Source organism: Herpailurus yagouaroundi, unplaced genomic scaffold, assembly GCF_014898765.1.
Source record: "Herpailurus yagouaroundi ecotype Mexico unplaced genomic scaffold, PumYag 308, whole genome shotgun sequence".
NCBI lineage: Eukaryota > Metazoa > Chordata > Mammalia > Carnivora > Felidae > Herpailurus > Herpailurus yagouaroundi.
This window is the reverse complement of record NW_024412525.1, coordinates 1,538,294-1,676,766: the sequence shown is the minus strand read 5'-3', so window position 1 is coordinate 1,676,766 and position 138,473 is coordinate 1,538,294. Positions and strand designations below refer to the sequence as shown.

Below are 138,473 nucleotides of genomic sequence, written 5' to 3'. Positions count from 1 at the left end.
TATATATATATATATATATATATATATATATATATATTTAAACTTAAAACATTTTTTTTAATGTTTATTTACTTTTGAGAGGGAGAAACAGAGCATGAGTGAGGGAGGGGCAGAGAGAGAGGGAGACACAGAATCCAAAGCAGGCTCCAGGATCTGAGCTATCAGCACAGAGCCCAACGTGGGGCTCAAACTGGCGAACCAAGAAATCATGACCTGAGTGGAAGTTGGATGCCTAACTGACTGAGCCACCCTGGCAGACCAGTCTTTCTTAAATAGACTCTGGTTCTTATCCACAATGTAAAGCTACTGGAGATGATAATGATTGAATTACTTCTAAGAAAATAACTTAGGTTTCCTTTCTAACTGGATAATAGGCACTGTTTCTCTGATGAGTGAAAAAGGAACTATTGTAGATTAAAATTATTTAGTGATTCTGTAAGGAACAAAATAACCACACACAAACTTTTAAACTGTTTAACGGAGGCAATGAATAACAAACACTGTGCATTTCCTGGGTATCAGGCAGTGTTCTCACTACTTTTGATGATTAACTCATTTTAATCCTCACAAATGCTTATGAGGTAGGTACTATTTTTTTAATCAACATTTTACAGATGTTCAGAGGGGTTACCTAAGATGCCCAAGGTAAGTGGCAGAGCCAGGACTCAAAGCCAGACAGCCTGGATGTAGCATTTCTGTGCAGAACCACCTGTGAGTTTTTGTACAGATAAAATGACATACAAGTTCCCTCCTCTATGCCCTGGGCATTCCCATTTCTTCACAAAGCAAGACCATAGCCTCTATCTAGAAACAGAACATTTGGAGCCAGAGCGACCACCTGGTTGACTACTTCTTTTTCCCCTCTTAGTGCCCCTAGAGATGGAAAGTGTGAATATCAATGGCCTGTTGGAGGACTAGGGCAAGAGTCCAAGACTTTTGATTTCTTCCATGACATCATTTTGCAGACTTTTTTAGTCCCTAGAGCTCCTAGTACAGTACTGTACTATATTTTCAACGAATACTTAGACAAGGGTGTATATAGCCTATGACTTAAAATAAAACATTTAAAATCTATTCATATGTTAGTAAAACATAAAATAACACAATAAAAACACTATAAATAACATGATATGACTATGCCTTTTTAAAAAAACTGTGGATATATGATGGTTAAAAGGAAAGCTGAATTCAATGTATAATATTTGGCAATTTATAGAGAGCATCCATAAAAGTGAATCACTGTGTCACGAAATAAATCAGAATGAAAAATAATCCTTTCACATTCGTACTGGGCTTTATAGTTTCAAAACCCTTTCCGTATTTATTAATGCTGGTAAACAAATTGTATTATATTTTAATGTACATTCTCGGTTGTTGTTTTTTTCCTCCTAAAGTATTAGGAAAGGAATTGTAATGAAATCTTGATCTGGGTTCTCTAGTTCTCTTTACTTGTTGATATATAATTCAGAAATTTATGAAAATTGAACTCTCAGGTGTGGCAGATTAGATTGCTATTCAGCCATTTCTCTCCCCCTCCATCTCGTGGGGTGTGGGGTATAACTTTCTGCCCACTGGCTTGGGCTTGGCTCTGTGACTTCGTCCAGTGGACGGAGAGCAGACTTGGACAAGAGCAGAGGTTTTAAATAAGCTTGCATGGTTTGGCTTGTCCTCTTGTGATCCTGGGTGCCATGAGAGGCACGCCAGCTAGCCACTGCCCCTTCAACCTATTCCCAGAAAGAGAGGCGCAGCCTCTACCCGCAGCCTGAGGTAGAGTCGCCCCAATAACATACAGAGCTATGAGCCGTAGTTGTTTTAAGCCACTGAGATTTTGGAGGTGTTTGCTATCCACGTTATTGCAACAGAAACCTGGTATCTGTGGAAACCTTTACGGTGGTAGAAAAAGGAAGTCGCTTTTACTAATGACCTACTATGTGCCAACTGCTTCATATTCATTAACCATGCAATTCTTACAACAACTCCATGTGGTGGGAACGATTATTATCCCATTTTTTAGATAAGGAGACTGAACACAGAGAGGCTAAGTAACTTCTCCAACATCACACAGCTAGTCTACTAAGGCATGGATTAAAGCCCAGCTCTATATGATTATGAAAATTGTGCTCTACTGCCTCACATACTATTGCATGGTTTTTAAAATCCCCGTTCAGAACAAGAATTTTAAAAATGAAAAATATTAAAAATAATACACAAACAGTATTATTATTCCAACCATAAAACAATATTTAAAATTTTTTTTAATGTTTATTTATTTTTGAGAGAGAGAGAGAGAGAGAGAGAGAGGATGAATGAGTGGAGGAGGGGCAGAGAGAGGGAGACACAGAATCCAAGGCAGGCTCCAGGCTTTGAAATGTCAGCACAGAGCCTGATATGGGGCTCGAACCCATGAACTTTGAGATCATGACCTGAGCTGAAGTCAGATGCTTAACCGACTGAGCCACCCAGGTGCCCTGCAACCATAAAACAATATTTTAAAAGGAAAACCATCCAAGTGAAGATGGAATGTTTGATTCTATATGTCTAGTATAAATATTAAACATTAACTATAAGACAGAGGCTCATGACACACTGGAACAAGCTAGAATTCAGACACCAGCAGCTACATCTGAGGAGAGAAAATGTGTGTTGAGAGTTATTATTAAATACCAAACACCTGGTGCCTGGCTGGCCCAGTCAGTAGAGCGTCTGACCCTTGATCCTAGGGTTGTGAGTTCAAGTCCCGTGTTGGGTACGAAGCCTACTTAAAAAACAACAATAAATAACTAACATCTGGAAGGATTGTTTCCAAGTTTCTAGAAACAAGGAACTAAACGTTTATTCTATTCTGAAACTATTGTGACAAACTGTACTTACTTGTCCCGAAAGTTATTATTTTCATTCATCTGGAGAGATCGGGCCACAGCCTATTCCAGCAATGACCCCCCTGGACGTTATGGTTGACAAAGCCTTAAAAGATGTGCAGTTTTATTGGGAAGCCCCGAAGTGGGCTGAGATTATCGTGTTGTTCCTCCATCGGTTCGTTTCTTTTTGGTGGAAAGGAGGAACACAGGTGGAAGCCACAGCTATCAGAGACGCTGGCCACATGGGCCCTTTATTTTATTTTTCCCTTAGCTGCCACGGCTGCTCCTTCTCATTCTCTTTATGGCCAGGGAGAGAATAGGCCTGGTTATATTCCCCCCCCTGCCCAGGCCTCCTGAGAGAGTCAGAGAAGGAGAGGGGACCAGGCAGCCGGGACCCTGGCTTTCCAAGACCTGTGACCAATTCCCCACACACCTTCCTACCCCCCTGGCCGGTGCGGTGCGTGGGAAACAAAGGTAACCTTGCGTCTTCCCCTCCTCCCCCTGCACCCCTCTCCCCCTCTTGCAGTGCCATTTCTGTCCTCCCCTTGCTGTTGCCTGACTGTCTAGGCCCCAAGCCCCCTTCCTCATCAGCACCACTGCCCCACACCCCCCATTCCAGCTTCCTTCTGATTAAAATTTGCTCTAGCTCACATCAGAAGGACTCTAATGAGTTAATTCATACTGTGATTTGGGGAAAATGGCTTACTTTAATGTTTTTCCTGTTTGGGGCCCCCCCCCCCCGAAGGAACAATTAAGTCCTATTTGGATAAACTAAATAGTGGGACTTCAGGGACCAAGAAACACGAAATGACAATAACCAAGTGTATTGAATGCTGTGTGCCAGGCAAATGAGTTTACTCATTTGATCCTTATAACAACCCAATATGGTAGTCACTATTATTATCATTTCCATTTTACAGATGGGAAAACTGAAGCACATGGGAGTTGAATATGGTGCCCAGGTCTAAGTAAGTCTTGCTCCTGATATCTACTGTGAAAGAAGCAAGAGACACCTCTCGTGTGAGTGCTTTCATGGGACCATATCCCTCAGATGATGCTTATACCACTCTGAAGACTGGCCAGTTTCTTGAAAATACATCTTACGTTGATGGGCATTGCTTAATGCTTAATACTTGTTGAGAAGAGCACAGACGTCTATTAAAGCCAAGGAGCCCTCGCTGTAGAAAGTAATTGAGGGACAGTTTGTCCAACCACATCAGTTTACAAAGAGGATACAGAATCTAACAGGCTTAACGGATTTGATTGGGCCTCCTGGCACCTCCTGACAACTTGCTCCGTGGTCTTTCAGTATCCGCTGCTCACCCCCTCTTTCCCAACTCTCATATAATAGGTTCCCAAGTTGTATTACTCCTCACCTCAAGATGTCTGTTACATTGACTGCTTTGTGTTCTGCCCCTGGTGTTAACCAGGTTCCTCATTACCTCACGCTTGAACTGACACGGTGACCTTACGTGGCCCGCCTGCCTCAGCCACCCACCCTGCTTCTGTCTGCTTCCCACAATCACACACATTTGTCTGCTCATCTTCCTCGAAGCCTGGTTCTGATCTCGACACAAGCCTGGGGCACAAAGGCCTGGATTCAAACTCCAGTTTTACCATTTTGTCACCAAACAGACTCAGCCATTGTGGTTAAACACAAAACAGGGGAGGAGGTGGGAGATGGACACCAGGTTAAAGCTCAGCTCCCCCCTCTCCCCACCCTCCCTCACCCCCACCGGCACTGAGTGGGGCAAAGCATCAACCCAGAGCACCCAGGTGAACAGCAAAATTGGTACTGAGAGGCATTACTAGCCATCATTAAAGCTGGCATTTCTGTTGTTGCTCTGAGTACGTTCAGGGGTGGGGAGAAGAGGGAGGAACGTGGAAGGGGTGGGAGGGACAGTGAAGAGAAAGAGAATCCCCATACCCACTGCGTGGATTTAATTTCTCAGTGAAAACCTCTCCCCTCCCTAGAAATGGAAGCAGAAAGGAAAGTGTGGCCGGAGCTGAGGGTTAGAGCAGAGCAGGGAGATTGGAATGAAGAGAAACCTCTGGGAATGTGAAGAGGATTCCCCATCCCCCTTACAACTCCAAGGTGCAGAGTGGGGAGAAGTCAGGAGCACAGCTCAGATGGTCCAGGGCCAGGTACCCCACATTCAGACCACACCCCCAGCCTAGAAAAGCAGGGCCCCTGCCGGCAGTGTGCTATCCTTATTACCCTGTGCTAGGTACTTTTTAACACAAAGGGAGAATTGAGTGCGTTGTGCGCTCAGGTAAGAAGGTAAATTTACAGATGAACCCGTGATGAAGGAGTATCAGTTGCTACATTCCAGGAATGGGCCAGATTACTAAAGATTTAAACAGTTTAGGGAAATGGGCAGAAACGAGGCTAATGAAATTCAGTCTCGCAAAGCTGGAAGATCATGCATTAGAGTAGAATCCATAATACATTTAAGTGAAGTCTTAATTGTTAGAATTGCTGACAATAATGAGGAAAGAGTCCTAGGGCTGGATAATAAGATCATGGAGAGTCTAGTTGCAAACAGGGGATTTCCTCATAGAGCAGAGGAAGTAATGGTTCCTCTACGTAAATGAGTTTCTCACATCTCATTTAGAATCCTGGGTGTAATCCTGGGCTTGTAGATATGCTGAAATGGAACATTATGTTAAAAAAAAAAGGCAGTCGGGCAGTGGCAGAGGGGAGCAAGAGAAACAATGGGAAAGGTTGATTTGGAGCTCAGGAATGTGCCATAATACATATATTTTTAAATAATTTTTTAAAAATATTTACTTATTTTTGAAAGAGGAGGGGGGTACGGAGAGAGAGGATCCAGAGCAGGGTCCACACTGACAGCAGGGCTCGAACTCATGAACTGTGAGATTATGACCTGAGTTGAAGTCAGACGTTTAACTGACTGAGCCACCCAGGTGCCCCTGCCATAATATTTTTTAAAGGAATTTTTTATCCTTTTCCTGAGCTCAGTACAAGAAGAATCTTTAAATTTTGGCTCAGGGCCCATGGGCACCTGTCTACTCAGTCGGAGTGTGCAACTCTTGATCTTGGGTCGTGAGTTTGAGGCTCACGTTGGGCATGGAGTTTACTCAAAAAAATAAAAAATAAAAAACAAACTTTGGCTCAGGTGTCTGGAGTTTCAGACCGGGGTCCCCACAATCCTTTTCATGCTTTGTCCTCACTCTTTTGCTGACTTGGTACTTTGCTGGGTATTTCTGCGATAAGGATACTAAATTCATGCAGGGAGAGAGCAGGGATTCTGAGCTGGGGAAAAGGAAATGGAATAATTTTGAAGCTAGCATTAATTGAGCACAGTCTGGCATACATGAGCACGGAGTGGGCTCAATTTCGTGAAGTCAGAAACAGCCTCAAACCACAGACCTACCATTAGCAGGGGTATATGAAGTCCCAGGGAGGTATGAAGAGAGGCCATGAAGCACATGGTCAGAGAAATGGGGAGACATAGTGTTCTGTCCTTTTGTCATCTGGGTAGAGTGCAATCCTCTCATGATTGACTAAATAAAAAAAATTTTTTTAAGTTTATTTATTTTTGAGAGAGAAAGAGAGGGCACAAACGGGGGAGAGACAGAAAGAAGAAGAGAGAAAATCCCAAGCAGGCTGCATGGTCAGCTCAGAGCCTGACACAGGGCTTGATCTCATCTCTGTGAGATCATGACCTGAGCCAAAATGAAAAGTCAGATGTTTAACCACCTTGAGCCACCCAGGCACCCCTGACTAAATAATATTTGAACCCACATATTAGAGCCCTGCTCTCTCATTCCTGTATGCAATGAGAGAAAGAAAGAGAGACAGATCCTTTTGACCTACCCTATTCGATATTGTGGCTATCGAGCACTTAAATGTGGCTGGTTCTGTAAGTGTGAAATACATACCGTTGTGTCTGAGAAAAGGACATAATCTCACTAATGATTTTTAGGTGGATTGTGTATTAAAATGATATTTCTGATATGTTGGGTTAAATAAAATATATTATTAAAATGAATTACCCTTTTTATTTTCTTAATATGGCTACTAGAGAATTTAAAATTCACATGTAGCTTATATTGGACAGCCTGCTTTCGATTTTCAAATAGTGGAATGGATTTCTAGGGTAGCAGTTTGCATTCCTTTATTAGATTTCTGGAGAGGGGGCGCAAACCGATGAACTAGGAGTCTGTTTTCATTTTCTTTTCTCAGGAATATAATCTCAAACTGCTCAAGCTAAACTGTTGTCAATTAGAGCGGATATTTGGGGCCAATGAAAGGCTTGTGGTACAGAAATTTAATTAATAATATTTAAGAAACGCAGCTGGGGAGGAATAAAGGACAGAGTGAACAAGACAAATTATTTAGGCACAGTTTCACGTGAATTAAGCCCATACAGTCCATTTAAACCTCCACCATGGCTTGTGAAACACTGTTCCTCATAGAAGACAGCAAAATGCCATCATTTACTCATCTTTGTATGCTAGAGGAAACCGAGAAAATGTTAATCTAAGGAGAACACTAAACTCTGTTGTGCCCCAGATCATTGTGTTTGGAAAAAAAACATGTAAAACTCTTTCTCTTTGTGGATTTCTTTTTTTCCTGAGTGACTCAGAGAACAGACTGTGGCCTAAACTAAAAAAAAGAAAAAGCAAAAAAAAGCCTTATGCAAACGGGTAAAGGCATGCGGATGGGTGTGGAATTATTCATGAAGCTACAAAACTGGAGAGACACTCCCTTTTCTCCCTTCTGGAAAGACTGAGGATGTATGTAATTCTTGTAATCCAGGTGGCTTCCCACTTGGCAACTGCTCTCTTAAAACCACAAATATAAGTAGCAATCACTTGGCACAATCTTTTTCATGCTGTTTTTTAAATGAGAACACTGATTTATATGAACACACAAACCGAAGAGTGATTATAAACACAGCTGAATGTACATCATTCTAGACCATTCTAGGCATTCTAGACAGTACTGGGGTTGAAATTTAACCAATAAAAGAAATGAGATTATAAACTCTTTGCGGGTTAATATGGACAGCTGAGTGATTTACACATATTCAACATTCTTTCTGAGACCATCTCATCTTTTTTTATACTTGTCAAAAGGTAAGTTAGTCTTATTTTTCATTCCCTTTGGGAAAGCAGCTACAATTTTGGGGAGAGCAAGAATGTCCTGTCCCCTGTTTGGGGAGCAAGAATTCTTGTCCCCTTCATGGTCCATCTAGCTGGACTGGGAACCAAATTGACATGAGAAAATTGAATTTAATAGCATACGTACAGAGAATCTACATAGCATGGAAATTCCAAAGCCAATCAAGCAAAATGAAGTATATATGTCATCCTGAACCAAAGAAAAGGGGCTAAGGGTCTGTGATTTCAAAAAAAAAGGAATGCACTTCACAGGATAATAAGGAGAGTAGATGTTTGGTAATTAGGTGTTTGCCCTGCCATATGATGGGTTACTCAGATAAAATTTATCTCTGGTAATAACCCTTGTTCTGGAAAGACTCCCCCCCTTCCCCACCTCCCCCCATCCATTTAGATTCATCTATGTAGTTAAGGGAAAGGCAAAACTTTCTCTTGAGCTAGCAGAGTCTTGATTGCTTTCAACTCAAAATAATCCGTACACCAAAGTGGCACATTCTGGGGGGCCTGTCCTGAACCCCTTCAAATTCTACTTGGAAGCGTCAGCAAAATTTTTTCAACAGAATGTAAACAATGACCTTGGGCCATGTTGGCAAAGTACCATGGGAAGAAGACACCGACGAAAGTCAAAACTGGCCTTTTTAAAAAAATTGTTCTTCCTAAGCGAACCCTAGAGCTTCCTTTATATAAAAACTGGTTACCCAATAGGCTTCGGGGCTGCCAATGGTTTTTAAATCTTACTAATCTTCTCTGGAATGAAACCAGTATGATATAAAGAGAAAAGAGCTGCTAGAACATTTACTAATCCCTGAGTTCTTTTCTTTTTATATTAAAAAAGGATTACTAGCTTAATGTAATTGTTTGTTTTTAAATTACTGGTAGTATTGCTAAATGTATTTAGAATGTGTCTCTGAGTGATCACAGCTGAATTCATACAGATTTCATCATGAGACCATATCAAAAAGTACAAGCATATTATGGTACATACTTCCAAGGCTCTTGGTCTAACGTGTGTTAGAATTTAGAAAGAACATACAAACTATGACAGATTTTAAACTATCTTTATGTTTAAGTCTTTTTTTCCCCCTTAATGTTTATTTTATTTTTGAGAGAGAGAGAGACAGAGAACAAGTGAGAGAGGGGCAGAGAGGGAGGGAGACGCAGAACCTGAAGCAGGCTCCAGGCTCTGAGCCATCAGCACAGAGCCCAATACGTGGGGCTTGATTGTGACTTGAGCCAAAGTCGGACACTTAACCAACTGAGCCACCCAGGCGCCCCCGTTTGTTTCACTCTTATGCTTATCATAAAGTCACAGAAATTTGAGAACCAGAAAGAATCTTCGTAAAAAAAGAGCAGTGGTGTGGAGCACAGGCAATGGTGTCCAATTTCCTGATTCCTGAACCTGGCCCTGTGACTTAATAAGTGTACAGTATCAGGCAAGTTATTTAACTTCCTGGGAACTCAGTTTCCCCTTATCTGTAAAGCAGCAATAACTACAGTAATAGTACCTACCTTATAGGGTTATGGTTATGAGATAATGTATGTATCTCACCTAAAGAAGGGAGCCAATACTTGCTAGCTATAATTAGTTAATGCAGTAATTGTGTTTCACAGGTAAGAAAATGGCAGCAGAGAGTAGTCTGGTCCTATCATTAAGTTATGACAGAGACATCGCTGGAATTCAGCTGCTGTGCTCTTGCCACTTTTCCTCAACTTCCAGTTTGTCCTCTGGATTTATTTTTATTTATTTATTTATTTATTTATTTGTTTGTTTGTTTGTTTATTTATTTACTTATTTATTTATTTATATTTGAGAGAGAGAGAGAGAGAGAGAGAGAGAGAGAGAGAATAGGAGTAGGGGAGGGGGCGAGAAGGAGAGAGAATGAGAATCTTAAGCAGGCTCCATACTTATTGCAGATCCCAACTCGGATTTTGATCTCACCACCCTGGGGTAATGACCTGAGCTGAAATCAAGAGTCAGAAGCTCAGGGGCGCCTGGGTGACTCAGTCGGTTGAGTGGCCGACTTCGGCTCAGGTCATGATCTCGTGGTCCATGAGTTCGAGCCCCGCATTGGGCTCTGTGCTGACAGCTCAGAGCCTGGAGCCTGTTTCGGATTCTGTGTCTCCCTCTCTCTGACCCTCCCCTGTTCATGCTCTGTCTCTCCCTGTGTCAAAAATAAATAAAACGTTAAAAAGAAAAAAAAAAGAGTCAGAAGCTCAAACAACTGAACCACCCAGGTGCCTCTTTCCTTTGGACTTTAAAATGATTAATTTTTATAGTCTTATTGCACTTTTTTGTTACTGACCTCAAATGCAACTAAACACGAACACCTACAAAGCAGAAGAATATAGCCCATGTTTTAACAAGTAAAAAGTTATGAAATTGGCTAAATTGTAATAGATTTGTATCCTAAAAGACCATTAATTAGTACGAGTTAATCATTTCCTTTAAATCTTAATCTAGAAGGCTTCAAATGTGCTTGCTTTGCTTCTGAATTCTTTCTACCTGTTTTCTTTCAGTTTGTCTCCCTCTGGTGGATCTTAAAAAAATACTAGCTTTTCTTTTCAGAATAACTATGGATTATTTGGGACAGGTTTTGCACAAGTTAAGAGCTCATCTTGTCAGCCTGGATTATGTTGTGGAATTCCTAGAATACTGTGTTGCCTGGGTGGGAGTCTTTGCAGAGACTCCAATTCAAGGAGGGTAGAGAGAGGCTAACGGCATTTGCTCCATGACACCAACAGGAGCACTGATAAACACATGCAAAGACACAAAAGTGTATTCAGAGAACTACAAGTGGTTTGAAATGGCTGGGAACAAAGTACAAGTGAATAGGGGTGACATGCTATGGGAAGAGATGAAGTGGAAGGGTAAGCAGGGGCCAAGTCACTGGTTATGTTTGAATCTTATTTTGTAGGTAATTTGGATTAGGCTGCAAAAACCAAAATCCAGTAAGTGGCTTTTAAAAAACAGAAGCTCAGTTCTATCTATGTAAAAGAAGTCAGGAAGTAGTTTGAGATGGAGCTCCTTGTCATTGGGGATCCAGGCTCTTTCCAATTCCACTTCCTCCATCCATAGGGTGTGGCTTTTGTCTTCATGGTCCAAAATGGCTGCCAGAACTCCAGCCATTGTATACATTTATCTAATTGGAGATCTATATTTGCACTTCAGACTCCATTTTCCCAGAAAATAAACTGATTTAACAAATTTTTTTAAATGTTTATTTATTTTTGAGAGAGTGTGTGTGTAAGAGAGAGTGGGGGAGGGACAGAGGGAAAGAGAGACAGAGGATCTGAAGTGGGATCCATGCTGACAGCAGAGAGCCATGAACCTCGAGATCACAACCTGAACCAAAGTTTGACGCTTAACCAACTGAGTCACCCAGGTGCCCCTAAACTAACTGATTTCTACCCCCGGACTAGTTCTTCCCTTTTGTTCTCTAGCTCCCTATGTCACTAGGAGAAAGAGCAATAAAATGAGACTGAGAAGGAGGTATAGAAACTCTGGAGCTGAGGTGAGAGAGTTCAGAAAACAACAGAGGAGTGATCTAAAATGGAGTGGTGAGGAGCACCTGGCTGGCTCCATTGGTGGAGTGTGGGACTCTTGATCCTGGGGTCATAGGTTCGAGACCTACATCGGCTGTATAGATTACTTAAAAATAAAATCTTAATAAATAAATAAATAAAATGGAGCACGGCCAATCATGCTAATGCTGCAGACAGGTGAAGTCACACAGGGTCTGAGGTCAGCTTTTATTAGAGCTGACAGTAATGTGATTGGTGACCTTAGGGAGGGTGTGTCTGCACTTTTTTTGTAGAGCAGAGCCCTGCTCAAGCAGTGTTGAAGCTCATGGGTTAGAATTTGCACCTCTCTTGCCTCTTACTGTTATCATAAAGGTGAGATAGTGGGGGTGGAAGTTAGTTGGCAGTGAACTGAGAAGTGAAAGGAGGGATAAAGAAGTACAGAGAGGGAGTGTTGGCCTTCAAGAAACTCACATGAAGAGAGAAGTGTCCTGTGTTGATCCCTGTCATGATTGACCCAACCTCATACTGTGAGGTTAGCCTCCAAGCAGAAAGAACCATGGACATGTCAGCTGTGTCCGTGGAGAAGTCCCAGACTCCCTTATTCTATTTGCACCTTTGTTCTTAACCTTTAGCTCTATTCCTGTGTTTGCTGGAAATCTGATTATTTGGGGCCTCAACGGCCCCTGCTTCTTTCCTGGTGTTAACGACAGTCTTAAGTTTGCAGCATTTTCTTTAGGGTACCATCTTGTGTTTTCCTTCTGGCTTCTACCACTTCCAGCTGCCCAGGCCACCAGCCCTGCCTGATGCAGCCTCTTCCACATGAATCCAACGTGCCTCATACCCCTCTACATCTGCCATGCCCTCTCTAAGGGAGCACTGACGTGAAGAGGGATGGAAAGGTAGAGAAGGAGCCAGAGGGCAGAAAGAGCAACAGGAGTGGGCATCTTTTCTTTTTTTAAGTTTATTTATTTTGAGAGAGAGAGAGAGAGAGAGAATGAGCAGGGAAGGGACATTGAAAGAGGGGGACAGAGGATCTGAAGTGGGCTCTGTGCTGACAGCAGAGAGCCTGATGCGGGGCTTATTTATTTATTTATTTATTTCAGAAGAGAGAGATGCTGAAGATGGAAGGAAAGTGGGATACTTGATGTAGGGAGGCCCCTGGGAGATGGAGAAAATGAAAGCCAGGGTACAGGTGTGAGACTGGCCCCAAGTAGCAGGAAGAACACTGATTTCTCTGAAGCCTGAGCTAATCAAGGGCTCAAATGAAGGGAAGGAAGTTTGTAGCTAGCTGTGGATGAGATTGGAAACTAAGAAAAGTATTATCAGTAGAGTTATTTTAGATGACTGAAGACGCAGTTGGTACTGATTTAGTTCACATTTATGGAGAACTTCTGTTCCTTGCAGTGTGCTTGCGATTTTCATATACATTATCGATTTTTTGTTTGTTGTTGTTTCGGGGACAGAGAGAGAGAGAGAGAGAGAGAGAGAGAGAGAGAGAGTGTGTGTGTGTGTGTGTGTGTGTGTGCGCGCGAGGGTAGAGAGAGAGGGAGAGAGAGAGAATCCCAAGCAGGCTCTGTACTCATCTCGAGTCAGAGGTAGGGCTTAATCTCACAACCCTGAGATCATAACCTGAGCTGAAATCAAGAGTCAGACGCTTAACCCACTGAACCACCCAGACACCCTATGTTATCTATTGTAATTCTCATAAATATATTTAACAGTCAACTGTATATGGTCAGAACACGTATCAATATAAATTTATATACAGTAATGTATCACATTTTTCAAATTGTTTCACATGTTTTATCTAATTTGATTTTTCTAGCAATTATCTCATTTTATAGGTTAAAGAAGCCAAGATGAAGCAATTTGTGTGACAAGCAGGTTTTATGACTTTAGTCTCCCAAAGGAACTATTATTTTAGTGAGCCAAATTTGGAAACAGATTTGGAAATATAAGGCATTTTAAAGGGCTGCTGTTTTGGCATTAACAAAACACTCTGCCTGAACTGGACAGCAGGGTTCAGTTGGGTGTTGGAGAGTGCATTATGCCCCAAGTCAGGCAGATGCTAGCCACTGGCTCCGAAAACCCAGCCTTGAAACGAAATGAGGTTCATTCCGATTGCTCACCCTATGAGTCGTATGTTGGCCCAAAGTACATTTTCTAGATTCTCTTTTCTTTTTTTAAGATTTTATTTATTATTAAAATTTTTTTAAATATTTATTATTTTTGAGACAGAGAGACAGAGCGCAAGCAGGGAGGGGCAGAGAGAGGAAGACACGGAATATGAAGTAGGCTCAAGTTTCAGAGCTGTCAGCACAGAGCCAGCCCAACAGGGGGCTTGAACTCATGAAATGTGAGATCGTGACCTGAACCAAAGTCGGATGCTTAACCAATGGAGCCACCCAGGCACCGCTTAAAGATTTTATCTTTAAGTAATCTCCACATCCAACATGGGGCTCGAACTCACAACCCAGAGACAGAGTCACACACTCCACTGACTGGGCCAGCCAGGTGCCCCTAGATTCCCTTTTCTTATCTTCCTACAAAATCTGAGGTTCTAAAAAAAATTAATCAAATTGGAGCAAAACTGAGATTAGCACTGCTCCCTCTTAAAGATGGGTTTTCATTGCTCTTTTGATTTTTAAGAGTACAGTGAGTCCATTACAAAATGACTGTTCCATCTTGTGGTTGTTTCCAGGGATTAAGTCATAATCCTCATCCTTCATAAAATAAGATGTGTCATTATTACAACAGAGAGCTTCTAAAATGCATGATCCCAGTTTCTCATCACTAGCCTTGAATAGGGTTTTTCAGTGTTTGGGAGAGTTCTATTAAGCTATGCAATTTAGTAGCCTACATTTACAGAGCATTAATCCTCTGCCAGGCTCTATGCTAAGCACTTTGCATACATTATCTAACTTAATCCTCATTACAATGCTTTAGGGTAGGTAGCATTATCATCTTCAATTTCCATATGAGGAACCTGAGGTACCCAGAATTAAGTGACTTTCTCTTCTGGACAGGACTTGAAGAGAGAAGTACATCTCAGTGTAAGAAATAAAAGATCAAAATTCCCCTATACAACCTGGAGATGGCCATGCCTGATGCTTGATTTTGTGGAGTATTATTTCTGTGGCTGGAATTAAATTGGGGGAGCTTCTAAAAGTGAATAAGAAGAGAGAAGTGTGGTTAGTGTTCTGTGAACAGTTCAGGGCCAGGCACTTGGGGAGACAAGAGTGAGATAGACAAGGTCCTGCTCATTTTGGGCTTATAGTCTTGGGGGACAGATTACGATTTGGTTCTGAGGCCATGCATTGTCTGTGGTCCTATTTAACTCGTAGCGATAACCTTAATGGACACTTAATAGTTTTAATAGGATTTATTTCTCATTTTTAACCACTTACCGCATTCCCTCATGGTTGGGCATTGAGAATTTTTCCAGTTTGGGGCCAATATGGATTGACAATTTTCCTGCATACTTTTTGGTTTCTACGGAAATATTTTCTTAGAATACATTTTTGTAGTACAGTTACTAGGTCAAAGGATGTGAATATCTTTATGGTTCTTCTCATACATTATTATGGTCTCTGCCTTCAAGAAAGAGATCAATTTCTGTCACTAGAAATGTATACTTTTTTTTTTTTTTAAAGATTTTTTTTAAGTAATCTCTATAGCCAACATGGGGCTTGAACTCACGATCTTGAGGTCAGGAGTCACATGCTCTGCCAACTGAGCCATCCAGGTGCCTCTATACTTTTACTTTTGATGCTAAATCACCAGCACTGAAATTAAAAAAAAAAAAAAAAACAACTTTTTTTTTTTTTACTTGTAACTAATTTTTTTACACTTGCATTTAATGATTGGGTGTTTACGTTCTATTTTTTATATGAATTAATTTTGTGTATAGGTTGATTCTTTTGTGTGAAATACTATTGCCTATTTTCATATTGTTTTCTTTCTTATTCTACTTATAAACTTATTTTTCTTATAAAATTGCAAGAAATGTTTCCATCTTCTGTCATATTTAATATATTTTTCTTGTTAACTTGCATTTTATCATTTCATTGTTACTATTTTGAATTACACATAATTCTCAAATTTTTATATATTTGAGATTGTCAGTCTTTCCTTTGCTAGATCTTTTGCCCACAAACCTAATGACTATTTTCCCATAGATCTCATAAATATTATATTCTTTTTTCTGATGGTTGCTCTATAACTTAATCCTAAATTTTAGAATCTTTTTTTCTAGAGAGACAGAGTGAACCTGTGTGCGAGTGGGGGAGAGGAAGAGAGCATCTCAAGCAGGTTCCATGCCCAGCACAAAGCCCCTGGTGGGGCTCCCTCTCAGGACCATGAGATCATGACATGAGCTGAAAGCAAGAGTCAGATGCCCGACTGAGTGAGCCACCCACGCACCCCTAGATGATTTTTAAAGTTAGTTTTAGAATGAGTACTTTATCATCCATTCAGTTTTTCTATATAGTTGGAGCACACTTCTGATTTCCCTTTATATCCCATTGAATACATTTCTATTACCTGCACTTTTTGCCTTTTCTTTTTTTTTTAATTTTCTTTTTTATTTTTTAAATTTACATCCAAATTAGTTAGCATATGGTGCAACAATGATTTCAGGGGTAGATTCCTTAGTGCCCCTTCCCCATTTAGCCCATCCCCCTCCCACAACCCCTGCAGCAACCCTCAGTTTGTTCTCTATATTTATGAGTCTCTTCTGTTTTGTACCCCCGCCTCCCTGTTTTTATATTATTTTTGTTTTTCTTCCCTCATGTTCATCTGTTTTGTCTCTTAAAGTCCTCATATGAGTGAAGTCATATGATTTTTGTCTTTCTCTGACTAATTTCACTTAGCATAATGCCCTCCAGTTCCATCCATGTAGTTGCAAATGGTGCACTTTTTGCCTTTTAAAATATACTTATGCTTTAAAAAAATTTGAAAAGAAAATTTAAAAGAAAAACCTTTAACTGTAAACTTCATCTGGACACTGGGGATAATATTAATAGTTACCTCATAAAATATTCAGGAATAAATGAAAAAAATCCCTTGTAAGACATTTAGTATACTTTCCACCTACACGCTTTGCATAGGAAATACAGCACTAGAAACGCGTTATTGTGCTAGCTAGAGGACAAATAGCCATTTTTACAACTTCATTTTAAGGTGGACAGACGATGTTTTTTTTTATACTATGGATCGACAAAAGTCAACTCTTCTTATTTAAAAGCCATCTAAGGGGTACCTGGGTGGCTCACTCAGTTGGTTAAGCTCTGACTTCAGCTCAGGTCATGATCTCTGGTCTGTAGGTTCAAGCCCTGCAAAGGGCTGTCAGCTCAGAGCCTGGAGCCTGCTTCCGATTCTGCGTCTCCCTCTCTCTCTGCCCTCTCCCGCTCACCCCGCCTCCCCACACCTCCTCTCTTTCTGTCAAAAATAAAATAAACATTTAAAAAAAAATTTAAAAAAAAATCCACCTTAGTGAGCTGCCATAAGTCACTCAGAATCCAGCTCCTCCCTCCAGCCGCATTTAAAGGGGCCGAAGCTCCGCGCGGTAGCTGAGCCTGGGGAGGGGCGGGCCCCGTTGCCTAGGAGAAGTGGGCGGTCGGATCTAGTGTTTGGACTCGCTGAGACCTAACAACGGCGCTTCCTGGGGGTGGGAGGAAGCGAGGGCGCGGTGCCCGACGCCACGTCCAGCAGCCAATCAAAATGCAGGGCGCCCATTCAAACCGCTGCCGCAGAGGGAGCAGGTTGTGGGGGCTGTGAGAGGTGTGGGGACTTCCTCGGGGAGGTCTCGGAGAGTGGCGAACCCTGCGGAGGGGCGAAGTATCGGTGTCGTGGGGGCGAGAGGGCGTCTTCTTTACCGGCGACCGCTGAGGTGTGGGCGGAGGCCTTAGCTCGGGTCCCCCCACCACCCCGGAATCCGGGTCGGCGGCGAAGGGGCCCCCGGAGGACGCGCACGGGCGGCGCCTCTGCGGGGACAGCGCAGCCGGACTTCAGGGCCTCTCGGCCCACAGCCTCACCCACCGAAGTCTCGCCCAGTCGGTTGACATTAAGAGGTACACTCGCTGTCCCAGCCCTCGGAGTGACTAGCTTGAGAACCCATCCACGGGGATCTTTTGGTTTGGGTTGTGACAGTTTTTTCCCCCTTCTATTCATTCCACTCCTTTTAAAACTCTATGGCGAACCCCCTCCTGCCCCCCCCCCCCAAACATAAAGCCGTGTCTATCAGCGTAAGTAGCAAATAGTTTTTGGCTGCCCTAGAATTTCCGGAATCTTCTTGCCTTTACATTTCTTTCCATAATAGGAACATTCTATACTTTTTTAAGAGAAAAGGTTGAAGGGAGGAGCTTATGTCCTGACGATTTTTTGGGGTGGGGGTAATGACTGTTACTCATTTAGAACTTTAAAAGACTTACTTAAAGATTAACTTCTATTATTTTGTTCCTCAATAGCATTATCTACGGAATTGAGCAAGTGTCATTTTACAAGTTAGAACCCGGCATGCAAATTTAAAGACTCGTTTACATCAATTTAACCAGTTTGGGGCAGAGCTGAGTAGAAGCCAGGCCTTTTAGCTGTCACTGCTGTTTTTTTTTTCTTCTAAACATTAATGCCGGATAGATATTGTTGACATATTTACTTACACACCTGTCTACTTTGTTGTCTAATTGCTAGAGGGCAACCTGTCCACTTATCTAATCTTGCATAATTTTTCTCAACACAAGTAATTAATTTACAGTACTTATATTTATTGTCTGCACTACTTATTTGGGAATACTCTGTTTTGTGACACCACTCAAACTAATCTCCATGACTGTTCCTGTATTTAACATACATGCAACAGGTATTATCAAAATGCTTTACTCCAGCCTTTGATTTAGGTGCTAGGGTTTCTGTTAGTCCCTCTCCTAATCTGCAAACACAGAGTACTTAAATAAAAATCTCTGCTGACAGGCGCTCCCTCCCTCCCTTCCTTCTCCTCTTCTTCTCCTCTTACTCCTCCTCCTCCTGCTGCTGCTTGTGTTAAAATACACACTTATCATCTTATCTACTTTTATGTACACATTTTATTTATTATTTATTTTTTTTTAACATTTATTTATTTTTGAGACAGAGAGAGACAGAGCATGAACGGGGGAGGGTCAGAGAGAGGGAGACACAGAATCCGAAACAGGCTCCAGGCCCTGAGCTGTCAGCACAGAGCCCGATGCGGGGCTCAAACTCACGGACCGCGAGATCATGACCTGAGCCGAAGTCAGAAGCTTAACCGACTGAGCCACCCAGACGCCCCTATGTACACATTTTAACATGTATATCCTTAAATACATTCACATTGTTATGCAGCCATCACCACCATCCATTCCCATAATCCTCTGTTATCTTGAAAATCTGAAGCTCTATATCTATTAAACAATAACTCCCATTGTCCCCTGCCCCCAGCCCCTGGCAACCACCGTTATACTTTCTGTCTTTATGATGTTAACTTCTCTAAGTACCTCCTATGAGTGGAATTATACAATATTTGTCTTTTTTTTGTGACTGGCTTATCTCTCTTAGCATTATGTCTTCAAGGTTCATTCAAGTTGTAGTAGATTGCAGAATTTCTTTTTAAAGCTGAATGATGTTTCATTGTACACGTATACCCCATTTTGGTAAGGCCATTCGCCAACCCATGGACACTTGGGTTGCTTCCATGTTTTAGTCATGTGGAATAATGCTGCTATGAACATGGGTGTACAAATGTCTCTTCAAGACCCGGCTTTCAGTTCTTTAGGTTACATATCCAGAAGTAGAGTTTCTGGATCAAAAGGTAATTCTGTTTTTTAATTTTTTGAGGAACTTCCATACTATTTCCCACACTGGCTGTGCCATTTTATATTTCTACCAGTCGTATACCAGGGTACCAATTTCTCCAGTCCTTGCCAAGACTGTTTTTTTTGTTAGTAGCCATCCTAATGGGTGTGATGTAGTATCTCATTGTAGTTTTGATTTGCATTTCCCTAATGATTAGTGATGTTGAGCATCTTTTTTATGTGCTTGTTGACCATTCATATATCTTCTTTGACATGCACTTTTTATATCCTTTAAGTCGTTTGGGACGTTTGGCCTGATATAGTGGTTATCTGTGTATTCTTTCTAGACTGAGGAAATGGGAACAGGGTCTTGATTTTGAAATCCATAGTATCTGTCAGAGGGCCTGGCACATAATGGGGACTCAGTAAATATTTGTTGCACAATGATTGTAAGCTCTTTGAAGGCAGAGATTTGTCTGAAACTGCTTGGGAATAGTATCTGAGGAGGAGATCGTGGTTTATTCTAATGTGTACTTCTGGGAAGTTACTTTCACAATGGAAGTTTCTCATATTTAAAAAAAAATGTTTTTTTTAAAATGTTTATTCTTGAGAGAGAGACAGAGCATGAGCAAGGAAGGGGCAGAAAGAGAGAGGGAGACACAGGATATGAAGCAGGCTCCAGGCTCCAAGCTGTCAGGACAGAGTCCAACGTGGGGCTTGAACTCACAAACCACGAGATCACGATCTGAGCTGAAGTTGGACACTTAACTGACTGAGCCACCCAGGTGTCCCTAAGTTTCTCGTATTTTTTAAAGTCTGTGTAATCTCATTTTTTTTTTTTTACAGTTTAGCAGATAGTTTTGGAAACGGATACTTAAAATATGGCTGGAAGTGAAATGAATGTCTAAAGAAGAGCTTAGTTGCTTTGCTGACCTCCTTTTTTAAGACGACTTGCTGCCACAATGTCAGTGTTCACCACACATAATAGAAACAACAGCGATATCCTTGGTATACCTTCTTCCCCAGGGAGTTCCTCGCTGAATGTCCTCACCCATGGTAGCAGACCTGAGCTGCATTTGATGTCGGATATGACAGAATGTGAACACGATGATCCATTATTGAGATCAGCAAGGAAAATCAGAGACATAAACAGTACTTATGTGATTTCTGCCTGTAAAAAAACAGGAGATGTACCTCTGACCCCTAACCCTGTAGGTAGATTGGCACTTCAGAGAAGAGTCACAAGGAACAAAGAATCCTCTTTGCTTGGCAGTGAGTTGGGAGACTCCGCCGAAAACACTGCAGAAACACGTCTTACGTTGCGGCGGCGTGCTAAAACAGAATCAGTGGAGAAGCGGAAAACAGCTCAAACAGATTGTGGGGAAAAGTGGAAAACAACACAGAATGTGGGCAGTGCAGCCGAAAATGATGGTGCTTCACTGGAAGCTAGTACAAAAGTAAGGACTGTACATAAAGATAAAAACCCTTGTATTGCACCGGTTGTACCTTTAGTGGACCCAAAACTCATTGAAATGACGGCCACTGAAAACCACAAAGAGACATTTGTTGCCCTCCCTGGGGCAAATGAAAAGGTCACACTTAAGTACTTAAGTAACAGAGCACCCACTGATTCCCAGGGTCAGACTGAAGCTATTCCATCGGGACGCTTGGCAACCAAACCTCTTCTGAGCAAGGTGAACATCAAAGTGTCGGGGAACCTACCTCACAGAAGTATTGGGAAGGATACTGCAAAATCTGCAAATAAATTTGAAAGCTTAGAAAAAAGAAGAACACCTACAAAATATATCGCAGGACAACGATTGACACCGAAGTGTGACACGCCACAGCTGACGAGCCCAGCTGCGTCGTCACTGCTGAAAAAGAGGGTGCCTAGCCTGCAAGCTACACAAAAGCGAACAAGTTCTCTGCCTGCAAATGAAAGGGAAAGGTCACGAGAAAATACACTCCCTCTTGAAGAGGAAACCGCAGGTCGGAACCCCCCTGCAGAGACAGACCACTTAAAGGTGGAGAACAGTCAAGTGATAGTGGCAGTACGGGTGAGGCCTTTCAGCAAGAGGTATGTTACACCTTTTATGTTTTTTATTTATTATTATTATTTTAATGTTTATTTACTTTTTTTTTAAATTTTTTTTTCAACGTTTATTTATTTTTGGGACAGAGAGAGACAGAGCATGAACGGGGGAGGGGCAGAGAGAGAGGGAGTCACAGAATCGGAAGCAGGCTCCAGGCTCCGAGCCATCAGCCCAGAGCCTGACGCGGGGCTCGAACTCACGGACCGCGAGATCGTGACCTGGCTGAAGTCGGACGCTTAACCGACTGCGCCACCCAGGCGCCCCAATGTTTATTTACTTTTGAGAGATAGATGGAGTGTGAGCGGGGAGGAACAGAGAGACAGGGAGACACAGAATCCGAGGCAGGCTCCAGGCTCTGAGCTGTCAGCACAGAGCCCGACGTGGGGCTCAAACTCACGAACCCTGAGACCATGACCTGAGCTGAAGTCGGACACTTAACCGACTGAGCCACCCAGGCGCTCGTCACCTTCTAATGTCTAAGGCTGAGCTAGTGACACGTAATGTGTGTGATTCCTCTCTGCTTTTGGAAAGTGAGCATATTCGTGTATCTTCAGGCGTGGCGTGGCATTTCTATGTAGAGAGGACTTTTAGGTTTAGTTGTAGTACCCTGATTATTTTTGATGATTGGCTGTAAAATTAAAACATTGAAGTCACTGGAGTTTGCAAATATAAATTTCTTTTGATATACTGCTTTTAAAAAGTCGGAAATACTTAAGTCTCTAATGCAGTCTGCTTTCAAATCTGCAAGATATGGTGGGCTATTCTCTGTTTCTCTTAAAAAGAGCACTTGTTAGCTCACTTACTTCCCATAAAGATCCTTCCAAAACCCCTTCCAGTGTAGAATCATCCCCATCATCATCTCTGATCTATAGTAGTTATAAATGCAGTGATATATTAGATTTGATTTTGATGGGAAAAAAAAAAAAATCTCTCTCCAAAGTGATTGGGGATGAGATGGTCACAGATTACAGGTAAGGCTGAAAAAGATGGACGTGAATGTGGCATCTGATTATTTTTGAATGTTTTACGGAGTGACCGTGAGAAGCTTCAGAGTTAGTAGTTTTTGACTTGTATATCTAAGCAAGATATGAGAGGATATGGTGGCAATGGGAAGGAGCCTCTAGTTTGAACCTAAAGCGTCAGTAGTTTGAGGCAAGTTACACAGTGCTTTAAAGCCTGTTAGTAAAAATGTGGGGTTAGGGGCGCCTGGGTGGCTCAGTCGGTTGAGCATCCGACTTCAGCCCGGATCACGATCTCGCGGTCTGTGAGTTCGAGCCCTGCGTCAGGCTCTGGGCTGATGGCTCAGAGCCTGGAGCCTGCTTCCGATTCTGTGTCTCCCTCCTCTCTGCCCCTCCCCCGTTCATGCTCTGTCTCTCTCTGTCTCAAGAATAAATAAACGTTAAAAAAAAAAAATGTGGGGTTAGTGACAGGTGAGAGAACTGAGGGTGAGTTGACTGGAGAGAGAGGGTGGGGAAACCTAAAAGGCCTCCAGAATCATGACAGGATGAGAGGCAACAGAAAGAACAGAGCTGGTAGGAACAAACCCCATGATGGAGGACTACCCCGAAGAGAACTTAGCAAGGGCCCCAGTGCCTGATTCCAGACTCATCAGACAAGCCCTGTAAACTGTGTTTATAGATGGGGTGGAGGGGCATTTGTCAAATTGATGAGGCAGGTGCTTTCCAGGATGAATTCTGATCTAAAGCAGAGTTGGGACAAAAAGGGGTATCTGGGACCAAACAAGGACTGATAATGTTCTCCTGCAAAAGTAGCGTAAGTGGAAGATTTCTACGTAGGTCTGAGATGGAAGGAGGGTGGACATGAAGATCCATAATATTAAGGGAGATAACCTAACAGAGGGAGGGGCCTTTGGATTAACAGTAACAATAGCTAGTGGCCAAAAGAGATTTATGATTGAAATTACACTTAACTGAGTTTGTTGCACTTATATTTGCATTTCATGTCAGCTTTGTATAGATCTGCACCTACAAAATTTATTTATATTAAAAAGTTTCCAGATTTGAACTGAAGAGTATAGGTAGGTTATAGTAGGTGGGATGAGAGAAGGGAGAGCTCAAGAGAAAAAGGAAAAAGATGGAAAATCCTGTAAAAGTAGGGTAACTTTTCAGATAACATTTCTGGAACTCCATTTGCCCTTTAAGTGGTGGCAACTGGAGCCAAGGGAAGTATATTTTGGAAAACCACCATAATTATGTTAGCTGGTCTGCACTGTCCACGGAAAACTAAAGAATTCTCTTGCCCTACAGGAATTTTATATTTAACTGGTTTTGAGGTTCTTATTATATTTCATGGGAAAAATACTCAAAATAATTAAAATAATAGTTTTCTTTGTGCTTCGTTTTCTTTTTTCTTTCTTTCTTTCTTTCTTTCTTTCTTTCTTTCTTTTTTTTTTGTGCTTCTTTTAAAGAGAGAAGGTTGAAAAAGCATCCCAGGTGGTCTTCATGAATGGAGAGGAAATAGCTGTGGAACATCCCGACATGAAACAAGTTTATAATTTTATTTATGATGTTGCATTCTGGTCTTTTGATGAATCCCATCCAAACTATGCCAGCCAGACAACTGTTTATGAGACCCTAGCTATTCCGCTCCTGGAACGAGCCTTTGAAGGCTACAATGCCTGTCTCTTTGCTTATGGTCAGACCGGCTCTGGAAAATCATATACGTAAGTTTTATTCCAAGTACAATTATTGAGAAACCTTTAAGTCTTTGGTGAGAAGCAGCATGGTTTGATAGAAAGAATGTGGTTTTGAAACCATACAGATCTGGGCTCAGATCTCATCCATTTTATATACCGGTTCTGCAAACTTGGGCAAGTTACTTAACCTCTGGGCTTCAGCTTATGCAGAAGATACTGTTTAGCTCGTAAGTGTCAATGGCCCATTTGACTGTACATTATATTTCTTGTATAAACCAAAGCCCTGAGAGGTTATTTTGTAAGTATTCTTGTGAGAATTAAAAGTAAGTCATCTGATAAATGGTAATGGTATACCTGTCCTAGAAGGAGATACTCAGAATTTTAACAGTAGCTAATGTTTACTGAGTTCTTACTATATTCCAGGAACTGTATTAAAGACTCTGTTTATACTGTCTCACAACAACCCTCTGAATTAGGTAGCTCCTATTTATTCCCATTTTACAGAAGAGGAAATTGAGGTTTATTGGGGTCAAGTATCTTGTCCAAGGTCACAGGCCTAATAAGTGGTGAGATCAAGATTTGAACTCCGGAAGATTTGGCTTCAGAGCCTACGTTATTAGATTTTAATGAGGTTTAATTAGCTTGCTTCCCATTCACTCCCAAACCCTTTTCCCCAAAAAGAATTTTAAAAATGCTAATTTTATGTAACTTCTCCACCGCACCCCACTCCCCATTTATTATGTATTTTTCAGGATGATGGGACTTAGTGAGGAACCAGGAATAATTCCAAGGTTTTGTGAAGATCTTTTTGCTCAAGTAGCCAAAAAACAAACCCAAGAGGTATGTTCTCATCTGTAAACCTTCGTATCAGACTAGAAAACAATCAAATCAAATTAAAATCAGAGTCCTCGCCACTAAGGAAATAATGGAAGATGTGCTGTGAGAGAATATACAAGATAGGAGGGAGATAGGTTTTCTTAGATGAGGGAACAACTGAGCTTATTTTGGAAGGAAACAGCAGTTATTAGCTTGGTGAAGAGGGGGAGGACATTCTAGGCAGTGGGAGCGGTGTGTGCAAAGATTTGAAAACGAGAAGGTAGAGGGGCGCCTGGGTGTCTCAGTCAGTTGAGTGTCCAGTTTTGGCTCTGGTCATAATCTCGCGGTTGGTAAGTTTGAGCCCCACATCGGCCTAGCTGCTGTCAGCACAGAAGCTGTCAGCTCAGAGCCTGCTTCAGATCCTCTGTCCCCCTCTCTCTCTGCCCCACCCCCCACTTGTGCTCTCTCAAAAAACAAATAAGCATTAAAAAAAAAAAGTAGAGAGACTTTGGGAATCTGTAAATTGTTTACTTTAAGCATGGAATCTGAGGGTGGGGGTGACAAGAGATGAAACTAAAGAAGCAGGCAGAACTCAGCTTATGAAGGACTTTGTGAGCCATGGTTCCAGGAATCTAAGAGGCTATAGAAGGTCAACAGGGAAGTCAAAGGATCATCTTTGTTCTTAAAAAAAAAAAAAGATAGCTCTGGCTGCAGTGTGGCGAATGGATTGAAAGGAAGTAGAACTAACTGGATGCAAAGAGATCAGCTGTGGGACTTGTAAACTGTGTAAGGAAGGCATGACAAGGAGCTAGATTAAGTCAGTGACTGTAGGGTTAAACATTTGAGAGATCTTAGTAAGTAGAACTTATCTTCTTTGAAGAAATGTCTATTCAAGTCGTTTGCCTATTTTTTAACTGGGTTGTTTGTCTTTTTGTTGTTGAGCTGTAAGAGATCTTTATATATTCTGGATACTAGAACCTTATCAGATATATGATTTGCAAAAAAACCACAAGGGTTTTTAAAATAAGTTGCATGCTGTGTCTCTATTCTTCCTACTAGGTCAGCTACCACCTTGAAATGAGCTTTTTTGAAGTATATAATGAAAAAATTCATGACCTTCTGGTTTGTAAAGGTGAAAATGGGCAGAGAAAGCAACCAGTAAGATTGAAACAATTTATAATTTGCTTTTAATTTATTTTTGTAAATGCATGTAGTTATATTGGTTCTCAAGATGATCTAGAGAGCTTACATTTTGACTAAAATTGCTGTTAAATGATAGCAAATGCTTGGAATCTACAGTCTAAATAAGTAAATCAATAGTAAATAAGCTGAATGTTATTGTTAGTGGAAATTAACTTAGGTATCAAATTTAGCCTCTTGTAAAGCAAATATTGTATACAAATTAAAGATAAAATATTTGTTCCAGAGTTGAGTTGGACCACTTAAGTCAAATGCCAAATCCCTAAAAGTCTATAAAGCCAAAAACCAGAAGTTTAAAAACTGTGTTGTTATTATAGAATATGTATCTTACCAGATTATTTAGCAAATTGATAACATTTCTGGTTACAAAGTTTAAAATGTATAATGTAAAACTGAAAACAATTTTAACTGTCTGAAATTTATCGAACATATTTTAGAGACATATTTAGAAGCATAGAGATACTAGTTACTGCAGGTCTTAAGAATATAGAACTAGTAAGATATTTGATGCTACAGTCAACTGTAGCATATTGTGCGATTAGAAAACAGTTTGGATATTGAAATTGTCTTAATGCCTTACAGATTTGTGTTTGTGAGAACCTTTATATTTACCCCTGGGTCAAGTTAAGGCAAATCTCTTTGCCTTAAACTCAAAATATAGACAAAAAAAATCATTTAAAATTATATTTTATATGAAATAATTTGTCATGCCCTTAATAGTGCTAATGTTTGCTTCCACTAGCTGAGAGTAAGGGAGCATCCTGTTTCTGGACCATATGTTGAAGCTCTGTCAATGTAAGTGTTTGGCTCAGCAAGAGCAAGGAGAAAAGAAATGAGTAGAGTGAATATTGTTCTCATTTGCCTCCCCAGCTTTGAAACCCTGGAAAACTATTTAGCCTTCTACTCTTAATATTATTCAAATAACCATTCCTTCTCTTTCCAACTAGAGCGTGGGCTGCGTGTTTTTGTATTTGTTTATGTATTTCACAACATGTGTAAAGTGCCAAGCATAGAGTGTTATGCTGTGTGTGAAATACTTGATTTTTCTCCCTACCCCCTGCCTTTTCCCTATTAAGTTAAGCCTTCCCTCTTGAGCTGCTTTATATATCTATTACTTGAAGCTGAAGAGGGGAGAAGGTAATAAGATAAGGTCAGTGTTGAGAGTGTGAAACATACTGAGTCATTTACTTCATCTTTCAACACTCCAGATGCTTTCTTATTTTTTATTTTTATTATTTTTATTATTTATTTATTTTTTAATTTACATCCAAGTTAGTTTAGCATATAGTGCAACAATGATTTCAGGAGTAGATTCCTTAATGCCCCTTACCCATTTAGCCCATCCCCCCCTCCCACAACCCCTCTAGCAACCCTCTGTTTATTCTCTATATTTAAGAGTCTCTTATGTTTTGTCTCCCTCCCTGTTTTTGTATGATTTTTGCTTCCCTTCCCTTATGTTCATCTGTTTTGTATCTTAAATTCCTCATGAGTGAAGTTGTATGATATTTGTCTTTCTCTGACTAATTTCGCTTAGCATAATACCCTCCAGTTCTATCCACGTAGTTGCAAATGGCAAGATTTCATTCTTTTTGATTGCCGAGGAATACTCCATTGTATATATATACCACATCTTCTTTATCCATTCATCCGTCGATGGACATTTGGGCTCTTTCCATACTTTGGCTATTGTCGATAGCGCTGCTATAAACATTGGGGTGCATGTGCCCCTTCGAAACAGCACACCTGTATCCCTTGGATAAATGCCTAGTAGTGCAATTGCTGGGTTGTAGGGTGGTTCTATTTTTAGCTTTTTGAGGAACCTCTGTACTGTTTTCCAGAGTAGCTGCACCAGTTTGCATTCCCACTAAATGCTTTCTTAAGGGAAAGGGAAAGTGATTAGGAATGGATTCAGCTCCATTTAATAAAACTGGGATTATGTTAAGATCCATACATACCAGCATATCCACCCCCATGTATACATCAAGTGTATGTTTTGGTCTCATGAATTAGACTTGAAAATTATAATGTTAAGAGCTAAGCTGCTTCATTAATTAAAATCATGCTTTTTGGTAAAATTAAAGCATTTTATTTTCTACCCTTCAAGAATGGAGATAGTGAAAGATTCTGTGAGAATCAGTATAATAATACCTATGAATTATTCAATTGTGGTCATTAGAGAGTAATTATATAATTGAGAGGTTATTATATTATGAGAATAAGAGTGTAATAATCAGTTAAATTGATTTTGTCTTCTTACTTTTTAAAAATAGGAATGTTGTCAGTTCTTACTCTGATATCCAGGTAAGACTGATTGTGTTTTATTTTCTTTCCACTAGATAAAGATCATAATCTTAAGTATTCATAAGAATATTTCTCCTTAATTACTACTTACATAAGTAAAAAGTTAATCTTGTTAATTCATTATGAGCTGATTTTGTTTGTTAAACTTTAATCAAAAGAATTACTCTTCTTAACTAAAAATAAAAATTGACCATCATAGTAGCTGAGAGTTATTGAAATAGCATTTTAAAAATATGATTTGCCTGGCTGGCTCATTTGGTAGAGTATGTGACTCTTGATCTTGGGGTTATGAATTTGAGCCCCAAGTTGGGCATAGAGATTACTCAAACGTAATAAAATCTTAAAAAAAAAAAATAAAGGTGTGATTTCCTGTTTCAGATATCTGTGATGGAAACAAAATTGACAATGGGAATACAAATTATTAAATGATAAACATGTATTTATTTCATTTTATAAACAGATTTAAAGCATATATGTTGCCAAACATGCTTACGTAACTTTTTTGTTCCTTAATTTGTTCTGATAAATTTTAGTTTACAGTTCTGACCTCCCTCTCTTCTTTCCTCTAAGAGTTGGCTAGAATTGGGAAATAAACAAAGAGCGACGGCTGCTACTGGTATGAATGATAAAAGCTCCCGATCGCATTCAGTTTTTACCCTGGTGATGACCCAGACCAAGGTATTCTTTCTGTTGATTATTTTCTTAGGTAAGATAACGACTGTATTCAGGTTTTATGTTTTTCTTATTTTATTCTTTAAGTCAAAGGTAAGAGTATAGTAATCTATATATACAACATAATTGGAATTGAGTATACACAATAACTGAATGACTTTTAGTATATATGGCAGAGTTTTTTTTTTGCTGTTTAAAAAGTCAATAACATGATTATTAATTTATATTATTGGTGTTATATCAATATATGATAATAGGTTATCAATATATGGTAATTGTATAGTATTTGGAAAAACCTATCAGAAAGTCAGAGATTTTAAAAAATTCAGCCATAGGTTCTGCTACTCAAATAAAACATCTCTAAATATTTTGGCATATTTTAGTTATTTTACAGTCACACTTAAACACATTTACAAGATCTGCAACAATTTTATGCTATTAAAATTCTTTGCCAAATATAATTTTTCATAGCTGTGAAATATTCCATTGACTATTCCAGTTCCTCAAGTTTTTCTCTACTGTTGGACATTTATGTTGCTTTTAAATACCTTGCTCCTTTAATGCTGGGATAAACGACACCTTTGTGTTCGTTAAGCTTTTGCTCTATTTATGGCTGTTTTCTTAATAGAGAAGTTGTGAGTTTTTCTCTCTTTAAAGTCACTTCTTTGTGGCATAATGCAAGCATTGCTCCATATATTCTTGGATATGTATGCATTGTAAGTTGTCACAGATTCATGAAGGGATAGTTTCAAAAATAAATGAGTCGTTTGTAATCTTATATAACTTTCCATTTCAAGACTTACATTGATAGCAAGTCATACAAGAATTTATGACATTATTTTACTATCATTTTGCTACAGATAGAATCTGTGGAAGGTGAAGAACATGATCACAGAATAACAAGTCGGATAAACTTGATAGATCTGGCGGGCAGTGAACGCTGCTCCACAGCTCAGACTAGTGGAGAGCGCCTAAAGGTAAATATGAGGCTTTGGTAGGGCACCTGGCTGGCTCAGTCAGTGGAGCATGTGACTCGATCTCGGGGTTGTGAGTTCGATCCCCACGTTGGGTGTAGAGATTAATTAAAGAAGTAAAATCTTTACCAAAAAATATGAGGCTTTTCTGATTTTGATAAAACTTATTCCCCATGGCATTATTTTTAGCAGATTAATATTAAACATATTTAGCAGGAGCAACAGCAACAATAAAAAACAAAAACAAAAAACTTTACATGCAATTTATGGATTGCATTGCTGTGGTTTAAAAAGAGATCTTTACTTTATGTTTACTTTGTAAAGAAAATTAGTAAATTTTGAGTTGTAAAAAGGTGGTAGTTTATGGTAGAAAATATTTACTCAATAATTATATGAGGGAAGGAATATATTTTGTGAAATAAATTTATTGCTGAGCAGTTATTTTAAATTAGATGTTATTATCTTGTATGCAGGAAGGTGTGAGTATTAACAAGTCCCTGCTCACATTGGGAAAGGTTATATCTGCGCTTTCTGAACAAGCAAACCGGAAGAGAGGTTTTGTTCCTTACCGTGAATCTGTTCTTACATGGCAAGTATCTTTTGAAGTACAAAGAATTGTATACAATATAGTGAATACTGTGGGGAAAAGAGCAATTGACTGACTTCATGTAGCTTTGGGACAGAGCAGAAGTGCTTAGTGGTGTGAATTCTGGAGCCGGCCTACATGGATTTTAATCTCAGCTCTGCATCCTATAAACTATGTGACTTTGGTCAAATCCTTAATACTCTAGTCTGTTTCCTCCTCTGTAAAATGGGATAATAACAATGCCTACCTTTTAGGGTTATAGTGAAGATTAAATAATTAATGTAAAACTCTTAATACATAGTATGTTCTATATCCATGTAAGTACCTGTTAACTATACTTACTATTTTTAGTGCTTAATGTTTAATGTTTGAGCATACATGATATCACCGAACATGTTGGTATGTGTGTAAAGTGAAATTATCTTGTTTATTTGGCTAGCATTTTAAGTATTCAATATGTGTTTTCATTAATGAATATGTTTTCATAAATCAGATACGTTACATTCAAATTACATCTGTATAGATTTAATATCTACTTGTGACAAGCATTAATACATAATAATTCTGGTAAGGACTGTATCTCTACTTGACAGCAACATGTCTTTACAATTGGCTTATTAGAAGGTAGTTGTCGCCTCACAACACGTAAGGGAAAATCTGATTTTTGTGTGTGTGCCTTTTGAAAGTTAAAGAATAGTGAAATTCATTCTGCATTAATAAAGATAGGCATTTTAGTCTCATACTACCTTTTTTCTTCTAAAATAAGGCTTTTGCGTATAGAAAACAAAATTTTTGTTTATATGTCCATTCATCATATTCAATATGAGCACCTGTTCAGAAAGGTTGTGGTAGCACTGGGAATACAGGGATGAGCAACACACATCGTTTGTTTCCTGAAGTAGCTCAGAGTCTAGCCTGGGGAGAGGGAAGAGCTATCTTACTAAATACTTGATGGTTAGCCATATTTTAAAATCTTTGCACTGGTTATTGTTTCATGAAACAATATAAAAAGTATAAAAGGAAATAAAATGTTCATGAGATCTAAAAGTAGCTACAAATATCAAAAAAGCTCTGAATGGTGGGGTACCTGGCTGGTTCAGTCGGCAGAGCATGCGACTCCTGATCTCAGGGTCATGAGTTCAAGCCCTACATTGGCCATAGAGCTTATTAAAAAAAAAAAAAAAAAAAAAAAAAGTTCGGAATGGTATTTGAGTGAAGAGTATAATTCTGTGTTTATACCCTATTAGCTTGTTTGTGGTTTCTAGATAATCACTGCTATTAAGTTGTTGTAGAAGCAAAGTCTAATTATAACTTACTTCCCTTGAAGGCTGTTAAAAGAAAGTCTGGGTGGAAACTCAAAAACTGCAATGATTGCTACAGTCAGTCCTGCTGCCAGCAACATTGAGGAAACATTAAGCACGCTTAGATACGCCAGCCAAGCCCGCATGATAATCAATATCGCCAAAGTAAATGAAGATATGAATGCTAAGTTAATTAGAGGTGACTATGTTTCTAAAAATTTAAAAATTATTTTGTAACAGGGGCGCCTGGGTGGCGCAGTCGGTTAAGCGTCCGACTTCAGCCAGGTCACGATCTCGCGCTCCGTGAGTTCCAGCCCCGCGTCGGGCTCTGGGCTGATGGCTCAGAGCCTGGAGCCTGTTTCCGATTCTGTGTCTCCCTCTCTCTCTCTGCCCCTCGCCCGTTCATGCTCTGTCTCTCTCTGTCCCAAAAATAAATAAACGTTGAAAAAAAAAATTATTTTGTAACAGTTAAATCTCAAATATTAATTTTAGTCATGAAAATGTGCAACTTAAGAAAATTAAAGATTTTTCTTTCATACTTATTTATAATAGATTTTAGTCATCATTCTACAGTGATGGTGGAAGTGAACTGGAAGGACAATGGGAAAGAGAATAAAGAAACCATCAGGAAAACTGCGTAGAAAATAGAGAGTGGGTAAAGGGGAAATAGCAAGCATAGCAAAATCATCTTACAGACTGAGCCATAGATGCATACAGCAAAATAACAATAATATTATTTATTATTTTTTCTCTTATGACCTTTTCTCCACTGTCATTCTGTTTATCAGCTCTACTCTTGCTTAGTTCATTGATCTAAAGGATAGTGATCCTGGGTGCCTGGGTGGCTCATTTGGTTGAGCGTCTGACTCTTGATTTCAGCTCAAGTGATGATCCCAGGGTTGTGGGATTGAGCCCCGCATCAGGTTCTGTGCTGAGCGTGGAGCCTGCTTGGGATTCTCTCTCTGTCTCTCTCCCTCCCTCTGCCCCTCTTCCCTGCTCATGCACTCTCTCCATGTATAAAGTAAAATACAGGGACACCTGGGTGGCTCAGTTAGTTGGGCGTCCGACTTTGGCTCAGGTCATGATCTTGCAGTCTTTGAGTTCAAGCCCCACATCAGGCTCTGTGTTGACAGCATAGAGCCTGGAGCCTGTTTCAGATTCTATGTCTCCCTCTCTCTCTGCCCATCCCCTGCTCATGCTGTCTCTCTCTCTCTCAAAAATAAATAAAGATTAAAAAAAGAAATTAAAAATAAATAAATAAATAAATAAAAAAGATAGTGATCTAAAGGCTTGAGTTTCTAGCAAAGGCCTAACTTCATTTATGCTAAATACTACGTTCTGTTTATCTTTTGGGAATCACCTGCTGAGGATGGGCTTGAACACCTGCTAGGAACCCTTGATTTGTACAGTTTCTCTTGGCTTATGTGGAACTACCATCTTGTCATAGTCCTTTGTCCTCTGGTCCTTTTGAGCAGCAGAGGGTGAATAGCTACTTCAGAGGAGAAGGCCAGAGAAAAACAAGTTTATTGTATCACAGTCCATTTTCTCCCTTTTGGATTCCCCTCTCTTTCACAAATAGGGCTGTTTTCATTAAAAATAAGTATTCTGAATTCCAGCTTGAAAAATCTTTGATTTTTATCAGACATGTTTTTATGAGTAAGGTTTGCCAGGGCCGTCCTAGTTTATATCTGCTGTCTCAGTGTGATGAATAGTTCTGCCTTTCCTTCTCAAAAGTGTCCCACTTTGGACACTACATTATATGGCCATAGTGTTTATCAGGCGGGGGGGGGGGGGGGGGATTAATTAACATGGGAGCACTTTTTCAGGTTAAGTAGGGATTTATAGGTAATGTAAGTAAAGTAAAATTGATTTCTGCAAATATTGTTTTATTTAATAATATTTAAAATTTCAAGTAAGATTGGAGGATTAAGCCTCCTGTGGTAGTTATTACATATCAGATGTTGTTAATCATGCATCTTTTTACAAATATTTAGAATTGAAAGCGGAAATTGAAAAGCTAAAAGCTGCTCAAAGAAACAGCCGAAATATTGACCCCGAACGATATAGGCTGTGCCGGCAAGAAATTACATCCTTAAGAATGAAACTGCATCAACAGGAAAGAGACATGGCGGAGATGCACAGGTGGAATGTAGTTAGTACTTCAGATGTCAGGGTGTTGTCTGGAGTCATTGGACTGGTGGGGCTGGGGCTGGTGGAGAGGGAGGACCTTGGGAGGGGTCTGCAGCTCTGTTTCTCTACTTTCTGTGTGAACAGAGCAGTCCATCCCAGACTGTCATTTGTTAAATATTCCGAAGTGGCTTCCTAATCTTTATTGATGGTCTTTTGAGTCTCAGTATTACGTGTCTGGATATTTTTAACTCTATTATTTTTGTCTTTGGAAAGAGCCTGGAAAGAAAAATTTGAACAAGCCGAAAAAAGAAAACTTCAAGAAACAAAGGAGTTACAGGTATCATTTCAACTCTCTAAACTGATTTGAAAATTAAATAAAGATGACAGTAAATATGCAAATCTAATGTCTCAAATACTCATTGCATACTGACTCTGAACAAAGTAATACCATAAACAGAACTAGCGTAAAGAAGTGTCGAGATAAAGATTGTGATTAGTTAGAGCCCATGGCTGTGTTGGAAAGTTAAAATATAAACAAACCATCTAATTCTATTTACTTTGGTTCAACAAATATTAAATATTTGTGCTGTGCTGGGCATGGGGGTGGCCCAAGATGAATAAAATGTAGTTTTGGCCCTCAGCATGTGATCTGAAGGGAGGTTTACAAAATGTAAATAGATGACGGAAATGCAGTTTGACTTGACTCAGTTGAACCATATGACACTGCCATTTTTTAGGTAAAAAATGGTTGAACACTGGGAGGGTCATGGGGTCATGTGGTTCAATCTAATGCAATGAAAAGCATATAAAAGGTAGAGAGCAGGAGATGGGAGGGAGTAATTAACTTTGATGGGGATGGTTATTAAGGAGGACTTTAAAGAGAAAGACAAGATTTTGTTAGGCTACCAAAGTCAAGATTTCTAAGCAGGAAGTCCCATATTCAGAATCATGGAGGGACAACACAGCTTGGATATTCACGGAATTAACTTGTATATTAATGCTGGTGACAGAGATTAGACTGGAGGGAGATGCAAGATTCAGATCATGACATAGTTACGAATTTGAATTTAGGTGACTAGGAGCTACTGAAGGGCTCTAAATGGAAAGGGAGTGACATGAGTAGACTTGTGTTTTAATAGATGATTCTGGTAATGGTGGATTTGACGGAGGAAAGACTGATGATGTGTGGGGAGGTTATTCATGTAGGAGCCTGTTACCATGTTTAAGGCAAGAGATGGTAAGAGCTTGGAGGAAAGAAGTGGTGGGGGAATGTATAGTGGAGGAGCTGGATTCATGAGATAGAAAGGCGTTCAAATTGATAGGCGCAGAGGGTGTTTTTCGATGTGTGTGTTGAGAGAAATGGAAAAGTAAAGAATGATGCCCAGGTTTCTGAAGTGTGTGCATTGCATTGTGAAATTATGAAGTCATCAGTGTGGTCAAAGAAGTCCGACGACAGTGGGCTAAAGAATGACTAAGGAAATAGAGCCATACATGTAAACCTGAAAACCTCAAGTGGGAACTAAAGGAATCAGGAAGGGGCTATGAGATTGTGGGGAAATTTTATTTTGTTCCTTTTGGTTTTGTTTCTTTAAAGGATGGAAGAGACTTAAACTTTTTTTAATTAATTAATTTATTTACTTATTTTTGAGAGAGAGAGAGCTAGAGAGCCTGAACAGGGGAGGGGCAGAGAGAAAGAGGGAGAGAGAATCTCAAACAGGCTCCATGCTGTCAGGCTCCGAGCCTGATGCAGAGCTTGATCTCAGAAACCATGAAATCATGACCTGAGCTGAAAACAAGAGTCAGACGCTTAACCCACTGAGTCATGCACCCTGACTTAAACTTTTTTATAGGAATCAAAAGCCCTTAATGGAATGAGGTTCTAAAGGGAGATGGGAGAGCATGGGTCAAGGGCAAAGGTATTGGCAGTGAAGGAAACATTTCAAATGATTGGTAGGCAAAATATAAGATTTGAGCGGAAGGGTAGAATATTCCTTGATAGTGGTCAGTCCAGTTTCACAGAAGTGAGATTTGAGTTTTGAAGATTTGGCTTTGAAGCTTGGGCAAGATTTTGATAGGCAGAAAAAAGGAAGAGTGCATTCTAGGAAAGGAAAATTATGTGAGAGTAAAGGTATAAAAGTTTAAGGTGTGCTCAGAAGAGGATGTGTAGATCAGTTTTATGGGAGCAGGCAGTTTGTATAAGGTCATAGGGAGATAAAATTGGCAGCATATGTTATGGTTAGTTTATTGATTTTCAAGCTAAGAAATTTGTTTTATCCTGTGTGAACCGGAAAGTGATTGAAACTGACCAGGGAGTTGACATTTTGAGAATACTCTTTCAGGAGCATTAATTTGGTATAGGATGTAAGATGGACTGAAGACAGGAGGAATTGTTGACAGGGCGATCAGGAGGCTGCTGCAGTCGTTCAAGTATGAGGTGATAAGGGTGTGAACTAAGGTGATGGCAGCAGACACAGCAAAAGGAACTGACCCATTCTAAAGACAATCAGTCAATAAGAATAGGCACAGTTTGGGGATGATGGATTGTTGTATGAGAGGGCTGAGGATGGTGAAGATCAAAGAAAGGTTAGCATAGCTCTAAAAGTCTAAGAAGTATGATGGTAAGAGTCATAGAGAACTCATGAAGTAGAGAGTCTAAGAAACCTTTATTGAGACTTCACATACAGTGATTTTAATGTTTAACATAGACCATTTATTTTAGGTGGATTTAATAATTTGATGCTTGTCATTAAGGTTAATTTGTTTTCTCTGATCTCTGCTAGAAAGCAGGAATTACATTTCAAATGGACAACCATTTGCCAAACCTTGTCAATCTCAATGAAGATCCTCAGCTATCAGAGATGCTGTTATATATGATAAAAGAAGGAACAACGACAGTTGGAAAGTATGGACCAAACTCAAGCCATGATATTCAGTTATCTGGGGTGCTGATTGCTGATGATCACTGGTATGTCATTCTTCTAAAAATAAAAAGGCACCTGTTCATTTTTAAATAGGCTTCTGTATCTTGGTAGTGTATGGTTTCTTTCACACGAGGCTGATTCTTTGGTATAATTCTTCGAATGCATCTTTTAGCCAAGGCAAACTGACATTCTGAGTGTTTCGCAAGGAAGATAGGTTAATTACTCTCAGTGTGAGGTACAGTGTAATGCTATTTCTGTTTTGGTGTATGTGATCTCTTGGTTGAGGGATCATTTCTTTTCTTGGAATGATAATCATTGACATTAAACTAAACTTCCATCCATCTTTTTTTTATTTTTTAAGTTTATTTTAAGTAATCTCTACACCCAATGTGGGGCTTGAACTCACGACCCCAAGATCAAGAGTCACATGCTCTTCTGAGTGAGCAAGCCAGGCACCCCAAACTTCTATCCATCTTACATGGCAAGATTTTTGGTTGGATTGACAAATTAAAAGTTTTTTGTTCTATGTGAATTTTGTTCATATGAATTGAATGATTATATACACATTGTTGGGATGACAGTGTACGTAAACTGTTTTGGCTCCATGTTGTTTTCAAGATTCATTCATGTTGATGTTCTTTTATTTTTACTGCTGTGAAGTATCTTATTAGGTGTATTTATCTATCTTTTATATTATTACAGTATATCTCTTGTCAATAGACATTTGGATTGTTTCTAATTTTTTGTTACCATGTTACTGCTGTGTCTATTCTTATACATGCCTCTGGGTACAAATGTGGAGAGTTTCTCTAGAGTAAGTTTCTCAGATGATAAACTGAGATGCGAGCCCTCAAGTGGTAGCCAGTAGGAACTTGGGAGGCCTGACCTACCAGACCGGTCATGTTTAACTGTGAGCAGCCTTTCCGTTTACCCTGATCTGCTGTATAAATATTATGATGGTCTAATTATGCTAAAATAGTATTAATTTTTAAAATTTGGGAAACACTCTTAGATTATATCTAAGAATACTTGAGACTATAGGATATGTTCTTATTCAACTTTACTTCAAAGTAATTTCAAATTGTTTTCCAAAATAATTTTCAATTTGTTTTCCAAATTAGTTTTCCAAAATTTGTTTTCTAAATTTGTTTTCCAAGATGATTATGAGTTTTTACTTCCATTGGCATTGAGAGTACCTATTATTCTATATCCTTGTCAACACTTGGTATGCTCAGACTTTAATTTATGCCAGTATGGTAGACATGATATGGTATCTCATTGTGGATTCTTTTTGCATTTCTTTGACTAATGGACTTTCATGTATTGGCCATTTTAGTTTTCTTTTATTTTTTAAATGTTTATTTATTTTGAGAGAGAGAGAGAGCAAGTGGGTGAGGAGCAGAGAGAGGGGGAGAGAGAGAATCCCAAGCAGGCTCTGGGCTGTCAGCGCAGAGCCCAATATGGGGCTCCATCTCACGAACTGTGAGATCATGACCTGGGCCAAAATCAAGAGTCGGGCATTCAACCACTTGTGCCACCCAGGCGCCACTAGTTTGTCTTTCTGTGACTTGCCTATTTATGTCTTTTGTCTGTGTTTTAGTTGGATTGTTTTTTTACTTGGTAATTTGTAAGAGTTCTTTATATATTCTCATTGCCAAGCCTTTGTTTTGTGTGTTGCAAGTATCTTTTTTTTCCAGTGTGTAGTTTATCTTTTTACTCTCTTATTGTGCCTTAGGATGGATGAAAGTTCTTCATTTTATTGTAGTACATAGCATCAATCTTTTCCCTTTACAACAGTTGTGTCTTCTTTAAGAAATCCTTTCCATGCTGAGGTCATAGAGATGTTCTAAATTTTCTTCTAGATGTTTTGAAGTTTTGCTTTCACATTTAAGTCCTTAAGTAGTTCTGGGGTTTTTTGTTTGGTGTGAAGTAGGGATCTAAATTCATTTATTTCTCATGTGAATCACCAATTCTCCCAGTATCATGTATTAAATAGTATAATTGCTTCTTTTGTGATCTGTAGTGTTCATATAAAAAATCTCCAAAAATATGGGAATCTTTTTCTTCTCACTAATACTCTCCATAGTCTTAATTATTTGAGCTTTATAATGTCTGTGTATCTAGTATGGCAAATCCCCTTCTTCAGGTCCTTTTGTTCTTCTATTAGTTCACTGCTTTCTATAACAAATAAATCTCCTATTATTTACACCAGTGGCAAAGATACATGACATAATCCCAAAGTGTTAATAGTCCAGTAGGGGACTAGGAAGTCCCCTGCTTGCCTGGCAGTCTGTATTTCCCCTTTTAGTACACTCATCACTGTTGTCTTACTCACCACACAGTGAGCTTTATGACAGCTGGGTTTGTGTCTGTCTTCATTGCTGAGACATATCTAGTACATGGGGGCTTAATGAATGAAAGAACTTCAGTAGCTATCAATGTGTATTAATGTTACACGGGTCTTGCATTCTTAGTGCTTAGAAGTAAAGTCCACTTATAGTTTGAATCCTAAAGACAAGCTTCTAGCATTTAAAAAAAAATTGTTTTTAAGTTTATTTATTTTGAGAGAGATAGTGTGGGAGGGGCAGAGAGAGACGGAGAGAGAGAATGCCAAGCAGGCTCTGTACCATCAGTACAGAGCCTGATGTGGGGCTTGAACTCATGAACTGTGAGATCATGACCTGAGCCAAAACCAAGTCAGACACTTAACCAACTGAGCCACCCAGGCACCCCAAGCTTCTAGCATTTAAGTTGGTCCTTGAAGGGTGGAAGCGATGACATTCTTCCTATGTTGAAGAAATGACTCAAAAGAGAGAAGCTGATGTCAAGGCAAATTCAGGGTTCTGATATGGATGGTTGAGTATAAGATAGGATTCTTATGGGGAAACAGTGATGGATAAAGAATGTTGGTGGTTGAAGCCAGATTGTGGAGAGTTCAGAATGCCAGGCCAAGGAATTTTGATGTTAGAGTAGATAGACCTAGGAGAGAGAAGGAATCAGAACAAGTGGATATTGTTTAAATCTTTACCTAAGACCCTAGACTGGTAGGAAGGATGTATTGCTTAGGGGTGAGCTATTCCTTCCAGATTCTTTTCTCTAGATGCTCCATTTGAACTGTTATTCTTTAATTATAGATCTTGGAGCCGAATCAACAGCTAGAGGTTTTGGGTTAGGACTCAGCTTTTGCTGCTGTTTTTTCCTCTCTGTCAAGTTAATCCAAAGATGACTTTGGAGTGTCTTTCCTATTCTCTAAATAAAAAGACTCAAAGGAACATGTAGCATTTATAGCTGATTTTCCATAGTGTCAGGGTCCAGTTAATTAGATTTAAGGAGTCTAATCTAAGCATCTAAGTGCTTCCATGCTTTTCCTTCTGTATTACCCTACTTTTCATGAGAAGAGAATGTTTGTTTTCCTATGCATCTTTAAAACTCCTACATAAAACCAGAAATTAAAAAATAAAACACTTAAAACTGTTTCATTCATAGGTCACTATTGTCAATCTTCTAATGTTTTTTCCTTGAATTTATTTCATTTTATTTTTGGGGAGAGGATTGGTATTTTTTTAAAGTAGTCATCAAAATATATACAGTGAACATCCTTCCTACCACTGGTGGACAGAATTGCTAAATAAGCCAGGCTTTTTTTCACCAAAAGTTCAAAATATAGTTGGAGGAAAATAAAAGAATTTTAAGTTTTTTTGGTCAGAAATTGATGTGAACCTTAACACCAAAGGAATAGCCCAAGCAGGATGATTTCATATTGCCCGTTTCTTACTTTTTCATCTGTCTTGTAATTATAACAATGTGCTTCTTATCTTAACAGTATTATAAACAATTCTGATGGGATAGTGAGTATCATCCCAGTTGGAGAGGCAAAGACATATATAAATGGAAAACATATTTTGGAATCCACAGTATTACATCATGTAAGTTAGCTGGTGCTAAAAATATAACAAATTGTTTCACTTTGGGCAAGTTGTTTAATTCATGTGAATCCCAGTTTTCTCCTAAGATAAGGTAGTGAACTAGATTAAGGATTTTTTAGTTCTAAAATTATCTTTTCTATTAATTTACTAATTGCCTTTGTGTAAAGACACAGGTTGTATCACTGTAAACCAGTACCTGACCACTGATAACATCATTATATGTCCAGTAAAGAGCTGGGCTTTGGAATTAGGCCAGACAAGGTTGAAGCCCTGGTCATTTGCTAGGTGATCTTTGAAAAAAATTATTTAACTAGGGTGATTATATATCACCCAAAGCGGGACACTTTTGAGAGCATCTTCTTTTCTTTTCTTTTTTTTTTAATGTTTATTTATTTATTTTTGAGAGAGAGAAAGCATAGGCCGGGGAGGGGCAGAGAGAGAAGTAGACACAGAATCTGAAGCAGGCTTCAGGCCCTGAGCTGTTAGCACAGATCCCCATGCAGGGCTTGAACCCACAGACCATGAGATTATGACCTGACCTCAACCGACTGAGCCACCCCGAGAACATTTTCAATAATTACAGTGGGAGAACAGGCATAAACCAGTGTGTTGCAGACAAAGCAAGGCCTTTGGTCACTTCATATATATCCTACTTTTCGGGGTAGGGGAGGCTTAAATGAAATAATGTATAGTTCTTAACACAGTGTTTGCAAATTGTAAGCTCAGCGAGTGCTTATTGTTAATTAAGTTCTGTGCTCTTTAGCTTCCTCATTCTTAAAGTTGAAATAATAGTAGTGTCTCATTGGGTTGTTGTGAGACATAAATGAGATAATGTATATGTAAGTTGTTTAACACAGTGATTGGCATATAGAAAATATTTAATGTTAGTTGCTATGATTTTTATTTTTATTATTACCATATTAGATTATATTGAATTGTTGAGATTAATGATTTGTCCCATGTAAGCTTGTGGTTCAAACTCACCTCAAGTAGTAAATTTTTTGTGTGCTTTAGGGTGATCGAGTGATTCTTGGTGGAGATCATTATTTTAGATTTAATCATCCAGTAGAAGTCCAGAAAGGAAAAAGGCCATCTGGTAGAGATACTCTTATAAGTGAGGGTCCAAAAGACTTTGAATTTGCAAAAAATGAGTTGCTCATGGCACAGAGATCACAGTAAGTATTATTGTTAATAAGAAATAGTAAGAATATGAGAGCATATTCTTACAAGAGAGAGTTAATCCTATTGTGTGTCTACAGTAGTTAATTCTTTGGGTGTTAGTTTCTGGTGACATGATCTTTCTCTTGGCACATTCATTCATTTAACAGCATTTATTGAGCAGATGTTATGTATCTGTCACCATACTAGGAAAAACAAAACATAGCTGAAAGTTAACTACTCCTCTGGAGAAATTTATCATCTCATGGTCTGAGAGATAGTTGTGATAGAGTTCCATGACAGAGTCCTGCACTGTGTGCAGTTTATGGAGTGAGGGGTACTCCTAGCCCCAACCAGGAATCAGCAAAGTTTTCTAGGTGATAAGAAGACATCCAATGGAATGGAGTCCCAAGAGACTGTTAGAAGTTAGCCAGCAGAACAGGGAGAGTGTAACCTTTTTTTTCTTTGCCCCATTTTTAGTTCCTGCAATATTGTAGGATTTCTAATTTAAGCAGTATCCTAGTAAACTAATTGGTGAAGTATACATAAATAAAATACTATGGAGTTTGGACTTTATCTTAAAGAATATGGAGTCATTAAAGAATTTTAAGCAGACAAGAGACAGACATGATCAGAAATCACGTTTTTAGAGCTCACCATGAGCCAAGTCTGGAGAATGGATTAGAGTCAGAGTGAGTGTAGACTGCAAATGCAGTTCAGAGATTGTCGAAGCCAGAGAAGTACAGTGTGGTGGGATCTGAGAGAGAGTATCAAGGAGGAAGAATCAACCAGGCTTGATGAACAAAGAAGATGAAAAGAGGAGGAATCAGAATGACTGTTATGGACTGGGCTAATCCTACTTTATCTTTTTTTTTTTTTTAATTTTTTTGCATTTATTTATTATTGAGAGAGAGACACAGAGCATGAGCAGAGGAGAGGCAGAGAGAGGGGAAGACACAGAATCTGAAGTAGGCTCCTGGCTCTGAGCTGTCAGCACAGAGCCCGATGCAGGGCTCAAACTCATGAACTGTGAGATCATGACCTGAGCCAAAGTCAGTTGCCCAACCAACTGAGCCACCCAAGCATCCCCCTACTTCGTTTATCTTTTAAAAGTCTCAACTTGCTTTTGCTCTTTTTAAAAAACATTATGGTACAATATATGTAACATAAAATTTACTACTTTAACCATTTTAAAATGTACATTTCAATGGTATTAAGTATGTTTGCAATGTATACAGCCATCAAGCTATTCATCACCCCCAAATGAAACTCTGTACCCATTAAACTGACTCTCCATTCTCCCTCTGGCCCCCCTCCTACCCTGGGCCCTGGTCACTGCTAGCCTCCTTTCTTTTGCTATTCTTTTTTCCAGTAAAATTGGGAATGGAAATTTCTATACAGTACTTGCTAAAGCGTTGATTTTATTGGGAAGAAAGAAGCTTTTAGTTTTCTGTATTTCTTGATGCTTTTTCCCTTACATATTGAGAGATGACAATGCTAATTTAATGTTTTGACTTATCAAAATGTCAAATTATTATAGATGGTTGAAACATTATACTATCTATTTTATCAGCTCTCATATTATTTTTAGTTATTTCAATTTTTTCCTAATCTATGACTTAAACGTGAATTAAAAGTTACTGATATTTGAAATAAAAATTTTCTAGTAACCATTATTAAACATAAAATTTTATGTTTATTGTAATGTTAGCTATAAGATTTACTGCAGTGTTCACTATGACATCATATTTTTATATGACTTATTTTCTTTAAGATTAGAAAAATATATTTACTTAAATATCAGGTATCTGCTCTAGTAACCAAATTAGAAATAAGCAAATTTTTATCCTTTTATATTGTGTGGTGTAAACAATTCTAAGAGCAGTAAAAGTTTAAGAATATGTTGGTTGAGTATCGGAAAATTTTGAGTTTAAAATTTTTGTTTAGTGGAAACATTTTAAATTGATTAAGAACTATGGTATATAGAGGATTCTTAATATATTCTGTGAATATCTTGCTACTTTGTAGACTTGAAGCAGAAATAAAAGAGGCACAATTGAGAGCGAAGGAAGAAATGATACAAGGAATCCAAATTGCAAAAGAAATGGCTCAGCAAGAGCTTTCCTCTCAAAAAGCTGCATATGAAAACAAAATAAAAGCATTGGAAGCAGAACTGGTAAAAGGCGGAACTGGTTTTCTCTTTCTCTGCGGGTGCACCCCAAGTAACTGTATTGGCTGTAAAATTGATTGTATCCCTAGATATCAAAGATTAGAGATAAAACCACAGTGGGTCCTGGCTTTCTTTAATTTTACTTTAGAAAGCAAGTTAGCAGTAGACAAATGGCTGCTGGAAGACGAAGAAAAATCGAAAAGCTTCTGTTCTTTTTTACGAGAAGGCCCTTCTTGCCTGAAAGCTTACATCTTGGTGATGCTCACAGCTCTGCTCTCACATCATCACACAAATATTTCAAAAGGGACATCTTGCATTCCCACAACCCATTTTAGAGGAGAATGCTCTACAAGGTTTGACTTGTGATACTTATTCTAAGTTAGATTAGTCAGGCTGAATTAGGTAGAGGAACTACAGGGCACCTTTCTATTGGTGAGTGGATTTCTTACACACTGATTAAAGAAATGGACTCTCGTACACTTTTATATTATTTTTGGAAAAATGCTGTGTATTTTTGCCCTAGTTATTTTTTATTATTGTTCTTTAAAGAAAGAAGAGTCTCAAAGGAAGAAAATGCAGGAAATAAATAACCAAAAGGCTAATGACAAAATCGAGGAATTAGAAAAGGCAAAACAGCGTCTTGAACAAGAAATATATGTCAACAAAAAGCGATTAGAAATGGAGACTTTGGCTGCAAAACAGGTAATTTCATTTTGTAGGTACTTGGCTGTATTCTGAGCAACAGTTGGATTTTTTTTTTTTTTTAAGAACTTAAGGGACCTGAGAGGAGATGGCTGAATCTGGGTCTCCAGATGAGAAGGCTCTTCTTTTTGTTTTGATTAAGATCACTTTATACATATATATATATATATATATATGTATACATATATATATATATATATACATACACACACACATACGTATAAAATTTTATACATTTTGTACATATGTACATTTTATACATTATATATATACATTTTATATATAAATATATACATTTTATATATATGTGTGTATGTATGTGCATATATATATATATATATATATATATATATATATATATATATATATGAATGAAGGGCTTTTCTTGCCTGAAAGCTTACATACTGGTAATGCTCACAGCTCTGCTCTTACATCATCACACAAATATTTCAAAAGGGACAGAGCTCTTATTTCTAGCTGGTTCTATTACCGTTTTTTTTTTTTTTCCTTGTTATGCTTCCACAACTATCCTGTGATCAGTCATGCCAAATAATGTAAGTGAATGAAATAGTGCTAGGGCACAATATGTGGAAGGAAGAAAGGCACAGCTCTAATACTGGGTCACATTCTAATGTCAGAATGAAGCTTTCTCCATCTGTGAAAAGAGTGGCCAGCAGGCTCCTTGCCTGAGTGACTCTTAAGAGAACTCACAGTAGGGTGTTTGTTATCCCAGTTGTATGAACTCAATCACTGAAACTTTTGTCATCTCAGTGAGGACAGAGGCATCTTCCAGGCGCTGACTCACATTAATCAAGTTCACAAGACTGAAGCATAAAACCAGAATGTCAGTATTTTAATATCTTCAATTACCTTTTAATCAACCTTTGGCTATTCTTTCTTCTTACATTAGTGGTGCTTAAAATATGGTCTCTAGACCAGCTACATCAGCATTACTGTTCGAAATGCAGTCTGAGTCCCCACTCCAGAAACTACTAAATCAGAAACTCTGGAAGCGGGGCCCAGAATCCATTCTAACAAGTCTTGCATGGAATTCTGACAAATACTAAAGTTTGAGAAGTGCTGTTTTTATCTCTGCTTTGATTCCTTGTATCTCAACCTCAAAGTTTTATCCTCAAGTGGCAATTTTATTTTTCTTTTTTCCAAGTTTTGTGGCAAGAGTATGGGTAGAAGAAAATACCTCTAGTAACCCCAAAGTTCTGATACAATAATATAGTGATGGTACATTACCCTAGGACACAAAGTACCTAGTGAATTACTTGAGAGTTTTAAAAGAAAAAAAAAGCTGTTTAAATCTTGAAAACAGTAATTATTAATGGGCTATTTGTATCAAATGAGGTTTTCTTGGTGTCTTTTAAGTGTAAGTCTATTTAGTCAACAAATGAACTCTTTTGAGCAGTTTTTTTCTCTTTTTTTTCCTGAAGGTTTTTTTTTTTTACTTCCTATCAATGGGAAGAACAAGATTAATTTATGTCATCAGAAATTCCTAATGATTTTGTTATGGGGCAAATTTCATAAAGATATTTTATAAATCACTTTTTAAAAACATTTTTTGCTTAATAAAATATACAAAACGTATGAAAATGAGGTTTAATTATACTGTGTTACCATTATCAATTATAATTTCTCTTTTTGTATATTCTCATGTGTGGGTCTATGTGAATGAATACCAATTAGGCTTTAGAAGACCACAGCATCCGCCATGCAAGAATTCTGGAAGCTTTAGAAACTGAGAAGCAAAAAATTGCTAAAGAAGTACAAATCCTACAGCAAAATCAGAGTAATAGGGATAAAACTTTTTTAAGTGAGTATATGATGATTTTAGCAGGCATTTTCAAGTTTTATATGTTATTTCATATAATTACTAAAAAGTTACTTGCCTTTGTATATTACAAATGGTTTATTCTAGATGTTGCTGACCTTTTGGATCTAAATAAATAAGTTTGTTTTAGAATATTCATATTTTAGAATATTTAGTTACAAAGGCAAATAGTAAACAAAATTTCAAGTGTTATTTTAATGTGTAAGATGTTTTTATTTTTTTTAAGTGCTTATTTATTTATTTTGAGAGAGACAGTGAAAGCAGAAAAGGGGCAGAAAGAGAGGGAGAGAGTCCCAAGTAGGCTCTGTACTATCAGCACAGAGCCTGACGTGGGGCTAGATCCCACAAAACATGAATTCATGACGTGAGCCGAAATCAAGAGTCAGACGCTTAACTGACTGAGCCACCCAGGTGCCCCATGTAACGTGTTTTTAAATACAATCTCTTTTTCTGGGGCACCTGGGTGGCTTAGTTGGTTAAGTGTCTGACTTCAGCTCAAGTCATGATCTCATGGTTCATGAGTTCCAGCCCCACATCAGGCTCTGTGCTGACAGCCCAGAGCCTGTAACCTGCTTCACATTCTGTGTCTCCCTCTCTCTCTGCCCTGCCTCACTCGTGTTCTCTTTCTCTCTCAAAAATAAATAAACATTAGAAACATAATCTTTTTCTAATTTTTAGTTCTTATATTTAAATGGAACCTAATCATTGGGTAGTTCATCTTCTTTTTCACTCAGATGTTATTTTTCATGTATACCTCTACACTGCTGTATAGAACACGCATGTTTTTAATGTAAATGTTTTTCATTATGGAAAATTTTCAACAAACTATAAAAGTAGAGCAATTACTACAACAGATCTTATATCCCTATCATCCAACTTTAGCAATTACCAACATGTTCAGTCTTGTTTTGGTTATACTCAGTCCCGCGGCCTCCTTGGACTGCTTTGAAGCAAGTCTAAGACATTCTACCATTTGATCTATAAACACTTCACTGTGTATCTCTAAATTAGATGAGGACTCTCTTTTCTCTTTTTCTCTGTCACTCTTTAACCATAACCATGATATTATTATCAAACCTAAAAAATTAATAATAATTTCTTACCCTCATCAGATTTCTAGTCTACATTCAAATTTCCTGGATTATATCATAATTTTTTTTTATATCTTGTTTGTTTGAATCAGGATACAAGTGTGATCCACGTGTTGTGTTTGGTGGATATGCCTTTTAAGTCTCTTTTATTTATTTATTTTTATTTTATTTATTTATTTTTTAAGTAGGCTCTACGCCAACATGGGGCTTGAACTCACCGCCCTGAAATTAAGAGTCATATGTTCTACTGACTGAGCCAGCCAAGTGTCCCTTTTTAAGTCTCTTTTAATCTGTAAATTTGCTCTTCTTTTTTTTCTCTTTCCCCTTGTAATTTGTTTGTTGAAAAAATCAGGTTATTTATCCTGTAGTTTCCCACATTCTGGATTTTGCTGTTGTATCTCCATGGTGTTGCCTAACAGGTTCCTCTGCCCCTAGATTCCCCATAAAGTAGTTGTTATTTCTGCAGGCCTGTCAGACTCAGATTCAGTTTTTTTTTTTTTTTTTTTCAACGTTTTTATTTATTTATTTTTGGGACAGAGAGAGACAGAGCATGAACGGGGAAGGGGCAGAGAGAGAGGGAGACACAGAATCGGAAACAGGCTCCAGGCTCCGAGCCATCAGCCCAGAGCCCGACGCGGGGCTCAAACTCACGGACCACGAGATCGTGACCTGGCTGAAGTCGGACGCTTAACCGACTGTGCCACCCAGGCGCCCCTCAGATTCAGTTTTTTAGCAGAATATTTGGTAGTTGTATTGTATACTTTCTATAACTTCTATTTTTAAACACATTTAAAACTATTATATAATATAACTGTTGTTATATCTGTTGCAAGAGGTTAAAAAAAATACACTTACTAATAAATCTTTTTATTCCTCTTAGGACCTAAAAACAGTGCCTTGCAATGAATACTTGATTTTTTTTTACCATGTGAATAATGAGTTTTATCCTTTCAAAAAAAAGTGTTCTAATGGAATATTGGTTATAAGTTTGAGTAAAACAGAAAATATTTATGATAAAATCTGAAATTTAACTTAGGAAAGTGGAATTGTGGCCTAAATTATTTCCCTTTTTTGTTTTGATGTCCTGAAACATATGTTTGTTTGTTTTAATTTTCAGGCAAAATAAAAAAAGATTGTAGTTCTATATAAGTAAGGCTGTAGTATACTTTACCTAAAATTTTAAACAAATTAGAAGTTAGGAAAGAAATAAATGAGAAAAACAAATCTTTAAAGATAGAAGAAAAAGCATTGTCTTTGGCATTTCCTCTCTTACAAAATCTTTTCTGTATCAACTTTCTGTGTCACCTTCAGCACCTTTTTTCTGTATCTCCACAGGTGAAAGACCTCATTTTCTATGGAGAGTATTTTATTTCAGGCTAGAGGGAAAGTTACTCACATATTGCCCTTACTTTCTGCAATAAATAGTTAAAGCCATTTATTTGAAATCAATATATTTTTTTCAGGAGTTGGTCTGCCTAATGATAGAAGTTAGGGCTCATATGTGTATTTTGAATCTTCTCTTTGTGCTTTCTACTAGTTCAGCCAAATTGGAGCTCTATGAAACTCTCAATGATGATTCAGGAAGCGAATGCCATCAGCAACAAATTTAAAAAATATTATGTTTTTGGCAGGTGAGCAATTATCTTAATTATACAGTAATTCTTTGTTTTAAACTAACTGACCCTCATATGATTGCTTTCTAAATTTAGTTTCCATAAAGGTACAGTATCTGTAGTGCCTGCCTAGAACAGTATCAGAATCCCCAATAACACTCGCAGATACCCCTTTCCGGACTCACTCTGGAGTAAAAGACTTTCGACAATTACCATACTGTACTAAGTATATTTATAAAATAAATATTTATTTTAAGCATTTTTAAGTATATTTAAGTATACAATAAAATATACTTATTTTATAAACAATAATTTTAGATGTTTTAGGAATTTACTAATTTTCTTTTGAGTTACAAACTCATTACAAGTTTGGAAAGAAATATACGTGATTAGAATTTGATTTTTAAAATTTTTATAGAAGAAGTTATTCTTATATATACTAGACATGAGTTTTATTTTAATAAAAATGTTAACAGTGGAGAGAGATATTTAATCAGTGGACTGCATTTTCATGGAAGTTATTCTAATTCAGAAAACCCTTAGTATAAATGTGTATGTATGTTTTAGGGTAAGCAGTTTTCTTTGGTTTTTCTTTCAGACATGATGTATCAGATAAAGGAAGTAGTTCGGACACTTCTGTGCGGGTTCGTAACTTACAACTAGGGATCTCAACTTTCTGGAGTCTGGAAAAATTTGAATCTAAGCTGGCAGCAATGAAAGAACTTTATGAGGTTTGGAATATTATTAAAATCTCTATAAACTTTTTGAAATAAAAAATATGTAAGTGACATGTTCTTAGTAAAGAAAATTGGTAAATAAAGGAAAAGGCAATTTACATTACCCAAACCAACCGGTATTACCAATTATGTATGTTTATTTTACTTTTGCCTATAGATGGGCTTCTATTGATTTGTTTTAATATAGTTATGAATGTAGGGGCGCCTGGGTGGCTCAGTCTGTTAAGCGTCTGACTTCAGCTCAGGTCATATCTCGTGATATGGTTCGTGAGTTTGGTCCCCGCATCTGACTCTGCACTGACAATGTGGAGCCTGCTTAGAATTCTCTCTCCCTCTCTTTCTGTGCACCTCCCCAGCTCATTCTCTCTCTCTCTCTCTCTCTCTCTCACTCTCTCTTTCTCCCTCTCTCTCTCTCTCTTTCTCTCAAAAAAATAAAAATAAAAAATATTTAAAAACTAATATGCGCAGATATATTTTTAGTTCTATTAAAATAGCAAACAATTAGAAACACCAAAAAGCACAGCAATGGGGAAATATAAATTTAATTATGTAAAATGCATATTATAGGCGTTGAAGATCATTACAAATGATACAAAGTGTTTTATGTCTATGAAATTTCTTCTTCCCTTAAGTTTAAATGTAAAAGTTTGAAAACACACAATTATAACTGTGTGTGAATAGATTAATAAAATATACAAAATTAATACAATTAATAATTTCCAAATTTTCTGCAATGAATGTGGATTGCTTGTGTAATTAGAGCAACAAAAAAACTGTATTGAAGTCATTTGATCATTCTTGCTTTGACAGATGCATTAAAGTATGGTTTGTGAGTTACCTTCATTATCTTCCTACTTTCAGCTGTTGCAATATTCTTTGATTATTTTTTTCTATATAATTATACTATTTCTGAATCAAGCTCTATATGTATAGTATTTTTTTAGAACTTTAATTAATATTAGTTTAAATACTTAAAATTCAGATTACTATCAGGATTAATATATTTAACCAAGGAGTAATTGAATTTTAATGTTGTCATATTATTTTCCTTCTGAGGATTTATCTTTCCTGTTCTTACTATGTCTTCTAAATCCCAAGTTTATTTTTTTGAATCATTTAATGGTTTCTGTTTCTTTTATTAGTAGAGCTCTTTTAATACAATTTCTAGCATCATGTGCTTGATTTTTTGTTTTATCAGGAATGTGATATTTCTAGACTTCTATCGGGTAACCTATGCTTTTGCTAATTTTTAAAATTTGAAATGTAACAAACTTAAACTTTTTTTTTCTCTTAGTAGCTAAACATTTTTAGCCCAACTTAGTAGAAACCATATATATATATATACATACATATATATATATATATTTTTTTTTTTAGAGTAATAGTAATAACAGAAGTGAAGATATCTTTTGTGATCCTGAAGATGAATGGGAACCTGACATTACAAATGCACCAGTTTCTTCCCTTTCTAGAAGGAGGTAAAGACATTTTTATTTTTTTGTTCTGGGTACACATATATATCATTTCCTTATTATTTTTTTATTTATTTATTTATTTTTTTTTTAATTTTTTTTCAACGTTTATTTATTTTTGGGACAGAGAGAGACAGAGCATGAACGGGGGAGGGGCACAGAGAGAGGGAGACACAGAATCGGAAACAGGCTCCAGGCTCTGAGCCATCAGCCCAGAGCCCGACGCGGGGCTCGAACTCACGGACCGCGAGATCGTGACCTGGCTGAAGTCGGACGCTTAACCGACTGCGCCACCCAGGCGCCCCTCATTTCCTTATTTTAAAAGAACTACCTATTGTCATAATGAATATGTCTGTGTAGGAAACCCAGTAACAGAAGAGAAATAGTATGTTACTGATCAAATTACAGCACTTGGGGCATTAAGTTGTTTATAAGTCAGTTAGAATAGGAACAAAAATGGTTGGCATTTCACCAGTAAGTCTTAAGAGTGACATAAGACATAAATAACATAACTTTTTTTAAGTCATATTTATGACTTAAGACATAAGAAACTAAATCTAATTTCCTATAAAAATGAATAGTGTTTATTACTTTTAAATTACCCTTTTTCAAGAACTTGGCATATTCTATGATATGTTATTATAAGTTATAGAACTTTAAATGCTGTCAAGTTAGTATGAACACCACAGAAGAATAAATCATGGTGATAGAGAACTTCTGTATATGACAAAGGCTGCTTATTAACTAAAAATATAAAAGACTTCCACGGTGAATAGATGCTTTTTGAGAAAAAACTAGCTCTGTTTAAACCTCAGATACTTAGATTACAGAGGGCAAAATGGTATAATAGAAAGGCCTTGGTCTTGGAACCAATTTAGCTGCTTAGTTTGGTTTTTAAACAAAGACTTCTTTTTAAATAAATACTTCTTAGTTTGTTTTTAAACAAGACTACTGTCTGCTATGTCTTGAGGATATAAAGATGAATAAAAAATACTCTCTGTCCTCAAAGACCAGGCACTGAGGAAACTAGAGGAACAGTTGATAAAGACCCAAAATTAAACCAGGCAGAAGGACTGGAGAGGAAAGCCTGGTTTTATACGTATTCAGGAGGAAGAATCAGCAAGAACTTGGCTGGCTGTGGGGTTGAGGGTGATAAAAGGCTCCAGAATGAATCCTGGTCTAATTAGGGTGACTGGTGAGGGGAAGATGGTATTCCCTGAAATGGAGGTTCAGATCAGTTTATTTTTGACCCTGATGAGTTTGAGATTCCAGGGAGCATCCAAGTGTATATTCATGTCAAGAACTTTGAAGGAGGGATTTGGGAATTTTCAGGATATAAGGGTCAATGGCATTCATCCATCCAACAGAAGCATCATCATTATCAAGAACATTTATTGAATGCTTGCTAAGTATTATCTCATGTCGTTCTTACAACAAATCTATGAGGTTAGTGCTGTCCTTACCTGCCTTTTACAGATGAAAAGGCCAAAGATTTAAAGAGGGTAAGTAACTTGTCCAAACTCATAGAGCTAATAAGGGAAGAATGGGCACTCAAATCCAGGTTTGAGTGACTCCAGAGATCCTGACTTCCTTGACTGCCATTGCCGGATAGCCCCTCCTTTGCATATGAAAAGACAGAATCTTTCTGGTTAAATAATTTTTTTTTCCCACTTCATCACTGTCAGCTGCAGCTCAGAATCCGTTTGGGTTTCCAGACCTTTTCAGGCCTTTCTTGTTTTGGACTCATTTTAAACTCATAAAATTTCAGAGAGATGTAATTGCTTTATAGGGATTCTTCCCCCTGTACTTTTGTCCTGTTTGCTGTATGCCAGCTCCTAAGCTGCAGTAAGAAATAGCCAAGATCTAATAGTCGATACGTGTTACCTTATATGTTATATACACAACAGCTGTGTATTTCAAGCTGAAAGAAATACAGACCTTGTCCTTTAAACAGATTCTGAATTCCTTGAGCATAGGGAACACGTCTGTATCCCCTACAATGTAGTATAATAAGAAAGTCACAGGCTCGTGTCACAGTCCTGGGTTCTAATTTTTTGTATTAAGTTTTTAATTTTAATTCCAGTATAGTTTACAGTATTATGCTAGTTTCAGGTATAGTGATTTATGCAGAGTGTGGCCATGGTACATCTTTAGGCTTCAGTGTTCTCGTCTACCAAATGGAGACAGTAATACGTATCTATTCTACAGAGCTTATCACTGAGTTTAAGTGAGGTCATATATAAGAACAATTGCTTCTCCTGCTACTTCTATGACCACCATGGGGCTAATGATGATGATGTTGTGAAGTAGTTATAAGGATTAAGAGATAAAGTATGTAGGGGTGCCTGGGTGGCTCAGTCGGTTAAGCGTCTGACTTCAGCTCAGGTCATGGTCTCGGCAGTTTGTGCATTCGAGCCCCATGTTGGGCTCTGTGCTGACAGCTCAGAGACTGGAGCCTGCTTCGTGTTCTGTGTCTCCTTCTCTCTCTGCCCCTCCCATGCTCATGCTCTGTCTCTCAATAAGAAATAAATGTTAAAAAATAAAAATAAAAAAATAAAAAAGAGATAAAGTATGTAGAACTCCCACTGCAGTGGATGGCTGTTGAATAAATGGCAGCTCTTATTATTATTGGGTTCTTAATATGTATTAAGTAAAATTAAATCTTGGAATTCAGAGATGATCTGAGATCTGATTTCCGATCTAATACCAATAAACAGATAGTGATATCTTTAGGTGATTTATCTGGAGGACTTCAAAACAGAGTTGGGCTCTCCAAAATGAGCTAAAGATGGCCTGTGGGGGAAATTGAGTGGATGGGCTTGGGGTACTTATGCTAACCTGGAGTAACATAAGCCTCCCCAAAATTCAAACCAGAAGTACAAATGCCTGAGGGGGTGAATTATAAATCCTTTTAGATTTTATAATTACTGGTTTCTTATTATCTTTTATTATAAACAGATACAGACTTAGAATTGTGGATCACAATATGAGCATTAATAATTAATGGACATCGGTGGGTGACAGGACAGGTGAAATAGATGAAGGGGATGAACACTTAGCATGATGAGCACTGAGTAACGTACAGAAGTGTGGAATCACTGTATTGTGCACCTGAAACTGATAGAATGCTGGATGTTAACTAGACTGGAATTTTAAATTAATTAAAAATAAATAAATCATGAACATCAAAATTTTAGCTTATTGAAAGTTGGTGATTTACATCTTATTTTCTGCTAACTTCAGAAAAAATTAGGGAACCAGGAATCTACTCCTGAAATCATTGTTGCACTGTATGCTCACTTGGATGTAAATTAAAAAATAAATTATTAAAAATAAATAAATAAACATTAAAAAAATAAAAAAAGAATTAGGGAACCAGAAGGAGTTTAAGTTGTTGCTGAAAAGCCAAAGCTTCTTTTAATATTTTTTAAGATTTTGAAATCCAGGTGTTTTCATTTGGTAAAGAGGTTTTCTTGATAACTTCTATAATTTAAAAGTATCATATTTTTTTAAAAAAAATGAATTGCTCTTGGTCAGAGACCTTGTATATGAAGTTTCAGCCTTGTAAGAATGTTTATGACAGAATTGCAAACTCTGAGAATGCCTCCAGGTAATGGAAACACTGACAGATTCTTAATTATGGAACTGCTACCCGGCCACAATACGCACAGCTGTTCTGCAATAAAATAGACTGGTTTGGCTGCCTTTAAATTTTGATATGTATTGTGGACAGTTAAAAGTAAAATTTCCCCTGAGGTTAAGTGAAAATTCTGTAAAAGAACGTAACAAGCATTTTATTTGTGTTTAAACATTGTTTAACCACGATAGTGTTAAAAGAGTAAGTTTTCCTAGTTTAGACTTACTGTAATAATATACCCTTTCCTTTCGTCCCTAAGTACAAAAAACTGTTACTTTTGAGAATTGACGTTTCCTCTCCCTACTACCAGTCATACTGAGAGTTGATTTTTCCTCGCCCTGTTATCAGTTATATTTCTGTGTTTTTCTTGTAGGAATTCATGGGGAAAAATTAAATTTGAAACATTTAGAGGACTACAGATAGAACGCGTTTTTGTTTAACAGTCTTTTCAACAAACAGCATTTTTCTTTGAGGGGCCGATGGTAATAGAGAGTTCTGTCAGGAAAGAGACTTCAAAGGATCCGCTAGATTTAGATCCAGGTCACTGCTCGTGTCTTCAGGGATGTAATGAGGGCTGGAGTTGGAGTTTAGAAAACTGATGGATGAATGGCAATCTGGAAGTAGGCTGCCTTTTCCAGTAGCAGTTAGGAAGAATGAATAACAGCTAGACAGCCAGTCACACTCAAGGGAGAAATCGGAGTGGTTTTATGGGCTGTGGGAAAAGAGGCAGCCAAAAGAGCGATTAAGGATAGAGTCATTCTCTCCATTTGTGCTATTGCTACACTTCACAGGTATTACGCTTTTCACACTGTGTAGCAAATACTTACTTGAATGTTTATTCAAGTGTTTAGAATCCTTCCCAGGATGTTCTCAGGATAAAATCCAAGCTTCCTTAATTGGCCTCCGAGGTCAGCCTCACGCTGGCCCCCACACACCTCCCAGCCTCATCCCTTGCTACTCTTTCACATCTTAGACTGCGGTCCTTCCGAACCTCGCTTGGCTCTTTGCACGCGCAGTACTTTTCTCTCATCGCCGGGTCTTCCCGCATCCTGGCGCCCGTGTCTGAATACTCTTCCTTCTTTCTCAAGCCTGCCTCCTCATTTGGCTAACTCCTGTGCATCCTTCAGTGTCACTGTTCCCAGAGGCCCTCCTGACTCCTTGGGCCAGGTTGAGTTCTCCAGAATCTACCACGGCATGCTCTGCTCTCATGAAACATCACTTTATTGTAATTATTTGCCTAATTTCTCTTTTGTTACAGAAAAGGAGCCCAGAAACCATGTTTGCTTGTTTAACCACAGTATCTAGAGCCTGTAAATAGTAATACTCTTCAAATATCAAGGAAATATTGTTTAATTAATAACTAACTGTATGCTTAGAATAATACCTCTAAATAGTAAAGTTCGTGCTCAGTAAACCAAATGAACTATTTCTTGATGAAAAGGTTTCCATAGAAAAGACACACATGCATACCCAATTTCTTTAGAGAACTAAGAATATTCTTGGGGTGCCCAGGTGGCTCAGTCGGTTGAGTGTCTGACTCTTGATCTTGGCTCAGGTCATGATCTTGCGGTTTGTGGGATTGAGCCCCACATCAGGCTCTGCATTGACAGCACAGAACCTGCTTGGGATTCTCTTTCTCCCCCTCTCTCTGCCTCTCCCTCTCTCTCAAAATAAATAAACTTTAAAAAAAAATCTGTTCCTTCTTTTTTAAAAAAAGAATATTATTAATATTATTACTCCATGTAGTATATAACTACTAATTTTATGGTTTATCTTTTTTAGGAGCAAAAGTTTGATGAAGAACAGGAGAATTTCTGGTTGTTTACATGATATACAAGCCTACCCAATTCAGAATTTGCATTCTTCCCATTCATCAGGTATTTTTGCATCAAATTTTCTTGTATCCTGAGAAAGCATCAAGTCCTGGCTCAGTCACTACGTTGTGTCATGTTCTTATTGCAAATCATTTCATCTCCTACAAACTTTCACTTTTTTTGTAAAGTGAAGAGGGTGGGCTGGGTGGCCCTTTCCATGTCTAAAATTCTGTGCTCAGAGCCTTTTAATAGAGTGCCTAATTCAAATGTGGAAGGAAAGTTTAAAAGAAAAAATTACAGGAATTTTTCCAGCAAATAATTATTTTATGTGAATATGGATGACAGTATTAATTTTCCTATAGAAGGGGGACACCCTGTAAATTTGCATGTGTAACTACCTGTAAGAGTTGAAATTACTACCAGGTAGTAGGGGCTATACAGCAATAAAAGAGAAAAACGCCTACTTCACTCAACAACCTGGATGAATCCCAAAAACGTTCCATTGAGTGAAAGAAACCAGGAAACAAAAAGTACATACTGTATGATTATATTTCTGTGAAGCTCAGGAACAGGCACAACTGATGTATGGTGACAGAAGCCAGAGCAGTTTGGAAGAGAATAATGGCTCCAGAGGGAACCTGCTGGAATGTGCTTGTGGAAACCTTGCACACATTGATCTAAGAAGGGGGCGCGCACATATGTGAAAGCAATAAGCTGTATACTTAAGATGTGCACACTTTACAGAGGATCAGCTATACCTTAGGAAACAAAAAGTTTTAAAGTTGCTGTATAAGTTAGTAATCTGTGTGATAAGGGCACTAATGGGATACAAGTAGTCGTAAAAGAAATTATATTTCATCTTGACTTTAAAATAGAGAAATTTGGTTTCTTTCTTTTTAAACCTAAAATTACTTTTTAGGAAGATAATTATCTTAATACTTATTTAATCTAAGGGAAACAAAATAAGCTGTAGGCTTTTTGTTTACCAGCACAATGAAAGGTTATGTATCTGTGGTATCGTTATTTATTCAGTATTATTTGAGAGTAAGAGGTTTTACAAAAGTAGTTTTTCTAGATGAATTAAAGCTGCCTTTTTAAGAGCCATATTTAAAAATTAAGTAAAATACAAAAGGTCTTTGCTTGTTCGCAGTTTTCAAAGAGGGAAACAGAAACCCCCATCTGCATTTAGTATGGACTCGCCTGGGCTGTGGGTTCTGGAGGGTGCACTTTTCAGCTCTGGGAAGTTGAGCAAATGTCTTAACTTCTCACCTTAAGGGCCATATATTTATATTTTTTTAATGAAAAAAAATTTTTAAGTTTATTTATTTACTTTGAGAGAGGGAGCGTGCACGCCGGCAAGTGGAGTAGGAGCAGAGAGAATCTCAAGCAGGCTCTGCATTGTCAGCAGAGCTCAATGTGGGGCTTGAACTCACAAACTGTGAATCCATGACCTGAGCCCAAATCAAGAGTAGGGTGCTTAACCGACTGAGCCTCCCAGGCACCCAGGGCCATATTTTTAAACTAGAGTTTTGCAAGGCTTTGTAAAATGTTGATGCTGGATTTTATCTATTTATTATTTATTTTATTTTTAAAAATTATTTATATATTTTATTTTACTTTTATTTTATTTTTTTTTAATTTTTTAATGTTTTATTTATTTTTGAGACAGAGAAAGAGACAGCATGAGCAGGGGAGGGGCAGAGAAAGAGGGAGACACAGAACCAGAAGCAGGCTCCAGGCTCCGAGCTGTCAGCACAGAGCCCGACGCGGGGCTCCGACTCACGAACTGTGAGATCATGACCTGAGCCGAAGTCGGACGCTCAACCGACTGAGCCACCCAGGCGCCCCTATTTATTTATTTTAAAGACAGGAAACAAACCATAAGAGACTCTTTTTAGCCAGTTAAAAAAATTTTTTTTAAATGTTTATTTATTTTTGAGAGAGCTGGAGAGGCAGATTGTGAGTGGGAGGGGCAGACAGAAACACAGAATCTGAAGCAGGCTCTAGGCTCTGAGCTGTCAGCACAGAACCCCAAACGGGGCTCAAACTTGCAGACTGTGGGGTCATGACCTGAGCCAAAGTTGGATGCTTAACTGACTGTGCCCCCAGGCTCCCTGCTACTGTTCTGTTTTGTTTTGTTTTAATATTTATTTATTTATTTATTTATTTATTTCAAGAGAGAGCATGCAAGCATGAGGTGGGATGTGTGGGGGAGGAACAGAGGAAGAGGGAGAGAGAATCCCATGCAGGCTCTGTGTTGTCAGTGCGTGTAGCTTTCTATCAACCATGAGATCATGACCTGAGCCCAAATCAAGTGTCGGACACTTAACCAACTGAGCCACCCAGGTGCCCTGATGCTGGATTTTAGAATGCATTAACATCATTACCTTCTTAAACAGAGAATATATTGGTAACTATTTATGATGACTAGATTATAATCATTATTATCATGATATTATTACCCTGCAGTGTAGAGCTTTTTCTCTTCCCAAATCAAATTCATCTTTGGTCTAGATTCTTTTTTTTTTTAAATACTTTTATTTTGTTTTGTTTTGTTTTTTAAGTAAACTCTACCCCCAACATGGGGCTGATCAAGAGATCAGGATTCTTACGCTCTACTGACCGAGCCAGCTACGTGCCCTGTTCTAGACTCTTAATAGTCCCCATCCTTTGCCCTCATTTTACCTTCCTTTTAGTTTGCTGTTTGTCTTGCCTATGAACTGTATCAAAAAATTAATCTTATTTATTAAATGAGAATCATTATACTCATGAGTTAGCATTCTAGTATAAAGTTATTTCCAGAGGCTCCAAATGAGCTCTTTCAAGCTTTTCCATTTACTTCTGGTTTGGATAGTGCTTAGAAAATTATAGTGAAAGTCTGTCTCCCAGAGATGTGATATATTAACTGTAGATAATTGGCTTTAGCCTATTTTGATTATAGTATACTTAGAGATGGAACTATTAAAAGTAGAGCTATTGAGACATTCCTCTTAATATAGTTTGCTTTATTATTGCCTATGTTTCCAGCTTATGAATTAAATTAACTTTACATTATGATATTTATATTTATTATTTTTATATTATTTTATTTCATGTAACTGCCATTGTTTCCACCAATTCACTGTTTCAGGTGTTCCCAAAAAGTAAATAAAGAAGGAGATTGAACCAGTGGTTATTTAGTTTATTTGAATTGTCTGTTATTTATATTGTTGAACTACTAACCTATGGATTGATGCCATTGAAAGATTAATTGACTTCCTTTATGGACTTGTGTTTTCACTTTGGCATATAGAAGTAAGGGTGTATTGAAATAAGAACAGCCTGCTTTGAAATTACTGACGAATGAGTCCATAATATGCTTGCATTAATGTATTTGTTGGAAAGTGTTGTGCCTGAAAAGTAGGCTTAACATGGCTATTTTCTGCCGATACAGGCTTACTGGAGAAATCGAGCACCATTTCCCCAAGTTCAGCAGAATCTTTTCTTCCTGGAATTTGCAAAGAATTGATTGGGTCATCGTTAGATTTTCTTGGACAGAGTTATGATGAAGAAAAAAGCATGGCAGACAGCCTGATTAATAATTTTCTTAAAATTTATCATGGGCTATTTGCCATTTCCAAAGCTCATGAAGAACAAGATGAAGAAAGTCAAGATAACTGTAAGCAACCTTACTGCTTTTATTAACTTACATGAATGACTATTTTCTGCACATTACATTTGCTTTTGAATGACTGCCACATTTGGCATGCATTTTCTGACTATGGTAAAATGTTTCTTAAACATTTTAAATCCTAACCTTAACCCTAACCTGAATCCTAGACTAGAATAATCTTTTTTTTTTTTTAATAGATTTTTCTTTTAAATGTTTATTTATTTTTGAGAGAGATGGAGACAGAATGAGAGTGGGTTAGGGGCAGAGAGAGAGGGAGACACAGTATCCGAAGCAGGCTCCTGGCTCCGAGGTGTCAGCATAGAGCCCGACACGGGGCTCGAACTCACCGAGCTGTGAGATCATGACCTAAGTCAAAGCGTCCGAAGTCGGATGCTCAATTGACTGAGCCACCCAGGTGCCCCTAGACTAGAATAATCTTTTATTTGGAGATTATTTCTTCCAATAATTTTCCTTCTTCTTTCGAAGTGTTCTCTTCTGATCGAGCAACCCAGTCACTTACTATCCAGGTCACATGTGCTTTTGAGCAGCTTGTGGTTCTAATCAAACACTGGCTGGATGATATTCTACCTTGTACCAGCACAGCAAGACTTGAAGATGAACTGAGACAAGAGGTTAAAAAACTAGGAGGCTACTTACAGTTATTTTTGCAGGTAAGTTGATTTGCTGATTGTCATTTGAAGAAGTCATTTATTCAGCAAGTATTTATTGACCTTCTACTGTCTGCATCTTCCCTAAAATTAGATCTGTAGGATTTTCAGAAGTGATTTCTGTTTTGCAATTCTGAAAGTGTGGTTTTCTATGATTGTTTATTATTTATTGCCTCTGTGCCAGGCACTGAGAATTCTCAGTGATTGACAAATATTAACTCATTCAATTCTCTTAACAACTTTAGAAGTAGGTACTTTTCTTAATCACCATTTTATAAATGAAGAAATGGAGGCACAGGATATGTAGTCTTTCCTGTTTTATAACCAGTAACATATTATACTATGCTAGTCCTCAATAATGGCTATTGGGAAGAAAGGCGGAGTCTTGCTTTGGTTATATATTGGGTATCAACTTGTGCTGAATGAGTCGAGTCACAAGCCCACTGGTATATGGTCAAGAAAAGTAATTTTTTTTTCCTGTTTACCTTATATCAAGTGAGATTAGGCATGGCTGTGAAGAAGAAGTAAGATAAAAGCTTCTTGGCTGTCACATAAAATCTGGAAGGAGGCATGGTGGCTCTGTTCCACACCTTGAGAGCTAAGCTCCTTCTAATGTACCCTCTGCCAAGCCTAATGCATGCCCTTTATTTCATGGTCCACCCTAGTGGTGGAGCTCTGTCTGAATTCAGTGCAGCAGGAGGAAAGAAGTGACAAAGAAGGGAAAGGCCAAATGGGCCTTGTTTTAAGGGTAGGTTCTAGAAATTTCCATATGACATTTCTCTTTATAAATCTTTGGCCAGGACTTCATTACGTGACCACATCTAGCCACAAGTATTATTGGGAAGTTATTTTTTATTCTGGACAGCTGTGTACCTAGTGAAAAATCAAGAGTTCTATTACCATGGAAGAAGTAGAGAATCTGATACTGGTTAATACCTAGTCATCTGCCATATCAGTGAACTCTTCCTTAAGAATTCCTTGACTGTCTGAGGGAAGTAGTTATGAAAATACCAAAGGGGATAGGTTTCACTTTTTAAAATGGGTAACTTGGTTTCTTGACAAAATGTTCTAGAATATTTGAACAAATCTCATGTTATAGCGCCCACCAAGAGACTTTTACATTCTACTATTGTAGTAGAAGGTTAGTTGTATCAAATACTTCCTGAGTGGGCTATTTATTTATTGATAGGATTTGGAAATGTTTATTTGGTTGAGTAATCTAGTCAAATTGAAATCGAATGTTTATTTTTAATTATCCATTATTCTTCCCTAGGAGGTCTTTCTGGGTCTCCCCATGACTTGGTTAGACATTTCTCTTATTTGTTTTTCTGTTAGGCCTGTACTTCACCTGTTATGCCCTTTAATATATCGTATTTACAGGCCTGCATACCTCATTGGGCAGAGTAAGCTTTGGGTAGTTAGAGGGACAGTGGGTCTTTTTTCACAAGGACTCATCATATGATAGCTGCTTGTTTGGATACTTGTTATTGAGGTAATGAAAAATTCACACTGGATGAAGGATCACTTGGGATATAAGTGGTGAGGAAACAGAATGACCCTAAGACAGACAGGTGGACTGCAAACAGGTGTGGGTGAAGTATTAGGTGAAGAAGATGCTCTGAGCACAGGGCCATGAAGATGAAAGGGAACACTGGCCAGAGAGCAAAGCTGGGGAGCCAAAACCTGAGGATCTGACTTATGCTTGAGCCTGGAAAAGGAAGCTAACAGAGGGGTGGTCTGTGGTGGAAAAGAGAGTTTGAGATATACTTAGTTGGCTCTTAGGTTTGAGAGGCAGTTCAGGAACAGAAAAAAACAAAACAAAACAAAAAAACCACTATTGGCATTTGGAAAACCAGTGTTTGAACCCATGCTGAGTTAGTTCTGTGTCCTTGGGCAAGCTGCTTCACTTTTTGAGTCTCCCATTTTGTCACCGGGAAAATAAAAATAAGGCCTGTCTGGCAAGATTGCCATGAGGATCAGATGGATGGATGTGATAAGAAGGTACCTATTAGAGCAACTGGTGTGTAGTTTCTTTCCTTCTTTTCATTCTCTGGAAAGACCACTCTGAACTTAGGGGTTGCGGTCTACAGCTCTATGGGAAATGTTTTATAGGAATTGAAGATGGAGAGAACAGGTGACCTGGAGGGGAAGTTAGACGGAGCTCAGGAGACACTTGCGTTATGTTGGCACAACTGAATTTAGTGATTACACTTACTAGCTAAGTATGGTGTGAGAAGTCTTACCTTTTAGCAGTATTATAAGCATGTCCCAGAAAGCAGGCCAAGAGAAGTATTTTGAAGAGAATCACTGTAGTTGGCAGGTAACAGAAAGGAAAGCTCGGGGAACACCTCCTCGTTGGGCATGTGCACTCTGGTGCAGGAGAAGCCTTTTGTTTGGAGGGTGGTCTTCTCCCCCTTTTCCTTCCCTTTCTTCTTCCTTCTTCCCTGATAAAAGAAAATATCTTTGCCTACCATCTGTCAGATGGCTCCTGGGACAGGAAAAGTTCAAAGGCAAAAGTGCCATGATTTTGTTCCTTCTTGGGGGGTGGGGGACTTTCACTTATCACTTCTTTCTTATATTAGTTAACTGCATGCCTGTCTTATGTCTCCTATTAGTGTGTAAGGTCTTTGAGGGTAGAGACTATATCCTAGTCATTTTATCCTCGTTAGGAGCTATAGGGTTGCATGTTTTCTGGCTCTGACTGAGATTTTTATGAAGCATAGTCACCATATCGATGAATGCAGAATTTGTTTTCTTCAAATTGCTTTTCTTGTCTTGTCTTTACCACCCTGTGTAATCTCATGTATCTTATGTACTGGTCCATTTTTATTTTATAGGGATGCTGTTCGGATATCTCATCAATGGTAAAAGAAGCTCAAAACAAAATAATCCAAATTGTACAACAAGCTGTGAAGTATGTGGGACAGTTAGCAGTTCTTAAAGGGAGCGAGCTACATTTTCTGGAAAACAGTAGCAATAAGGCTACCAGTGTTCAGGTAATTTGGTAATATTAGTTTTGAAAGACTTCATCTGAGGGAACAGTAGACTCCTGATAATAGTATCACTAAACATGATAAGTTGTTTTTATTTGAAAATAGCTCATACTTTTAATAGTTTAGCAATATAATTTAAAACGGTTTCAATCTAAGTTGGCTAAATGTACTGGATAATTCTGAAATCCTCATTTTACTTTTTGGATCTTTGCTTTCATGATAGCCACCTACTTAGCCAATGAACATATGAAGAACTCTATAATTCTAGAAAATTTGTACTTGCTTGCTTTAAGTATTCATGCCATTGAAAACATAGTAATAGAATGTTACTGTGTTCTAGGAATGTATTGTCCTGCCTAACATGACAGACATTCTTTATAGCACGTTACATGTGGAATGCTAAATTACAGGTTTGCTACCTTTCTTATAGACGGTTAGATTTTATTCCAGCTTTAGTTGAATTTAGTAAACTTGGAACTTATTATAATCCTACAATAAGCAGAAAATAAAATTAGTTGTTTGATAATTTTTTTAAAAATGTAAAACCTGAGTTTTCCAATTAATGCTTAAAAACTTTTTCTAGGAGGATTTCATGGATGCTCTTTGTGATGGTGTAGGCTTAGGAGTGAGGATTCTATTAGATTCTGGACTAGAAAAAGCAAAAGAACTTCAGCATGGACTCTTAAGGCAGTGTACCCAAAATGAGGTAAGAGGAATGAAAGAACATTCTACATAGTACCAGATGGTCTGTAAAGGTGATTTAAAAAAAATTAGTTCTGGGGCATCTGGGTGGCTCAGTTGGTTAAGTGTTTGACTTCAGCTCAGGTCATGATCTCACGGTTTGTGAGTTTGAGCTCCACGTCGAGCTCTGTGCTGACAGCTCAGAGCCTGGAGCCTGCTTCCGATTCTGTGTCTCCCTCTCTCTCTGCCCCTCCCCCACTTGCACTCTGTCTCTCTGTCCCTCAAAAAATGAATAAACACCAAAAAAATTTTTAAAAATTAGTTCAGTAAATTGGATTCTTATAGATTTATGTATTTTAATTTGTGTTGAATAATTATTTTATTGAAAAGGCTGATGCTATCATTATGTCATGGTGATATTTTCCCAAGTTACTCTTGAGTTACTGCAGCCTCTGTTGTATAATTTTGTCAGTTATTATCCATGAAAATTCAGCCTGTGGATACACTCCAGAGCAGAATGGAGTGTGGCACTGACACCTAGTGTTCACTTTCTGCTTGTCTTTTTCTTCTTGCTCTTTGGTTAGGTCTCTACTTGTCCACTTAAGAATAGAAACTACCCGGGCACCTGGGGGGCTCAGTCGGTTGAGCGTCCGACTTCGGCTCCAGTCATGATCTCGCAGTTGACGAGTTGGAGCCCCGCGTCGGGCTCCATGCTGACAGCTCAGAGCCTGGAGCCTGCTTCCGATTTGGTGTCTCCCTCTCTCTCTGCCTCTCCCCTGCTCATGCTCTGTCTCTGTCTCAAAAATAAAGATAAACATTAAAAAAAAAAAAAGAATAGAAACTACCATTTATTGATCCAATATTTTAAACTAAATATTTTGACAGAGGCGTTCACCTCTGTTATTTCAAATTTTTTTTTTCTTTTTTTTTTTAAATTTTTTTTTCAACGTTTTTATTTATTTTTGGGACAGAGAGAGACAGAGCATGAACGGGGGAGGGGCAGAGAGAGAGGGAGACACAGAATCGGAAACAGGCTCCAGGCTCTGAGCCATCAGCCCAGAGCCCGACGCGGGGCTCGAATTCACGGACCGCGAGATCGTGACCTGGCTGAAGTCGGACGCTTAACCGACTGCGCCACCCAGGCGCCCCTCACCTCTGTTATTTCATATTAAGACACAGAACCAACAGAGATTTGAGTGACTTCCTAAAATATGCTTCCTCCCCACCTCCTCCAGCTAACTAACATGAAAGCATAAAAGCAATGCTGTCTTAGAGGTGGCACTGTGGTTAAAACCTGTCTCTGTTATTCTCCAGCAATCATTCATCAAGTCAGTGCTCTGACTCTGTTTCCTCACGTGTCCTATGTAATAATACCTATGTCCTAGGTTGTGACATTATTTATTAAATTGATTAAGTCACTTATTAAATCATCTCCCAGTGACAATTCCAGGACTGGTGCTTTATGTGTAATAGTGGTGAACCTCCCCACTTGCAAGGTAGGAATTACTCGTCTTCCTATGCATTTCACTGAGCTGGAGAACCTTGTCCAGTCTCGAACCAGGGTTTTATATTCCACCCACCTGACTCCGAAGCTCAGAACGCTAACTAAATAAGTTTTGTAAGCCATTGTTCAGGCACTGATTTTCTTCACTGAGAGTTACTAGTAATGAATTGGGGATTCAGAAGGTAAGTTCAAATCTTACCACAGTGAGTTTCAGAGAGTGTCTGTTCAGCAGTCACATTGTAACAACTTCTTGTTAAAACCATCTCTGCCCATTCCCTTTCTTTTTCTGGAGTCAGTCAGCTGGGATGGAGCTCCCTGGGGATGTTTTGGTTCCTGAGATCATCACCCTTAGGAGGGATATCATTTACATACATATTGATTTACCTAGGGAAGTAAATCCGGCAGAAGTCTGTTAGCTTCCACCCCTCTGGCTAGTTGTTTCCAGGAAGGCATAGAGTAAGTTAATTTTTTTTTTTCATTAATGTATGTCTAGCTTATCTTTCTGGGGGAAAACTTTCCATATAAGCCAGAGGGGATCTCCATTCCTTTCCTCAGACTAAAGGGCTTTATAGATTAATCACTGTCCGAACCGTCTCAGAACTGGAGAAAGACCCTGAACATTAAGTTGCTCTCCCACTTCCTGTGTAGCTTTGAGTTGCTTGCCTGAGCCCTACTTGTTCATTTAAAATGTGAAGATGATCATAGGTACTTCGTAAAATTGTTCTGAGGATTATGTGCCAGGCAAGTCAGGTTCCTCAGCTCGCTTGGTCTTGTTCTCTGTGGATATTTGCCTCTCTCACTTTGTGCTTTTGTTTTTAAAATAAAAACTCATTCAAAAGGAGCTCATTTTGTCACTAGATCAAGATATCTGGGTCTAATCATATTGTAGGAGACATGAGGCTGATTTCAGTTCTATAATGCAACTTTGAAGAAAGTGGACTCCTACTGACCACTGCTGACATCTTCAGCTTGGTTTTGCTCAGCAGCACATTTATCACTAAAACACTATCACTGTTTGCAGATTGAATGTCTGCTGGCAGTAAGTGCAAGAGGCTATAGAATAAGTTAATGAAAAGCAGACATGAAGTAATGCATGTGAATGTGCGTAGCAAGTAGCAAAGCAGGGTGTGGATGTTAGCTTTGCTATTGTTTTGAGGAAATAAACAGCAAATGAGTCAGGCCCATCTTGCATAAAATTCATATTATCTGCATTTCATGCAGACCTCTACCTCCCTTCCTCTCATTTTCTCTCTGTGGTATGCCACAGATATTTATTTAGTCATGGTGGGGTTTTAGCTTATCGTATTCTTAGAAGTTAAAACTCAAGAACCTATGGAAGGAAAGCAAAGAATCTGAAGAAATAGAAAATAGGCTCAAACATAAGGCATAGGAGTTATAATTGTAAAGCTGGAGTCAAGGGGAAAAAAGATTTTTTTTTTTTAACCAGATACAGGAAATCTAAGACCTAGGGAAGAGCTGTGTGGGTAAAGCCAATTAAATTCTTAAAATAGAATCCCCTGGCAGAAATTAAGTGAGAAGACACCTTAGGGGGCAGCATTGAGCAGCACAAAAGCAAAGGCTTAGAATTTACACTGGGGTTCCGGCCCTGGCTCTGAGTCGTAGGAGCGCGGGATCTGTTTTCTTATTTGTAAAAGGAGGACAATTGCATATGCAGCATAGGGCTGTAATGGAGAAGCAAATAATAAAACATGTAAGTGAAATAACTTGGACACAGGAAGACAAGTATTATATGATCTCATTTATATGTGGAATCTAAAAATAAAGCTTAAATCATAGAAACAGAGAACAGACTAGCGGTTACCAGTCAGAGGGTGGGGATGGGTGAAATGGGTGCAGGTGGACCAAAAGTACCAACTTCCAGTTATAAGGTAAGTCCTGGGGATGTAAAATGCAGCACAGTGACTATAGTTAACAGTACTACTATATTGTGTATTTGAATGTTGCTAAGAGAATAGATCTTAAAAGTTCTCATCACAAGAAAAAGGATTGTAACTATATGAGGTAATGAATGTTAACTAAACTCGCTATGGTGGTCATTTTGCAGTATACTGGATCATGTTATACACCTTAAACTAATCCAATGTTAGTTGTCAAATATATTTTAATAAAACTGGGGAAATGTATTTGTAGTTCTTAGAGCATAATATTTGCTTTATATTAGTTATCTCATACTCTTCCAAGGGAAGTCTTGGAAATTTCCTTCCTATAAACATTTAAATATAAGGCAAAATGCTATTATTATAACAAACATCAGAGGGTATCTATATTTAATATAGAATCAATATGCAATTTATTTTGAAAGAAATTTTGCTCACATGATTTAGGTACCCCAGTTGTTTAATTATAGTCCCAGTAAAAGAACTTGAGTCTTTTGTCTTCATAGACGAAAATTCTTCCCTATGGGACAAATTCTTGTCCCATAGAATTCTAGGATTTCTGAACTTCTGAATAATTATTTGTATAATAAAATATGTTAACATTCTCTATAGGTTACCAAACAGATGAAAGCTAATGCCATGGGATTGATTGGATCTCTTGAAAACATCTTTGCTGAGTGGAAAACAGTAAGAGAAGCTTTAAATTGTTTTTGTGTTTACTTTTCCTTGGTGTATTTTATCATTTCATTTGGTTTAAGTGTAGATATGATATGTTTATTTATGTTTTTAAAAAATTTTTTTTAATGTTTATTTATTTTTGAGAGAGAGAGAGAGACAGAGTGTGAGCGGGGGAGGGGCAGAGAGAGAGGGAGACGTAGAATCTGAGCAGGTTCCAGGCTCTGAGCCGTCAGCACAGAGCCTGACGCGGGGCTCGAGCTCACGGACCATGAGATCATGACCTGAGCTGAAGTCAGATGCTCAACCAACTGAGCCACCCAGGTGCCCCTATTTCTGTTTTTATCCTTAGCCAGATAATTCCTTTGTGCATGTTTAGTTGAAGCACATACAGTAGCTCCCTAGCTACTTCCTCTTGGATGTCATAACTTATTTGTTTTAGTAATACATAAGATATTGTATAGAAATTGATTAATATTGATGTATTTTATCTATTTCTTAGTTTAGTAACTGTCAGCTTTTGCTGAGATAGTCATTGGCTGAAAAATTGTGTTTAATAGGGGCGCCCGGGTGGCTCAGCAGGTTAAGCATCCAATTCTTGATTTTGGCTCAGGTCATGATCTCATGGTTCCTGAGACCTAGTGAGCCCGTGTCAGGCTCCAGGCTGATAGCACAGAGCTTGCTTGGGATTCTCATTCTCCCTCCCTCTCTGCCCCTCCCCCCACTCCTTCTCTCCCTCTCTCTCTCTCTCTCTCAAAATAAATAAATTTAAAAAATTTTGTTTATGGGAATGCAAGCTGGTGCTGCCACTCTGGAAAACAGTATGGAGGTTCCTCAAAAAACTAAAACTTTAGAACTACCCTACGACCCAGCAATTGCACTACTGGGTATTTATCCACGGGATACAGGCGTGCTGTTTCGAAGGGACACATGCACCCCCATGTTTATAGCAGCACTATCCACAATAGCCAAAGTATGGAAAGAGCCCAGATGTCCATCAATGGATGAACAGATAAAGAAGATGTGGTATATATATACAATGGAGTATTACTTGGCAATCAGAAAGAATGAAATCTTGCCATTTGCAACTACATGGATGGAACTGGAGGGTATTAAGCTAAGTGAAAGTGGTCAGTCAGAGAAAGACAAACATCATATGACTCCACTCATATGAGGACTTTAAGAGACAAAACAGATTAACATAAGGGAAGGGAAACAAAAATCATATAAAAACAGGGAGGGGGACAAAACAGAAGAGACTCATAAATATGGAGAACAAACTGAGGGTTACTGGAGGGGTTGGGGGAGGGGGGATGGTCTAAAATGGGTAAGGGGCACTAAGGAATCTACTCCTGAAATCATTGTTGCACTATATGCTAACTAATTTGGATGTAAATTTTAAAAAATAAAAAAATAAAATTAAAAAAATAAAGAAAAACAATAAAGTACATTAAAGGTTAGAAAAATGTGTTTAATAATATGCTTAAAGATTTTAAAATATAGGTGAATTAGACAAATTATTTTATTTTCATATGACAAGTAAATAGAAAAATATAAACTAAGTATATAATCAATGTGTTTAAAAGGAGGGAAATATCTATGTCCTAAAAATTTTTACTTAAATAAAAATAAATAGGAGATACTAAGTTGAACTCTAAAAAATTAAATAAATTTATCGTTTATGATATTGGGTAATAAAGGGTACTAAGGTTTTATTTCATTCCCATGTAATAGGATGACTGGATTTTGATTTAAAATTAATTTAAAATTCTTGGGGTACCTGGCTGGCCCATTCGGTAGGGCATGTGACTTGATCTCAGTGTCATGAGTTCAAGCCCTATATTGGGTGTAGAGCTTACTTAAAAAAAACTTTTTTTGTGGAGGATACCTGGGTGGCTCAGTTGGTTAGGTGTCTGACTTCTGCTCAGGCCATGATCTCTTGGTTTGTGAGTTCAACCCTGCATCAGGCTCTGTGCTGACGGCTCAGAGCCCAGAAGCCTGCTTTGGATTCTGTTTCCTTCTCTCTCTGCCCTTCCCCCATTCATGCTCTGTCTCTGTCTCTCTCTCTCTCTCTCTCAAAAAAAATATATAAATAAAAAAAATTAAAAACCAACTTTTTTTAATTAAAAAAATAAAATTCTTATTTCTTTTGAAAACAGTAATTATTAATATTGTATTTGGTCTTGCTTGTGGAAACAGAATTAAGCATTCGTGAGGAAAGTAACTCTTTCTTGAACATAAGATTCTGGTGATTAAAATCATACTGACTAAGCTTTACTGTCATGTAGTCTATTGTGTGGTTTTAAAAATATTAATTTTATTTACAGAAAAGTTTCAGAAGCGAACTACAACAAGAAAATTCTGGATACCAAGATTTGAAGAAGATGGTTAATCTTGCTCCAAAATTCTTGAAGTTAAAACATTGCTTAGAGCAAACTATTCAAATTATTATTTCTGCACTGAGAGGTATATGCTCCAGATGGAATTTGTAATTAATCAAAATTTTATAGTATAAAGACTCTCAGACATCTGTTCTTTTAATTTCTAGTTTAATTCATTAATCCAAGTCTAATTAATGCTACTTCCTTGACATTAATTACCAGTATAGGAACTTGAATGGTTGCATTCCCACTTAATGTATATAAGTACATTGCCTAAATAATTAGATCCTAAAAAACCAGGTGCTTAGTTAGCAGATAAACTGAGTAATCTTAAGTAGTTTAGATTTGTCTTGATAGGGTTACTTTGACCTAAAAGATATTCACAGTCATATAACAGTAATAAATACATGATAAAAAATGAAAAGGTTAATTAACTTTTTCTTTTCCTTGCATAGGATGCCACAGTGACAAAAATCTTCTCAAGAATTGTGTTGAAAGTCTGTGCAGCTTGACCAAGGATTTTCATGATGACTTCAGCATTCACTCTGCTTCTCTTGACAGCTGTGAGAAGAGAATGCCTCAGGGCAGCCACAGGGGGCTAGAGTCTTTAGTCAAGTCACTCCTCTTCTGTTTTGAATCTGAAGAAAGTCCTAATTTGTTGAAACCCTGGGAAACTTGTAATCAGAATACCGGAGAAGAAGGACAACAATCTAAATCAAGCAGGACTGACTCCGTGAGGAATAAAGGTGTACCAAAGCGTGTCTATGAACTCCATGGCTCATACCCAGCAGTGGCGTCAGAGGAAAGCACACCCAGTAGGATTCAGTGGGTATGAATTCTGCTACGTAGGCACTTTACGCCCATCCATCCAAGAGAGAGAACACTGGGCAGGCAATTTTCCTCACATAGAATATAAAAAGCAGGAAACCAGCATAAATGTTTCAAAGAAGTGCATGTGTGTTGGTGGTCTTCCACTGGGCAGGGACAGCATAAGCAGCATGGAATCCTGATTTCAGAATGTGCATTCAGAAGTTTCTGAGACAATTTCGAATAGACATTTTCTGTATTGGAACATGGTGGCAATAGAATGAAATTAGGAGTTTGAAAACAAGTGAATGGTCTCTTCTCCAAGTTCTCATTGCCTTGAATTTTAAGTGTTTGTTTTTACTATTGATATACTATTTCTGGTTGGTTCTTTAGCTTGTTTGTAAATGGTTACTATAGTTATTATAAATTATTTTCTCATGAGTGGAAACGTGAACAATCAGCTACTTTTGTGCCTGTGCCTTCTCTCCTCTGCAAGTAGCTACAATGAGGTTTGTGGTCAAGTTGCCAATGTGTTTAACTAGGGCAACTTAACTTACATTGTTAAATCTAAAACTCTTTTCTTGAAAGGTTAACTGGTTGCCATTTTGAATAGTGTATTCAAGGCATAGTTTCCTTTTCTTTCCAAATAATAAGTAGTTACCTAAATATAGTATGATTATATATTAATATGACTTGCTGGCATAATAATTCACTATGTTATCTCTGTTCCATAATGAGGGCTGTATGAATATAATTTAAAAACCTATTAAATATTGACAGAATCACACTTACTGAATGGGGTTAGGAAATCAGAGGCTGGACCTTTTCTTGATAATGCTTGTTTTGTTAAATACGTAATGAAAGAGTTTGTACATGATTTGGTGAAGATGAAAGATCTTTATTATATGTCACAGCTTAAAACACTTTTGATTTGCAATCAAGTAATAAAGAGAATATTCTACTTTTGGGATCTTTCATTAAGGAACTGACTTGAGGTTTTTGACCACACACATATGTGTAATTTGGAAAGATACCTAATGGTTCTGCTTAGATGATAACGAGTAGTTCCTTGAGAATAATTCTTGTAAATAACCTGATTCTTGCATTTGCCCTTTTTACTTGCAGGTACCACTTGCACATTTGACACGACTAGTGAAAATCAGATGTTAATACCATAAGTAAATTTGATCATTTCTTTGTTAGGGAGAGACTGTAAATAAATACCGGTTATCGTAGCAGAACAATGTTAATAAACCATGTGCTGTGTTGCCAGGTGCTTTCAAATGGTGCAGAGTAGCAAATTTTGCTTTCATTTTCTTTTTTTTTTTTTCCTTCTATTTTTGGCATCTGAGCTTGCATTCTTTCTGAAGTTCTAAACATACTTTTCATAGTCAATGCTCTGCCAAGTAGCACTTTTGCGAATAAGTTTTGTAAAGTTTATCGCTTAGATGTACATTAAAGAACTTTTCTTGAAGGTTGTACTTCTTTGAAGAATTTTCTAAAGTATCAGTACAGTAGTTTTCATCTTAATGTTTGGTACTTTATCTTTACCCTCTGCTTTCTAAACTCATAAGTTCATTGGTCAGAAATCTGTTAGTGTTGTAAAATTTTGCATATGTATATATATATATATATATATTTATACTTTCAAGTAAATTGTTATGCAGTATTTGAATGAATGATAAAACGTATATTTGCTATAGAATCATGTGCACTGATAAGAATGTTATAAAGAGAATGCCTTTAATAAATCTTGTTGGCTGCAGAATTATCTCTTGGGCTAAGGTATTTTTAGTCTATTGGTTTTCTTCATTTACTTTATTTCTGACTCAAAATTGCTATAATAGCTCTGCCTTGATAATAGTTATACTAGTTACCTAATAGTTTTATTTGTAACTGTGATAATATTTATACTGGTATCTCAAATCAAACAATTAGGAAATACTAAATAATATTAGGACAACTACTTGGATTTTTTTTTTTTTTTTTTTTTTTTTTTTTGACATTGCTCTGCCTCTTTGCAGTTGGTTGTCTGGAATAGATTTATCCCCATGTGCTGTAGTGGAAAGAGCATGAGCTTTGGAGTTTGACACATTTTTCATTCATTTAGAGTATGAATCCCAACAAGGCTATTTAGTAACTGTATGACCTTAGACAAGTTGCTTGCTATCTTCTTACCCATTTCCTCATTTGCAGCAAGAAAAGTATTACCCCTCCTCATAGCCTACCTGAGCATTAAATGAGAAAAATGTAGGAGTAAGTCCTGGCATGTAGTGGATTGTTAGTAAATGTTAGTGTCTGTCCCTCCTTCCATTACTAGCAACTAAGCCCTTGTCACTATGCATACAGGATCACGTGTGGTGCAAGCCTATGCCACTTGCAATATTCTGCCCATGTACTGAGTTGTACTCCAATGCTTTAAACATGGCATACTTGAAAACAGATCTGCCATTAGGTTCTGTGATAATGAAAGGACTAAACAAGATCTCGCCAGCCTTCAGGAAGGTAGATTAGGACATAGGTGTGCCCTTCATGAGGTCCTTCTGAAATGTTTAGCGAAATATTGTTTAGTTAACTAATTAGCCTTTTAATTTTTTTAATGTTTATTTTTGAGAAGGAGGGGAAGGGCAGAAAGAGGGGGACAGATCTGAAGCAGGCTCTGCACTGACAGCAGTGACGCCGATGCGGGGCTCAAATTCACAAACCATGAGATCGTGACCCAAGCCAAAGTTGGGCTCCCAAATGACAGCCACCCCGGTGCCCTGGGAATTAGCAGTTTTAAATTTGCAGTGCCTAACTATGTGCCGATAATGATTTTGTGGCTTTATCGAATATGGAAAGTAAGAATTAATTTAGCACAGAGAAGGGGGAAAGGTGTCAGTGTGGTTCAGTTAGGAGAAGGTTGATCTGGGGGCACCTGGGTGGCTCAGTCGGTTAAGCGGCTGACTTCGGCTCAGGTCATGATCTCGCGGTCTGTGAGTTCGAGCCCCGCATCGGGCTCTGTGCTGACAGTGCAGAGCCTGGAGCCTGTTTCAGATTCTGTGTCTCCCTCTCTCTGACCCTCCCCCATCCATGCTCTGTCTCTCTCTGTCTCAAAAATAAATAAACGTTAAAAAAAATTTTTTTTAAAAAAGAGAGAAGGTTGATCTGTTCAGCTTCTTGTGGGTGATTCAGCAGGGAAGCTTGCACTCTGGAGTGTGCAAGTTACAGTCATTGTAGGATATAATCAAGACTGGATTTTCTCATCTTTCTTCCTTTAGCCATTATTGGTTTATGGGCTTTTTAGAAGAGGAGTATGGGCATTTAGTTTAATATCATCTGATAACCAGGTTCATTCCACTTATTCCAATAATTATTTATTTAAAGCCAGCCATACTTCTAGTGCAAAGTCATAGAAACGTGAAAAAAAGCTTAGATTGCCTCAAATCCGGGACTTGTGAAAGACCCAGTTGGATCCCCAGTTGTTCACAACATTATGCCTTCTCATCAGTGCAGAAGACGTCAACACACTAATGTCGAAGTACATGAGAACCACCAGAGCACCACTGATTGATGCAAGAAAGAATTCAGGAGGACACCTGAATTGGTTAAGCACCTGGCTATTCACATTTCTTATCACTGAATCCCCCTGAAATCAGATGCTTATAGATTTTTAAGAATATAAGAGGAAATTGAGTCTTTTCTGGGAACGAGTCATGCTTTTGTTTCTCTGGCTAATTTTTGGTGTAAATGTCTGAATTTGTCTACACCATTAAGCATCTGCCCTGCCTCATTTTCAAGATGAACAGATTGAGCTGTCCACTAAAAAGACGGGGAATCTCTGAAGTTTTGAAAATAGATATCACTTCTTTTGACTTTTCTCTGTCTTTTAAGCCCTCCATTTTGGATGCTGGGCTGTGAATTCACGGTTTCCCTTTCCTTCTCTTTCAGCAACTCCATTACTGGCCGCCCCTCCCCCCCAACCCCCAATTCCTGAAACTGCTCTAAGGTTGTTGGTCATCTTGTTTTTTTTTTAAATATTTATTTTTTTGGGAGAATGCAAGTTGGGGAGGGACAGAAAGAGGGGGACAGAGCATCTAAAGTGCGCTCTTTGCTGACAGGCTGACATTAGCGAGCTCAATGTGGGACTCAAACTCACAAACCGCGAGATCATGACCTGAGCCGAAGTCACATGCTCCACTGACTGGGCCACCCAAGCGCCCTACATTGGCCGTCTTCTAACTGCAAAGCCCAAAGCAATTTTTCAGTCTTCATCTTACTTGGTTGCTCCCTCTCTTTAGAAATTCTTTCCTTCTGTGTCCCCTGTAACAGAAAATTCTGGCTTCTACCTCTTAGATTGGTTTTTCCTTTTTTTTCATCTCCATGTATTTCTCATTCTTCACCTATTCTTTTATTTATTTTTTAAATTAATTAATTAATTAATTTTTAAATTTACATCCAAGTTAGTTAGCATGTAGTGAAACAATGATTTCAGGAGTAGATTCCTTGATGCCCCTCCCCCATTTACCCATCCCCCCTCCCACAATGCCTCCAGTAACCCTCAGTTTGTTCTCCATATTTATGAGTCTCTTCTGTTTTGTCCCCCTCCCTGTTTTTATATGATTTTTATTTCCCTTCCCTTATGTTCATCTGTTTTGTCTCTAAAAGTCCTCATATGAGTGAAGTCATATGATTTTTGTCTTTCTCTGACTAATTTCACTTAGCATAATACCCTCCAGTTCCATCCATGTAGTTGCAAATGGCAAGATTTCATTCTTTTTGATTGCCGAGTAATACTCCATTGTATATATATACCACATCTTCTGTATCCGTTCATCCATTGATGGACATTTGGGCTCTTTCCGTACTTTGGCTATTGTTGATAATGCTGCTATAAACATGGGGGTGTATGTGCCCCTTTGAAACAGAATACCTGTGTCCCTTGGATAAATACCTACTAGTGCAATTGCTGGGTCATAGGGTAGTTCTAAATTTGTAGTTTTTTTGAGGAACCTTCATACTGTTTTCCAGAATGGCAGCACCAGTTTGCGTTCCCACCAACACTGCAAAAGAGATCCCCTTTCTCTGCATTCTCGCCAACATCTGTTGTTGCCTGAGGTAGAAGGTATACAGTGAGCATAAGGTTTTGTCCTAGATGACTTATGGATGGTGGTGCTTTCCACTAAGATGAGGAATATAGGAAGAATTAGATCTAAAAGGGTGAGGGGGATGAGGTAATTTTTTAGATACATAAAATTTTTTAAAATAATTTTTCTTTTTTTTAAATGCTTATTTATTTTTGAGAGAGGGACAGAGACAGAGCACGAGCAGGAGAGAGGCAGAGAGAGAGGGAGACAGAATCCAAAGCAGACTCCAGGTTCTGAGTTATCAACACAGAGCCCAACGCGGGGCTCAAACCCACGGACCATGAGATCATGACCTGAGCCGAAGTTGGACGCTTAATCGACTGAGCCACCCAGGCGCCCCTAGATACATTTAAATTTAAGGGGGCTGTAGTACTACCGGGTAGACTCGCTGAGTAAGAGTGCTCAAGGGAAAGAGATGTTAATTTGGGAGTATCAGCTCATACATGGTGGTTAAAACTGCTCGAGTCGATGAAATCAGTCAATAATAGTGTCTGACTTTTCTCCAGTTAAGTGCTGTAGCTGTATTGCCTATTAACCCTCACTTCCAGGACTCTGTCAGGTAGGTACTGTTCTTATCATCATTTCACAAATGAGTAACTGATTTCTAGCCCAACGTGGTAGTTTTACTTGTCCTTGGACTTCACATAAATGGAATCGCACTGTGTGTGTGTGTGTGTGTGTGTGTGTGTGTGTGTGTGTGTGTGGTTTCTTTCACTCAGCAAAGTGTTTTGCACTTCCTCCAGGCTGGAACGTGACTCAGCCCTTCAGCCCTTCAGCTCAGGAGTGTCGAATGGATTAGCCCTTCACCTGTTGATGGACACGGGAATTCTTTCCAGTCTGGCTATTTGCCCACATGGATCTCCTATTTTTCTATATTTCAGTGTGGGACTTTGCTCAAGCTCTAATTTTGGGATTGAAAGGGGTTCTTCTTGCATCTTATCCTTCCAGACTTTAAGTCATTTCCATTAACGTCTCCACTAGGCCTCCCCTGTCAGCAGGATCGAGGCTTCCCATGTCCCTGTTGTGTTTTCTACTCGTGCCTCCACACATCCCCTTCCTTCTGTGCCACTCCTGGGCCCACTGACTTCCTGCCCAGAACCCACAGCCCCTGCAAGCACTCAGGACACTATCTTCTGTACCTTCCAGGCAACATCCCCAGAGGACAAACCCTGAGGGGTCTTAGATAAACCTAACCTATTTACTACTCAAGAACAGAGAAGGAAGAAAGACTTCTTAAAGCTCCTAGACGTGAGTTCATATTCTTTCCCTGCTTCTCTGGAACAAAGCCCCCTCCCCACCACATAATTGAGGACAGAAGTTGGTTCAAGTGAATAATGAAGTCACTTAAGAATGGCAGAAGAAAATTATCTCAAGCCTAGTCTAGGGCACAACTTTTTCCATATGATTCACAACCACCTTCTGGGAAGGGATTAGCATTCCTAATAAAGTGCTTGAAGAATGTGTGCTAGAACAAAATGAGATTATAAACTTCTGGGAAGCTAGGGTTACTCAGCTGACTCACTAACCGAATCCTCTTTAAAGAGACTTTTTTTTTTTTTTTAAACCAGTAATTCTTTAACTATTCTCTTCCCCATGAAATTTCTCCACCAAAAAGGTCTCTTGGCACAGACTTGCTCGAAGGCCTCTTCCCTGGTAGCAACTTTGAAATCAAACTCTGACATGTGCTTATCATCCATCTGGGATGTCGCTTTGACATTGTGAGAGGATTCTGGACGGTCATTTGGGTAACGCTGAAGTTGACATAAGTCACTTTTCATAGATTTAAGCATTTAACAATTTTTTTTCAAATACTTCCTTGCCTTCACTCTTTAAAAGGTGAATATATGAATTTGGGGAGAAGCTAAAAAAGAACACATGAGAAGCTGGAGAACACAGGCCTAGGGCCTTGGCTGCCCAAACAGCTAGGAGGAAAGACAGAAAAAGGCAGAGGGTAAAAACTAACACCTCAATCTTAAAAATACCCACAAAGAGAGGGCGGCGGGGGGTGGGGGTGGGGTGGGTAGCCTGGAGTGGCACCCCTGTGGAACTATAGGCCTGCCAGACCCTTTACTATATGACTCTGGGCAAGACCCCCCCCCCCTGTGCCTCAGTTTCCTCATCACACCCACAGATAATAACACCTCCTCCCAGGGGCTGTTGTGAGATTAGTTGAAATTGTTAGGCCAGGGCCTGGTACATGGGTTTCAGTGAGAAGCGGTTATTATTAGTGTCATTATTATGAACGCATTAATATTATCTACCCAATTTCCACCCTCAGGCCTGGGATGGGCTCTTTGCCTCCCTGATGGCACCTCCTCACAGCCTCTGGCCACTTATTAGTCTGGCTTTGTCTGCAAAGTGCAATGGTCATTGTTTCTTCTTAGAAGTCACTGGACACACCAACATGTTAGACGTTTCCCTTCTGGCCATGGTTTCAGATTCTAACAAATAGAATCACAGCCAACGCCTCCCGTGAGCTTGTACGCTAACCTTAGTGAGTAAGGACGTTGCACTCAGTGCCTCACAAGCATGATCGTATTTCGTGTTCAAAGTAACAAATAATGTACCGTTATTGCCGCCACTTTAAGGATAACAAAATTAAGGTCCAGAGATGTTCAGTAACCAGCACAGGATCACACAGCTGGAGGAGGCACAAGTCCTGCAATTCTAGATTCCTGATTACTAAAGCCTCTATTCTTTGCCACTGCCTTACACTGTTCCAGTTGGCCATTTATGTTCAAGTCTGGCTCCTGTGCCCTCACTCCTATGCCAATTACATGTTAGAGGCAAGAGTACTGTTTTGCAGAATCCTTAAAATAACACAAGAGTCCCGCACTAGTTTGAAATTTTGCACATAATAGAGATCTCCGTTCTTTTCATTTCCCTCAGGTTCTATATCCTCCCTAGCCACACCCCCAGTTTATCATCAGGCTAGGGGATCGAGAAATGTGAAGAATGCATCCCCATTGCCAAATTCACATGGGTCTGGCATATGGGACCTGAAACTTGTCAAAAGCATAAGCACTCAGGTTGTATCCACACAGCTTAGAGTTTGGGAAATTCCACCTGAAGTAAACTAAAGCATGCTAGACACCAAGGGAAATTTACAGCAGAGCAACCCAAGCTCTTTATAACCCATGTGCAAATCAGCAAGGAGTTTCAGGGTTATTTGCAGAGTGGTGCTTTTAGTAAGGTTTTCTCAAGAAAAGCGAATAACCTCTGGGCCTTCCAATTCTCCTGGATCTTTCTGTAGTATTAAATGCTTTCATTATCCCCCTGCCTCTCTTGCAGAATGCCTCCCTGGCTTCCATTCCCTGAACACTGTTCCAGTCCCTTCCTACTTCTGTCCCATGTGATCTCTGTCACATTTCTCTTGTGGTCCCCAAAGCTCGGGGCTTGGTCTCTCTCTCTCTCTCTCTCTCTCTCTCTCTCTCTCTCTCTCTTCCTTTCTCTCTCTCTCTCTCTCTCCTTTCTCTACACCTTTCCCTCAAGGACCTCAAGCACTTTCTATGTGGGTTTTCCACATCTCTCAGCTCAACAGGCTCCCACATTCCAACTTTTCATCCCCACCTGTCTCCTCAAACATATTTTTTTCTTCCACAAACTTCATTTGCGCCTGACTTGCTTGTCACTGCCTCGCAGTTCCAGAATAGAATGGATGCCCATTCTATTGACTCTTCTTCCACAAAGCTTCTCACATTTGCCTCTGTATTTTTTTAATTGAACAAAAAAAAATTCTTTTTAACTAAGTAGGCTCCACACCCAGCATGGGGCTTGAACTCATGACCCTGACATCAAAAATTTCATGCGGTACCAACTGAGCCAGCCAGGTGCCCTTGTCCCTTTCCTTCTTTTCCCACTGATAGAACTCTAAATCTCTGTCACCTTGTGCCTAGAGGCTGCTAGTGATTGATTTTACTCCTCGATTCTCCAGTTCCATTCTCCCCTGCCTGCCATTTCCAGGATAGTCTTCTTAAATCTCTGAATTTATTTTTTTTTCCATCTCCTTCTACAAAGAATTTCAATATTTTCTTCTGCTTACAGATTGGCACCCAAATACAGAGCTTGGCACTTTACTCCTTTTATAATCATACTCTTCCGATCTATGACCTACTCAGTGCCTCCCAGATGAACCTCATGAATTCTGGCCCCAAGTTTTGGCTGACATGCCACTTCATCAAGGCCTAGCCACCCCTCAAATGAATCTCTCACTTTATGAAAATCTCTCACTCAAATATTTTTAAAAAACGTTTATTTATTTTAGAGAGAGAGACAGAATGTGAGCCAGGGAGCAGCAGAGAGAGAGGGAGACACAGCATCGGAAGCAGGCTCCAGGCTCTGAGCGGTCAGCACAGAGCCCGACGCGGGGCTTGAACCCACAAACCGTGAGATCATGACCTGAGCTGAAGTCAGACACTTCGCTGACTGAGCCACTCAGGCACCCCTCTCACTCAAATATTAATTGAATGCTGTTGGTGTGGCAGGCAGAGCACTGAGGCAGTGAGGATAGAATGACAAGGAAGACGGCCCAGGACCTCCTCCCATGGAGCTCCTATCCTAGGGGAAGGACAGACAAGTCTGCAGTAATGACAATATGGTGCGACCGGTGGTCTGGACAGGAGATGTAGAGGAAGTGCCTAGCCCACAGGTTCAGATGTGATATGCAAGACCTGGAAAAGGAGGGGGCGTCAGCCAGGTGAGGAGGCGGGATGCTGAATATCTCAGGCAGAAAGAACAGCATGTGCAAAGACTTGGAGGGGAGACAGAGCTGGATGCACGGCCAGTGGGGTGGGGGCTGATGGAGGCAGGGCTGAGTGGAGAGACAGAGGCAGGAGACATCCTCAGAAGGAGGACTTCAGGGAGACACTTGTAAGCTGTATCAAAGAGTTTGGCCACTGAAGGATATTAAGCCAGGAAGTGATTTTGAACTTGGATTCTAGGAAGATCGCTCTGTTTGTAACATGGAGAATAGATTGGTGAGGGAGAGGCTGGTGAGGCTGTGATCTCTAGGAGATTACCTCTGTGAAGACTCTATTTCCAAATCAGGTCACGTTCTGAGGTACTGGAGATTGGGACTTCAACATCTGAATATGGGATGGAGGAAGACAACAATTCAACCCATGACAGGAGGCATAACAAGCTTAGTTGTAGATCCATTGATCTGAGGGATCTTGGCACATTCAAGGTATGTTATCCAGTAGAAAGTTGAAAATATGAGTCTGAAGGGTGAGACGATGCTGCTTTATTGGTCTTTTATATTTTCGTGCTGTGGTATGTCTTTCCCCTTTTCTTTAATTCTTTTTTCAACGTTTTTTATTTATTTTTGGGACAGAGAGAGACAGAGCATGAACGGGGGAGGGGCAGAGAGAGAGGGAGACACAGAATCGGAAACAGGCTCCAGGCTCTGAGCCATCAGCCCAGAGCCTGACGCGGGGCTCGAACTCCCGGACTGCGAGATCGTGACCTGGCTGAAGTCGGACGCTTAACCGACTGCGCCACCCAGGCGCCCCACTTTCCCCTTTTCATATAGACTTTGCCCCTACCTAGACATGTTGCCTGAGGGGCTTAATGAATCCTTTAGTTCTCACAGCCAGGAGTTTACTAATGTAAGGATAAAGGCTTTCTCCCATTTGACAGAAGAATAAACAAAAAATTTAGAAAATTTAAACTATCTGTCCAAGATCACACAGGGAGAAATAATTAGAATTAGGCCTCAAATACAGATTTTTAAACTCCTAATATCACACTTTTTAAATAAAGCTTGATGGTGGAAGGGTGGAGAGATGAAGAGAGGGTTGGATGATGATGAATGGGGCGAATGAATGGGTAAACAGGTGTGTGGATGGAAGAATGGATAGAGGGATGTCTCTGTCTGGGTGAATAAATGGGTGGATGGGGAGATGGACAATGACAAGAGCTTGCATTTGTTGAGCACTTCCTCTGGGGAAATTCTCAAACTAAGAAGCTCAGGCCAAGTAGAGTTTATACAACTACGCATTTAGTCATCAAACAATTCTATGAAGGAGATAGTATTGTTATCCCTACAGGACTAGCTGGAGAAACTAAGGCTTGGGCCGGCCAGTAATTCTCCTAGGGCTATCGGGTGAGGAAAGGAGTGGAGTTGAGATTAGAACTCAGCTCTGTTTAAAAATTTTGAGGCTCTGAGGGTCACTTGGGTGGCTCAGTCAGTTAAGTGACCGACTTTGGCTCAGGTCATGATCTCACAGTTTGTGGGTTCGAGCCCCGTGTTGGGCTCTGTGCTGACGGCTCAGAGCCTGGAGCCTGCTTCGGATTCTGTGTCTCCCTCTCTCTCTGCCCCTCCCCAACTTGTGCTCTGTCTTTCTCTCAAAAATAAATAGGCATTAAAAAAACTAAAAAAAAATTTTTTTGAGGCTCTGTGCTAATTAGTACACTACTGTGCAAATGTCAATGTTGCTCCCAGACTTAGAAACTCCCTGGTTTCATTTGAGTCCATAATTAGTCAGCAAGCATTTTTAAAGACTGTATGTGGGCAGGACTACACCAGCTCCCTGTGGGAAGACCCTTTCTTTCTTTGCTTCTCTGAATAGCTGTCTTGTCATTCTGTATACCATCATGAAATCGTGAACTTTAAGGCATTCATATTTTAAATGTCTGCTTGTTCCTAAATGCGGTTTAATTTTTTTTTTTTTTTTTACCTGCCCTAAGCATGGCATACTACCTGCCAGGCTGAATTTTCTTTAAATAATTCGATTTTCAATTGAAGCGTAACAAATACATAAAATGCACAAATCTTGTGTCCTGCAAGAATTTTCACTATATGAATCAATATAGCCACTACTTAGATAAAGAAACTGAATATTCCAAACACTCAGAAGCCCTCCTTCATGCCTGCTCCTCGTCATTGCCCCCCACAGGGGACCTCTACCCTGACCTCTAATGCCACCATTAACTGTGCCTGTTTTTGAACTTTATATAAGTAGAATTGTATCTGAATCATTTTAGGTCTACCTTCTTTTGCTCAGTGTTATGTTTGCAAGATTCGTGGTGTAGTATGTAGCAGTAACTCATTCATTATCATTGCTATATAGTATTTCACTGTATTGCAATCACCATATTACAATTTGTTTATCCACCGATGGATAATTTGCATATTGCCCACCCTCCCTGTAGCCATACAGCTTAGTCGGTTCGTTTGCTAGTGCCTGGTACACATGCCTGTGAGGCAGGTGTAGTTCCCTGCCATGGCTTTGGCCATGTGACTCGCTTTGCCTAAGAGGGTCTTAGTAGAAGGGACGCGGTGCCTCCTCTCTGGCCTCGGAGAGCCCAGCCTAGATCACCTGACCATACCATTATGAGCTAAAAAAATGCAGTTTCTATTTGCCATGGAGATTATGGGTCCACGGTTAGTTGGCACTCTGTGCTGCCGTATCATGCCATGTCTATCTGATGCAATTTGTTTTATTCTGTGCTTTATTATTACAGTAAAGTTGATACGAACATATGTGAGAAGGTCTTTTGGTGCCCACATTGACAGTTTCCCAATGGCTCAAAATTTTAAAAATTAATAGATGGGAGGTCCTCAGGCCATTTCCTTTAACCATTTTATTATAAAAGATATCATATACCCAAAAAGGAAAAGTAACATCTATATGCCTTTGTTTTCATTCAAGCCTCTAGAGAGATTAATATTAATTGCACATGTATGAATAATTCTAAGACCCAAGTGGTTAAGGACTGGCTCTTTTTTTTTTTTTAAACTTTTTTTTTTCAACGTTTATTTATTTTTGGGACAGAGAGAGACAGAGCATGAACGGGCGAGGGGCAGAGAGAGAGGGAGACACAGAATCAGAAACAGGCTCCAGGCTCTGAGCCATCAGCCCAGAGCCCGACGCGGGGCTCGAACTCACAGACCGTGAGATCGTGACCTGGCTGAAGTCGGACGCTCAACCGACTGCGCCACCCAGGCGCCCCAAGGATTGGTTCTTTAACTGTGTGTGCAGATGCTTACTTTCCTACAATCATGAGGCCTTGCAGGGTCAGTGGGGATGTGGCCTGGTGGAATCCAAATGGGGCCTCTCTATGTCTCTACAAGCTAAACCCAACCCACTTTGAACTTGTTCTCTCCCCGTTGGTGCCCTTGTTAGGGTCATACATCACCTGCATGCTTCCCCCAGACGACCACTTCAACTATACATCATCCAGGTGAGCGGGGGACTTCTTAAAGTATTGCTCTTATACATCAACACAGTGAGCCACAGCTCCGGGAATCTATTAGTGTAATACGCCATCAGGGTGAGGCATATTGATAGAGCAAAGCTGGTCGATCTGTGAATTGTGGATATCTAGAAGTTCGGGTCAGGAGAGTAATGCAGATTTCAGGTTGGATTGATGTGGCTATGAATGGTATTTTATGATATAAAGTTTACCTCTGATTTAGAAAGTAATTTAATGTGGGTGACAGCTGAGGTTCAGGCTAAGAGAGGTCGACATGGTAGATATCTGTAGCTCTTGGAAGATATATTTTAGGAATAAATTACTGGTCTTGATACTATTATTTCATTTTGTGATATGTCATTGGGGGCACCAGAAAATTGGCCTGGGAGGAAAGTTTTGCACATAAAGCAAAACGGGCTCCTTCTGCTGCCTGCCAGGTAAATAAATATGAGGTGAGTGGGCCTCTGCAAGGTTCAGTTGCCATCTGTTTCAGTTGGTTGGAGCTGCATTCTCAGAGGATCTTGCTCTTGACCTAATGTTTGGGTAACAAAGCAGCAGTTGCAATGCATACATTGTTAACAACTTCTACGAGACTTTGGTGATAAGAACTGTAGCGATCAGGCAGAGGAACAGGGGTACACGAGGTACAATGACCAGATGCTGACACGTGGTTCAAATAAATTACAATCCAAATCAGGGGACACATAGTTATCTTTGTTGTTCAGGAAATAAGAGGCTTTGTTCTGTCCCACAGATATACCTGATGGCTTCTGACTAGTCATGGAAAAAATATTCTGGTGACCCTCAAGACTCTCTCTGGTGACTCTCAATACTATGTTATTTCACTTAATCCTCACTACAGCCTTATGAGTTAGGTACCATTATTATGTCTATCTTAAAGTTGAGAAAAGGGAAGCACAGGAAGGTTGAGTGACTTGCTCAAGGTCGCACAGCTGGTAAATGCTGAAGATGGGATGAATACAAGTGTCTGGGTCTAAATATTTTGCTCCTGACCACCAGGAGAAGAGAATCTCAAACCTGGCTGCACATCAGCATCACCTGGGGAGGTTTTTAAAAATATCAACACCTGATCCCTGACTCCCAGGTTTTGTGTTAATTGCTGTGAGGTGAGTTGGTCCATAAATATGTTTTAAAGCTTCCTAGGTACTTTCTGTTGTGCAGGCAAAGATGAGAACTACTCAGTACCTTTCAATAAATGGTACTTATTTTTATTATGATATTTTAATGCAACTGCACCAAAAAGCAGCAGATGTTACTTATCAATTAGCATTAAAGGAGCAAAGCCATTAGAGAACTCTGAGCTAGAGGGGCCACCTGAGTAGTGGGCTGCTCATTGGCTCAATGACGCCACCTGCAGGCAAATAAGACGAGTGCAGGGCTTCTTACAGGAGTGACTCGCATTACCCACGATTGTCTGTGTTAAGACATCAGCGTGGCCGACTACACACTGCCTTATATAACTCACAAGCTCCTTTTTAAAGTAGAAAATGTTTACTTTTAAACCGAACATCAATTTTTTAGAAAGGTTTTAAAAATCACTCCTTATCTCAAAGGCAATGTGTATTTTGTTCCAACTGAGATGCCTTTCATAGTTCATTCCGGTCATGACAAACGGACCTTGTGTTCTGTCCTTTCAGGCAGCTGAGACAGAATCCTGTGCTGTTTGTGAGAGGGCTCCCTTCCCTCTGCTGGGCCCGCCAGTCCCCGTGCGGGGAGTCTTAATGCTGTCTCTGTTCTCATTCTCAGTGGCTGAGGGCAGGAATCGGCACTGCAGGCCAAATGGAAAATGGCACAAGACCAACTCATTAGTACATCCATTTGGCATTTTCAGTGAAAATTAGGAAACAGCCATTCTTCCAAGGGTTTTCTATTTAATGATGGCAGGACACAAATACAAATTAACATCCTAATACTGCAAATTCTTTTGATTAATATATGTGTATATTTCACATTCAGCCAAATATACATATATTTTTTTAAATATTTTTTTAAGTTTTATTTATTTATTTTGAGAGAGAGAGAGCATGAGGGGGGAGGGGCAGAAAAAGGGAGAGTGAGAGAGAATCTCACTGACAGTGTGGAGCCTGATGTGGGGCTCGAACTCGAGAACCATGAGGTCATGACTTGAGCCGAAATCAGGAGTCACATGCTTAACTGACTGAGCCACCCAGGTGCCTCGTATCCAAATATATTTTTTAACTTAAGTATAGGTGACATACAATATTATATTGGTCTCAGGTGTACTACATACTTGTTCCACACTTACATACATTATGAAGGGCTTACCATGGTAAGTGTAGCTGCCATCGGTCATTATACAAAGTTATTACAATATTATTGACTATATTCACCATGCTATACTTATCTCGGTGACTTATATATCTTATGACTGGAAATTTTTATCTCTTAATCCCCTTCACCTAGTTCACCCATCCCCCATGGCCTCCTTTCTGGCAACCACCAGTTTGTTCTCTGTATTTAAGGGTCTGTTTCTGTTGTGTTTCGTTTGTTAATTTGCTTTGGTTTTTTTTTAGATTTCACATATAAGTAAAATCATATGAATTTTGTCTTTCTCTGCCTGACTCATTTCACTTAGCATAATATCTTTTAGGTCCATCTATGTTGTTGCAAATAGGAAGATCTCATTCTTTTTATGGCTGAGCAATATGCCATTGTATATATACCATAAATTCTTTATTTTGTTCTTTTGGATGCCGTTGTAAATGTGATTGTTTTCTGAATTTCTCTTTCTGCTAGTTTGTTACTAGTGTATAGAAATGCAACAGATTTTTGTATATTAATTGTATATCCTGAAACCTTACTGTATTTATGAATTCTAGTATTTTTTTAATGGGAGTCTTTAAGGCTTTCATATATATAGTATCATATCATCTGCTAATAGTGACAGTTTTACTTCTTTCTTACCAATTTGGATGCCTTTTATTTTTATTTTTTGTCTGATTGCTGTGACTTGGACCTTCCAGCACTATCTTCATAAAGTGGCAAGGATAGGGGCACCTGGGTGGCTCAGTCGGTTGAGCATTCAACTTCGGCTCAAGTCACGATCTCACGGTTTGTGAGTTCCAGCCCTGCGTCGGGCTCTGTGCTGACAGCTCAGAGCCTGGAGCCTGTTTCAGATTCTGTCTGTCTGTCTCTCTCTCTCTCTCTCTCTGCCCCTCCCCCACTCATGATCTCTCACGCTCTTTCTCTCTCTGTCAAAAATAAATAAACTTTAAAAAAAATTAAAAAAAAAAGTAAAGTGGCAAGGATAAACATCCTTATCTGGTCACCATGGACTATGATGTTATCTGTGAATGTGTTATACATGGCCTTTATTATGTTGAGGTATGTTCTGTCTTTAGTCACATTGTTGAGAGTTTTTATCATGAATAGACGTTGAATATTGTCAAGTGCTTTTTCTGCATCTATTGAGGTGATTGTGTGATTTTTTTTTTATTTAGTTAATGTAGTGTATCTTATTGATTGGTTTGTAGGTATTGAACCATCCTTGCATCCTTGTAATAAATCCCACTTGCCCATGGTGAATGATCCTTTTAATGTATTTTTTAATTCAGTTTGCTGATATTTTGTTGAGGACTTTTGCATCTGTACTTATCAGGGATACTGGCTTGTAATTTTTTTTTGTACTGTCTTTGTCTGGTTTTGGTATCAAGGTAATGCTGGCCTTGTAAAATGAATTTGGAAGCATTCTTTCCTTTAAAATTTTTTTGGAACCATTTGAGAAGGATAGGTATTAACTATTCTTTAAATATTTTATAAAATTCAATTGTGGAGCCATCTGGTCCTGAACTTTCATTTGTTTGAAGTTTTTAAATTACTGATTCAATTCGATTTCTAGTAATTGGTGTGTTTAGGTTTTTCTGTCTCTTCCTGATTCAGTCTTGAAAAATGGAATATTTCTAAGAATTTATCCATTTCTTCTAGGTAGTCCAGTTAGTCTCTTGTAATCTTTTGAACAACATGTTAATGTTTCTAATGTAGTATAAGCATGTGAAATTATCTGAAACTGACCAGTAAACTTTCCAGTGCTAATACAGAGTATAGATTGTTATGAATAACCTCAATTTTAGCTCAAAGTTTTTGACCCTATTAACACTTACATAATGAATAGGACTATGAAGTTCATATGTGTAATTTTAGAAATTGAAACTGATAAGCTTTTTTTTTTTTTAATTTTATATATTTTGAGAGAGGGAAAGAGAGCCCTGGTGGGGGAGGGGCAGAGAGTGAGGGAGAGAGAATACCAGGCAGGTTCCACACTGTCAGTGCAGAGCCTGATGCGGGGCTCGAGCTCATGAACTGTGAGATTGTGACCTGATCTGAAATCAAGAGTTGGACACTTAACCGACTGAGCCTCTCAGGCACCCCAAACTGATAAGCTTTTATTTATTTATTTATGTATTTATTTATTTATTTTTAATGTTTATTTGAGAGAGAGAGAGAGATCGTAAGTGGGGGAAGGGCAGAGAGAGAGGGAGACACAGAATCCAAAGCTGTCTCCACAGAGCCAGAGGTGGGGCTTGAACTCACAAACCATGAGATTGTGACCTGAGCTGAAGTCAGGTGCTTAACCTACTGAGCCTCCCAGGCACTCCAAACTGATAAGTTTTAAAAAAATAATTGAAAGGCTCACACTCTGTCTCTCTCTCTCAAAAGTAAACATTAAAAAAAATTTTTTTTAAATATATAATTGAATAAATCTATGGTGTCCCTGAAGTCTTAATTTCAGTATACATGTATATACATATATATATGTCTATATATATATACATACATACATAGTAAGAGTGAGGGTTGCTGTTCTGTGTATGGTGGGTTAGGAAGACCTCACTGATACGATGATATGGGTGCAGAGACCTACAAGAAATGATGAAGCCAGCGAAAGCATTTGAAGCAGAGGAAAACACAAAAGCAAGGCCCTGGGTGAGAGCATTTGTAGCAAGGAAAACACCCTGTGGGGCTCAAGGTGGGAAATCTTTGGACTGGTAGGAGAGGAGAGTGTGGTAAGTAAGAGGAAAAGGCACAGCAGACCTCACAGACATTTACAATGACTTTGGATTTCGCTCTGAGTAGAGAACCACTGGAGGGTTTCAAGTAGAGGATTTACATGATTTGATTTCAATTTTGAAAAGTTTACTCTTTCTGTTGTGTGGGGAATAGACTGTTGGGGAGTAAGGCCGGAAGTAAGAAGACCATTTAGGAGACCATGGAAATAATCCAAGGGAGAGGTGATGGTGGCCATCAGGTGTTGTCCTCTTATAAACTTGATCAGAGTGTACTCCAATCACATAAGACCAAACTCACAGAGTGGATAAAAATGAAAATGTTGGTGGGGATTCCATCCCGGCCTTTGAAGTAGTTCAATGCTCATAGAGAGCTCTGGGGTCGAGAAATCTTCCCTTGGTGCTCTAGCCAGTCTAAGCTCATTAAGCAACCATGGAATAATAGAAAGCAGTACCAGGACAAAGCCAGGGAACAGCTTGGGATTCACAATGTCTGGGATCATTGATCTTGGTTTGTAAAGGGGAGAAAAGTAATCCATGTTACTGTCAACATGAAAATCGACCTGGGGTAACTGAGCTGATTCTGGAGCCTAAGATCAATACAAATTTCTCATTACCACCTTAAAAAAAAATTTTTTTTTTGAGCATGATAAATACATATAAGAAAAATTGAAGAATTGATTATACCTTAGATTTTTTTTTTTTTAAGGTAATGAAATTATGTGGAGAAGACTACCCAACAGGAGCCCCATTTGTCAGGGACCCAGACATACAGCATATTCCCATGACAAGGGAGCTGGGGAAATGACTGCCACCCTTTCACTCTCCTGCCTCCCTCCAAGCTCCTACTGAGGCTCCCCGTTGGCCAGATCCACTAGGAAGTCAGAGGGCAACGGAGCCCCTGAGGGTTTTCGGTGGGGGTCTGCTTCCCCAACATGGCATGGCGTAGAGTGGAAGTGAATTTAGCTTCGACCCTGAAGGGCAAATACCTTTGGGGTGGTGGAACGTGTGAGGAAAGGTCCTTTCTCTCCTCCTCCTACTTTGGATCTCCCTTCCCTCATCAGAAGGGGAATTGGAGAATTAGGGAAGAGGCCCTGGGCAAGGAGCCTCCAGTCTCAAGAGAATTAGGCTTTGCAAGAAACCCAAGGTGGAAGAGGGAATAAATACTTTTTTAGCATAAAGAAGTCAAAGTTATGTTAACAGAGGAAGAGATCTTGAATGTAGACTTGAGGAGGGTTTACTAATAGGATTAACTTTTGTAGTTTCTGAGGGGTAATCAAAGAAAAACAGATGAAAAAACCAAACAGAGCAAAACACCAAACTGTAACAAAGAGAAAGGGAATCACCCCTGCATCCTTCCTTCTGGCCCCTCTCACCCTCCTTGGGACTGGAACTCCCCCTCCCCCACCAATGGATGGAACTGGCAGAGGAAAGAGGCTGGCGCTCACCCTCCAGCCAGAGGTGTGTGTAATGCCCTGAAAGAGGCTTGAGGCCTGTTCGCTTCCGAGGGAAGGAAGGCTGCAGGGAAGGGAGGGAGACAGGACTTGGGGAAGGAGGGCTCTTGTGTAGCCTGTGGCATAAGAGAAAGGCCCTTTGTCTGGTTGCACGAGGAGGGAGAGGACGTGTGAAAGACTCTTAGCACCGAATAAATGTGAATTGTGGCCATTTAATGCTTTCACTCTCCTGTACCACAGACTCCCGCACATGGCCAGCACCCGATCCCCGCTTCAGCTACAGGAGCCCTGGTCTCTGAGCTCACCTCCCTGTTGTGAAAGAATCTTCTCTGGAGGACCCTGCTGCCTTCCAGGTAGATCTTGCTACGCAATGTGTGGTCTCTCCGCAAAGGCTCCGGGGGAGAGGGTCGGGGGGAGGGTGGGATTCCAACTTTCCAGGCCTTCATCCCTTTTCCCAGCGAGAGTACTTGCCTGTTTGATCCCGGAATTGGCCCTTTGTCACTGCTGGGCACACGGAGGGGTGGGATTTACAAATTAGGCATAAGATCTGTGGAAGGTGTTTGATCTGTGAATTTCTAGACTCCACCTCAGTCTGTGGGGCCTCTGACAGTTCTGAAACCAATTCCAGATGAGACCTGAGGGGGCCGCGTGGAGGGAGGGGGGGGGGCTCCTGGGCTATTTGGGTGAGTTTTAATCTGACAGACACTCCTCAGAGGGGGACAACACCTTTGAGGAGCCTTCTCCCTCCTCATGCCTTCTCTGCTTGTATCTGTTTCTCTCTCCCCCTGATCGCTTTGCTTTCTTTGCTTTCCGGGCCCTCCTCTGAAATGGGGACTGAGCAGAGAGCTGACTGGAGCTTAGGGTGGGGAGCAGAGGGAGAGAAGTGAGCAGAACTCTCTTTTCTTTGTGTCTTCTCTTTGCTCCCTCAGCACTGAAGCCCCTTTAGACGACCTGTTGGCTCTTTGTCTCCCTGTGTGATGCAGTTCAGTTCCCGTCTGAACTGTGGCATTTGCAAGGCCTCCCTGCCCCTGGGGGCTCAGACTTTACCATCCTCTCCACTTCCGGGGGCACAGGGCGGGAGGGGGCAGCGGGGACGCCACTCCCAGATATTGCGAAGTGCACCCTTCCCTTCTCTGGGGAGCTGTGGCTTAATGTGGCATCGGGGAGGGGCAGGGAGATGTGCTGGGATGTGGCCCCGAAGCTTTGAGTTAAGAGACCCAAGAGGGGGTCACAGCTGCTTTGCGGCTGCTCCGCAGAACGGTGGGAGTAGCTGTGACAGCCTGCAGAAGTCCTCAGTTTCAGGGTCTTTACCCAAATTAAATACGGCTTGCTGACAGCTTAGCGAACACACCTCACTTCACACATAAACCAACGCTGACATGTTAATTTGTCTCTGTATGGTTTGCAGTCACCTAATGGGGTTGGGTTTACAGGGTAACCCTTCAGTCCCCGCTGTTTTGTCCCCCCCTCAAGTCAAGAAGCCTGAATTTCCTGTTGCAAATAACAAAGGACCTCGATTGACTAGAGGAGACTAGAAGAGCCTGGAAGAGCCTAGAAGCCCACCCATGCAGTTCACAAAGATAAGTGTGTTCTTAACCACCCACAGCACTTGGTAGGGATGCTTAAAGGATGGTCGCACACTTAGCGCTTCAAACGTGCCAGGTGCTGCCCATTCATCTTTAAAAAGCCCCATTAATCTGACCACTTTTTACCGGAGGAGGAGGGTGGAGTGATTTGCCCAAGGCCACAGAGCTAACAAGGGCGGGGCTGGGTTGTGAACCCAGGGTGCTCGGCTGGGGAAGCCAAACCACATAACCGCTGTATTATTCTGCCTCAGTGCTGGAGAAGGCTGCTTTCCAGGATCTGAAAGAAACACAAACGTTTAAGAAAGACACTAGTGTTTCCTGATGACTTCCAATTCTTACCAGTCATTGCTTAGTTTCTGCCCGTTTCTGTGACAGGTTAAAATGGTAACTGCCTTCGCTCATAATGAGTCCTGTTCTCTAAGTGGGGGCTTTAGTAACTTTAGACCGTGATTCACATGCAGATAACATTTAAAAGGAATGATTTCATCCTTGAAATTGTGTTTTAATTAAAAAAAATTTTTTTTTAATGTTTATTTATTCTTGAGAGACAGAGAGACAGAGCATGAGCAGGGGAGGAGCAGAGAGAGAGAGGGAGACCCAGAATCAGAAGCAGGCTCCAGGGTCCAAGTGGTCAGCACAGAGCCCAACGCGGGGCCTGAACCCACAAACCATGAGATCGTGACCTGAGCTGAAGTCAGACGCTCAACCGACTGAGCCACCCAGGTGCCTCAATCCTTGAAATTGTTTTTAATATAAAACCATGTAGGCAGCTTTGGACAAATTTTAATATCTTTAAAGTTTCCTCCCAGCGGTACAGTTACCCAGCTGTAGAAGTTTCCCCTCAGCTGTATAATCAGGCCACCTCGCTCTTCCGATCTTTTAGCACGAACACAAAACACCCATAAATGTTGTTTGCTGGGGTGCCTGGGTGGTTCAGTTGGTTAGGTGTCCAACTCTTGGTCAGACCATGATCTCCTGGTTCGTGGAATTGAGCCCCACCTCAGGCTCTTTGCTGACAGCGTGGAGCCTGCTTGGGATTTTCTCCCTCTCCCTCTCTCTCTCTCTGCTCCTCCCCTGCTCATGTGATTGTTCTCTAAATAAATAAATAAACAAACATAAATAAATGAACATTTAAAAAAATTGGTTTGCTTTATTTTAGCTGCTCTAATTACAAGTGGTCCTTCCTTTCTCCTGCTGCCTCTTTAAGGTTTTGTGTTAATTGGAGAGTTACACAGGGAGTCACTTTTGGTGCTTCATAGTATGATTTAAAATTTTTTTTTAATGTTTATTTATTTTTGAGAGAGAGACAGAGCATGAGCAGGGAAGGGGCAGAGAGAGAGGGAGACACAGGGTCTGAAGCAGGCTCCATGCTGTGTCAACACAGAGCCCAATGCGGGGCTCGAACTCATGAGCCGTGAGATCATCACCTGAACCAAAGTCAGATGCTTAACGGACTGAGGCACCAGGCGCCCCTGGAATTTTTCTTTTTTAAATCTGATTTTCTGCTGATGCTTACTATGTCTTGCACTTTTCTCCTTTTGAACCTGAGGCGGGGTGGGGACTGTGAGGCTGCTAGTTCTCTGCTCTGGACTTGGTCTGTTTTGTTTGAATGGTGCTTCACAGGTCCCAGGGGCAAGGACGAAGCAGAGGGCCGTCCTGTCTGGAGACAACCATCCACAGTTGTGGGATTCGTGCACTCCATCTGATCCAGCCAGAGCTCAGCAGCTGTGATTTTCATCCTAAACCCGGCTTAGGTTATGGAGACCTGGAAGGCTCTTTTAACCCCAGCTCTCGTGGAGGCCACCAAAGAACAAGGTAAGAACTGAGCGTGCACAGTGGAAGTAATGCCAGAGTTAACTCTCCAACTCTTAAAAACATAAATGTGATTTGAATAGAGTTCCTAACGCAGGTCAATGGCAGCGTCATTGCAGTCCCTTTAGAAGACGGGGCTGACTGCCACCATGTGACGTCTGGGACCGATGCATCATAGAATAGTAGAGCTTGAAAAGATGAGAGTTCTTGCGCCCCACCCCAATCAGTCACACGGCCAGCTGGAGGCCAAGCCTGGAATAGTAGAATTCTCTCATGATTTGGCTGTAAGTGTTGCGTCTCTAAGAGGTGGCGTGAGAAATCATGAAAATGCCTGCGGGAGGGGCTGTAGAAAGTACTGTAGGAAACAGTAGATCCCCAGGAGGATGGGCCTCCTAAAGCTGGCTGGCAGCTGGTCAAACACCTTTGGAGTGCCAGTGTCTCCCTACAATCTGGCATTCTGTGGAGGACATTTTCTCTCAGAGATGGACGATAGATACGGTCAGAGTGGCTGAAAGAGTAGGAGAGTCCTCAGTCTTGCAGTGAGAGCTATTTTTTTTTCTTCCCAGTCTGTCCAGGGTCCCTGATGTGTTTGGCGAACTGCTTCTTCTCTATTCTAAATCATGTGATTCTAATGAGGGAGCCAATTACAGTGTTCCGTCCATGGCCATAAGGATGATCATGTGACCTAGGCCTGAGCAAGAAGAGAGAGGAAAAAAAGCAGAGGCCTAATGACTTCAATAGAGTTCTTGGATCCAGCTGTGTCTGAACACAGTTTTGCTTTCTGGGCTTTTCGGCTACATGAGGCAATTAAGTTTTTATTACAACCAAAACAGCTCTAACAAATGTCTGGGGCTGGAGGAGGAAGGGTAGGTTGCTGAAGGGGCTTGACCTGGTATGTGAGGTCGTCAGACTGGGCAAAGAGGCAAGTGGTTCCATAATAGAACAGAGTCGACCCGGCCCTGTTCTTGTGTGGTATGGCATTGCTGCACACAGCCAGGCTCCAGAGGCCCCTGCATCAGTGTCCATCAGGCTGGGGGGTTCCGTCTCTGAATTCTGTCACCTGTTACCCGAGCCAATCATCCCAGGAAGGAGAGGGCTATGGACTGGGCCAAGTGTCTTCAGATGGTCCAGGGAACAAACATGGTGGCCAGCGTGGAGATAGAAAAGGGCACAGTTCTATTGTCTGAGGAAAGGTATTAGGTTAGGGAGCACTCTGTGGGGGAAAGGTAAGTGTCTTTCTGGCCTCTAGCGCTACCTCAGTCCTTTGAGGAACCCAGGAACACATGCAGGCCTTGATTTCTCCAAGGCCTTACTTCCAGAAGCAGAGGCAGGGTGGTCAGAGCTGCAGGGGTGCCGAAACTCCCTAGACCCCCAGGCATACTTGCACCAGTTCTGCCAACTTCCAGCAGGTGGACAACTGTGGGGTGGTCGGCCAGTTGGAACAAGCACAGCTCAACCTCTCAGGCTCTTGAGTGAACAGAGGAATGTTTCCATTGCCCCTTCTGTTGTGAAACACACCTTCAATTCCTACCTCTTGGCATCTGCTACAGGTCTGGAATGTGTGCCTTGGCTCTTGATCATTGTCTTACAATAGGACTGAGCCTTCTGCAGTCCATTGTCTCGAGCAATGCTTTTTCAATTACTTGCTTTAGATCGCTGTAAGGAAATTCTGATATTTATAGGAACCACCCTTATGTAGGTCTAATCGATCAGATGTCTCTTGCAAAGGCATTGCTACTTTGGCATTGAAGAGCTGTCAAAGTTTCATGTTTTACACCCATGGCATAATACTCAGAAAACACCGCTGGGAAATACATAACAGAATGTCAAGTTTAATTAAAGTTCATGCTGAAATTTCCAAGAAACACTGTCGGTGGGCAAGGCTACCATATTTCTGGTGACACCTAGATAAATTTGGACCTTGCCGGCCATGTGATCAGCCAACTGGGAGAGTCACAAACACATGAGCACTTCCTAGAAGTTCGTGCCCTATTTTACATATGCTTAGAATTTTCTAGTTTATCCTCTTTGCCTCTGAAGTATACATGCAATTATCAGAAAGTTCACTGCTTTCTAAAACAGTAACAGTTCATGTTTCCGTGGTTTTTTTTTTTTTTCTTTTCTTTTTTTGCCTTGCATTGCATCACAGAAGGATTTAGAGGAAGGACAATAATATGAATGCAGTTGACTCAGCAGATGGGCTGTTGACTTCTCAGTGACAGGTTTTCTTGCCTTATTCTTTGGTAGAAATTGAAATATTGAGGGTGACACTTTTTAATCTACCAGCCCCCAAACATAATCCTGGTAATGACTGTTGGAAAGTGCACACACTGTGACGCAATAGATTTTTTACCCGCTAGGTATTTTCTAAATCCTCAGAGCAGGAATGGTCTCCTTTAAAGTTCCCAGTGATTTATGCAAAGAGACTTGGCTCCTGGATGTCCCTCGAGCAGTAAGCACACCGTATTAAAAAAGCACTTGGGGAAGAAGTAGAGGGAAGTGATCTTTGTAGGGATTCTTGGCACTGGAGAGAGGCTTGTTACTAAAAAGAGCACACATTGGGAACTGGAGAACTCCAGAGGTTTTCCTTTCCCTTTTGGTCTGTAAAGCTAACTTCAGAACAGATTTGTGTCGAGAAAAGGCAGGGCCCTGGTTAATGGGGCCCAACTTGCCCGTAACTCGTGCCGTTCCTGGCGAAGGCTTGGAGTGCTCAGCCGTTGTCTTTCCTGTCAAAGGTCCTCTTGTCTCTACTGGTGTCATTTCCCTGCCCCTGAAATTGCCTTCAACAATTCTCACCTCTAGCTTCCCGTGTTCAAATGACAGCTTCTTGGCCTGCTAGCTTCTAAAGAGAGGCTGTGTTCCCCTGTGGCCTGACTGCAGGGAGATTGGAAAGGGCTCCCTGCGTCCCAAATATCTCTCTAAGTGGCCTCCCCTCCTTTCCACACCGGTCAGGCTTTTGGGTCAAAATTCAGTTCTGCAGTGGAGGTCGCTGCCAGGTGGAGCACAAAGTTGAAGGGATAAGCTTGTGCGTCTGGGATGGGGTTTTATTTGATATTATCTTATTTTATAGAACCCAAGAGCTTTCTAAATTGTCAAGTTTTGTCCAGCATTAAAGGGCAAATAAGCAGATGGCAAAGTCTGGAGGAAAGTCTAAGCTTTTTTCAATTTTGTTCTTTTTTAATTTTTTAAGACATTTTTATTTATTATTTTTAAGAGAGAGAGAGAGAGAGACAGACGGGGCACCTGGGTGGCTCAGTCTGTTAAGCGTCTGACTTCTAGCTCAGGTCATGATCTCATGGTTTGTGGGTTCAAGCCCCGCGTCGGGCTCTGTGCTGACGGCTCAGAGCCTGGAGTCTGCTTCGGATTCTGTGTCTCCTTCTCTCCGCCCTTGCCTTGCTCATGCTCTGTCTCTCTCTCTCAAAAATAAATAAATGTTAAAAAAATTTAAAAAAGAGGGAGGGATAGAGAGACAGAGTGTGAGCAGGGGAGGGGTGCACAGAGGAGGATCTGAACTGGGGTCTTCACTGACAGCAGTAAGCCCAATGTGGGGCTTGAACTTAACGAGCCAGACTGTGAGATCATGACCTGAGCTGAAGCCGGATGCTCAACTGACTGAGCCACCCAGGTGCCCCTCAATTTTGTTCTATTCCTTCCCTATCCTTCCCTTCCCAAACTTTGGCTCCTTAAAGGCAACCCTTTCCCCCCAGATGTATCCCCCAGAGCATCTGTGATAGGGGCCTCCTCACAGCCAGCAAGCTTTCAACAGTTTCTCTGAGCTGTACACGGCTGTTGGCCTTCCTCAAGTGATCTGGAAGCCGCGTGCTGCGAATAGGAGGTCAAGGAGAAGTAAGAAGTTAGAGCCCTGGAAAGTTCTGCTGAAAGCGTGTGTGAGTTAGCAGATGTTTACCCGCTACAGGGCTCCCATCTGGAGAGGCAGAGTGACTTGTGGCCCTCCACACTCTGCTTGCCTGGGGCTGGGGCAAAGGAAAAGGCAGGTCAGGACAACATTAATCAAGAAACGGTGTAAGAAAGAGTCAGTAACCGGAGTTAATATCTTTCTGTGTGATCTTGGGCAGATCGTCTGTCCTCTGAGTTATGTAAAACTCAACCTTTGTTGTTAAGGATCGCCTGAGAAGAGGTTGCAAAAGAATCCTGGAGGCTACTTTATGAGATCGGAGAGCTGGTGCTTCTCCAACGGTACATGAATCACCTGGGGGTCTGGTTAAAATCAGATTCTGAAGCAGCTGATCTGAAGCAGCCCCTGAGACTGCTTTTCTCACAAGCTCTTCGGTGATGGCAATGTTACTGGTGTACGGACCCGTGGTAAGAAGCCACGGTTATACCAAAGCTTTGCCGTAGGCCAGGCACACAGGAAGCACTCCAGAGGTGGTAACTATGATTAGTTGTAATATTCTAGATAGGTTTACTCTCATTTTGGTCTAGAGAATTGCTTCCAGACTAACTTTTCAACCCTACCACTAATCTAGACGATGGTATATTTTGTAGCCCCGAGGAATATGTATATCAGGATCTCTTTTTTTCTGAAGTACTCTCCCTGTAGGCGGCCCCTTCAAAGTGAGGGCTTTTCTGATTATGTTTCTAGAAGGATTTTTCTTTATCCCTTTTCATTATCTCTGCTCTATAGATGGGTTAAGATGCATCGCATCTAATTTTCTGTAAAGCCCAAGAGCTTGGGATAATCCTGTGTCACATCAAAAGAAGCATAAGAGCTCACCATTTCTACCAGTTACGTAACAGGTAGAAATGAGACAGGAGAAAATGTGAATTTTCTTATGATCCTCCTTAAATTCCCATAGTCCATTCCATGGCTCTGGAAGATGTGGCTTCCTCCAGTTCTGACATAAAATAATAAATACATGCATAAAATAATAAATAAATAATAAATACAAGCTGGTAGCCCCAAGGAGCTCAAAGATGTCTCTTTTCCTCATTCACTTTTACTGAGTTTTAAAAAATAAAGTTTCACAGTTAACACTGAACTTGAGAGGCATATGAGAATTTGTAATAGGTAAAGAGAGAAGGAGCCCTTGTCCCTTGGCTGTCAGTCACTGTCTCCATTTGGTCTTATTTAATCCTTAAAACCTCATTCTTTTTTTTTTTTTAAGATCTTTTATTTTTTGAAGTCATCTCTGCATCCAATGTGGGGCTCGAACTCACAACCCTGAGATCAAGAGTCACATGCTCTACTGACTGAGCCAGCCAGGTGCTCCCTCATAGCCTAATTCTTACTATTACCATCCTCATTTCGCAGGTGGGGAAACCAAGTGCACATTCCCCACAAGGGTTAACGCTCATCAACTGACCAAGAAGATACATCCCTTGACCTCAGTGCTGAGTAAATGATCGAGTGGGGTGGGACGGGATTCCTGGTCTTTTGGAAGAATGGGACAGTTCTTTTCATTCCTTCCATTTGCAGAGGACTTGATGCCTTTTCCCTCAACTGTCCGTGACTAGTTGTTTTCCGTCCGCATTTCTCCGTACAATGAACTTAAAAGGAAGCTCTGGGCTTCCAGTCCATTTGGATTGTGCACCATTTACGAACTGCCACTTTTCACCTTAGGAGGGGCCGCATTTCAGTGGGAGAGGATGTGCTCCCAGTGTGTAATTTATCTGTTCGTTTATAAAGCACTTTAAGGTCTTTTGGGATAGCAGGGCTGTGTAAATATGCTATTTATTATTTATCAACTTTATCCTTGTAATGATCCCCCCCTGACAGGTCTGAGTCAATCCAGAGGGGTCGGCCTTCCAGGAATGCCACTCCACCTCCCTTGAGAGGCTTGGCCACTGCTCACACACTGTCTTGTCATAGGTTATGTTAGGGTCCACAGCTGACCTGAGGTGCTTATGAAATTCCTACGGTCACCTGTGCCCATCACAAAAGTGTTGTTCAAAATACAGAGACCTCAATTTATGGGTAAGAGAGCAATAGTCTAGCAAATTGAGTATTTTTGTCTTAACCCTTTGGAGTTGCTGAAAATCTTGCTAAACATTATGGCTCCTACTTCCTACCTTGCTTAGTGGAGTATACTGAATGCAAATACTCTTCTAAAAGTCAGACTTTTGGGGGGCACCTGGGTGGCTCAGTTGGTTAAGCATCTGATTCTTGATCTTGGCTCAGGTCATGATATCATGGTTCGTGGGCTCGAGCCCAGCATTGGGCTCTGGGCTGACAGAGAGGAGCCTGCTTGGGATTCTCTCTCTCCCTCTCTCTGCCCCTCCCCCCTCTCTTTCTCTCTCTCAAAATAAATAAATAAACTTAAAAAATAAAAGTCAGACTTTTTTTTATCTGATTGTGAAAATATTAAAGTGCTCATTTGTAAAAATGTAAGAAAAATAGAGAAATTAAAGAAGAAAATAAATATTACCGGCAGTCTTTGCTGCCCGGGAATAATAACTGCTCTAAGCTTTTAGTTTTAATTTCTTTTGTCATTTTCACACATACACACGTGCACGTGTGTGCACACATAGAGGTTCATCATGCTGCCTCTTGCTCTTTTCATTTGCTGTTTTATGTCGAGTATGAGGGTGGTAGAATCGTTTGAGAGCGTACCGGGCAAGAAGCAAGCAATGATAGTAAGACCACGATCACGGTTCTTCAGCAGACATAACACCTTCAAAGACTCTCTGATGCCTTCACTCGTACACTCTCTGTATTTAGTGATACCAGACATGAGAGCTTAGATAGGTCTACTCTGAGGTAGACCTTTCCCATTCCTTTTAGAAGTGTGAATTGGAACAGGTCAAGCTGTAACTAAAAGAAAATAAATCTGAAATAATTCACATGAAGACCCAAGAGTCCAGGGGGAGAAGCAAGCCTGAGCAAAGTTTAGCCTCTGTGTGGCGAAAGCCCTAACCGTACTGGGTGAGTGTCCATCACGGGCTCTTCTTAACAGGGTTCTTTTTTGGAGCCTCTTCTTATGAAGATTTAATTCTGACCCAAGTTTCTAGAGAGCTGGGCCGTGTCTGTGTATCCCTTTGTACCGTACCTAGCCCAAACGCATTCGCAATGGCACCTAATAAGAGGTTTTAATGTATTTATTTCCTAAAGAGGTAATGCATGGAGACCTGGTTCAAAATCCAAAAGGCACAAAAGAGTGTCCAGTAATAAAAACCTTTCTTCCCACAAATGTCCCTAGCCACCCACCTTTTCAGTTTCTTATATGTTCTTCCATAGATATTTTCATGCATTTTATGCAAATACCTATATATTTTTTCTTCTTTTTAATCAAGTAGTACATTCTATATACACTCTTCTCTGCCTTGCTTTGTTCACATAACAATATTTTGGGAATCATTTCAAAATCCGTTCACTAAGAACTTCATTTTATTTTACAGCTATATGGTATTCCATTGTTTGAACCATAATTTAATCTATTCCTTATTAATTGATATTGAGTTTTTTTTTCAATCTTTTACTATTACAAATGGTGCTTCAATGAATACAGACAGAATAGGTCATTTTATATGTATGAGGGGATAATGTATGCCTTTGAGTCTCACTAAGCAGATTTGAAAACTTGAAAGGAACAGGATGAATTGGGGCCAGTGTAGTTTCACGTTGACCTGAGTAGGAAGCCAGTTGGTTCAGTTCATTTTCTAGTAAAAACAAAATGAACTAAAGTTAAGTATCTGGGAAGGTAGATTGCGTACTGTTGGGATGACTGATGTACAGGCTTTGCTCTGTCCTCTCTCTCATCACCACATGTAGGTAAAAAGCAGTTGCTTTTAGGTCCTCACATTTTCCAAGACCTTCTCTTTTATTCTTCCCCTCACCCATCCCATTTTCTTGCATTTTTAAAGAATCACAAATAGATATCAAACATCCCAAACACGGAATTTCAAGTGCTATCCATTCTCTGTCTTTAGCTTGAAAGGAAAACTGAGCCTCCTGTCATGTTAATTGTATTTCCTTCCTTTTCCTCTCTTCCTTCTTCCCCCTGTACCTGCTTCCTTCCCTCTCTTCCTTCTTTTCTTCCACCAACATCCAATTGCCAGCCTTTACTAAGTGCCTGGTGTGTATAAGGCCTGTGCCCCAACCTCTGCCCTCCATGTTCTTATGACTTAACAGGAGAGGAAGAGAGGGCAGTCCGTTTGGTGGGACAGTTCAGGGTGGACTTCCTAGAGGGAGGCGTGAAGAAAACCTCACGGGCAGCATAGAGGTCAGGGAATCCCAGGCACTGTTCTCTCCAGGCTGAGGGAACGGAACGAGTGAGGCCCAGAGGCGGAAGGTGTGTGTGACCCAGCCACAAAAAGCATCCAAGCAGTATGGGGTGGGGGGAACGGGCATTGCAGGCAAGGTTGTAGGTCTTCCGGGTGCTAGGAGTCAGAAGCTGTGTGAACAGAGCGGTGCAGAGGTCAGAGCTGGAATGAAGTCACTGATGGACTAGGCAAACTGGCCTCTGGTGTGGATTGAGGGGAGGGGAGGCTGGCATCTCAGGACCAGGTAGGAGGCCATCACAGATGTCCAACTGAGAAGAGCGAGCCTGAGCAGTGGTGATCGGGGAACCCGTAGCAGATGGGTGGGGGGGGGGGGGGGGGGCGGCACTGGAGAGCTGTAAGCGGAAGGATCTGGTGAATACGACACCAAGGCTTTGACGTTACTTTTGAAAGAAAAATTAAAAGTTGCATTTTCCCAGGTTAAGTTGGAATTGTAGGAGAATGTCCATGTGGAGATGACAGGAACGCAGATGGACAGAGAGAGAGAGAGAGAGAGAGAGAGAGGGGTAGGGGTAGAGAGAGAGGGAGAGAGAGAGAGAATCCGAAGCCGGCAGAGCAGACACAGGGTTTGATCTCACCAACCTTGAGGTCATGACCTGAGCCCAAATCAAGAGTCAGATGCTTAACCAGTTGAGCCACCCAAGTGACCCCAAAAGTCTGTCAAATTAATAGGACCTGATGAGGCACCAGAATGAAAGTCAAACCGTGGGAAGCCTGGCTTCACCTCCCTTGGTCTCTCATGAGCCTCTCAATGTCTCCTCCTAAGGCTGTTGTGAGGGGAAAATAGCAGGAAGCAGTGAAGAGTTGGGAGACGGAGCCCGAGTCAGGCTCTGCACTGACCTCGTGGAGGCTGCTTGGGATTCTCTGTCTCCCTCTCCCTGCCCCTCCCTCTCAAAATAAATGAACTTACAAAAATTAAAGAAAATATAAAAATTGTCTCACATTTCCTTACATGTAGCTTTTATGTGTGTGTCGGGGGCAGGAGGGGTTGAGAAGACTTAAGATCTACTCTCAGCAAATTTCAAACACATAATGCAGTATTATTGATTGTAATCACCATGGTGTTCATTAGATCCCCAGAACCTATCACCGAAGGACTGTATACTTTGACCAGTATTTGCCCCTTCCCTGACCCTCCAGCCCCTGGTAACTGTGTGAGGTGATGAATGTGTTAATTAACCTGGCTGTGGTAATCATTTCAAATTATTCATATATACACTATATATGTGTATCAAATCACCACGTTGTATACTTTAAATACACGCAATTTTATTTGTCAATTAGATGTCAAGAAGGCTGAGGAAAACAAATTCCTGGTTACTCTTGTCCCCCGGGTATATAGATACCAAATCAAAAACAATGGAAAGAATTTTTCTGAAAATGCCATTTGGATATATATTTTTTTAATGTTTATTTATTTTTGAGAGAGACAGAGACAGAATGCGAGTGGGTTAGGGGCAGAGAGAGAGAGAGAGAGACAGGGAGACACGGAATCCGAAGCAGGCTCCAGGCTCTGAGCTGTCAGCACAGAGCCTGACACGGGGCTCGAACTCAATCTGTGAGATCATGACCTGAGCCGAAGTTGGACGCTCAACCGTCTGAGCCACCCAGGCGCCCCACCATTTGGACATTTTTACGTAAGAATTATCTGAGAAAGAATTTCTGGAAGTTTGAACTCAATGTCTCAAATATATTAAGACCATTTCAAATGAATGTTGAAGGAATGATAGTCATGCAGACACCGATAGTTTTTTTAAAAATGTGTCTTTTTTCTATTTTTAATAATTAAATTGTTAATCTAATTGGAAATGTAGCAAAGTAAAAAGAGGAGGACAATAATCCACAATTCTCCTTCTAGAGAAATTACGTTAACATTTAGGAATCTTGTTCCATGTTGGGGTGTTAAATGTAATATATATGTGCATATGCATATACATAAATATGTATACTGCTTTGCTTATTATATTTTCAGTATATTCTCATACCAATCAATATTCTTTCACACCATTACTTTTAATGACTGCATAAATCCATTTCTATGAATGCACCATCACCATTCTTCTAGCACGGGAGATTTGTGTTTTTCCCAATTTCACACTGTTACAGATAATGCTTCAGCAAGCATTCTGGTGCATAAACAGTCGCATCTCTGATTATTTCTTTAGGACGTATTCACAGAAGTGGGATTACAGTATCCAGGGGAATGGAATTTGTAAAGGAGTTGAATAGGTATTGACAAATGTACATTCCCACCACCAGTAAAGGAAAGTGGAAGTCTCAACATAAGCTCACTAACAATGAGTATTATTACTTTAAATAATTTTTAGGCTATTTCATAGGTGAAAAATGACACCTTGCTCTTTATTTAATTTAATGTTTCAGTTATTAGTGAAGGTGAACATTTTTCCCATGTGTTACTTAACCATTAGTGTTTTTTCTTTTTTCTTTTTTTAGTTTTTTGAATGTGTATTTTTGAGAGAGAGAGAGAGAGAGAGAGAAACAGAGCATGAGTAGGGGAGGGGCAGAGAGAGAGGGAGACACAGAATCTGAAACAGGCTTCAGGCTCTGAGCTGTCCGCACAGAACCCGACTCGGGCTGGAAATCAGGAATGGCAAAACTATGACCTAGGCTGAAGTCGGATGCTTAACTGAGTCACCCAGGCATCCCTAGTGTTTTTTCTTTTATGAAGAAATTGCTTATGCTTTTTGTTCATCTTTTTATGAAGGCATTAGTGGGGTTTTGTTTTGGTTTGGCTTCTATTTTAGTTTGGGTTTTATGTTAGCCTCTTCCGTGGATTTATAAAATTTTGTCACGTGTATTGTAAGCATAGTTTTCAATTTCTGGTTTGATATTAAACTTTTCTCACAAATATTGCAAATATTTTCCAATTTCTAGATTTCCTTTTAATTTTGTTTGTTGTATTTTTGAAATTCAGGAACTTAAATTTTCGTGGGGTCAAAATCAATCAGTATCTTATTCCATTGTTTCTTTTCATAGAAAACCTTTTGGTGCCTAGAAAACCTTTTCCTATCTTCAGTGTGTATAAATAACATTGTATTTTTCTAGCTCCTGTTAATGCTTTCACTTTAAATTCTTTAATGCATTTGAGATTTATTTTGCTGTATAAGAGGTAAGGAGGAATTTCCCCAAATAATTAGCCATTTTTATTAAATGCTATTTGTCACACACTACAGCCTTTCCTCCTTGATCTATGATTTAAAAAATAAATATTCAGGGGGGCCTTGGGGGGCTCAGTCGGTTGAGCAACCAAGTCTTGATTTTGGCTGGGGTCATGATGCCAGGGTTATGGGAATGAGCCTCGCCACAGGCTCCAGCGTGTGGCTTCTTGCTGAGTGTGGAGCCTGCTTAAGATTCTCTCTTTCTCTGTCCCTTTCTCCCACTCTCTTTCTAAAATAAAAAATATATATATAAATAAAAAATATAATACTCTAATATCTCAAATATTCTAGGGCTCATTTTATAACCATTTTTTCTATCGCGTCTATTTATTCTCACGTCAGTTCCACATTGTTTTAATTAATATGTCTTTAAGTCGGTTTTAATGTCTGGTAAGGCAAATCCTCCTTCATTATTCTTTTCTGTCAAAATTTCCTAACTATTCTCAACTGTCTATTATTTCAGATAAATGTTGAAATAATTTTGTCAAACTTTAACGGATGGTATTTTAAATTTCCTAAGCCTATATGTTAATTGAAATAAAGTATTCCTCCATGAATTTTCCTGCCTCTCTTCTCGGATGTGTTGCTGATTTTAATCCAACATGAGAAGGCCCTTAAAAGTCCCTGGCAGATGACAGAGAGGAAAATTAGAAGCAGATAATAGCTCTCTTGGGTGACTGGTATTGAACATTACGTATTTCCTTGTCAGAACAATTAGAAAGGGGGGGAAAAAATCAGTGGATGCCTTAAAACCTACTAGGGAGTTAAGTGGGCAATTTCAGAAGTAGAAGTTACATGCACATGTATGTTAAAAGAGTTGAAGTGGCCTTAATTGCAAATGTATTGCTTGCGTTCAAGAGAAAGGTCGCACGCTGTGTGTGCCTGTATTTCCTTAATAATCTGGAGTCCCTTTCTGTCAGGTCGCGAAGAGCTCACACCAGCATAAACACAGCCAACAGCAGCCATCGTGTTTTTGTGTCCACCCCCCTCCCTTGCCCCTGCCCCCATTTCGTGGGTTGGCGTGTCATCAAAGGAGTCAAGCATGATTCACTCCGCTGAGTCAGGGTCAGACGCCGGGAATCTTAAAAATAGCTGTGCTGGAGAGCAGAGTTAGCTTGATTTCACAAAACATCCTATGGTACAGGCAGTATTAAACCCTGATGGAAACGTCAGTATTTTAAGACTTCTCGGAGAAAATTCTCCTTTGGGCTCAGTTTCAGGGGAAACCTAAGGGAAACAAAAGAGAGAAGAAACTCCCTTTAAGTTCTCTCTGATTTTATAAAGACTCACCCGTGAGGGGATGAAGTCCTAGTAAAAGTAAAGCTAAAGTACTTTATTCAGTTGTGCGGAGCCTTACATTAAAATGACAGCAACGCAAGATGTCTCTGTTGTTACAGAAAAAGCAGTGTTTTATCATTTCAAAAAGACTGTCTTGGAGTTTTATTATTTGGGGCGGACTGATTGTTGTAACAAACAACCCTCATATTGAGGGGTTTAACACAAGAACGCTTTATTTCTTGCTCGTGTTACAATCGAATGAGGGTTGGCGGGGCACTATTTCAGGGATGCCAACTCCTTGTACCTGTGGCTGTTCCTCCATCCTTTAGGTTATTGGAGTCCCTTCTTTTCAGCTGGCAGATGGGAAAAAGAAAAGAGCATCCCATACGGGCAGTTTTAACAAGCCCAGCCTAGGCATAGTACTTCCAATGGCCATACTTCGGTCCCATGGCCAGACCTCGCTGCAAAGGAGACCAAAAAGTGCCATCTAGTTGTGTTCCCCGGGGAAGAAGAGACACTGCGGAGTGCTAGAAGCTTCTGCCACAGGACTCCTTTATTCATTCATGATATTTATTGAATAGCTATAGTGTGTCAGACACTATCTGTAGCTAAGACAGCGGTCCGCAGGATTGCACGGGTGTCTGCCTTCAGGAGAACGTAGTCGGTTCTGAATCCTCACCAGCTGTGTGATTTTCAGCTGTTTGAGCTGTGAGGTGGGGATTAATGAAGCTTGCAGTGCTTTGAGGGCTGAGATAATCATGCTTTGGATGATGTAGTAAAGGACCTGTTACATGTTGATCACATAATTGGTCTCAATATTGATCGCTAAGCTATCACTGTTAAGGCACAGAATTCACACAATACAGGCTTTCCTCTCAAATCCCAAAATTGTGGATTTGTTGTCAAAGTTTCAACGTTTTTCAACAGTTACAAATTAAATGGCTGGAGTTTCTATCCAAACATCATTTATCTAAAAAAAATCCCGTCTTAATCCTTCAATCTAAATAGTTTATGGGTTTTATTATGGCCCATTTGTACTGTTAATACTGAAGAAATAAAAACATCCATTTGAGATCCTAGACACCATAGTCAGTATAATTAGTGGGAGTATTGGTAGAAAGGAAGGTCATAGGTTTGCAAATTAAAACCTAGAATTTGAGGGACAAAAGCGCCGCCAGTCATCAAGTGCAGTGCTCTAATTGGCCACTAGATGCCAGTGTCTCACAGGAATATGGTGAATGCACGGGGTGGCTAGTGGGTCTACTTGCCATTGGACTTCAAGTCCTAACTTCAAAATGAACTAAAAAGAATTTAAAGGAGCAGTAAAAAAAATGTCAAAAATGTTTTTGTTCTTAATATTGTGAAAATAAATACCTCTAACTCAAAAATTTCTCTTGTGGCATTTTATATCTATTTTTTTAATACTTGGAGGCCAACAGAAATAATACAGTGATTTATGAACGCTGAATGTGTATACATGTGACTTGTGGGGTTTTCTGAGTCATTTTCTGAGTGCCCTTTGAGTTTCACTTCTATTCTTGGTTTTCTATGCACACTGAGGAGCTGGTCTTGATTGGGGCTGCTGATATAAATTCTCATTTTTTTCCTGGTGAAAAAGAATAGAATGAGGCATTTATGTGGAGATATCTAGAGACACTGAAAGCTAATGGGAAATTCTCGTGGTTTTTATCCTTAAGGTGGTCATAAGACTGTCCAATCTGGAATGGAAACCAGGTAATGTTTTATTTGTTGTTTTAGTTATAATTTGTATCTATACAGTTTTTTCAGAGAACTCAATGTTGAGTGGCACGTCAGCAGATATGGATGGTGATGGTGCCTTAGGAGAAAACTTCATTAATCATCATCATCATCGTCATCGTCAGAAAGGCTATCATTTATTGAGCTATTGCTGGGTGTCAGGCACTGTTCTAAGGGCTTTACATGTATTATCTCATTTAATTCTCACTCAAGCCAAGCATGTGAAGAAAATACTGTTATGGTTAATTTACAAGTGGGGAAACTGAGGCAAAGAAAGGTTAAGTAACTGGTCCATGATCACAGAGCTAGTAAGTGATAGATTGAGGACTTGAATGTTAAAGAAAAAAGAAAAAAGGAAAAAAATGGACCATTGTTTTTCTTATATGTCATTATTTTATGCGTCTTCTAAATTCTAGGCTCTGTCTGTATATTAGCATTTTCCTCATCAGGTGCTAACTTTCAGAGGTCAGTCCTCATTAACACCATACGAACACCCTACCACTCGCACCCCAAAATCAAACTTCATTTCTAGAACGACTCTAGAAAAAAAAATCTAGCCAATATTTTTAAAAACCTTGATCCACAGCCTCAAGCAAGAAGTTGAAGGAACTAAGATATTATAGAAGTCTTCCCACTGTGGGAAGCTCACTTGCTTTCTCTAGGGAGTGCCTGGAGACACATCCGGGGCCTGAAATTAAGCCCTCCCCACCACTGCCATCAGCCAGGACTGCCTAACACCTTCCCATGGCTTCCCGGTGGTCCCGACACCCAAGCAAGGACAACCAAGCAAGGACAGTGAACAGGTCGCCAGGGTGATGCGCCTCCCCCTTTCACCCCCAACCTCAGCTCTGCCGGACGCTTACTCATGTTTCCGCTGTTTCATATTGAATGTACCGGGTCCCTTCTGACCTTCATAGAATGTATCTGGGTTCCCAAGGACTCATTTATTTGGTTACTGGATGGTCCCCCCACGAGACCGTGAATCCCAGCACAGCCGCGCCCATGGCTTCGGCTCTGTCCATCCCGACCAGAAGGGTGCCTGATACACAGCACGTCCTCCAGCATGACTGCTTAGACGAAGAAACTTACTGGGATCGTATTTGCAGAATAAAAACAAAGTCACACGCTCTGGAAAAGGGTCTTTTTCCTGATCGGTTCATTTATTTATAGGCAGTCACGTAAAGGTAAATATACCTCATCACGCTTTTTATTACTCTTAAAAACCAGCATAATCCAGGCCTTTCAGTAATTTATGCTGGAAGCAGGACTGCAGGGAAGACAGGGCTGCGGTGGGGCTGGGGAGTTGGTGCCCGCGCGGCGGGGCCAGACCGTGAAACCCAACGACCTGCTCTCCTACTTCAGAGAAGCGCGGGCCTTGCAGGGAGGCCCCAGGATGGGGGGCAGAGGACAGGCGGATGCGGGTGAGGGCTGGGGGCTGCCACCTAGACCCCCTCGTGGCGCATCGCCCCGCTTTGCCTGGGGTAGAAACAAACACCACGGGGCTTTCAGCATCGCCTTTCTACAACTTCTCCGTAGAAACTTTTGCACTAAATCTCAGCCTTCGGGAGAAGCAAGCTTTTGGCATCTCAGCAATAGTTCTGGGGCCTCCCGCCCCCGCCGGCTGTCAGGTGTGCGGGTTTTATTTGTGTGTGTGGTTGGAAAATTCCCCTGTGAGCCTGGGCAATAGCATCGATGTCGCTACACAAATGGGCTCGTGGTTCAACCTATAGGATTGGGCGAGCTTTTGAAAGTGAGGCCCATCAGAGAGGTGAGGGTCAGGCTGGTAATTTCGCTCCGGGCTCTAGTCCGACATTGGTCTTTGTTCTGCACTATTAGGAGGTGACAACAGCCTGGGGAAGATGAGGCTGCGCTGAGCAACAGGGCACATAAAACACGTTTACGATGCCCACGGTGGCGCTGCTTATGGGCTGTTTGTGAGATCCTGGAACCAGAGCTGTTTTGTGCTCTACCTGAGCCCCCCGCCCCACCCCCCGCTGAAAGTCTCCACAAGGCTATTGGTGTCGATAGAAGAATCTCCCTCAGTGCAAATGCAGACTGGCCAGGTCTCTCTCCTTCCACGTCTTCTTACCCCCCAGTCCCCCCACCCCCACCCTCCTCCGCTCTTTTTTTCACCAAAGACACAAAGACAAGTGTTCTCTCTCTCTCTCTCTCTCTCTCTCTCTCTCTCTCTTTTGTCCACCAAAACCAAATCTCTCTTCTCCATGATCCTTGATAGTTTTGGGGGAAGTTCACTACAGGAAATTTATTTCGCATTTTAATGTTTCCATTATTGGGTGTCGTGTGTGATATACAAGCATGGCCACACGCATTGATAAAACCAAGAAGGGTTTGCTTAGGAAGCAAGGCCACATTTTAGTTTACACCAGCATCTTTCCCCTCTTCCTTGCTTCTTTGTAAAGTGCTTTTTTTGTTGCCAGAGCCCCGTCCGGCACCACCTGTAGAAAAATTGCCCTCTTACCTCTTGGTGTGGGACTTACTTCATCTCCAACCTCTGATTTTCATGTCTCTGAAATTCCCCCAAATCTTTTGGGCTCATATTTAATAGACCTGTGTTCGTGTAAATCAATGCCTATAAACCGTTCACTTGGGAGCCCGGAGCTGGTATTTTTTATGGCTCAAAGGACAGTAAAAGCAGCCTCCACATAGGGCAGCCACAAGTTTTGTGATTGAGTTATTAAGTTCCTGTTAGATCCCTGTCCTGATGTACTGCACCTCTCCAGTAGCATGTAATTTCTCTAGCGAGAGAGGGGCTAAAAGGCAAGCAAGTTCCAGCCTGAAAGACTCTGGAATCTCAAATACACGTGCAGTTTGAGAAATGATTCCAGTTCAGGTTTCCTGGGAGGGCAAGAATTAAGTATGGGGTGAATTAAATCAGTTCTACCCAAATATATCTTTTGCAATGCTTGTTTGTTCCTATATCTATCTTTCTTTCTTTCTTTCTTTCTTTCTTTCTTTCTTTCTTTCTTTCTTTCTTTCTGAGAGAGAGTGTGTGTGGGGAGGGTGGGGAGGGCAGAAAGAGAGAGGGAGAGAGGGAGAGAGAATCCTAAGCTCGGAGTCTGACGTGGGGCTCAATCCCATGACCCTGAAATCATGACGTGAACTGAATCAAGAGTCAGACGCTCAACCAACTGAGCCACCCAGGTGCCCCATTCCTATATTTGTTTTTTAATGTATTCTTTCAAAGCAGGGGTTAGCAAAAAACGGCCCATGGGCCAAATCTCACGCCTCTGCCTGTTTTTGCATGGCCCTCAAACTAAGAATGGTTTTTACATTTTTAAATGGTTGGGAAAAAATCAAGAGAATAATACCTTGTAATGTGAGATTACATGAAATTCAAATTTAAAATCCATAAATTGAGTTTTATGGAACACAGGCACACTTGTTCATCGTTATACTGTTTATGGCTGCTTTTGTGCTTTTGTGAGTAGGCGCCACAGAATGAATGGTTTGCCAAAGCCTGAGATACTTACTGTCTGGCCCTTTGCAGAAACAGTTTGTGGGCTCCTGTTCTAAACAACCAAAATGATGCCTCTTTGTTTGCTAATAATTTCTTAAAATGCAAGTCCCCAAAAGGCTACACAATTCTTTCATGTTTAGGAGTGCCTTTCCACAATGGTCCCTTCCGAGTTAGGTCCTGTATCATCTTACAGTTCTTCAGATCAGGTGCTTGTCCCCAGGAAGAAGTCTGTTCAATGAGTATTTTTTTTTGCCCTAGATGTTACCTTTCAACAGGGACAGAAACTCTTCACTTGAGAAACCTGTAGATCAGGGCTTCTTATCCCTGACTGTACTTCAGAATCAGGGGTGGTGGGGGAGTGGGGGGGGAGTGGGGGGTGTGTGGGAAACTTGAAAAGAATCCCAGTGGCCAGGTGGTACCCCTGACCCATTAACTTAGAACCTCTTGGTGGGGAGCCTAGGCATTGGTAGTTCCTAAATGTCCCCAGGTGATTCTAGGGTCAAGGTTGACCACCACTGTGAAAATTTATAAAGGGAGAACCGTCTGCTATTTGAAATTAAGGTTCTAATCACCATAGCCAATTCCATTGAGAATTCAGTTCCTGTCCACACATGTTACTGAATGCCCACAAAATGGTAATTGCTTAGGAAGTTGTATCTCAAAAAGAAAGACAGATGGGGCGCCTGGGTGGCTCAGTCAGTTAAGCGTCCTACTTCAGCTCAGGTCATGATCTCACGGTTCATGGGTTGGAGCCCCGCATCGGGCTCTGTGCTGACAGCTCAGAGCCTGGAGCCTGTTTCAGATTCTGTGTCTTCCTCTCTCTCTGCTCCTCCCCCACTTGCACTCTGTCTCTCTCTGTCTCAAAAATAAATAAAACATTAAAAAAAAAAAAAAAAAGAAAGACAGAACATCAACACCAAATGAAGTGTCCTCCTTGTTCCCAGATAGGCTAGTATCGAAGTCATCATTTCTGGGAACTGGTTAAATATGCAGAATTGGGTATGTAGGTATATGGAAGCCAAAAGGTATTAATAAATAAAGTACTAGCTTTATTTTTTAATTAATTAATTTTTTTTTTTTTTTGAGAGCGAAAGAGGGAGAATCTTAAGCAAGCTCCACTCACATTCAGTGTGGAGCCCAGAGTGGGGCTTGATCTCACGCCCCTGAGATCATGACCTGTGCTGACATTGAAAATCAGATGCTTAACTTACTGAGCCACCAAGGAGCCCCAAAATACTAACTTTAGAGCCATCTAATGATCATTTTGGAGATGACTTCATTTATATTACCCAAAATCTGTATGTGGGGAGCCTTCAATGTTGTTTATCATTAGAAGCAGCAGCATCACAATATAGAGCTCTCAGGTCCTCCCACATACCAGCTAAGCAACCTTTAGCATGTCCCTTGATTTATTTTAGATTTGCTTTCCTCTTTTGTGAAGTAGAGGTAATATGATACCTATGTCACAGAGTTGGTGGAAAGATTAGATAATACAGTAGAAGCTCTTCTGTGACTATACAGTTCTAGTCAACACACTTTCACCGGGGCTTACACTGCAGTGGGACAGACAGAAGTAAACAAGGAAACAAGTAAAATATAATGCATGCCTATGGTGCTAAATGCCAACCAGAAAAGTTAAGCAGGAGAGGGGATAGGAGTGCTTGAAGGAAGGGATGAGAGTGTTGTTTCAAATAGGATGATCAGAAAAGACTCACTGAAGAGACCCCCCCAACAGCTGTTAGTTATCATGACAGTACTGATGAAAAATAACAAACCATCTGATAGGACTACAGGAAGGTCTAAGAGAAGGCAGTGACCAACTTACCCAGAACTTTTGTCTCCTTCTCTTGTTTGATCCAAAATTGTCGAGGCCCTAATTTGGACAGGGTATAACTTTGCAATATCTGGTGATGCCTCTTGTTCTAATAAGATAATCAGATATGGATAAAATAACTCCCCACTTTTCAGAAACCTAATGGTATACCTCACTTAGGTGTAGACTTAGGTCAGCCCCAAACATAGGCAGTTGACTTTGTGTGTTACATGGACATGCTAACTCCAAACCAACTTGCAATTGATAAGATTAGAGGCTGCTTAAAACTCCTTCTAGAAAATGGGTCAAAAACATGAAAAGAACTTCACAGAATAATTCATAAAATTGGTTAATAAACATATGGAAAAAGCTTATTTTCACTAGTGACCAGGGAAAGACATATTAGACCAAGATAACGTTGGGAAATTGGCTTGGTCATAAAATGGTGGCCGGGGTACGAAATGACACCTCCTTTTTTGGAAGGCAATTTGTTGATGCCTGTCAAAATTTAGAATAGATGCACATAAACCCAGAAATTCCATTTTTTGGAATCTATCCTCTAGAAATAATCACACACAGTATATAAAAATATATGTATAAAAGTATTTATTATAATAGTAAAAAAAGTATAGACAATTATTATATCATAGGTACTTGATATATATTTGTTACATGAATGCATAGATAAATGGAATATGGAATATTATAAGGCAATTATAAATGAGGTAGATTTGTATGAACAAAAAGGAGAGATTACTATGTTAGTGAGAAAGAAGTACATTGGAGAACAATATTAATACATGCAGCGTGTAAATACAAACACGCATACCGTGTTATGAAAAGGTCTGAAAAGCTGCTAATCAGGTTGTACAAATCTATTGTGCTAAGAATAATAAAGGGCACTTAAGTAAAGCTTCTCTTCATATGTTGCAGAGTGGGAGTTAAGGAGGTAGTGAGGGAAGATTTTCGCTTTTCATTTTACACATTTCAACATTGGTACACATGCTTTCAATGATCACTTACTACTCAGGTGAGTTTTCAAAATTAAAATAATTCGGGGCGCCTGGGTGGCTCAGTCGGTTGGGCGGCCGACTACGGCTCAGGTCATGATCTCGCGGTCTGTTGAGTTCCAGCCATGCGTGGCCCTCTGTCCTGAGAGCTCAGAGCCTGGAGCCTGCTTCAGATTCTGTTTGTGTGTGTCTCTCTTTCTCTCTGCCTCTTACCTGCTTGCTCTCTGTCTCTGTCTCTGTCTCTTTCTCAAAAATAATAAACAATACAAAATTTCTTTTTTAAATTAAAATAATTTAATGTATATTTAAAAAGCTTTTTAGAAATATATGTATTTGTAACTGGGGAAAAGCATAATATTCCTCCTTAGCTAACTAACACTCATTTCTGATCTAATGTAACTGGTTGAGCATGGAAGTCATCTCCTAAGTGTCAGGCCCTTTGCATATATTTTTTCATTTAATTTTGCCAAATGGGGAGATGGAAGCCTCTAGAAGGTAAGTAATTTGCCAAGGACCACACATCGGCATGTTGTTAGACTCATCTGGTTTCAAAGATTATGAGTCTTCTTGCTGCTGACCAGTGATCATGGAGGAGCTCAGGGTCCCGAGGACACAGCCTACCAGATAGAAATGAGGGCTCTGAGATCATACCAGGGCACTCTCAGTGACCCAAGAGCAATATTGGAGGCAGGGACATAAAGTACAAACTGCCTTTTTCACGTTTTGCCTGGTGTCAATCTATGTGCAATTAAAAACCAAGATATGGCGCTAGAAAATTTTGAATCATTTCAACACTACGAGGCCAGACACAGGCACCAAAGAATGAGTTTAGAACTCACTGAGTTGCATTTCAGCCACTGAGCCACAGTAACCAGAGAAAACCATCTGAAACCAGAGAAAGCCATGTGAAAACCAGTTCTCATTTGCTATAAAACAGATTTCTGGGAAACTGACCATTCTGTCCCCCAAGGTCCTGAGGACATGATTCTGGGGAAACATTTGTAGAATCGGGTGCCTAGGCAGGACTCAATTGGTCACCCCAAGGAAACAGCTACACTTTCTCCTTTCAGATAACTTTCAGACAACTAGAACCTTGTAACCCACGTGAGGCTGCTTTTTGGCTCTGGTTGTTAGAAAGCAAATTTGAAGCTCAGTTATTACATCTGTTAGGCCTTAGAGGTAGCAGATCTGTTGACTCTGGATATTCTCTTCCCAGATTTTCTAATTTTGCTTATATTATATTGCCATGTCTTTTGCCCACAGAGTCAAAGCCAAAGTCCTAACAATGTCCTGTCAGGCTCCCTGTGGCCTGGCTCCTGACCAGCTTTCCAGCCTCACGGCTAACCATTCACTCTGACCACAACACGCTTTCTGCAAACACACACCAAAGTCAAAACTGCTTGGGGCTTTTGTCCTCTCTTGGTTCATTTCTGCACTTCCCATGCAGCTCTTTACGTGGTTGGTTCCCTTCAGGTCTCGGGGGAAGGCCTTGGGGAGGCCCTCGGTGACCTTTCCCCATTCAGTGTCAGTTACGCTGCACCGGGTCACCATGTTCATTTCCTTCGGAGCATTTATCGTGGTCTGTATTGATCTTGTTTACTTACTGACCATCTCTCACCATTGAAAGGACCAGAGTTCAGGACCTAACTTAGTCCTCTCTATTCCTGACTTAGTCACCTCTATATTCCTAGGGCCTAGAAGGGTAGCATGAAGTGGGCACCCCATAAATATTTGTTGACTGTTTGGTGAATAAATTTGTTTTAGGCTGCTTCAAATTCTTTTTGGTTCTACAGGAAAGGTAAGTTATAGATATTCAGATCAATACAAATCTCAAACATAATTGTGAGCTGGGGAACATTTCTCTCCTATTTGCCTGTGGAGCACATACCCAGGATTTTAGCTTATTGTACTAAGCACTGCAATTACTGTATTTCCTGTAGACAGGTCTCTGGCAGGGTAGAAACTGCTTTATATAATCCTTGCACACCAGCTATCAAACTTTATTCCTTAGTCTCCCTTTCATGGACCCACAGAATACTTTTATTGAGGGGGTCGAATGCTCCCTCTCGGCCTTCAGACTACTCTAATTTCTCCTTTCTCTGGAATGTTAGGCATCACACAACTGGTTCACCCCTGAGTGTGTGCTCTTTCCCTTTGTCTGCTCTTTCCCATGTGTTGATCTCGTCTCGAGGAGATGTCTGGCAGGGAAGGAAGGGCTTATATTTTCTTTTTTTTTTCTTTTTTCTTTTTTTTTTATTTATTTTTGGGACAGAGAGAGACAGAGCATGAACGGGGGAGGGGCAGAGAGAGAAGGAGACACAGAATCGGAAACAGGCTCCAGGCTCTGAGCCATCAGCCCAGAGCCTGATGCGGGGCTAAAGGGCTTATATTTTCTTATGTGACTCTTCTCTCACTGCCTGGGACCTCGCACAGCATAGATACTACGTATGCATTTGATGATTGAATGATTGATGGGCATGTCATGTTATCAACAGTAAGGCATGTTTATTTCATATTTAACTGAAGCTGTGCCTTGACAGTGTGTCATTTAGTAATGTGCTAGATGAAGCCAGAGAGCACACTCATCAAGGGTAGAACAGATCTAGGCATTCTGGAGGAGGTTGGATGAATTAGATGGTCTCTGCCTGCAAGGAGCTTGTGGTCTCACTTGGGAAGTGGGAAATACAAAGTTAATTAACTTAAAAGTTAGCAAACTTTATATATATATATATATATATATATATATATATACACACACACACATATATATATACATATATATATATATACACATACGCATATATATAAACATAAACATAATTGTGTATTGAGATAGTATATAGTAAGCTCATGGAATTTTAGTGTTAGAAAACATAATAAGGATCTAGGCTAGGTATTAGCAAACTTTTTCGGAAAAAGGCCAGACAGAAAATGTGGTAGGTTTTGCAGGCCATGTGGTCTCTGTTGCAACTGTTCAAATCTGGTGGTTATGAGCGGGCAGAGAGCAGTATTTGGCCCCAGGCTGTAGATTGCTGACCCCTATCCACAGTATTTCAGTAAATGTCTTCGGGTAAGCAGAAAGCTGGGCTCCTGTGGTCCGGAAGGCAGCACTGAGGTAGGAGGTGGGAGCTGACCTGGTCTTTAAGGCATCATTAGGTTTGGAAAGAAGACAAGAGGAAAAGCCACGGTTGAAGTCAGATGACTGTCACAAGAAACAAAGCAAAGCTGGGTATTTGGGGAAATGGTGAGAAGGTATGTTGGTAGGAACAGAATTGGCATTCGGGAATAAAGAGAGGGAGATAAGACAGGAAAGGTGGTGGGACCTTTGGGCTAACCCTGTAGGCTAGAGCTTCTGGAACCTTTGTACTCAAACAGCAGAAGGGGATGATAATCTGAAATGATGCTGTCTTTATGAACGGTTTTATCTTTTTTTAAAAAAAATATTTATTTTTGAGAGAGAGACAGAGCGAGAGTGGCAGAGGGGGAGACACACACACACACACACACACACACACACACACACAGAATCTGAAGCAGGCTCCAGACTCTGAGCTGTCAGCACAGAGCCCGACGTGGGGCTCGAACTCACAAACTGTGAGATCATGATCTGAGCTGAAGTCAGACGCTTAACCAACTGAGCCACTCAGGTGCTCTGTGAATGATTTTATCTTTAAAAATCATGTAACTTATCATTCTACTCTATAATGTGTGTTTTAGTGAAAACGACTAATGGCATAACCTACTTACTGCTGTGTGAAATGAATGCTTTAGAGAAATGTGCTCTTTTCATCCAGTGGTTTTGAGGACTGTGCTGCCGTGCTGGAGGTCCTCTTATTTTAGTCTGAGAAGGATGGGTGTAGGCAAGGAGAAGGATTTGCAGAAGGACTGGAACTGGAGAAGGAAGGCCCTTTATAAAGGCCAGTGTAACATGCTCAGCTCGCTGGGCTATATGCAGAGGGACTAACATTGAGGGGCCTGGGGACTGATTAGAAAGCTCTTTTCATAGACAGCTTTGACATAGCTATGACACAGATAGATGAGAAATCATGAGGGTCTGTAGTGGAGGGACTGGAAAGACAAACACATCAAGGGGCAAGGATGCCAGGGCGTGGTGACAACCAGGTGGGCAAATAGGTATACGCATCCAATAACTTCAAACTTCAAGTTAAGACAAAAGACTGACCATTTTTTTATGCTCTCAGTTTAGAGATATCCATCTGTTGGGGAGGACTGAGAGGCAGGCCTCATAACATCGTAACATATCTGGAGTCGGAATGCATCAAACAATTGAGGATACAACACGAAATTATGAAATTATGGGATGTTTTACCATGCCTGCTTAGATTTTCTTTTTAATATTTATTTATTTTGAGAGAAAGAGAGAGAGAGTGGGGGGGGGGGGGTGGGCAGAGAGAATCCCAAGGAGGCTCTGTGATGTTAGCGCAGAGCCCAACTCAGGGCTCGGTCTCACCAACCCTGAGATCATGACCTGAGCTGACATCAAGAGTCAGACACCTAACCGATCGAGCCACCGAGGCGCCCCTTAGATTTGCTGAAATACAGTATTTGTAAGGTTTCAATGACAAATTAGCAGCTAACAATTTCTCTATTTAATATACTAAAAACTGCTCCAATGTGCAAGTAATTTTATCTAATATTTGTGTGTGAATGAGTTAATCAGACTCTCTATCTAGTAGGGAGACAGAGATGGGGAGGCAGAGCTGACTCCAAAGAGAGTAAAAGGTAGGTGCAGGTCTGGAAACAAGTGAGGCTGGGTAAGCGATGAAGTGAGGGGAGGCTCCAAGCCCTTCACGCCAGGCTTTCTGAGCCCATCGTGGGGTTTTTTGATCCTATTCTCAAAAAAGGGCTGTTCTCATTGTCCCGTTAATATATGGAGGCAGCACAGACTAAGCTCCCAGGACTTTTCTTTTCCTCCTGTAACTGCTCAGAACAATGCAAGTTTGTGTGATCACTTAATTTTTCACCTACTATCCAGCAGAGACAACATTATATACAACATGTGAATAAATCCAATAACCCTTCCATGACCTTTGAGAGGATGTAGATTTTGTCAAACCAACATGAAGATTTTTTCTTCAGACAACGTCCTACTTTTATTTATGGCAGTTAACTTACGATAAATGTCAGCCCCACTGTTTTCTGAGCAAAATATTAGGTAGTTTGCAATATTCTAAAATTCTGGAAGCTGAAAAATAAAAAATAAAAAAGTAACCCCAAATTTTGGAAGCTGTCCTTTCACTGGGAGGTGAGTGAGTCATCTTGCCTCAGCCTTAGGTGGAAGATCTGGACTGGCCAGAGGTGAGGCGGGGAGTGTGGGCGTGAAGGGCTTGGAGCTCCCCGCCCCCCCCCCACCCTGCTTCATCGCTTACCCAGCCTCACTCGTTTCCAGACCTGCACCTACCTTTTGCTCTCTTTGGAGTCAGCTCTGCCTCCCCGTCTCTGTTTCCCTACTAGATAGAGAGTCTGATTAACTCATGCACACATAAATAAGAGATAAAATTACTTACGTTCTAACCCCCAAGAGGCTTTTGCATTTTCAGTTATGATCTCATCCCTTCAGCCAAATTGTAAAATTTCAGGAACTCAAACTTACACTTAAAAAGGTACTACAGGGGCGCCTGGGTGGCTTAGTCGGTTGGGCGTCCGACTCTTGGTTTCGGCTTGGGTCATGATCTTGCGGTTTCGTAGGTTTGAGCCCCTCCAGTGGGCTCTGTGCCGGTAATGTGGAGCCTGCTTGGGATTCTCTGTCTCCCTCTCTTTCTCTGCTCCTCCCCCATTTGTCCTGTCTCTGTGACTCTCAGGATAAATAAACGACTAAAAAGTCAAAAAAATGTACTATAAAATGTCATCTGCGCATAAAATAATTATAGTAATAACGATATTTTATAGGGTGGTTGTCAATGAGCTGATTTTCTCTGAGTGTCGAGCACAGAGTACACACTCACTAAATGCTGACTGTTATCACTACTGCTTTGTAGCAAAATCCCTAGGAACTATCAAAAGATGTTATCTCTGCAATGGTGCAGAGACAGTGAATTCTCCTTCCCAGCTGGCATAAGCCAAGAGCGGTCTGATGTAGTCAGTGAGCTTCAAGAGCTACACATTTTATAATGTATTTCTGGTGTGTATTTTTTCAATTTGAAACATGCATGCATTTTCCCACCGTGGCTAGGTTATCTAGTAGTAGGTCTCACTGAGCAGTGGCAAATTTCAAGGGCAATGAGCTAATCCAAACGTCTTAGCAAATGGTTGAGGACCTATGTGGGATGGGAATTTATTTATTTATTTTTTTCAACGTTTATTTATTTTTGGGACAGAGAGAGACAGAGCATGAACGGGCGAGGGGCAGAGAGAAAGGGAGACACAGAATCGGAAACAGGCTCCAGGCTCTGAGCCATCAGCCCAGAGCCCGACGCGGGGCTCGAACTCACGGACCGCGAGATCGTGACCTGGCTGAAGTCGGACGCTTAACCGACTGCGCCACCCAGGCGCCCCTGGGATGGGAATTTAGAAGGGATCTGCTAACATCATATTCTTCCTTCCTTAAATTGCCCTCCCCCCACAATTTAAATATTTTTAATGAAGTGAATTTCGTAATGTACCTATGAGATGTCCTTCTCAGGACACAGCTTCAAGGAGATTCCAGGCTGATAGTCAGGTTCTGAGTCGTGGAGTGAGGTTGGTGAGGTTGGTCGGACCCTGCTGGGATTGGGGTTGATTAATGACGTTATGATAAGCAGGGAAACAGAGTGGCCGCTCCTGCTCCCAGCTGTCACAGCTGTGCCTCTTCACTCTTCCAGCCCCAGGGTGCTCCCGGGCAGCCTTTAAAGCACCTCCTTTCTATGGAATTTCTGCAAATTATTTGCTCAGATGCCAAGACGCCATAGAAGCAGCTGACTCTGAGAATTTGGTCAGATGCATGTATTACCTTTTAGCAATTCCTCCTCCCTGCCTTCCCCAGGAGCGAAGGGGAATACACATATTCTAACTTTGGGGAGAGAGAGAGGGAGAGAGAGAGAGAGAAAGCTAGCGAAGTGGCAAAAGCCAAGTGCACAGTTAGTAGGGGAATGTCGTACATCATTTCTTTTTCTGAAATGTTTTATAAAGGTGACTGATGGGTGAGCCATACATGGGCTTCTGAGACCCTTACACAGAGAGTGAATTGCCAAGTGAGACTTGCTGTCTGAGTTAATTCATCCATTGCAGCAATGTGGCATTATTTCCATGGGTAATGGAATAATAGTAATCCAGTGACCTATTACATAGCAACAGGCACTCAAATCACCCTCAACACAGGGATTCAGAGGCATGCTTTCATTTTCGGGAGTCTCCAAAGGGTCAGTCCATTAGGTCCTGAAGAATGATTTAGGCTGGCTGAGGGAGAAGCCAAAAGCAGGCCACGCGAACAGTGCTCCGTTTTGCCCCAATATGTGCTGCGTGCATTGGGTTTCGAGGACACTAAGGACAGGAGCAATTCATGGCACGTTTACCATGTTGGCTGGACTGGTATTGCTATTTCCATTTTTAAGAGGGAAACACTGAGGCTCACAGAGGTGGATGAATGAGAGAACTAAAATAAGATCTGGACCCACATCTTCTGAGTCCTCAGGCTGTTTTCTTTCTACCACATCATATCAATACATTTGTTTTTCTTAAAAAAAAAAAGAAAAGAAAGAAAAGGGATAACACTTGACAATCTGTAAGGTCTCTTCTGGTTTTTTTTTTGTTTTTTTTTTTAATGTTTGTTTATCTTGATAGAGAGATAGAGAGAGCCAATGGCAGAGAGAGAGAGGTAGAGCTGGGTCTGAAGCAGGCTCTGTGCTGTCAGCACAGAGCCCGATGTGGGGCTTGATCCCACCAACCGTGAGATCATGACCTGAGCCAAAAATCAAGAGTTGGACACTTAACTGACTGAGCCACCTGGGAGCCCGTGATCTCTTCTAGCTCTTGTGGTCTGTAAGTCTATGATTCTCAAATGCAAAACCTGGATTTTCAGACTCAGGTGACTGTTTTGGTCAGCGTCTCAAAGGCTGCATCCCGCAATGCAGACTTGTTCATTCTGAAAAAGTAAGTTGTATCCTTGAAGTCAGAAACAGAATGAGATGATTTAACAATATTTGTTATTACGTCATCTAAATATGTCTCAATAAGTGGTCTCCAAGTAAATAATGAGAACAGTACAGTGAGCACTGAAAGGCATTTAGAATTCTTGATCCTTCCTGGAGCAGTTTCAGAAATATGAGCAAAACAAAAAAATCAAAACACTTTTTTTTTTTTTTTTTTAATTTATTTTTGGGACAGAGAGAAACAGAGCATGAACGGGGGAGGGGCAGAGAGAGAGGAAGACACAGCATCGGAAACAGGCTCCAGGCTCCGAGCCATCAGCCCAGAGCCCGACGCGGGGCTCGAACTCACGGACTGCGAGATCGTGACCTGGCTGAAGTCGGACGCTTAACCGACTGCGCCACCCAGGCACCCCTCAAAACACTTTTGAAGAAACTCTTGTCGGTTGGGTTTCATGCTATTAAAATAAGACATTACTAAAGGCAACTCGGACCTCCACACTCCTCCCAAGGCTCCTTTACACAAAGCTAGCAGGTAATTTTTCTGAGAGACATTGGAAGACCCATAAACCAAATCTCTCATTAAAACAGGATTATGGAAATGTGTTTTCCATGGGAGAAAGTTAATTTCTTAAATATACATCTTTTCAACTTCTAAATATGGGACAAAAAGTTTCTCTTTATTTTTAGATATAAAATGCATATTCCTGAAAGCAATGTGACTGAAGACCTTTTGTCTGCAACTTCTACTACTATTTATTTATTTTGCCATTATCTGGGATGTCAGCAATGTCTTGTAATGCCTTGTGTCATTACACAAAAGCAAACACAGTCACGTTACATTAATGACTAGGCTGAGATCATATAACTGACTGGCTATAATTCTATGCCCCCTTGCTATAAAAAACATGACCCTAAATCCTAACCAGCTTTGGAATAAAAGGCCCCACAATTATGATATAGTAACAGCGTTCATGTTATATACAATTTGATTGTTTCAATGCTCTTTGTCTATGCATTTTCTTTTACCTACTATTTATACGTGGTAGTGAAAAGTCAAGCAGAAAATCCACTCTGGTATTTTAGGTACAGGACTCATTTACCCAACATGTTTGGCAGGGTAAAACTAAATACAGTGGAACTCTCTTTCATAATCCCGGTGTTTGAAAGTTAGAATGGTGTAATTGTAATCACAGACCTTTTCCATATGTATTCATGTTTTTCTCAAATGAGGCCTGGGTAACGATCTACATCTAAATATATGATCCATCATCCCCAATACCACCTGATTTTTAGCTAACCTTGTCTTTGCCAGATAGTAGGTCCTCAACAAGTGCTAACTATCTGAGGCAGAAATAAGCTTTGTTTGGGCTGTGACTTACCCAACAGGTTCAGCAGAGATTTTTTTTTTTTAGCGAAAGCAGTGGTACATGCGCGATATTAGGCAAAACAGCGCTAGTAAAAGGGGATCTGTATGATGCTGTCTTCCTGACGCTAGATAGAGAAGGCATCCACCATCGTATCATTTCCTTCAGAGCCAGCAGCTTTTATTCTTTTCAACAAGTGTTTAGAGGAAAGTGTTGGTGCTTATTAATCTGTTTCTTGTCTTACAAATGTGCTGATGCATGATTGGTGGCAAAACTACCCATCTGACAGCTCTCAATGTAATCTACGCGGCAGGACAAGATTGTTACACTGAACAGATCTGTTTGGAGTTGTTATTCTTTGTAATTACCTTCATTAAGTGAAAGCATGTGTCAATCAACTTTGAACTTTAAACATACCAGTAATTTGCAAGAAAAAAATGCATTTCTATTTCCTATAGGCGCATGTGTGCTTGAATATGAGTATATATGTAGGTAGGTATATATACTGTATTAGAAACGTATTTCTGTAACTCTCTGAATATTTACTTACCCCCTGGTTTGCATTTGATAATTTTAAATATAAATAAAGTACACAACTCCAGAGAACTGTCAACAAAGTTTAATAAATAGCTAAGTTATGTGCTGGTGTGAAGACAGTTTTTTTGTTTTTGTTTTTTTTTAACCTTTATTTATTTTTGAGACAGAGAGAGACAGAGCATCAACGGGGGAGGGGCAGAGAGAGAGGGAGACACAGAATCGGAAACAGGCTCCAGGCTCTGAGCCATCAGCCCAGAGCCCGACGCGGGGCTCGAACTCACGAACCGCGAGATCGTGACCTGAGCTGAAGTCGGACGCTTAACCGACTGAGCCACCCAGGCGCCCTGACAGTTTTTAAATAAAGAACACTTCTCCCCAAATTTCTGCAATAAGAGTGTACATTCATATTACTTTCAAACAAAAACTGCTCACTAGGGATATAATTTGAAAACACATCAACTCTGTTGCTCTACCGTATTGTAAATCAACCAGGGTATTGCAACTTTCTTGATCTGATCAGACTCATCTGGGTCAGAAACCTGCAGACAAAGTGCAGAGCATTCCACAAAAGCGTCCTGAACTTTAACAAGTTAGTCAACAAGCACTACTCATTCTGCCCTTCACTGACAGTTATTAACTGGTAACTTTCTCTCCTCGGTAACAGATGCCCCCATGTGTTTATTCATTTATTCATTCACTCAATCAACCCACATTTATGGGAATCCTTGCGATGTGCGCAGCACTGTGAAGAATTAAAAAATGAATAAGATGCTCACAGCAGAGGCTCTAAGAAGGGTAAGAGGAGGAAAGCTGCGGAAGTAGCCGCATGGTGTCCTGGCGTGGCTCTCCCGGGCGGCGCATTAGGCAAATTCCTTTTCTGCTTCTTTCAAGTGGCTACTTACCTCCACCAGGGGGTGTTCAGGGATAGAAAGTAAAGATAAAGGGGATGGAGGCAGCTGTGCAATTGCCTGGCAACCTCCCTCCCTGGTAAGGGCTAGGATTAGTGGTGAAAGGGAGGGTCTCAGTTAACCTGTTGACTTCAGTTTATGCTCAATATGGGGATCCCTGGACACGGCCAGTCCCCAGTCTTAAACATGCCAGCGGCTTCCCAGCTCCCAAAGTGAAAGTCGAGCCACTGTCACCTTATTTGTCCCCTGGAATCCCACACCGTATCCCCCACGACTCACCCCACCTCTCAGGCCACTGCAGCCCCACATCAGCGTTTGCACAGTCTGTCCTCTCCGCCTGGACCTCTCTTCCCCAGATGTGCTCCTGGGTGTACCCCTTCCAGTCTGTCAAATGTCACCTTCTCCATGAGACCCGCTCTGACTGTGCAACCCCTCCCTCTACATGCACTGGCATGACCTCCCCTCCGCCCCGACTTTAAAATAGCGTGTACCTCCTTGTTTTAAAATTTCTTTTTTTTTTTTACTCTCATTAGATATATTATAAAATAGCACGCACCTTCTAATACACCACATCATTTATTTACTATTTTCATTGTCTGTCTCATCTCACGAGGAGAGAAGTTCTATGAGTGCACGGGTTCTTGTTTTATTGTATGTATTCCTAGTTCCTAGAGCAATACCCAGATCCTAGAGCCATAGACATCGTGTCTACTAAATATTCTGCAAATAAATGGGTATTTCCAGATCCCCATGACCAAGCACAATGGGGTTGGCTGTGTTAGGCCGTCTCCTTCACTTAAGTTTTGCTATTTCCAGTGGAAACATCGGAGGTGAGTGTTGTCAATGCCACAGTGCCTGGCACATGGTAAGCTCTCACCACGCGGGAGGGGAGGTCATGATGGGAGGCACAGCGTTAAAATGTGTGCTTTGAGTCTTTAATCCACCTTTCCTTCATGTGCAGCCTTGGAAGATGACTTCATCTCTAGGTGCCTCAATTTTCACTTCATAAAATGGAGATGGTAATAATATGAACTACCTCAGGGTGGGGTGAAGCTTCACTGACCGAATCTCTGTGAGGTGCTTGGACGAGAAGCTGGTTCCTGAAAACCTCTTAGGGGATGGTTTTGGGAGAGGATGATGGGGGACTATGGTGAGAAAGAAATCTGAGGAGAAACTGAGGGCTAGTCTAAAAACTCTCAGTTCCAGGAGTGCTTGGAGGCAGAGTGACTGACGGAGATCACGAAGCTCTTTGAACAATTTGAAAAAACTTGACTCTGGAGAGCTGACCTGGTGGTGCCCCTGAGGGCTGGTTCACTGTGGGGTTCTTTAGAGGAAGAAATCCTACAAAACTGTGGAGTTTATTCAACTCACAAAATCCCTCGTGGTCTTTATGTGGGGCTGAGCGTATGATGTTGGGTAGATATTGGGTGGGGATGTCATTTGGATAAGGGTCGGTCCCGTACTTGAACACAGGGTCTTTAAACACAAAATCCTAATCTCTTCGGTGAGAAGGGCTATAACTTCCACAACTACCTGTAAGTGGAGGTTGTGAAAATTAGTGAGCCAAATACAGAAAACTTCATGATTGACAAGGAAGAGGTGCCATTAAATTAAATGGGAGAGGGGCGCCTGGGTGGCTCAGTCGGTTGAGCGGCCGACTTCGGCTCAGGTCATGATCTCACGGTCCGTGAGTTCAAGCCCCGCGTCAGGCTCTGTGCTGACAGCTCGGAGCCTGGAGCCTGTTTCGGATTCTGTGTCTCCCTCTCTCTGACCCTCCCCCGTTCATGCTCTGTCTCTCTCTGTCTCAAAAATAAATAAACGTTAAAAAAAAATTAAAAATAAATAAATAAATAAATTAATTAATTAATTAATTAAATGGGAGAAGGGCAAGACGGGGAAATAGCGTATAACATGCCCAAACAGCACATGCAAAGGTCCCTGATGTTTCCATAATTAAGGAAAACATTTTTGGAAGTGATGGGTCGTATTTCTCTGTGTTATATGGTGACTGCTCTGACTGTAATATTCCAACTAACACACTCACTTAAAGTCTACATGATTTTTAAAAAATATGGTCACTTCAGCATTCGTAGTGTTCTCTTGTTGAAGTACACATGTTATTTTTATTTCTAATGGTTTTATTCAGATATGATTCACATGGCATATAATTCACCCATTTAAATTACACAAGTCAATGGTTTTTAAAGTGTATTTACACAGTTGTGCAACCATCACCACAACTGATTTTAGAACATTTTCATCACCCCAAAAGAATTGTACTCATGAGCAGTCACTTCCCATTCCTCCCTCCCCCAGGCCCTGACAATCACTAGTCTTCTTTTCGTCCCTATGGATTTGCCTCTTCTGGACATTTCATGTACGTGGAATCATGCTGTGCGGGGAGGCTCCTCCTGACATCTTCCACTTAGCATATGTCTTTAAGATTCACCCACGTTGCAGCATGAATCAGTACTTTACTCTTTTTAGGGATGAATGATATTCCACGATATCCATTCTTAAATAAAATGTGGTGCAATCATACAGTGGAATATCGTTGATATTGATGTTGATGGACATTTGAATTGTTTCTACTTTTTTGGTTCTTATGAATATTGCTGCTATGTATATTGGTATAGCAGTGTCTGTGTTGATGTATATTTTTATTTCTCATATATATTTATATATAGGAGTGGACTTGCTGGGCCGTATGATAGCTCCATATTTAATTTTTTAAAGAACTTCCACCCTTGTTTTCAAAGCAGTGAAGCACAGATTCAGCAGTAAAGCAAGAATTGTGTATATGCTATGGCTTTTCAACAAGCTTTGATTTTTATCCAGACCTTCTCCTGAGAGCTGATGTCTGCAACCTGAAGCCTCCAGGGTAGCTGGCCTGCCTACGGTGTCACGGGCAGGTGTGTGGGAGGTCTGATGGAAGAAAGTGAGAGGACAAGCAGGACAAAGAGAAGAGAAAGAGCAGGAGGAAAAAGAAAGAAGGAAGGAAAGGAAGGAAGGAGGGGAGGGAGGGGGAGAAAGAGAGAGAGGAAGGAAGGAAGGAAGGAAGGAAGGAAGGAAGGAAGGGAGGGAGGAAGGGGACAATGGAGGCAGGAGTAACAGAGGGTTGGGTTGTCTATTTGAGGCTGCCCACTGCTAAGCCTCGAGTTGATTAATGTATCTGTTTTACAAGCTTTGTGAATAATTCTTCCAAGTGCTGGAGAGGAAGCGTGTGTGTCTCAGCTCTGTGAAGAAGGCTGCACATTGTGTCATCGGCTGTAGCCCATCCACAGGATTGCTCATGTCCTGTGGTGAAGGGCAGATAGGAAAGTGACTCACCTCACCTACGGCAGTGCTTCTGACTCACATGAGAATCACCTGGGAGCTTTTAAAAACTATGGATGCCGGGGCCTCATGCCAGACATTCTGATGGGATCTGTCTGGAGTGGGGGCCTGGGTGCAAGTATATTTTAAAAGGTCCCCGGGTACTTTGTATATGCAGCCAGGGCTGAGAACCACTGATGCAGCCCTACAGATTTTATATTTCAACAGACATTTTTAAGACAAACAACTACCGTGATGATCTTTAAATGATCTTTTCAGAGGCACATCAGAGCCCCATTATAGCTGCTTCTAAAGGATGCTAGTGAATAGGGGATTTTGACTGTGATATTAATTTGCCTCCTTAGTGCTCTCCTTTTATCAGAAGCTATTCTATTTTGGGACCACGGAGCACATCTGTTGGGACCCATGAGAATCTTGAGGGGGAAGAAAAGAGTGTCTGGTGGAGCTAGACTAGGTAAGTCTAATCGCTATGGCCTCTCAGAGACCCGTGAGCCCAGAATGAGTTTCCTGATCTCCAATCTGGGGGTCATTCTAGGGAGTGATTCTCTTTATCCAGCCATATATTCATCCAATACGTATTTACAGGGCCCCTTCTGAGCACCTCGTAATAATTCAGGGCCCTATTGTAGAGTTAGCAGCTTGGTCCTCTGGGCTCTCTGACTTCTGTTTCCATGAGTCTCAGTGCCCTTCGCACTGCCACTCTAGTCCGGGTCACCATCTTTCCCAGCCTACACCTTTGCAGACCTACCTGGTCTCCCTGCCTCTGTTCTTAGTCCCGTGTGACCTATCCTTCTCAAGGTTGGAGGGATCATTAAAAAAAAAAAAAAAAAAAAAAAAAGGTCAGACGTCATCATTCCTTTGCTCAAGGATTTCAAATGGCTTCTCATCAGACTTGGAATCAAATTCAAGCCCCTCGATCTTACAAGACCTCACCTGTTCCCATCTCTCCACTCTCATGTCTCTCCTCCTCTTTCTAGCACTTTGGACTTCGTGCTCATTTTCTCCTCAGGGTCTTTGCACTTGTCCTTCCTTCTGCCTGGAATGTCCTCCCCTCAGCTCATCGGTAGCTTTTCTCTGCCATATCCCCTGTGAGATGACGAGCCTCTCTATAGCAAGGACCCTGTGCTTGTCATCTGTGTGTCCCTCACAGCATCTGGTAAGGTCAACTGCATTTAGGAGGTACTCATTAAGACACTTGAGGATGTGAGTGGACACGAATATAAAGAAAGCAACATGCTGGAAAAAACCCTTGTCCAAAGTTCCGTGGAACAGGTAACTCCAAAAAGCCAACTCAGCATATCAAAGTCTGATGGGGTTCTCTTGCTGCTCCGAGAGCTGCAAAGATTTTACGCTTGTGCAAGCAGATCCTCTAAAAGAAGTAATTTTCTCTTTAGGAGAGTAGCAGTACACAGGCTCAGCAGTAAATTCAGAGCATTTTACAAGAAGATGAAAAGTGAAAATCATATGAAAAGTAGTCATTGTACACTAGCAGCAACTATCTCTGCAACTTAATGGTATGGTGCCACAATTCGCCCATAATTTCTCTCTCCCTCTCTGTTTCTGGCTCTCTCAACTACGGAAAATCCTTAGTGGTCTACACAGCCTGAAATAAACCAGTGGGAATATAGACAGATACATTTTGACACAGCACAGTCCTTGTTACCTATGTTTCTGCTACCATTTCAGGAGCAGTAAGCTCTGCCTCTGTATACGTAATGCAGACAATAGTGTGGGACCTTAAAGACATGGCCCATGATGGCTGGAGTCCATGGGTTACCAACCTCAGATGAAGGTAGAGACTGGCAGCAGAGGTGGGCACCATTTCCATGTGGGTTTTTTTTCTATCTTTGCTTTTTTTTAAAAACAAAATATTTTATTATTTTTAAGTAATCTCTACACCCAATGTGGGACTTGGCCTCACAACCCTGAGATCAAGAGTCACGTGCTCTACCAACAGGTGCCCCCATCTTTGTTTTTAATGGGTTTTCCAAAAATGTTTTCACCCTATAAGATTCATTCTACTTACTATTTCGAAGTTGCTCTTCATCACTCAAAAATTGTCTATGACTGACCTGAGTGTACAAGTCCAAGAGCAATCCACGTGAATTCTAATGGAATAAAGAAAAAACAATCACCCATAGTTCTACCACTCAGGGAAAAGTCTTAGTAATTCTATATTCCTATGTGGGAATACTTGAACATTTTGAACTTTTTCCCTATGATTTTGAAAGTAAAACATCTTCATCATAGAAATTCTGGAAAATGCAGAAAACTATAAAAGAGGCAGAAGGATAAACAGTCCATAACGCAGGAAGAAATTTTGATAATGAGTATTTTACCACGACACACATGGAAAACAAAAGCATCAGGCTTACTGGTTGAAAGACCCAAATAAAAAAAAAAATACAAGAATATTCCCCTAGGCCTGAAGTGAACAACATTTGTCGCCTCTCAGCATAGACAGTGCCTTCTAGTTTCTGGAAATGCTGGGGGTAATTCCTGGTCCGGAGGATGACTGTGGAGTGGCTTACAATCACCACAAGAGATGGGAAGCAGGGTGAAGTCTAAGAGTGTGTGTGTGTGTGTGTGTGTGTGTGTGTGTGTGTGTGTGTTTGCAGAGGGGACAGGAAAGCAAAGTGGGCTTGCTTACATGAGCATTCAGGGTGGGAGAGGCCACCAGAAGTGGCTCAGGGCAGGGTCCTGAGCTGGTGGGCCATTCTAGTTTGCAGGCTGTTCTCCGGGGGTGCCTTGCGGGCCCTGAGATCCTGGCCTGGGGTCCTTCGGATGCAAGGTGGCCTTCTCTGTGGCCTGGCAGGACTATTTGTCTGTAAATCAGCTGCTCTGCACCAACTAGGGTGCCATCTACCCAAGTAGACCAAGATGAAGGGAAAGCGGGCTCCAGAGGTGGAGGTGGACCCTCACCCTGCTGTGTTACGGGGGGAAGTAATGGGGAGAGCTCCAGCTCTCCTGGTGCTTCTGGATGTAGCCTTGAGGAAAGAACACTCTCCTGGAGCTCATCAGGCATCCTGCTTCCCATCCAGCTCTACTACTGGCCAGCCGAAAGCCCATTGTTCTCTTTAGCCCAGGTGTTTTGTTTTTGTTTTTGTTTTTAAGTGAAATCAACATCTGCCTTGCTCACCTCTCAGGAGTGTTATCATAAGAATAAAATGAGGTGATAAACACGAGAGAATATTTTTACTATTTGTAGTAATGTTCTGAGGCTGATTCCCACCCACCCTTCAGATCTGTTAGTTCAGCACTCCCTCCAGGAGGCCTCACTGGACCGCCAACCTGGGTGAGGTGCCCCACTTCCATAGCAATTGATCCCTGGCAGATTGATTGGCAGTCTGTTTTCTTCTCTGCCTAAGCCAGTGGTTGGCATCCTGGGTCTTACCCCAGCACCTCGCAGTGCTGGGGCCCGATACAATTTGTGGACTGAATGGCCAAGTGTTGCTGTTGAGTCACTGCAGAATATAATGCAATAGTTACTGGTCTGCTTTTTATATAACACAACCAGAAGTTGAGAGATAGAGAGAAGAAGTAAAACTCAGGAAGACTCCAGCTGCTTGAGGCACATTTGTATCCTGGACCGGCCAAGCTCCACTGTAAAACTGCCATGCTGGATATTCACTGGGTGGGCATTTTGTGCCCTGGGAAGGAAATCTGTTAAAACCTCATGACTGCTACTTTCCTCCCAGGCCAACTCCTTAGAGCCAGAGGTAACAAAAAGAAGATTGGGCGAAGCAGGACACATACAAAGCCCTGGATTCCAATCCAGCCTCGCCACTGGCCCGCTCTGTGGTTCTGGGCACATGTCACTGCTCTGGAACTTTGCTTGCCTGTCTGCAACATGAGTTGGTAGGGCTGTCTCTGACACCCTTTGATTTATGTTGTCCCGAAACACAAAAACGTGTGAACCCAGCAATACAGGCTTAGGCAGCCACCCAAAGAGATGGGTTTTGTTTGCTGGCTAAGATTAGGCAGCAAATAACCTTTTTGTCACAACACCTGGCAAGGACGAAAACATTTAAGCGAAAGACGTGAAATGGAAGAATTTGTGCCATGTGTGTGGCCAAGTTCGCACGTCAGTGTGTGTGCAGAAGGTTAGAGCAAGGGGAAGAGCCACACCACTAGTCCAAGCTGGTTAAGGATGTGTGCCATCCTGATTGATAATAAAGAGAATCACAGAAAGTGTGTGTGTGTGTGCGTGTGTGTGTGTGTGTGTGTGTGTGGCAGGAGGAGCAGAGTGGAGGATTAGTAGGGGAAAAACCATTTATCTCATCATAGGTACACTTTCACTTGCTATTTTGGTAAATTCCTAGGGTGTGATATATTTTTCACACATATTTGTAATGTGACTGACTATTGTCACCATCTCCTGCTGTGTCACAATTGTTCCTAACTCAAGGACATTCTCTATTCAAATTGTAAAGTTATCCCTGAGCACGTTGTGTTATTATGTTGCTAAGCTCTTGGCCTTATTTTATTTTAAATGAATCTAATGCAGTACCTGACATGTTTGTTATACAGATATTATATTTAATATGCACTTCATGTGTATTAAAAGTGTGTACTACAAAATATTTCTGACTTTACATTATAGCATTGATGACTCTGCATTCTAAAATTGGTAGCATGCTTCTTGAATCATATAAGGAATATTTTCTAGAAAGAAGTAAATTACTTAAGGTTTGGATAGGCGAAAAAAGTAGTTCGCACTTTCTTTAATATTTTTCATTAAAAGAAGTTTTTGTTCATATGTAGTTATTGCATGATGAACGTGCTGGTTCCTGGTAATGTTCTCATTCCTGCACCCCGCAGCCCCGCCCATCTCATCACTGCGTATTTATTTAGCAGCTAAAAGTATCATCCTCAATTGAATGGAGGGTGTTTCAGATCAAGGCACTGGTTATCTAATAATCAAAAGGATGGTTGACTTTCCTACTGTGCCATCCTAAAAAAAAAAAATCAGTGCATATTTTGGAGATTAGAGTGATCCATCATGCATAGAAACTCTTCATTATTACTCTACAAACTTCTAAAAAATAGGTGTTGTGGATCCAGAAAGAAATGTGTTGTAGACTAAGAATTGCATCTGAGTGTAAAAGAAAAAAAAAATAAGTCTGTTCTCTTGTAATAGTGTTTAAGATTTATATAGAATTAAGCTTTTTCCTTTGTTTGAAGAGAACAATAGCACAACTCTCTGTTTGGGATGATTTATCTCTTGCTAAACCGCCCTAACTGTTTATGACACCAAAAAGACAGGTATCATTAACCTTAGGTGTTGACAATTTAGAATTCATGAGAATGAGTTGGAAGCACGATAGACGGGTCCCACCCCTGAGTTTGTGGAAAGCAGATGAATCCTATGAACTATTGCCACTGAAGCCTTTCGTTACCACAAAAGAGTTCCCCTCAAATTTTCATGGAGGGTATTTGGTTTTTAAATGTCCCTTCTCTCTGAAGTGGAAACTGTTTTTAGGAAAAATGGATCTATATTGCAATCCAAGTATTTGCCAAGGACCTAGAATCAAGTTTATTTGTAAATCCATAATTTACTGAACCATTTTACCTTTCTTGTAAGTGATTCATGTATAAATTAGTGATGAATTCCTGATTAATTTATTTTTGCCGCTGTTCTTGGATTTTAAAAGCTTGCATTCCTCAAGATCACCCTCTTCATAAATACCTTCAATAAATTTCAGCACAGAACGATGGCTCACGCTCTTTTCTCCTTTACAGGATGGTCTAATCGGGCATTCTAAGGCAAATCAGAATTCGGTGACCCCAAAAATGTACCAGATTAAAACCTACCAATAAAAAATAAGGTGTTGCTGGAGAAAATACTCTGCAGCTCTTTTTTGCTTTAGGCATACATAACAACAACATGAATTTAGGGTAGGATCTGGTCTTAGTGCAGCATGCATTAATTCACATTTTGAGGTCTTTTACATATATTTATTTTCCTATGGGCCTATTGCTGTACTACATTAGATCTACTTAAAATCTATTGAGAGTATTGATTTTTTTTTTCTTCAGAAAAATCAACGCAGTGAGATGGTCTCTCTCCTCTTATAAAGCCCATTAGAGAAAGCCAGAATTGTGTTGACATAAAAGAAGAATGCTTCCTAATGTACATGACTTATTGCCGTGGTTCAGAGGACTCAGCTCTCATTCAAATCTAATTAACCGATTTTGTCTAGCTTGTGCTCCAGTCTCTGCAAGGTGATCACACCTCTACCAACATAAACTCCCCTGCTTAAGAAGTGGCTAAAAAGGACTGATAAAAATATAACTCTCTTAATGCTAGTGATAATAATATATCCAATAATGGCATGAAATGTTTGAATTTCATTGGGGCAGCTTTTTTTTTTTTTTAAAGATAATTTCAATTACTATGAGCCTGGAATTGAAGTGTATGATTTAGCTGAAGTGTTTTAGTAAAACTTGGTAGATAAATCAAATACCCTGAATTCCTTTAATAGCTGTTACGATTCTGACATCTCCTTGGTTTAAAGAAATTGCTGAAAATTTGACAAAACTAATGTGGATGGCTAAAATTGAACTTGACAACATCTATATGGGGGAAGAGGTGAAATCACTATATTTAGAAACGAATGTTCCCATCCCAGCCCAACTACATATTCAGGTTAAATGTGTGCACATCCTGGTAGCTGGAACATCTGTTTCTAGCTTGTTGTTCCTCTTGGCTGCTTTTCAATTGGATTTCCTCGAGCAGGTCCCAGGCTTGTCACCGCAGCTAGGGTCTGTTAACCATCACCACTGGTCCTACATTAAGTAGGAGGTTCAGGGCTAAGCTAATAACTCGCCTGCCTTTCTGACTGATCACAGTGATGCTCCCCGTGGCCACTTATCATCAGACTCCTCTGGGAGGGTGCTTTTCTTTGTCTGTACCTTTGGGGGGAATTGGTTTTGTTTTTCCTTGCTCCTGGAGTTACATGTGAAAAGGCACAGCTCATTGTTGCTTCTTTGGTGCCGCTGTGCGATGCTTCGCCTGCGTCCCTGCTGTCCCAGAGTCAAAGGAACCAAGTCTCAAACATGACACTCCCTGTGTCCTTTCCCAGGAACCCTGTTATGTGTCTGGGATGATTCTCTTCTTCCTCTACTCTGAAAAACAGAAAAGGAACTGTCACTGAATATGGGTTAAAGGCAGCGAGGCAACTTTTAGCACGAAACACGGTACTTTAGTGTTCCAAATCGTGGTTATGATTTGGCATAAAATCCCAAGTGGAAAACATTTGATGTCTATAGGGTGGCAAGCATGTTGTCCACATCCCAGGGGGTGAGCTGAGGGTGGGGTTGGAAGGAGATAGGCAATTGTAAAGATGCTTATAAAGGCTTTTGTACAATTCGGTGACTTCCTCTTTAATAAGTGTTCCAGGCTGAGTATAAAAGGGGATGGTCACATTCAAGGATAGATGAAATGCATTCAGAGTTTGCTAATGAGTGTGGGGACACTTGCCGAATTTGCTTCCCGTTCCTACTTTCCAAATGGCTTCGGAGATCGCAGAGAAATGTGGATTCAATCCAGTCCTTATATCCCGGGATTGACACCATCCTGGGGTGACTTCCACAGTTGAGCTCTGATAGGAATCGGTTCCCTCTGCCAAACCCTATGCTGACTTTAAACTTGGCAAGTATTTCTTTCCCTAGGGCAGGGATTTCATAGGGAATTCTCTTGCCAAACCTTGCCCTGGTCCCTTGTAGGTGTCTATTGCCAGGTGAAACACGGACACTGGATGAGTAACCTCAAGAAATAATAACACCAGAGGGATCAGGTATGGTTATTGAAGTATAGGAAATAAGATCAGGACACAGTACTATTCTGATACATGTGGGTGT

The 138,473-nt window shown here is 40.5% G+C and overlaps 1 protein-coding gene and 1 long non-coding RNA gene across 2 annotated transcripts; both read left to right on the top strand.

The window, feature by feature from the left end:
* Positions 1-17,284: 17,284 nt before the first annotated feature.
* KIF14 (kinesin family member 14) lies at positions 17,285-74,193 on the top strand. The gene is made up of 30 exons (XM_040462154.1): positions 17,285-17,599; positions 20,183-21,413; positions 23,858-24,112; positions 24,838-24,925; positions 25,961-26,059; positions 26,844-26,896; positions 28,372-28,402; positions 28,973-29,080; positions 29,935-30,051; positions 30,522-30,637; positions 31,962-32,134; positions 33,930-34,077; positions 34,339-34,402; positions 36,846-37,030; positions 40,810-40,912; positions 41,927-42,087; positions 44,099-44,246; positions 44,790-44,942; positions 46,638-46,764; positions 49,411-49,504; positions 50,085-50,217; positions 51,601-51,701; positions 57,115-57,209; positions 60,580-60,804; positions 61,285-61,469; positions 64,304-64,462; positions 65,043-65,165; positions 69,155-69,229; positions 71,545-71,683; positions 72,054-74,193. The coding sequence occupies exons 2-30, from the start codon at positions 20,299-20,301 to the stop codon at positions 72,431-72,433; spliced, it is 4,953 nt and encodes a 1,650-aa protein (XP_040318088.1). The 5' UTR covers positions 17,285-17,599; positions 20,183-20,298; the 3' UTR covers positions 72,434-74,193.
* Positions 74,194-130,661: 56,468 nt separating this feature from the next.
* LOC121021688 (uncharacterized) lies at positions 130,662-136,325 on the top strand. Its single transcript, XR_005786654.1, has 3 exons — positions 130,662-131,064; positions 132,005-132,124; positions 134,309-136,325. It is a non-coding gene; the product is annotated as an uncharacterized LOC121021688 (long non-coding RNA).
* Positions 136,326-138,473: the final 2,148 nt, after the last annotated feature.

Coding starts and splice junctions, on each gene's coding strand:
- KIF14 (XM_040462154.1), top strand. CDS start 20,299: ATGTCAGTGTTCACCACACATAATAGAAACAACAGCGATATCCTTGGT. Junction 26,897..28,371: donor TATGTTGAAGCTCTGTCAAT/GTAAGTGTTTGG, acceptor TTTTAAAAATAG/GAATGTTGTCAGTTCTTACT. Junction 71,684..72,053: donor TATTATTTCTGCACTGAGAG/GTATATGCTCCA, acceptor TTCCTTGCATAG/GATGCCACAGTGACAAAAAT.